At 47.1% G+C, this 139,339-nt stretch overlaps 15 protein-coding genes and 1 non-coding gene across 16 annotated transcripts in view; 6 read left to right on the top strand and 10 right to left on the bottom strand.

The window, feature by feature from the left end:
- The first annotated feature begins 1,233 nt into the window (after window positions 1–1,233).
- LOC128726394 (TNF receptor-associated factor 4) lies at window positions 1,234–9,172 on the top strand. Its single transcript, XM_053820200.1, has 3 exons — window positions 1,234–1,476; window positions 7,349–7,453; window positions 8,069–9,172. The coding sequence occupies exons 1-3, from the start codon at window positions 1,234–1,236 to the stop codon at window positions 9,170–9,172; spliced, it is 1,452 nt and encodes a 483-aa protein (XP_053676175.1).
- Window positions 9,173–10,839: 1,667 nt separating this feature from the next.
- LOC128726574 (probable DNA replication complex GINS protein PSF2) lies at window positions 10,840–11,515 on the bottom strand. The gene is made up of 2 exons (XM_053820389.1): window positions 11,271–11,515; window positions 10,840–11,209 (listed from the first exon to the last, which is right to left on the bottom strand). The coding sequence occupies exons 1-2, from the start codon at window positions 11,513–11,515 to the stop codon at window positions 10,840–10,842; spliced, it is 615 nt and encodes a 204-aa protein (XP_053676364.1).
- Window positions 11,516–13,736: 2,221 nt separating this feature from the next.
- Window positions 13,737–14,117, bottom strand: LOC128724068 (histone H2A.V-like). Its single transcript, XM_053817832.1, has one exon. The coding sequence runs from the start codon at window positions 14,115–14,117 to the stop codon at window positions 13,737–13,739; it is 381 nt and encodes a 126-aa protein (XP_053673807.1).
- A 4,097-nt stretch (window positions 14,118–18,214) lies between these two features.
- Window positions 18,215–19,544, top strand: LOC128722788 (39S ribosomal protein L28, mitochondrial). The gene is made up of 3 exons (XM_053816469.1): window positions 18,215–18,343; window positions 18,503–18,644; window positions 18,711–19,544. The coding sequence occupies exons 1-3, from the start codon at window positions 18,323–18,325 to the stop codon at window positions 19,409–19,411; spliced, it is 864 nt and encodes a 287-aa protein (XP_053672444.1). The 5' UTR covers window positions 18,215–18,322; the 3' UTR covers window positions 19,412–19,544.
- LOC128722787 (TBC1 domain family member 19) lies at window positions 19,517–21,591 on the bottom strand. The gene is made up of 6 exons (XM_053816467.1): window positions 21,475–21,591; window positions 20,975–21,396; window positions 20,580–20,826; window positions 20,378–20,515; window positions 19,974–20,308; window positions 19,517–19,901 (listed from the first exon to the last, which is right to left on the bottom strand). The coding sequence occupies exons 1-6, from the start codon at window positions 21,574–21,576 to the stop codon at window positions 19,646–19,648; spliced, it is 1,500 nt and encodes a 499-aa protein (XP_053672442.1). The 5' UTR covers window positions 21,577–21,591; the 3' UTR covers window positions 19,517–19,645.
- A 2,595-nt stretch (window positions 21,592–24,186) lies between these two features.
- LOC128724069 (sodium channel protein Nach) lies at window positions 24,187–25,865 on the bottom strand. Its single transcript, XM_053817833.1, has 4 exons — window positions 25,228–25,865; window positions 25,061–25,145; window positions 24,708–24,993; window positions 24,187–24,638 (listed from the first exon to the last, which is right to left on the bottom strand). Exons 1-4 carry the CDS (start codon window positions 25,863–25,865, stop codon window positions 24,187–24,189), a joined length of 1,461 nt encoding a protein of 486 aa, XP_053673808.1.
- Window positions 25,866–28,944: 3,079 nt separating this feature from the next.
- On the bottom strand, window positions 28,945–50,980 carry LOC128724070 (bridge-like lipid transfer protein family member 3A). Its single transcript, XM_053817835.1, has 16 exons — window positions 50,937–50,980; window positions 40,806–41,007; window positions 39,727–40,598; window positions 39,132–39,251; window positions 38,689–38,979; window positions 37,943–38,223; window positions 36,121–36,207; window positions 35,315–36,030; window positions 34,853–35,230; window positions 34,635–34,791; window positions 34,409–34,538; window positions 33,751–34,323; window positions 33,536–33,650; window positions 29,769–29,911; window positions 29,185–29,643; window positions 28,945–29,119 (listed from the first exon to the last, which is right to left on the bottom strand). The coding sequence occupies exons 1-16, from the start codon at window positions 50,978–50,980 to the stop codon at window positions 28,945–28,947; spliced, it is 4,743 nt and encodes a 1,580-aa protein (XP_053673810.1).
- Window positions 50,981–52,143: 1,163 nt separating this feature from the next.
- LOC128722455 (U4/U6.U5 tri-snRNP-associated protein 2) lies at window positions 52,144–53,915 on the top strand. Its single transcript, XM_053816117.1, has 3 exons — window positions 52,144–52,180; window positions 52,258–53,515; window positions 53,579–53,915. The coding sequence occupies exons 1-3, from the start codon at window positions 52,144–52,146 to the stop codon at window positions 53,832–53,834; spliced, it is 1,551 nt and encodes a 516-aa protein (XP_053672092.1). The 3' UTR covers window positions 53,835–53,915.
- Window positions 53,916–54,067: 152 nt separating this feature from the next.
- LOC128722454 (nuclear hormone receptor HR78) lies at window positions 54,068–61,248 on the bottom strand. Its single transcript, XM_053816116.1, has 5 exons — window positions 61,166–61,248; window positions 57,266–57,584; window positions 56,093–57,194; window positions 55,756–56,033; window positions 54,068–55,670 (listed from the first exon to the last, which is right to left on the bottom strand). The coding sequence occupies exons 2-5, from the start codon at window positions 57,579–57,581 to the stop codon at window positions 55,162–55,164; spliced, it is 2,205 nt and encodes a 734-aa protein (XP_053672091.1). The 5' UTR covers window positions 57,582–57,584; window positions 61,166–61,248; the 3' UTR covers window positions 54,068–55,161.
- Window positions 61,249–70,458: 9,210 nt separating this feature from the next.
- Trnar-ucg (transfer RNA arginine (anticodon UCG)) lies at window positions 70,459–70,531 on the bottom strand. The gene has a single exon. It is a non-coding gene; the product is annotated as a tRNA-Arg (tRNA).
- A 40,197-nt stretch (window positions 70,532–110,728) lies between these two features.
- Window positions 110,729–124,966, top strand: LOC128725108 (uncharacterized). Its single transcript, XM_053818827.1, has 4 exons — window positions 110,729–111,125; window positions 121,438–123,313; window positions 123,404–123,763; window positions 123,837–124,966. Exons 1-4 carry the CDS (start codon window positions 110,729–110,731, stop codon window positions 124,678–124,680), a joined length of 3,477 nt encoding a protein of 1,158 aa, XP_053674802.1. The 3' UTR covers window positions 124,681–124,966.
- Window positions 124,967–125,520: 554 nt separating this feature from the next.
- On the bottom strand, window positions 125,521–127,390 carry LOC128723497 (uncharacterized). The gene is made up of 3 exons (XM_053817246.1): window positions 127,162–127,390; window positions 127,004–127,100; window positions 125,521–126,934 (listed from the first exon to the last, which is right to left on the bottom strand). Exons 1-3 carry the CDS (start codon window positions 127,388–127,390, stop codon window positions 126,226–126,228), a joined length of 1,035 nt encoding a protein of 344 aa, XP_053673221.1. The 3' UTR covers window positions 125,521–126,225.
- A 2,629-nt stretch (window positions 127,391–130,019) lies between these two features.
- LOC128725249 (sodium-coupled monocarboxylate transporter 1-like) lies at window positions 130,020–132,303 on the top strand. Its single transcript, XM_053818978.1, has 7 exons — window positions 130,020–130,258; window positions 130,330–130,607; window positions 130,678–130,756; window positions 130,894–131,037; window positions 131,105–131,245; window positions 131,309–131,935; window positions 132,012–132,303. The coding sequence occupies exons 1-7, from the start codon at window positions 130,020–130,022 to the stop codon at window positions 132,301–132,303; spliced, it is 1,800 nt and encodes a 599-aa protein (XP_053674953.1).
- An 88-nt stretch (window positions 132,304–132,391) lies between these two features.
- On the bottom strand, window positions 132,392–133,830 carry LOC128726244 (uncharacterized). The gene is made up of 2 exons (XM_053820042.1): window positions 133,261–133,830; window positions 132,392–133,192 (listed from the first exon to the last, which is right to left on the bottom strand). The coding sequence occupies exons 1-2, from the start codon at window positions 133,729–133,731 to the stop codon at window positions 132,392–132,394; spliced, it is 1,272 nt and encodes a 423-aa protein (XP_053676017.1). The 5' UTR covers window positions 133,732–133,830.
- Window positions 133,831–134,516: 686 nt separating this feature from the next.
- Window positions 134,517–138,722, bottom strand: LOC128724072 (uncharacterized). The gene is made up of 5 exons (XM_053817836.1): window positions 137,703–138,722; window positions 137,441–137,635; window positions 135,772–137,363; window positions 135,578–135,704; window positions 134,517–135,509 (listed from the first exon to the last, which is right to left on the bottom strand). The coding sequence occupies exons 1-5, from the start codon at window positions 138,720–138,722 to the stop codon at window positions 135,240–135,242; spliced, it is 3,204 nt and encodes a 1,067-aa protein (XP_053673811.1). The 3' UTR covers window positions 134,517–135,239.
- Window positions 138,723–139,203: 481 nt separating this feature from the next.
- LOC128726558 (INO80 complex subunit C) overlaps window positions 139,204–139,339 on the top strand; it is a 479-nt gene continuing 343 nt past the window's right edge. Inside the window, exon 1 of the mRNA XM_053820372.1 lies at window positions 139,204–139,339. This exon is cut by the window's right edge and continues 80 nt beyond it. Within this exon, the coding sequence (XP_053676347.1) occupies window positions 139,272–139,339 (68 nt within the window). The 5' untranslated portion in view covers window positions 139,204–139,271.

Below are 139,339 nucleotides of genomic sequence, written 5' to 3' on the forward strand. Positions count from 1 at the left end.
CTGTTTCGTGCTGGGCTTATGGGCCCGTGGGCCCATCCTGGAAACAGCTGGCTCTCTGTCCCGTATGCAATGCGACTGCGGAAAAGCATAAATGGCGTGTTATGCGAGGGTTTGTTTGTTTCGAGCCGAGACTACTAAAGTCGCTAGTTTTAGTGCATATCTTTATGTGTCGCTTTTGACTAGCACGAGTTTTGGAACGCTACATCAAATGCTGCTTTTAAAAACGCACCATAATGTGAATACATTTGTTTAAAAAAAATGAAAAAGCCATACACATTTAAATGCAATAAATTTGCACGATTCCATCTCTTCGCATTAAGTTTGGAACGATGAGAAAACGCATAAAGAATTTAACAAACAGATTCTGTACGCCCGATTCGCTCAATATCGGTACATCTCACAAGGTGGAGGCAAAACGAGACAAAAAAAAAGCAACCAGCACCATTTACATCAGCTGGCCGTTGGCGCAGGCACGCAACCTCCGAGTCAGACAGTGATCGAGCTATCGGTCATCTCGCTCTCACCTTCTCAGAGCGGGTCTCGTTCCTTTCACTGGGCCAGCAGTGATGATCGGTTACACTGCCGGTTTCGGTACTTCGCTTGCTTCAGCGAACCGGCCAGCTGCAAGCTCGTTCAATTTGTTGAAAACCTTCGTCGAGCGCGGTTGTGTGTTTTGCTGCGCTTATTTTTTGTGTGCTTGGTAAATTCGCTCGGTTGTGACTTTGAGTGTTTTTTTTTCCACTCGTTTTCCTTCCTAAACCGCATAAGGGAAGACCTCTGTCGTTAAGTGCCGCGTTGTGACGCATTCTTGCAAAAACTGTGAACAGTGCGCAAAACGCGTAAATTTTGAAGAGAAGAACTTTTTCACAAAAAGTGACGCAACGGTGGCTGCATGGTGAAATAACAGTAAAAAGCAACTCACGTTTGTGCTGTGTAGAAAAAAAATTGTAAACGCAATCCGTGCGTGTGTGTGTGTGCGTTTGTGGTGGCTGACAGGCGTGAAGGCTTTTGTGTCACCGGAGTGGTTTTTCGCGAAGGTCGTGTGCTGGTGGAAATCGTCGCAAGAAAAGCGCGATCACTTCGATCAAATGATAGTAGCTTCGGCCAGGGTCAGTGCCAATTTCCTAACGTGTGGTGGCAGTTGGTGACACCAATCCGACACACGGTTTCGACTAACTCTAGCACTCCCGAGTCCTTGTGGTGTTGCCAAAAAAAAAAAAACTCCGTGCAATCATGGTGCGCAGCTTGTCCCAGTGGACGAAAACGCTCAGTTTTCCGGCACGCATTTCCCCCAACCGGAACTCGAAGGATTGCAACGTGAACGTGCTGCCTATCACACCCCCACCGGCTCCACCGCGTAACAAGTCCACCTCTACGTCCTCGGCCAGCACTATGTCCTCATCGTCGTCCCCGTCGTCGTCCTCCTCCTCACCGACTCCTCCACCGAATGTGCCAATAACGGAAATCAGTCAAATCGTAAGTATCCGGCCGGTTGACGTTTTTTTTTTCCTTCTCTGCTGTTGTTACACTCAAACCGTTACGCGTTACGTGCTGCTAGTAACGCTTTTGCTCATCGTTGTCGTGTCGTTGGTCGAATGTTGATTAGCCGGCCTAACGCGGATGCACATTCCCTAAAGTCATTCATCCACCGAATACGGCCCAGTGAGAACAGGAAAGGACAGGACGGGAGTCTCGCCCCATCCACATGGTAATGAGTGGTTGGCATCTAAAGGGCGGTTGGTGGCGCAGACGTGTGTAAATGTTTACACAACTCCATTCAATCTTGCCCACATCTCACGCGGCAAAGGTGTTGGCATCTCCTCAGGTTGATGGTTTGGATTGCGGGATCACCAACCATCATCCAGGAGGGCGGACTTGAGGAGTATTTATTTTGAACATTCTTGCTGTAATTTCTCCAACAGAAGCACACTCATATCCACCGTTGGCCACGATACATTGCTCGCCTCCACTGCTGCTGGCCCCCACGAGCATATTTCCCTTGGGGATGTTTTTTTTCTTCTCTCTGTTGTTGGAGAACAGTTTGCTTCTAATTTTATTGTACTCCGCCGCGGTCTGTTTGAGGCAGAAAAGGGGTACTTCAGGCGTACGATCGGCCGCCAGTCTCACATTTTGTGGCCGTTTGGGTGGAGAACTTTTCTTTTTATAGTTTGTCGCATGTCGAGTTTTGACGAGCAGTCTCCAAAACGATACTTTCTTGTAACGCTTCAGTCGGCTGGTGCCATGGGGTTTTTCCACTTGTACGCTGGCGGTTCCTGCCGGACTCGGGGCACAAAATAGAATTCTACACCGATGGGGGGTGCCCTTTTCTCGACAATGAAGCATCATGGCGGTGCTGGAGCGCCCTTTGCGCATATATCCACCAACATGAGACATGATCAACGCGCGTAGGGGATCTCTCATAAAAGCTGTTATTTTTAGCAACCGCCATCGCGTTCGTCTCTTGTTGCGGGTTTGCATTTGTTGCTGCTCTGGGCCTCATGGCGCGTTTGCTTAGATGTTGTGTGACTTTTGAGGACGCCACAGTTCGGTTTGTGCCGCGTGAAAACGTACCCTCCTCTGGAATCGATCGATTGTTCTTGCTGCTTTTGGGGGGAAAACCAGCCTTCATGACGGGGAAAGTACGATTAATTACAATTAGAGCAGAGTGTGTTGTTTCGCGCGAGACACGAGCGGTTCAAATTCGAGCCCTCACAAAAATTTCCTCCTCCGGGGGGAAAAATAACCACACTTTCCCTTTCGAGTGATCGCGATTCGATTCGCGAATTGATAAAACACAAACACACCACCGTGTGGAGAATCGTGTGCCGATCGAGAGTGTACGGAAAGTGAGCAGTATAATGGTTTTGTGCCGGACCTCTGAAGAACGGAAACGGTGCCGTGCGGGTTTTTCCTCACCGGCAAATGATGATGATAATCGTGAAAGTGGAATTGAGAAAATCGAAAGCAACACTAACTAAACAAATTTCCGCCGTTGTGGTTTCGGGTGGCGGTTTTTGGTTGCAACCAGATTTTGAGTGATAGCTGGCGTAATTTATCCACAAGCTCACGTCGAAGGCAAGCCCCCAAAAAAATCAAGAGCCGTCCACAGGCAAAAGGAGGGTCCGGACTGTTTACAGCCCATTTCCGTCCGAGCTTCCGTTCGAGCTGGGCATTCCGTTTTGGGTGATTGATTTTTTCGATCCTCGTTACGCACCGGGTTTTTAGGGCTTCCTGCCTTTGCGTATTCACGCTCGCTTTCCACATCTTTTCGACCATCGGTGGGGTGGGTAGCATTCTTGACCTACCGCCCTCGTCGTTAGAACACGCGGACTGTGGTGGAATTATTTCGCATGCCCGACGGATTTATGAACACAACCCAGAGCCGGTAGCAAACCAGCAGCGTGGATGTTTTGTGCGAACGGATCCAAACCAACCCACCATTGGATGTTCTAGGGCGTACAATAGCGCGAATTGATTGGTTTTTCATTGTTGAGGCCCACAGAAACGGCCTTCCTGCGGCAGATATCGAATTTTGATTGAGCTGGAAAAGCTCAACGCGAGGGAAAAAAGTGAAACCATCATCCTCGGGTCAGTAATTGAGTGAAGATTTCACTCACTCTCGATCGCGCGTTGTCTGGCGATCGTGTGAATACCTCATTCGACCCGCGCACATGGTGCATTATGAGAAATTTCGACCATGTTGAGGCTTGACCCAGGGGGTGTGGAATTATCTCATTAGTGTCCGGATCGGACCGGATCGCAAAATTAATACCACAAGTGGGGCGTAGTCCGCCAGGCCATCGAATGCTTCGGTGTTGAGAGATATTTGGGTCGCAACCAAACCCACGGTGGCAGCCCTTTTGCCGGGGTTTTGGTTGCAACACGAGGTCGATTCTGATGCGGTAGGCATATTTTATGCTTTTGGTGAAAACAGCGCTTTTGGCTCGCAAACTAGCGACCGAATTCGCCAGCACTTTTCGACACGGGTTCTTCACCATCAATGAGTGTGCAGTAAACATTCAATTATGTTACCGATTATTTGTTTTAGCTGTGTGGAAACCAACAACCGTAGCAGCAGCAACAACTCCGGGAGGTGTCTAATGGAAAGGAACTGGTCTAATTATGATGATCGCAAGGCACGTCAGGTCTCGACCAAGACGTCCAATTTCGGAACCAAGTGGCACGCATGCTCCCGCGGTCAACCGTGGATGATTTATGGATTGTGTTTTTGTTTTTCCACAAGCACCGGCTGTGAAGCTACGAAGCATCCGTGGCTTTGGATCGTCACTCCCCGGATGGGTGACCGGAAGATGAGATAGCCACCTATATACCGCCTTTTGCGCCACCCGGTCCTATTGCCGCCGGTATGATTGGCCTGTTTGAGCCGAGAAAGCGTGAATAGAGCCCCGGTGTGGCGCTGGAAGGGCTTGTGCGGGGATGGCGGTGAAATTTGTTGGCTTGTGGCCGTAAAAATTAACCGCGCCTTTTTCCCTCAAACGCTCGGCACCACTTTTGCCCTCGATGAGCAGCCAAGTGGAAGCAAAAGCCAAGGCACCCATTATCGTGGTCTCTTCTGGCTGAAGCCCGTTGGAAACACCCCAATTTTGGGATTATTTGTGTGCGTCACTGTGGCCGCTGCATTTAGAATCAAGCTCCAGTTCTCCGGAATTAAGAGCTGACAAATAAGTTTTGTCAATAGCGCCCGTTCCGTCATCTCTTGGAAGGCTTTTCCCAACGGTTCCGAGTTGTCGATGATTCGCGCGCTATTCAGTGCAGCAACATCGCTTTCTTTTCGCGTTAAAAAATGAAACATTCGCATGCGAAAGCGCACAAAAGTAAAACTGCAACAACATTCGACCGCGACTTCCGGTGGCAAAAAAGTGCTGGAAAATTGAGGCGATCTCCTCCTCGGGGCGACATGTTTGTATGTGTGCCCTCTGGCCCCCACAACGGGGTGTGTTTTAAAAATAAGCAAATGCAGTCGCTCCCCCCGACTGACTGACTCCCCATTCCTTACCAAAAAACCTCACATACGGCAAGCCACAACAATACTTTCAGTTGTTACATTAACCAACGACACCATGCGTGGAAAGGTTTGCGAAAGCCTCCACGGCAGCTTCGCGAAAGAACCAGGCGTAGAGGTTATTTATTTTTCCAGCTGGCACATTTCCAGAGCGCGGGTTTGCGAATGGAAAATGCGTGCGTTTCTGTATGTGTGTGTGTGGGGTTTTTTTTTTATTTTTGGGACACGCACGGATACACGACGGGGACGATGTTTGGGGCAAACATTAACGGAATGTATAAACTTCCAAGCTATGCCCATCTGCTGTGGGGTTTTCGGAACCCGCAACTGTACCACTTCACGATGCACGTGTGTGAGGAAGGAAAAAAAAAAGATGTCCGCACGCTGACGTGGGGATTTATTGCTCTCGAAATGCCGCCTCTCGAATGGAACGATGCCGAAAAGGAGCGGTTAAAACGGTGCAAAAGGCCTCCCACTCAAGGGCCCGTCGAGTTGCAGATGCACTGCGGTGCATTCGAAAAGTGCAATTTCCGTCAATCTCTTCTTCTGATACGATCGCTCTGGCGAGAGAGGTTAATTAGAAAAGCTTCGATTGGCATTCGTTGACCGAGGTGGGGATTTAAAACACGTGTAGCTTCTCACAGAATTAAATCCCTTTTCGCTACCCCTTTGATAAGCACCTCTTGCAAGCTTAAATAATCTCACACGATCGCTCGCGAGTGGAGGAAAGAAAAAAAACGACGACCCGCGCACACCGTTGGCGAGCGAGATTTAAGTGTAACAAGGCTAACGTGTTGCGTAGAATTTCATATTTTTATCGCGCGCACACACACTCATCACTCTTGAGAAGGGCCTAACAGGGTGGCCCTCCCCTCGCGAGGGGTGGTGGTGTTTTTTTCCCACACACAAATCGTGCCCAAGCCAACTGGAATGTTATTGGATTGTTTTGTGCCAACACCAGTGAGTGGCGGCACACTCGGCAAAAGTCTCATCGACCCGAAGCCGTGCCGTGTTTCGAGCAAACATTCTCCCTTCGAAAGGGCCAAAGCACCCTGCGAGACTTAACCGATTGGGAGGTTAGCTTGGCGCTGAAAATGTGCCCACCCGTTATCTGGTCGCTCACTGTACAAACAGCGCAGGAGTGTAATTTCCCTGTGTCGAGTGCACCCCCGATGTTGATAAGGGCCGGCCGGGAATTTGCTTATGCTCCGGTGTGCGCGATCCATCCCACGTATCCGTGTCCTTCTCATCAAATGATAGCGAAAAGCAATCGGGCGCGGTGGTGGACACACTGGCTAGATTAGTCATGAAACTTCCTTCTTCCAAGCGAGAGATAAGATGCATAATGGGTCGATGTTGAAGCCACCGAATGTAAACATTTCCCGAGCCCCAGACGGTGCTGGTCATATTGGGGTGACCGTTGGCCTACTGTAATTTTGATTTGGGGTCTTCCAAAGACGAATCGAAATCGACACCATCATCGACCCTTATCACGGGCTGGACTCAACAGATTGAACCCATCGGGAGGGGCGTGCCCTTTTACCAAATGCGAGCTCATTGATATGCGCCGGAAGAAGCAAACCCTCGAAGCACAAGAGCGTCTCGAGAAGTGAACGAAATAAAATAAACACACGCGCGCGCGATGCTCCTGCACTTTCCCAGCAGTCCCTTGGCAGCAGTTTCCAGCACGGAACGGTATTCTGCTGGCTTTGGCTGGCACCGGCGCCGGAATAGAAGAAGGAAAGCAGCAAAACACCCGATTCCCGGCAGTAGCGGCGAAGCTTTTAGCATCGAAAAGGTTTCTTTCCTGCCTACTTCAGGGGGCAGGCCTTTAGCCCTTCTGTCCCCAAACCCGATGCCGATGCCCCTTTTGCGGATTCGAGTGGAAACTATTTTTGATTATTCCGCTTTGATTTCCGTTCGGTTCGATGAAATGAATTTCCTTTTCGCGTCCCGTTCTGGTGCGGCCCTGGGCACAGTCTGCCGTCACTGTGTGTGTGTGTGTGTGCGTGTTTGTATGTCAAAGATGCGGTCAAAGATCCTGGGAGTCTCCCGCTGGGGTGATCCGGAAGAGCTCAAGTCGGAATCTCGTCGATCGGTCAACTGGGGCTGGTGTGCTAAAACAAAAAGAAAAAATTCAAACGGCCCCTCACGAGCCTTCCGAAGCCGGTTCTCCGGTCGATTATGGGACTGTGTGTGACCGTGGCCGGGCAATATAATCGCGAATTTTTGTGACACATCTATTTTTTTGTGCGGGTAACGTTTTAATTTTATTTTATTTCTTACCATTTCTTTCTCTCTCTCTCTCTCTTTCGCTTTCCACAGATCTACCCCGATCCCGAGTCCGAGAAGGCCATCATGGGCTCATTGGTATTCTGCATTCATCACAAGCAAGGCTGCAAATGGTCTGACGAGCTGAGGAAATTGAAGGTGATTATCATGGGGGCTTTTCTTTTCGCTTCCCGAGCTTTTTTCTTTTGTTGTTGCTGCACTTTGCGTATCCGCTCACGTCGTCACACCGTATGCAAAACCGATCCGGCCAGAGCCTCCCAGCCATGTCGTTCAGCAGCATGGCCGAGACGAGAAAGTGTGCAAACAAAACCGCCGTGGATGTTGGATTGTGAAGCCGTCGATTAGAGCAGCTTAGCGTACTTTACCTTGTGCACGAATAATCTCCCACCTTACACAGCGGGTGAGAATGCGCAGGCGTTGCGATCTGCGCAAGAAACAGGTTTGACGATCACTTGATCCTGTAGAGGTGATCCGGCCTTTCTGCTCCCACGATCGGTACCCCAGCGTGGCCAGCTCTCTCGTTGGTCACGCTAAACCACACGCGCGTTTTTTTTTTTCAAAGCTAGAGCTTAACTTAATTAATCGTTGCGTTTTGCCTACGCGCGCATTGTCATTAGAAAGCGCAATCGTACGAACGACGAAATTCACACCACCACGTTGCGACGAAATCGATCATGAGGCTTTCGAAGGGGAGTCAAAACACCACGGACGGAACACACTGTGCTAAAATCTGCTTCCTTTTTCTCATTTTAGGCACATCTGAATACCTGCAAACACGACGCCATCCAGTGCCCGAACAAATGTGGTTCGCAAATTCCCCGCGTCATGATGACGGATCACCTGGCGTTTACGTGCATTTTGCGACGTGCCATCTGCGAGTTCTGCAACGTCGAGTTCACCGGCATCGGGTTGGAGGAACACGCCGGGACGTGCAGCTCGGAACCGATGTATTGCGAGTCTAAATGTGGCACACGTGTCCTGCGTGGCCGCATGTCAATCCATCGTGCCAAAGATTGTGCCAAACGTTTGCGCCGTTGTCCTCACTGTGGCCGAGAGTTCAGCGCGGACACACTGGCGGCTCACGGGGCCACTTGTCCACGTAGTCCGGTTCCGTGTCCACAACGGTGTGATGCGGGCCCTTTTGCTCGGGCTGACCTGGATGCGCACCTACGCGACGAATGTAAAGCGCTTTCGGTTCCCTGTACGTTCAAGGAGGCCGGTTGTCGCTTTAAGGGACCACGACACCTGTTGGAGGCCCACCTGGAGGCGAACACGTCCGCTCACCTTTCGCTGATGGTTGCCCTGTCCGGACGCCAGGGACAGCAGATCAACATGCTGAAGAGCGCCATGGCCAAGCTGAGCACGAATTACACTGGCACGCTGTTGTGGAAAATCAGCGAGTGGTCCGTGAAGATGCAGGAAGCAAAAACGAAGGATGGTCTGGAGCTGGTGTCACCGCCATTCTACACCAGCCAGTATGGGTACAAGCTGCAGGCATCGATGTTCCTCAACGGCAATGGTCCCGGTGAGGGAACGCACGTGTCCGTCTATATTAAGGTGCTGCCGGGCGAGTACGACGCGTTGCTCAAGTGGCCCTTCTCGCATTCGGTCACGTTTACGTTGTTCGAGCAGGGCACGCTTGGCAGTGGTAGTGGCGGTCAGGGTGGCGTTGCTGAATCCTTCGTGCCAGATCCCACCTGGGAGAACTTCCAGCGGCCATCTACGGAGCCGGATTCGCTTGGATTCGGTTTTCCGCGTTTCGTATCGCACGAGCTGCTCAACAGGCGTCCTTTCGTGAGGGATGACACCGTGTTCCTGCGCGTCAAAGTAGACCCCAGCAAGATTGTGGCCGTGTAGGATCACCCTGTCGGGAAGCGAGAGAAACATCAACTTGTTTCTCCATTGTACATAGATCAGCGCGCTCCAAACTCACCCTGTTGATCAATCCTGCATTGATAACCATCGATATATTCTGCACTATTCAACCGGCCTGTACATATATTCGTTCCTGAGATGAAAACAGGACACAAAATAGACACACACACACACACATCCTCTCCCCAGTTTCTTAATCGCCCGGAACCACTCTAGAAGACTCTCCCGGTGAGAGCTGCTTCTCGGACGATGTTGGTTCCGGAGGTTAGATAAGGCGGCAGTTCTCGTTCCGTTTTCCACGCCGGGAACGGAGCGGGACACTGCTGAACCGAAATGCGGCTTGCACCAAAAGTATGATCGAAACACTCCCCGGAAAGGTTTCGTGATTGATTGTTTGCTTGTAAGAATGCGTGTACGAAACACACGACAACGAAAATCAGCTTCGAAATCTCATTGTTGCTTGTAAGGACTGAGCAAAGCGTCTTATGGCGTGGAACACATCTAGGTTTAAGCTACTAGCGTAAGCAAATCGGAAGATACAACGAAGACCACACGGAAGAACACACCACATCCATTGTTTGGATTGCTTTGTACAGAAAACACTCTCGGTTTCGGTTTGTTGGGGCAAAGTTTTAATCTCAATCAAAAAGCTAATTGGACATCAGCAACCGTGCGTGAATCTATTCTTGCGCGTGCATGTTTCAGAGAGTGTTTAATACTGGTGTGTCGCTAAATTCTAGAGCTAGCATAATTCAAATGCCAAGCTACGATCCGCGCAACTCCACCTTACACGCAGAATCGCTCTCTATCTTCCTCTGATTCCTCCGAGCGGACAAAATTGCGCTCTGGAATGGCAGAAGGCACGATACGAATGCAACAACTCACTCATCCAATCGTAACATATTTTTCATTCGATTCGAGTCATTAGTTTGTAAGATACGGATAAGCAGAGTGGAGCATTTAACAACATTCGTTCGCCTAACATTCGTTGTAATGTAGACGTTTCAATTTCGTTAGCACTAAGGAGTATTCTTTTGTTTCATTTCAATTTTGTGTTTGTTATAATTTCACCCATTTGGAAAGGGCGTGGGAACTATCCTTCGGAGTTTCGAACGCCCACTCCAGTAGCTAGAAAACCATTTCTATCGCACATTAAGACTCATTGAAAGCACGCCATACCGTTTGGGTAGGCTTAGAATGTTAAACTAAATACCACTAGCCGTAAGAGATACGTAAAACTTCATAGACCCGGGTATTGTATTCGTTAGTTTGTCGCTGTACAAATCGAATTATGCAAAATACGAAATACATCTTTGTGTGTACAATTGACTGAATCAAGTAAAGCTTCTGCGTTTTGATAGTATGTTTTTATTTAAAAATATATATATCACAATTTTCTGTGGGAAAATAAACCAAAGGTAATATGCCAAATACATCATGATCAACCGCTACATTCAGCAGGTTCTGTGTAAACTATAGCTGTGCAATTAAAAAAATTGATCCGAAGATGAATCTTATGCTTTATTGCAAATAGTATCGCATAAATAAATGTTTTCTTAAACCATGAAAAGCAATACATTTTGACCGTTAGAAACTTTATCTACAAACTTAAGGATGTAAGTATTTTAGTAAAATAAAAATAATAAATTCTACCACTGTCTGGAAGTGCCCGATGACCCAAGTCCACTGCTTCCACCTATGAAGGATTGCGAAGTTGAGTTCATTGATCGAATTGTTTTCTTCGTTTGTTCTACACGCCCGAGAAAATCCATCGCATGCGGCAGCAAAGGTTGTATCGTGTGCAGCTCGAATACGGTGATATTTTCCAAGTTAACCAGGTGCGTTCCTTCACTTTTGATGAAGTTTTCAACTGTAGTGCGCAATTTAGCGCAGCGTACATCGTAAATATCTTTGATGAGCGTTTTAATTACATCCGATGCAGGTACGTCTTCCGGAGCGGTATTAAGAATCAATTTCGCTTCCACCATGTAATTCGCGCTTGGCATTTTGGTAAATGTGCTGGAAGCATAAAAACATCAGTATATTTTGGCATACACTAGATAACGAATAAACACCTTACCCGACCCGATTTTCGGTTTCTTTGATGTCCTCAAGTAAATCAACATCCATCCAGCTGGGCGGTACAATGCGACATTTTTGTTGTTGCCGAAGATGAATTCCTAACCATAACGGAACGTATAATGGAGTTCCGCCGCGAAACGGTTCAATTGTGCCGGATATGAGGTAAATTGCATCGTGATTAAAATTGGGAATCACACCTATAAGAGAGTTTTCCCCAATGAATTCCAATTCCGCTGGTTCCATAGCTGATCTGAGGGCGCAGGCTTAGTTAAAAAGGTATTGAGAAGATTAACTATACCGGTTTGGGACAAATCATTTGAACTAAAACTAAACCACATCTTACGAATCTTACCTACTGCACTATTTTCACTGAATTAAACGTAGTGCTAACAGAAAACCATAACAATCCACATCTCTGAGTTGAACAAAATATAGCATTGAAGTATTTTTCGCGCGCTTTTTTGACAGCGGCTCCCATCATTTTTTTCCATTTCGAGCAGCTGCCCGAATGTTTGTTATTGAGAGAATTCAAATTTTGCTTGTTCAATAAATGATCAGTGAAGATTTATGATCAAAATCTCTACAAAAAATCATCAAAACAAAAAAAGAAAAAAAAGTTAGCAAGGAACTAGCTAATCATAAGGATTGCACCGATCAGTGGAGTTTCGAAGCTCCTGAACACTTGAATCCATATTTAACAAAATTCAGAATATTGGTCGTTGAATTATAAACAGCATCTTAAAGAAGTCATTCATGATCGTGAGCCATTCAATAAAAACTTTTGATCATGAGAAATATCATCAAAATAACAAACGAGCAATATCATGATCGTGAGCCATTCAATAAAAACTTTTGATCATGAGAAATATCATCAAAATAACAAACGAGCAATATCATCTGGCAGAATAATATTCTTATAAATTACATGAAGTGATCAAAATAGATGAACTATAACTTTTTGAACTGTTACTTTTTGCGTTAGAAAATATTTTTTTCAAATTTTAGAATTCAAAAATTTATCGCGTTCTTATTTATGGAATTTTTTTCACGACATCCCTGCTGAAAATATAGGTAAAGCTGTAAAAATGGAATAAAATTGCGCAATTCAACGAAACAAGCCTTTAAAAGAATAGTTCAATAAATACCAAGCAAAATTGCTAGATTTTTACGAAATAAATTAATTTTGTAATTATGAATGAGCAAATTATCCTACCCGTTTGGTGATTGGTTCACGAATAATTTTATTGTTTCAGTAGTTGAGTAAAGTTAAGGTTTCAGATGTGGGAAGATCAGTAAATTACAATTAATTGGGGAATTTATTAAATTAATTAGTAAAATTATACCTGTATCATTTATCATCATATATTTTAATAGTAAAAGCAGCTATTTTTGAAAAATGAAAACACGTCTAGTTTTGCTGGCTGGCTGGCAGAATATCGTCTCATTCACAGGTAATTAAATATAGTGAGTGCTTCTTTTCGGGTTGTGTATATTGCATCTCAATTTCTCTCCTTAGGTCCACGCAATGGTAACTATCCACGAATGTTCATCACATTGCTGTTCGAAGCACTCCTAGGCTTCATGTTTGCCAGGATCACCACCTCCTCGAACGGACGACAACTGTGGATTCCAGATTACTCTCGTCAACGCGAGCCACCATCGATCGTGAGTGATCCGCACACGGGAAATGATTAATATTTGATTTATGTTTTTTTTTGTTACAGATACGTTATCGTGGGGAATCTCCGTTACATGTTGTGCTCTTATTCACCGAGTCATCCCATTTACTTCGGATGCCGGTTCAAGCCCTATGTAAAGCAACGTTTTGTGGAGGATGCCATACCGAATCCGATATGCCATCAAGATAACGATGGTGACGAGGATGAGAAGATTGGAAATTGTATAGAAGCGGTCCAAATATTGGCTAGCGATTCGAGGGATTCGATTCCGAAGGTTGACAATTAATTTTAAGCTAGGCGTAGATTAATTGTTCTTGAATTTTTGGTTGTGTAGTCGAATATGGTTAATAATAATGAAACATTACTCTTCGATGCACCAGATGGTTTGAGTTTATATGAAAAAAACTCCTTGAAGGTATCTCCAAGATGCAGCATAAGTTTTTACTGCGGAAAAACTGAAGTATTTCTCTAGGTACACACTTGCGTAGCGGAGTACGCAGAAATTACACCCTTACATTCGGGCTCTTCAAGCTAGCCTACTCTGAGAACGGAATTCTAGTGATGTTGCCAATTATTAATACTATTCCTATTCCTGTTTCTATCATCATCTAGTATGCAATTCGCTGTTGTGATTCTCCAGGTTATACTCCAATAATGCAATGAACAAATACGGTTCAAAATGTTTTATGGTAAGTTATCGACATAAAACTTTTTTTGTCGATATGTTACAAGTGATTGAAAAGAAAATTCTTCAGACTAAAACTTATACTATGTGACTATTCTTTTTATTTCGAACCATTCTTGCTCAGCACCAACCGTTGGATGTGTGGGACAACGCCACCGCCAGGGATGATAGCTCTGATCAATTCGTCCAATTCGTCATCATCGCGGATTGCCAGAAGGAGATGTCTGGGAGTGATGCGCTTCACTTTGAAGTCCTTCGTGGCGTTACCAGCTAACTCCAGAACCTCGGCGATCAGATACTCCAAAGTGGATGCGGCGTAAACTGCGGCAGTTGGGCCGACACGGATTTTTCTTCCTACTTTCTTTTTCAGATTACTGTGAGTTCTTCCTACTGCCACCTGGAGTCCTGCACGCGCGGTGAGCGATATTTTGGATTGCCGCTTAACCTTTCCTTTTCCATGTCCATCTGTCTTTCCGCCCATTTTCTAATATCTGCTCGGAGTGAGATTTGCAACTTGCGGAAAGAACGTAACTGGACAAATGCGAATGTCGGTTGGATTTAGAATGACTATGACATGGCTTAATTACGTCTTGCAAATGACCTGTCTTGTAAATGACATTTAAAATGTCTTTTCGATTTAAAAAAGGCACTTACTAAACGCCTTTCCAACAGTTAATTCTTTTTTCGTATATGAAATGAAGTGGAAAACATTCGCTGAGGAGGTAATAACATAAGATGAGATAGTTTAATTTTGATCATCATTATAGATTTTTTTACTAGAAAGAGTAAAATCTCCATCAAAAGAAAATCACATAGTATAAAGAATGAAAGCCTTCGTTAGAAAGAAATTCGACACAACAGACTTTTGAACAATAGACAACAAGAAATTGTAGCATTATGTCTATGAAGACTAAGCATATAGTTGCGGCTCCTGTTTCTGTTACGATGGTATACGACAATGCTGGTAAAAAGCTTGCACAAAGTCCAGCTCGTTCAAAAACGGCCTGAGCGTATGCTTCCTTCATAAGGATAGTCCGGGACATATGTGGATAGAGGTAATTCTGCCTTATCAATAAACAATATGTATATATATATATATATATATATATATATATATATATATATATATATATATATATATATATATATATATGTATATATATATATATATATATATATATATATATATATATATATATATATATATATATATATATATATATATATATAACATTTCGGATGTTTTTACAGTCTCTGCGACATCGGAAGATCGTGGAGTCCGTAAAAAGCATGCTTTCCTTAACCTGTTCGCCTTCAAAATTCGCTGTCTACAGTATGGTGCGATGGAAGTATCGTACATATGTAGAAGAACTTTTATACTATCTCTATATTGTTATCGCCTTCTAAAAACCACTCATAAACAGTGCAGCGTTCTGCGAGAAGGGCCGTAAGAGTAGATGCAAGGAATCTATTTGAACGTGTTGGAAGATAAAAATATATTTAAGCCCTCGAGATAGCATTGGTTGGGTTCTGAGAAAATTAGCCCCTAATGTCATGCATTTTCATGCTTTTTACAGTGCACTGGCCAATATATTTGTTTTAAATTCGAGCAAACCAATTCGATTAAAAAAATCATTTTCATTTCTCTACGTATATATTATTCAATTTGGCATTGGAATCATTGAACATTGCATTCATAACGTTATTTCGTTACGTTTTAGAATTTCATAGCCAATCGTTCGTTGTATGTTGTAATCGCAAAAAAAAAATAATTTGGTATGATTTGAATGTATGCTTTTATTCTGTAAGAAAAATGAACATAAAATGGATATGATAATAAGAACTATCCTGATGAGACGATTGAGGTTAGGTTGCGTTGCTCTGCCGGTTTCGGATAATTTAAACGCAATAAAATTGATAAAAAGATCAACTTAAAAAAAAACACTTTCACATTTGTATGAATATAATTAATTTTGTAATTAATGATTATGAGTGAGCAAATTACCCTACCAGTTTGGGGTCAAACGAATAATCATTTTAATAAGTTGTCGAATAATCATTATAATAAGTTGAGTTATAGAGTTAAAGCGTCATGTGTGGAGAAGATGAGTAAATTAAAAACAGTTTTATGCTAGACGACTTGATTCAATAACATTATTTGTACCTGTATCGTTTATCATCCTGAATGTTAAGGGTAAAAGCAGCTATTTTTGAAAAATGAAAGCATGTCTAGTTTGCTGGTCGTTTGAACGTGGTAGATTTTTCCCGTTCGTGCCAGAGCACCATCTCATACCAAATCATGTGGATAAGGACTTTTGGCACCTTCAGTATGTTTATTACAACCAGACGAGGTTACAAGGGCTGGACTTTTGCTCGAACAATGCTATATCGTTCCACTACGTGTGGCCCAATCAAATGTACATTCTTGAGTACCTGATCTATCATCTGCGACCATACGGTAAAGTTGTTCACTCGCAACCTTTACCAAAGAAGCTCAATCTGGGCGATATTATGCGGGTTGATGATTTAAACAACCTCACAACCAAAATAATCAAAGCAAATTTCAGCAGAATGTTCTTTTATGGGAAACTTATATGTCATATTGAAAATTTATGCTACATGTTGTAAAGGTATCTGCTAAGTTGATCTGATAGAATAATATGTGAAAACCCCATCTAAAGCAAAAAAGAGCCGCCTCAATAACAGTGAATAACCTAATTAAAGATTAAAACGAAAACACAGGTGTACACATTTTCAATGATAGTTACTATTATTGAGGCGGTGATATTTATAAGAAAACATATATTCCACAGAGTACCATGCGCCTCCACATGTAAAAAAGGTGACCTATAAGATGAGCTTTTACCATCGCGTTCGCAAGTATGTGCAACTAGATATGACTTAAAAATTTGTAAACGTATTAAAAAAACGTTACTGAAAAAATTTGCGATGCTACTTTTAGATACTTTTTTTTATTCATTATCAAATTTGAAAAACATGTCTTTTCTCATTTTTATTTTTTAAGCACAATATTTTTTTTATCTTCAAATTATAAATAAATTGATATAAATAACTAAAATCAATGAAAACTTAATAATCTTTCGAACCTTATGCAATATGCATATGATATTGTTGAACAAAATCGCAAAACATTCTTTTAAACATAAACGCTCAATGTCCATAAATTTCATTGTGTTTTTTGCACATTTTCAATTTTGCCATCGTATATCTCAGAAACTACTAAAAAAAGAACCCAGCAATTTTGGCTTTTACATTTGGTTTCTCCTCCATAATGTATTGGAAATTGTTTGCCAAATACTGTTGCATTTCAAAACACTATAATTATTTGATTTGATTTCTATTTTAGCTCTTCAACGTCGTTACATTTTTGAACAAAGATTTATAATCCTGACTTGTAGCACGAATATATTGTGCCGTTATGCTATCAGATATCAAAGAGAGTTCTTCTTCGGCTTTCGAGAGATCAAACAGTCCATCACACTGCTCTTGCGCTAACGGATCGAGCGGTGGAATAATTTCCGTAGGTCCTAAAATTTCCTAGATTTCAGCCGCAGCGTCGTAACTCTCCCGATAGCTCGGTTCGCTTTTAAGTATCGTACTGGAGGATGATTTTTCTGAATGAGCAGTAGTTGTACTTGAAGATAAACCCCCATCACAACAAACATCATTAGGAACGTATGCTGTTTCCGTTTTTTGCCAGCTCATGACAACATCCTGAAAAAGTTCGTTGTACACTTTTGTATAGTACTATAATTACAACAAATGGAGTTATTTAGTCGGAAAAATGTATAATAAGCTAATAAAGAGCAACTTACCTTGGGTTGAGCATAAGTTAATCCTCCGATGAGCTGACGATTGTAGTGTTCCCGGAAGTGAAGTTGTTTAGCTCGTTTGCTAAAGCTGAATTCAAATGACGCATCAAATCGAAATGTGAATAAAGCCACACAACAGAAGAGTCGATTCATTCATTTTACAACTAGTTTTCCAAAACCAATACCAACTAGATTTGTTAGATTAGATATTAGATTAATACCAAAACCAATATCAACAAGATTTGGTAGATTGGATGTTAAATTTGTTTGTTGTATGACATATGAGCGAGAAACGCTTAAATCGTGGCATTCTGTGGATTCATTCAATCTCTACAAAAAATTATCCAAAAAAATTGTGAGTAATAATATATTTTTAAAAAGGTAATTTTGAAATATAATCAACGCCTGAAATAGGGTGGCCAGAAATGATAGCAACTGCTAGAAATGTTGAACTGCAATAGTAAGAAAAGAAAAACATCACATGACAACAAAAACGTCATGCTTGATGTTCTACAGGCCTGCTGGATAGATAATTCTTTGAGTGAAGAATGAATCTGTTTATTTCAAAATTGAACGCAATGAAATTGAAAATTACAGCTTATGATGTTTAAAATTAATTACGAAATAAAGCATGAATTGATTATGTGAAAATTTCCATACATATTTTCTATTCAAATCTGATACCAGTTGTCACCTCCGTCATGCCACCATCTGGATTCACAAACGTCAACACAAGTGTGATTGATAAGAAGAGAAAAGACTCTCAAGCAGAGCTGCATATAAAACAAAGCAAACGTTTAATTTATTTGAGTTAAATTTTGGGTAAAAAGGTTTTCAACATTGCTTGTATTGAATGGCTTCAGCTACTCCACAGGTAAGGGATATCGTAACCATTTGAATAGTTTCTAGACAGCCTGTGCTTATTCGTTCTACGACGCAGTTGTCTCGAGTTGTTTTGATGTTGTAACCGAGAGCATATTTCATCATCTTGCTGTGTTGTGTTTACGTATGCATTTGGTTTTGTTGTTCACAGGGAGCAAAACTGCTCTACGGTTTGAGAAAATCGAACAAATTCGCCAAAGGCTTGGGCGCCCTACTACCGCCTGCGTACAAAAAGTTTTGGAATGAATGGAAAAATCAGCAGCCCGCTGCAGTGCACTACGTACCAAAGGATGGTTAGTAAACAACCCCGGGAGTGCTGATAGAACAACTGGTTAACTGTTTTGCTTTTTATGAATTAGGGATGTTCCAGCGAGAAGATATTACGGGGCTCGTGACACCTATTCAGAACGTGCCATTACCATTAATCGATACACCGGAGTCGCATGACGGCATCTGGGGTGGTGAAGCAGTTATCAAGGGCTTTCAAAAACGCAACCAGTACAAACGACGTGTTCCGCACTTCTGGGTACCCGTATTGCGTCGATCCGTCGTACACAGTCGGGTGTTAAACGAGTATATGGCGGTGACGGTCACCGATAGGACGCTTGATCAGATTCACGATCATCACGGATTCGATCACTATCTGCTAAAGACACCCGCTTGTGATTTGCGCTCTATGTTGGCGATTAAGTTGAAGAAGAAAATTCTGGAAGAACTCGCGGCTGGCTGTCCAAAGTTAGCGGCGGAACCGACCAAGCAACAGGAGTACCTTAAAGAGTTCGCTTGTTACCTGGAACAGTACACAGCCGAGGAGATCGAGTGGTACGGCCTCACGTACACGGAAGCGATTATAAAGATGAAGCATCTTTCCGAGGATAAAGACGCATTGCTACCGAAAAAGCTACTGTTCCGCCAGAAGCTGATTGATCAACTGAAAGAAGCAGGCATCCGGGAAGCACAAGAGGGCGAGACAGACGGTGACGAAGGACTAAAAAGGCTCAAGGATCCAAACACGTCTTCGTGGCTATCAAATCTGAGCTTTAAGCCAAAGAACTGGTAGGCAGTTCCGCTTTATGGCATCCAGAAAGAACGCAAGGGTAATGTGTCTAGTGTTACGTAGGGTTTGATCCAATTGAAATTTGCGATATCGATAGTCAACTGCCTGCACTGCCAGCCAGGAGATAAATAAAACAATGCAAATGTACTTGTTTAAAATGTTGATCCAAAAAAAAAAAGATTTATTTGTTCCCGGCAGTAGTGGTAGGTTTTTCATCGGCAGTTTCCAAACGGGGCGTTAGTCGCGAGAGAGTGTCAGCTGAATCAGTGGCAGTACTTTGACGGAGGATAGATCGGAAAGGATGGCTTCAATGTTCTCCACTGAGGTCACTTGCATGAGGCTTTCGCGGCGAAAGCTCAGTATGATGATAGCAAGTAGGGAAAGTATTTCCAAGCTATCGTAACCCAGTATCAAATCCCACAGTATGAGTAGCTGTTCCGGTGGTAAGTGGCCGCTGAACGCGCGCATCAACCATTTGAACACGACGCGAATCCTGCAGAGAAAATATAACGTTCAAGCGGTTTTAGGTATAAAATGGAGGAGTGAAGTTAAAAACTTAACATACGGTTGAATTTGCAGTTCTCGGAAATGTGACCACAGCTGTGGTTCGTGTGTCTGCAACAGCTTCTCAAACAGCAGACACAAGCTCACGATCCCTTGCGGATGCGTATTGATCGTTGTCAATCGGTGGCAGTAGCGTATGTAAAACGCCCGGAAGGTGTAGTACAGTGAGACGGGATTATCATAGAGGTAGCAGAATGGAGCTGCCAACATGCATATACCATGGAAAGGCACGAATCCACATGGTGGTCCTTCATACTGCTTTGCCTTGGCAGAGTTGGTAAACTCCACCTGTATGAGTTGGCTAATTTCCGAGTCTCGGCTGAAGCACAACATGATCTAAAACGCAAATTAGCGATGTTACTGGTAACAATGCCTTATGTCGCTTCGGAAGAATCCTTTTCTCACCTGGTAAAGGACATCCTCAAACACGAAATAACGATCATCGTTAGTTGCGGTAAGTTGCACGTCTTTGAACACCAGCTTGTCCACGATCGATTCGTTGGTTAGCACCGACTGTCGTAGTCCTTCCCAGTGTTCGATATGCTAGCGAGAAACCCGCAACAGAAAGCAGTTACGAAGGGATGTTGATCGGGCTACCAGGACTTACGTGCTGTTCCACCTGACTCCCTAAAACGTAGGACCAGAGAGCGCCTCGCTGTGGTGGTGGTGTGACGCCTTTTTTCAGTGCCTGTTGGCAAAGTGGCGCGTGGCGGGTTTTGAGAATCTTCTGACATGTCGCCGACCAATCACCAAAATTGTTATCGTTCCTCAGCAGCTCGGAGAAGTGCACTCGCAACTCGAACAGGTTCTTCACCGTTAACGATATGTGTGAGAACTCCCATTTAGGCAAAAAACTACAAATATAAAAACCACAGAAACAACGGACAAAGAGAACAAAAAGGAAATCCATTATGATAGCTCGCACTTCCGGATACATGGGTGCCGTTCCCTTCCGGGAGCGACCGGTGGTTTCCTGCACCGAAACCCCGCGTGTGTGGTTACTCAGTCTCATCCTGCTTCACCGGTCCCTTGAGCGATAGCAGCACGTCGAGCAGATCTTTGGGAGCGTACACCGGTCGATAGTTGCTGAGATCGATCTGATAGGTGCTGAGCTCGTCCCACTTTGAGAGGATCTCCTCCCGGTCGGACGCGGTTCGCATCTGACCGTGCAGTTGCGCTTTCGATTCCGAGCACATCGAGTTCAACGACTTGCGGACCCGCCGTTCCCATTGGATACCTGCTCGGCGTAGATAGTTCAACGGATCGCTGCTGGCCGGCGTTGGACGAGCATCACTTTTCACGGAGTTCCGGATGAGATGGTAGATCACGTTGCGGATCTCGATCTCGAGCCCGTTCGCCTTGATCGCGCCCTCGAGCGTCTGCTTCATGTCGTCCTTGTCCACCTCCGGTGAGCAGGATAGTTTCTGTGCGGAAAAACAAACACGCCAACATGGGAGGGCATTCAATGCATTTTGGCGAAATTTATTACGTCGTCAATTTACCTGCACCATTTTGTAGAGGTTCCCGTACAGTTTCATCGTTTTGACATCCTCCACCAGCCGAAGGGCCGTATGGTGGATGCTCGTATCCTTCAACTCCTCCATGAAGCTTCGCTCCTGAACGGCCTGTGGATGGATGACGTCGGTTTCCGCTGGGTCGGCCAACTCTGTCGACGACTGAGAAGAAACTGTTGCAATTTTCGGACCATATCGAACCCCACGGCCCATTTCATCGTAAGGACTTTCTCCTTCCTTGCTTTTTGTTCTCTCTTTTACTCTTTCCTTGTATCGCATTCCATGCTTCCTGTGGGTCCCCGCAACTACCCCTCCCACTTACCGTCGTTTCTTCGGTGTCCTTTGAGTTATGTGCCCTCGCCAGCATCGTTTCACGGGCCCTCTTGCTCGTCCTCACCCGTGCCGGCTGGCCGAAACCCAGTCCGAACGTGACGCTCGTTGGAGAATCAATTTTACGACAACCCGTCAGAGAAACTTCAACGGCACGGTAAACATTTATTTATTCCAAAGGCTCAACCACCCCACCACTTACTCACCTTACACCGTGCACTCGGAGGTAAATTCACGGAGCGGAGCGAAAATTTTGGAAACCGGGGTGCACACTCCCTTTTGATCAGGATTTGTTCGCGTCCGTACGATTTCTGTCTGGGGCTCACTTTATGCCTGCGCAGATTCACGCTAGTAGGGGTTTTCGATTGGTAGTAACCAAATAACCCCGAACCGTTGCCTATGGCGACCGATGGTGACCCGCTTTAAAGGGTTTTTTTTTTATGCGCGCAGGTCGAACTGATACTCAATATTACTAGTCTATGTAGCTTTTCGTCCCTCTCTGGGAAGTCTACGTGGGACAAGGGGAAAAAGGAAAATAGACCCATCGTATATAGAAGTTTTTTGATCTGAAAACATATTTTATGAAAAATGTGCTATAATTGTGATTACAAAAAAAACGTTTAAATATGTGGTTAAAAAAAGGTTTGCTGTTTTCTAATGTGTTGCTAAAACTGATAAATACTTTGTAAGCGAAATGGCAACTAAATTCGTACAGGTGAATCACTATGTATTATAACAGCATTTGTAATAATGCCCCCTGTAATTATTCCCGTAAATAGCTTCGTCCCAAACGGAATCGGGTAATTGAACTGATTTAAGAATATGTAACTAAAAATAATCATGATTTTTAGAATCCTTTTTAATCGAGAACGAGGTTGTTCGTGAGACGTGACATCGTGAGACCAGACCATAATATTTGAATACAATCTCGCATGCGATTCAGTATTGAAAAGATTCAAAAAACGTTTGCAGCGTTAGCGAAAAAATGAGATGAAACGGGTTAAAATTGCTAAGATTTGTAACAGGGTCGCATGGCAAAAAGAGGCTACCTTTCTTGGGCGTCACCGGTTCTGCGGTTGCGGTAGTAAATTCATTAGTATTGGATTTTTTGGCCATTGTCTATTGACAAGCGACAACGATTGGCTAATCAGTCTTATCACCCAATTAAAGACTTCGAACATGGAAGGGAAGTATCATGGATGAGCAGCTTATCAGTGTGTGGGTGAAGATCATCTAATCGATGTGGGAGCGGGACAACCCCATCTTCAATAAGATCGAACGCGTGCAGTGTCCTTTAAGCATGATCTCCTGTTACTATCATAGGCAAAACCCAGCAAAATCACTCTGTTTGAGGAGGCATTTTGGCAGATTTACGGAATATTCAAGAGCTCGGTGGCTTTCTGCGGCAAAGGCACTTTTGGCACTACCATTAAAATGTATTTGAATTGCAATTAAAACTGTTCAGAGATCAAACGTTAAAACAAGAAAGAAAGAAACGTGCTTTCTCTCGTCCTGAGCAAGCAACGCGATTGTTTTAATCGATTATCGTTGGACTATGCGACAATGCATGCAGAGCAAACAGCGTTTGCATCCATCGCTTTTATTTTAAACAGTTTCATAAAATATACATTGAGTTACATCTAAAAAAATACGTCAAACACAGATTACTTCTGTGTTATCTGTTCTAAATGTACTATTAATGCGCTTAAATAATGTTATCACGATTAAATCACACGACTTTCGGCCATTTAGATCGATGCCGACGCCACTTAGTGCGCCTAGAACATAGAAAACAATTGCAAAAGAGAGAGAAAGCGGATTACCACGCGCCGGAACGATCGAGGATATGGAATGATAACGCTAAGTGAGCTAGCGATTAAATTGGGCAGATGCGTGAAAGCGAGAAGGAATATGCAATATATCGCTTGAGTGACATACAAGGTTATTTGCGACCGCGTACCAGCTGTAGCAGCCTCCTTAAGTCATGTTCTCCTGTTATCATTTACCGTTTTGGTAGCAAAATCCGGCATCGAAAATGCTGCCGCTCGGATGCAGCGTCGCGTGATTCAGGTGCTGGAAAAAGTGTTTGGAACGTTTATATTTCGAATAAACGTTTATATTTCGTCCGTTGGCCGTTTTTTTTAAATGGCACAAATAAAAATATAGTTGTTTCATCTTTTTAATTTAGAGAATTTATTATTTTCATTTTGAGACACACAGTGTGGATTAATTATCAAAAATATGTGCGAATGTTGAACAATAAGTTGAAAATGAGATATAAATTTGCCTAATAAATTTTCTAATATCCTTGCATGCACTTCTATTCAAAGAAAGGATTCAATATATCTTGCTCTGAAATCCAGCTGATGTCTAGTGAGGTTTCGTACGTATTTCATCTCTATCAGTAGCACCCTCGAGTGCGTTCTTATTCTCCTCGTTGATCTCTGCGACGACGTACGAACCAAACCGCACCGTGAAGAAGTAAATGAACTCCACCAGGCTGAGTATACTTGCGCCAGTAAACAGTCCCAGGATACCGCCAATCGATACGACAACATCGATGTTCTCGCGCACGATCTGGCGCCGATAACGTTGCGAGGGTAAACCCATGATTTTGATCAACACCGATCGGCCAGACCGGCTTTCCATGTCCGCTTCTCGGCCAATGATGCGTATCTCGTGCTCGGTACAGGATGGAAAACAATCACACACGAGTCCGTTCGTACGCCACGGTTGCATGATTGTCGTCTGCGGGAACATGAGATCCCGCTGATCGAGACAGTTTAACCCGTCGTAACCGCACACGGGACTTTTATCGTTCTCTGGAAAGGCACAAGCACCTGCTGTGTAAGCTAACATATATCAGGATCCTTTAACCCTACTTCCCGTACTTCCAAGCAGCATGTTGTGGTGGCAGCAGTTACACGTCTTTATCTGTGCCGTCTTCAGACACTCCGTAACGCACACACTGTAGCTGTACTTGGCGTAGCCGGTGTCGGTGGTTTCGTCCGGAAAAACGCACCTTCGGACGTGCTTATCGACCGTACGTACCAGCGGATCGTTGGCGATGTTCTGTACGGTGATGAAAATCTTCCCTGTGTATCCTTCGGGCATTTGGTTGAACTGCAGCGTCGTCAGCAGCATGTGCGGGATGTCTTCCTCGTTTTGCACGTACGCCTGCAAGTATGGGAGGGATTTTTCGTTAAACGCGAACAACTGCAAACTCTGCTCTGCTTCTGCTTACCGTTGTGGCTCGGGTAAAGTTGAGCAGCAGTTCACCTCTCGGGGAAGCCATGCTCATGTCCGTTCGTAACCAATATGGCCCGTATCTACAAGGGAAAAGTGCACAAATGAAGCATGATAGTACTACATTAGGAAAAGCTTCAACAAATAAGACACCCAAGACGATACTTTTTAATCGTTTGCACCGAGTTGAGCAGAAAGCAGGAGCCCATCGTTGTTTGAATCACACGAAAGTAGCTGCAGCAGTCGAAAACCCGCCCGTTCCAACGACACTCTTCGAACAGCTGGGAACAGTTTGCCCGAACGGCCACGGAAAACTTTGGGTATCCATCCACCGGGCACTTGACGCAATCGTCGCAGTCCTTGTACATCGTACAGTACGACTTGATCGAGCCGTAGTTGTAGAGATTATGGTAGATCAACCGCAACATGAACTCCTCCACGTCGTAGTTGTACTCCATCTCTTCGCTGGTACGAAACCCATCAATCATATGCTGCAAAGCGTCGTACTGCTGCTTGGTGTAACCCATCTCGCACACGCCCACCGACGGAAATGACGTAATGTCCTTGCGTTTGTCCAAGTTCTCCACCACGATGCTAACGGCATCCTTGCGAAACAGTTCCATGTACGTCTTGATCAGCAGGTAGGAGCCCGTCCAGGCAAACAGGACGCACCCGATCCAGAAGAGCCGCTCGGTCCAGTGGTACTTCCGGTTGGAGATGTATCCGACACCGGCCAGGGAACAGTTGGAACAGTAGTCAATCAGAATCCGATACAGCACACGGAACGTTCGTGCCACCACCATTGTTACTGAAGATCTGGTACATTCAAATCGACGACCCACGTTGCAGTAGTACCGGTCGAGCCTTGCAGCTATCAATTATTCAAGCTTTCATTCGTCGCTGCATGGAAAGTCCATTACGCTCCCCGGGACGAGTACGAATCGTTGCATATTTTATTTCAGCGAATTGAAAACCGTTGTTAGCTTACAGCTAGAGTATCTGCACAACCTAACAGGGACGGTTCTTTCTTCATCTACACCTACTTACAAAAGTTAACCCTGGGAAGATATGTTGAGTTTCGATTTATTCAATCAAATAGATAGGTAACTGTTACAATGTCGGTAAATATGTGACTATGCTTTAACACTTTCAGGGGAGTGCTTCTGCCAACCAGTTGGATTTATGCACTCCCACGCAATCTCGATGTGTGTGTGTGTGGGTGTGTTTCGGTAGTCTAAGGTTTACTTTCTGTTCGGTGTTTTGTGGGAGCAACGTTTCGGAACGTTGAGAATAGTCTATATATGTATAATATGATGTGCGCTCGAAATGCTGGATGTACGTGAGAATGTGATTTGATCATGCATTATGGGATCCTGTTATGAACACGCATCTGTACGTCCTTACACAGGTGCAAGAAGAATTCCGCTGCCTTTCCGAACGTTTGCATCAAGAATCACGAGGTGTGGCTTTGTTTATTCATTTTACGCAAATAGTACCACAAATTAACTCTCTATCTATGTCCCTCCCAAATGAACCATTGCGCGAATAAAGCTGCACCGACAGGAGGCAGCCCATTTGAACAATTGGAACATTTTTCAATGTGGCCCTGGTGATGGCCATCTCATCGAACTCTCGCATCGAGGTTCAACCGGGGCTTTCAACCATTTAAAACTGGTGTCCAGAACACAAAGCACAACAAGAAAACTATTACACTATAGGCGGTGTAGACGAGGACTGCGCCCTAGCCTGCTCCACTGCCTTCTCGCGTGTATAATATATATATTTGGTTCGTTCCTATTCTAGTGTCTGCCCGCGTTTGTATATAAGCCGCGTACATGCTACACCACGTTTCGATTGGCTACTCGAAAATATATTCATTACATCCTTTATACAACGAACTAGCTACCAAGGAAAAGGTCGACCGTGTATCACGAGAGGATGAACGCCATACCTGCTTCAGCACACTGCTATGGTACGCTAAGCCTCGTCCTGCAGCAGTTGTAACTGTTATGTCTGCTACCGCTCGCTTACCTTCGCTATGCCCATGTATGAACGACAACTAACGAAACGGAACAACATATTAATTAATTTCCAATTGCTATATACCCACTCCTCTGTCCCTGCGATAGCTTATCATATTGAAATCCTATCCTAGATACACATAAGTTATGCGAACGGACTCCTGCGTTTCCACCGGAAAATGTTTAACTTTCCAACCGATCCTCGTACGCCTGTCGAACAGTTTGTACGCGTAAGCTTGCGCGCGCTTTTGCACGACGCGAGGACAACCGAGGCAGGTAAAATTAATATCACACGAATTGGCTGAACGTTTCTGTTTCATGCTATTGCTAAAAGAGAATGTAAGGATAGTTTGCAGGTTTTATTCACAACGTGTTTGGAAGGAATGGACGTTTATAAGTAAGACAACGCAGTTTAATTTCAAACCACTTTCGCTTATAGCGCAGGTTTGCTTTATATTGCTAGCAGGTTGCGATTTGTGAACAACCCCCCATTATAGGTTGCGTGAATGCGGTGTTTTTTTGTAACATTGCCATATGGAAAAAAATTGCTTAGTAGCAATTTCATGCGCTGGAATTGGTGTATATCATAGAACTAAATAAAGCTACAAATATATATATATATATATATATATATATATATATATATATATATATATATATATATATATATATATATATATATATATATATATATATATATATACTATATATATATATATATATATATATATATATATACATATATATATATATATATATATATATATATATATACATATATATATATATATATATATATATATATATATATATATATATATATATATATACATATATATATATATATATATATATATATATATATATATATATATATATACATATATATATATATATATATATATATATATATATATATATATATATATATATATATATATATATATATATATATATATATATATATATATATATATATATATATATATATATATATATGTGTATATATATATATATACATATATATATATACATATATATATATATATATATATATATATATATATATATATATATATATATATATATATATATATATATATTTATTTATCTCAAGAGTTCCAGCTCTGGACGCTACATCTTGCGTAAAACAGAGCAATGAATATTTGTTTTACCCGTTACCTTTGAAGTCTGAGTCAAACGAATTTGAAAGATAGCCACAGCAAAAAGAGGCAAGAATATTGATTAATTTTCCCGCAGACGGGTTTTCACCCAACGGTGACTGTTTACTCATACATGCTACAAACACGGTGGGGTAAAGCATGATGCGGACCAGTTGCCATCTGGCGCTACTCTCAAAAAAAGATACGTCGTATTAACCGCTTGATATCTCTCCCGCCATGGGACTTTGATGGGATTACATACGCTACGGAGCCTAGCTAATAAACACAGTCTTTATCGTGACGTAAAATCAGTCACACATATTAAAGCAGCCCATTGGATACTCACAAGTGCTTGTGAATCTCTAACAACCGAATAAGGACAAGTTAGAAGTCTGTCTTGACCAATTGCTGGAAACAGGATATACGAGCGGAAACGGAACGTAAAAACGTATGCAACGCTCAAGCGTTACTCGTCGTTTAGCAGACACCAGTTGATGAGGTACACGAATTCCGGCTGTTTCGTCTGAACAAATCCAACTTCATCTTTACCACCACCATTTGCCCTCGTCAGACACGGCGGGGCCGTTTAACAATTGCCCGTCGCATCCAGAGAGCTTGATCCATCCGTCGGGTGAGAGTGGCGTCTCGCCTTAGAACGGATTTTCACCGCAGCACTGTATACAGTCCATGCAGTTATGCTATCTCTTGCCATCCTGGTGGCCCAACTGTACGTCACTCATCGACGTCAGCTGATCCTGGAGTGATTTGATCGTCGCCATCAGGGTGCGCTTCTCGTCGAGGAGTGTGGTTATGTCTTCTTGGGCAGCCTTCAAGTACGTGCGCAGTACCTCGTTTTCTTGCCTTACCTTCATCCTGTAACGACAGTAAGAAGAACGTAGATCATTGACATACTCGGGAGATGCAGACATAATGCTTACCTATTGTTTTCCGATGTTTTCTCGTTGTCCGTCAGTTGCTTCTTCAAGCTGTCGTTGTCTTGCTTGAGCTGCTGCAACACTAAATGCAAGGATTTAACTTCACGATCGCGCTCCCGCCGGACCTCGGTATCTGATCGGATCAGCTTGCGTTTGCCGCCATCTGCGACGTCGTCCATCTTGCTCCCGAATGTTGGCTGTACATAAAAGACACCGGCTTCATCACGCGTCAGCAGTACCCGCCCGATGGCCAGATTCACAGGCAGCGATCCCGGTGACGTGATGTTCACCGGTGGCCGATCCTCGATCAGGTTGATCTTCACATTCTCCACTGTCACCTCCATTGGAATCGGCGTGGGAATCATTTCGTCCTCGGCAAGGTCTGCTAAACCCACCACGGTACTCATTGACAACTGTAAATCAATATCTTTTACCTCAACGTTGAGCTTTCGCTGGAACCAACTGAAATTCAACGACAGCAGCCCACCGACCGGTCAAATGAAAATGAAAGAATTTTAACGATGAACAGCAGCTATCCACCGAATGTCGATAGTTCCCCTGTTGGCATGAAGCCGTCGTCTAATTACCTGAGGATTGTCTTTTTGTCAGTAATCTTACAGGAGTCGGCCGGCAGAGTGAGTTCTTCCTCTAATCTAATCGCAACACAAGGCGGTGCTTCCGGATTATGCGGTGCAATGTTCCATGCTCTACATCTAGTTCCGAACTTGGTCTGTGAGTTAGTGGTCGAATTTGGTTTTGTTTTTTTTTTGAATTTCAACGCAATTTAAACCATTCATCAAGGGGCATTTTTTTTTATCAAAACCGATTACCAAAATCAATCAATTGTACACAAACATATCCGAAGGATGGTTTGTTCGTTTGCATCGCATTCATAGGGGACCAATCACATCATAAAAAGCAGACACAATTTTGTTTTCCGATTAGAGCAAGTTAAAGGGAAGAGTGAAAAGAAAAAGAAAAAAATCGAAACCATTAAACTTGTGGCAAAAATTTCCCTGTCATGTAACAACAAAATGAATCATTAGTGTAATTCGGAAACATAAGCATCTGAGACAGATAACAGTTTTAAAAACAGAATTGTGGAATAAGTAGCAAACAAATGAACATTTTGCTCAATGTTTCAAATAGAAAGAAACTGATTATTATCACTATAAAACTGGAGCAAATTATACAGTACGTAAATCAATCGAACGTGAAGAACGAGAGTGATAGAGTAAAAAAGAGAGAGAAGGAAAGAGATAAATCGAAGAAAAAAGAGAGATCAAGAAAGACGAAGAAGTAAAATACTATTCTAGTCAACTTGCTGGATGTACTGTACATTGGGTGTAAACATGATAAATATTCTTGGGTGCATATCGAGTACACAATGGGTGAAAACATCGACCAATCTGAGGTGATTATGAGCATAGGAAACTGATTATTGTAGAAATGAATATATTAAACATGCAACTGAACCAACTATAAACAGGTGGAACATGAACCATACATTTTGATAAATATATTTGTAACATCATTTTGTAGACGAAGCGAACCCTAGAAGATTATAGGAGTAAAAAACTTTTCATTTACGATTATTCGCAGCACATTGCGCAGCATTTAGCATATGCATACAGCATTGTGTACCGGAAATGATTGAATCAATTGAAATTTTCAACTCCTCCTTTATCTTAGCAAATTGGTAGCGTCCGTTTATTAGCGATTGTTTACTTAAGCATTAATAGCATCATTCAACCATTCAAACCTAACAAGCCTTACTAGCGTCGAATGAAAGCAGATGCAAATTTTTATTGGTGTTTGTGCTAGTTCTGTGTAGTTCCGGTTAATATCCGGAAGTTACTGTATTCACTGACTGTGTAATGTACGGTTCATTGATACGTATTCAACAATTATTTATGATTTTTCTAGATTCAACCCTGACGGTTTCATCAAAACTAAACAAAAATAACATTATATGAAACAACATCTTCTCGATTGGAAATGTTTTTCAATAGACAAGAACACTACTAAGTATCGTTTCGTGATCGGGGTGTATGAAAGTAAACGCCGGTAAGAAAAATTCCATATGGTGCACCGATAGACCAAGAATATTTTACAAAATCTCTCTTTTCACCGCTTGCACTGAGCAAAACTGCCCGTCAGCGATGGCACAGCAGGGGCGGTGCAAATATACGTATATAAATATGTATAGCGCGTAAAAGGAAAATTCACATTTAACAAAAAAATCAAAGATCTATGTTGTTCAAATCAAAGCGAAACGCATCGAAAACGATAACTTCAAAACAATATATATATCATTATGTATATTCAATATAAACGCAACATGGAATGGTATAATTGGGACGAATATAGCTACCTTGCTCTTTCGATGGCCACCCTTTACGATGCGTATGTGTATGATCAGCAGCGAGTGAGCATATTGTTTGCCGGCAGTGCATCGGTTTGGTTTGATTACATTGTTTAAAAACAACATACACAGGACACGGAAACGCACCACACAAACAACACCAAAATATCACAATTATCACGAATAGTAGCAGAGCGTCCATGGACACCAATGGAGATAGGAGCAAAGTGCAAATGTTTGATGTAGTATAACGTAGCGAGGAAGGAATATATGGATATCATATGCGTATGAATGTCGATCGAAGGAGTTCCCATGGATATCCACAAATGTGGAGTATTAGCAGCATAAAAAGTAGCCCGAACAGTAATGCAAAGCAAACGTTCACACGAACCACGGAACCCATTTATATATTTTACCACGGAAAAGATCGTGTTGTTGTTTTTAAGAGGGTATAATTTTTCAGTAGTGTACGAACAATACGATTGCAAATTGGTTCAAAAGCAAACGAATCAGCACATCGTTTCGTGGGTGATATAATTTTCGTATTGCACAAGTGATGTTCAAAATATTCCAAAGAGAGAAAGGAACGATAAATGTACACAAAACAGAAACGAGACGAAGACAACGAGAATTCATTAGCATGGAACGATCAGCGAGCGAATTACATCATGGTGTTCAAGTTAATGACGATGGTTTGTTGGTGGTTAAGAGTTTTGTCGTTCATTAGGTTTGATCCAGCGAAATACATATTTTGCCGCAAATGACCGAGCGTGCAATAGGTTGTAAGGTTTTACAATATGTGTGAGTATTATGTTGGTTTTTGTTTGTTGCGATCAATTTGTTCGAGTTTGTTTTCGGTTTTGATCATTTGTTGTTATCGATTGGTTAATTGATTACGAGATAGAGATGATAGAGAAAGCATGCAAAAAAAGAAAAAAGAAAAGAAAAAATTTCAACAACATTAACACTTGGATAGTTTAGAATATGTAGCATATAAATATATATTTGGTAAAACATTTGATATTTGATTATTAGTTTATTCGAACACGATTGGAAATGAGAAATGAAATGGCGGTAATGGCACAATATCGAGGATATGGAAAATCCACATGGGGTTGCGGTGCTTATTGGGATTCGAAAGGTAAGGCAAAAGTTATCACCATGAAATGATCCGACCAAATTCACGTGCGTGAGTCAGAAATGCTATACGTTGAATAATCTTTTCAAGTTGTAAAATGACATGCCAAATCGGTATTTACCCTTTCTATACTGACTATCAAATAGGCGAGTATCGAAATTAGCAAAAAATAAATTTTGATATAGCAAAGATAAAAAACATAACGTTGTAAATCCTGTCATTCATAGAAGAAGATAGAATTCTCGACGAAAAATCTTGGAGTTTATGTTTCTTTGTTTACGTGTTGCGATTGTATTTAAAAAAAATTGATAGCACATTGGCACATATATGTCGGAATAATAATATTTACAAGGGCTTCTGAAGGGGAAACAAAACTAAAACAATATAAGATATGCGATGCAATTTTAAGCGATGATTTACGGTGAGCAAAGCTAGCATATTTTACCAACGGATGTTGACATGATCAAAAAACCTCGTTTGTAAATCATCGTTTAGATTGGGCAAGTAAATTGAGAGAATATGTGATAGACACCAAAACCTTTCGAGTACAAAATGAAAGAAATGTCCATGTTATCGATACAACGAATATATCCAGTATAACGACAACATGATAAAACGAAATCTTTAATAACTCCCTCAACACGCAAACAAGATTAACAAAACAATCGAGGTAGACAATAAAAGATAGACGAAAGTGATAAGGAGAGAGAAAAAGAGAGAGAAAGATATAATGAAAGAGACGGAAGAGATATCCAGAGAGACAGATATTGTGTTAATATGCATCTGTTTGTGAGTGTGTCGGAGGAAATGTAAAGGAACTGATAGCTATCAATACCGACGGGAAAGCATACCTGAAATTCGTCCCACGGTATGGCACCACACTCGTCACAGCTTATAGCGGATATTTGCAGCCGAAGCGAGGAACCGCTTCCGACATTCTGACGGATCACTTCCACCGTGGTTAACCTGTTTGGTGCAACAAAGAGTTGGCATGGGTTAAAGTGGCAACAATACAGCATAGCATCAGACATGACGACATGACGCAAAGCATGGATCGATAACCGACCTGAACGTCACCATCGACACTATATCCCGTCGCTTCAGACTAATGCTCTCGGAAGGATCGGACGGAGACGACATGTTAGTCAGGAACGGATCCTCGCACACCTCACTCGCTACTTCGATTGGTGCCATTTTGATAGTGTTTTCTTGTCCGAAAGAATACAACTTGAACATTGCATCCATACAATCGGTCGTCTTTTCTGTATCCTCCAGCACGCGCTGCAGCTCTGAATCCGAGCTTAAATCCGATTGCACCGACAGCGTATCGCTGATATCGTCGGATGTGTTCGTTTTGAGCGCGGTATCAATCGAAGTCATTAGACTTGTAAAGCCCTTCTTCATAGAGCTTAGCCCAGAGTTGATCTCCTTCGAGAACGACGTCGAGTCGGTGGTTGAATTTCGTGGTTTCGGGGCGTTCTGTAATGTACCATGCTGCACCTGGACCGGTGTCGTGGCACTCGTTGAACCAACTGTTCGAGCCGTTACCACCACAACCGACGAGGAGGACGGTGTCTCGACCGAAACAACACCTGACGTGGAGGAGGTAGTCGGAATGCTTTGTATCTGCACATTGTGCCTAAAAACACGAGTGATAAGAAAACATGAAATTATAATGAACTGGTCGGGTAAAAATAGTAACAAATTTATTGGATTACTCATACCCGTGGGTATTGGGATTGGAAATGTGATGTACTTCCACCGGTGGTTCGGTTGCAATTGGGGAGGGACATTCGGTACTGCTAAAAATGTTGGAATTTCTTGTTTGGTCCATCGAATTTGGCCACCCGGAACCTGAACGGGAAATGGATGGATTGAGCGTGAATGATCGTTCGATATCTAATTAGGAAGTGTTAATACAACATATATAAAGAAAATAAAAATAAAGGCTTAATGATGCATAGTTACCCAAACTTGCCGAATCCGGCAACACACTTTCACCATCGCCTCCGCTGGATTCCTTACCGGGGGTCTGCGAGGGCATCACAAGCGAAACTTCCACTTGCGGTATCACACAGCCAACGATGATGGATTTTTCCGTATTAGCCTGAAATGACACCAGACGGTTAGCCGATCCGTTGAATCATTGGTGTCAGCTGCAATCTTACCGCTTGTAAAATTCGCTTTGAATCGAGTGACAGAAATGTGGCCAGCTCCGTCAATTCCTCGGCCAATCGCAGCAAAAACAGATACTGATAATGATCGATTTGAACGCTAACCAAATTGGAAACATGCGCGATGACATGCAAATCAGCCGTTCGGTTGTCCGTTTCGGTGTCTGCTTCAACCGACGAAAATGCTGGAGGCAGTTGAGGCCGTATCCTAGCATCAGAACCTTGACCGGACACAGTTGAGAAGCGTTTACGCTTCTCGTCGTCTACTATCGAGACACCACCACTCCAATGGCCGCTTCCCAGTGGCGTGGATTCCAAATCCATTGACTGCTTTAGGCTTCCGACAGACAAGATAAGACTGCTTTCACTGGACTTATTCGAGTTTGAAATATTGCTATGGAATCGTTTGTCAGCATCACCGCTGCTAACGGGAGCTTCTGTCGTGATCAGCTCCACTAGTTCATCCGAGCGTCCGTGCATCCAGATCGTTACTGGCACCGCATCGACGAACGGAATAGCGCGGCTCGGACCGATTGAACGGGCACCGTAAAACTCGACCCACACGGGATCGAGTTTCAAGCACCACACGTCGCGCGGTTCCCGCCACGTGGCGTACCTGGTAAGATTGCTGAAATCCGACGCGAATCCTTCGCGACCGCCACCTCCGTTAAGCACAGATGCATTCATCGCACCAGCTACGTCCGTGGCCGCGATGTGTGACAGTATCCGATCTGTGACGATGCACAAATCGCCCGGCTTCGAAGGGAACCCGGAACCGAACACAAGGCTGCCTTCTTGCAGGGACGATATTGCCTGGGCTAGGTCGGCCCGGGAAGCACCGGTTTCGCGGATGTTAGTAAGTGCGAATCGCGATACCTCCACGTGCATTGCTTTTGGCCTATCGCGCTGTTGTGGTGCTCCCGGTGACGCTTCAAAGATCAACCGCGGCATAATGCATTCCACTTTCACGTCCATGTACATTATGTTCGGCTGATGTTCCGCGCCGGACGAGCACGACGGAGTGGACGGGGAATTCAGGCCGCTGGTGACATTGTTCGTGCGTAGCAGACTTTCGTGCAGATTCAGCACAAACGAGCTGAACCACAACACGCTGTCCAGATGAAAGTGCACTTGAACGGGGTTGATGTGAACGAACGCCTTTGAGGGCGGCACTAGTTGAAAGGCAAATGAAAAGCGAATTGTTGTTAAATTTGAAATGAATTTTGCATTGTGTCGAAAAGCTGGATAGACGGAAAACTTACATGGAAAAATGAAATCTCCAGGGTAGTAGAAGTAAGTGAATTCCGCGTGAAGTGTAGCCATATCCGGTGGCACTCTGTCTCGATCAGCTGGCAAATTAAGATAGGTAAAATTAAAAATTTGTTCACATCTGTTGGGAAAATTATTATCTAATAAAAGAGTCATTCAGTATACAACAAAATTTTGTTTTACATGCAACGGAATAGGAGGAAAAATATGACCGACGTTCTAGATTATGATGGTAAAAATAATCAAGTGACATAAATTTGATACGAAATTCATTATTCCCACTGTGTACCAGCACGTAATGTAAAATTCATGTTCACACGTGCTTAATTGTAGGGTGTTTATTCAATATCCCCTTTATCACAAGTCTACGATAGTTTCCCTAACGAATTCGGCAATCATACTTCAACATTCGTCATACCAACTTGCTTGGAAACGGCAAAATGACACTAGTGCATCGTGTAGTACGTGCGTTTCTTAGAATTTTGGTGGATTATTGTAACAGCACCTCGTTGGCGGGTATTGCGTACATCCCGAATCGCCGATATCACTGGACCGAGCGGTTGTTCTGGATTTTGTGCACGCTGATTGCGTGGGTTTACGCGGTACAGATTATACGCGGTTACATGGACCTGTTCCGAGACAACACGGTCAGTATCGCAGTAGAAAATGTTGACACTCGGGACGAACCCATTGCGTTTCCTTCAATCGGTGTCTGCGAACTTGGTTACGTGAAGGAAGAATACGCTCGCCTGCAGGCGTTCATAGAAAGTATGCGGAAGGACGAAGACGAAGAATACAATTACGATGTGGAGGATTTTTTGTCGCGCGTCGTTTTTCACAACCTCTACAACGAGGGATCAATGACGACTTATTGTGCCATGTATGAGGATTGTGACGATTGCGTAAAGTGTCCAAAAGACGGTTATCATCACATTGCAGCATTGGTACGCGCGAACTGCACCGGACTTTTTAGTGAGTGCCTTTGGAATGGAAAGCAGTTCGATTGCTGCCGTTACTTCCGTCCACTTGAAACGACGGTGGGAATGTGCTATCTGCTGAACTCAGTGCAAACGATAGAAAAGTATGCAAATAGACATGATCAGTTATTATTGAATTTATATCTGTACTTGTCCGTTTGTTACAGATACGGTAAACATTGGCTACGTTTGGAGATGGACACTGGCTCTCCGACTGGAAATCTGACTTTATCATTTAACTTTGCTGTTTCGGTGGGTTCTAAGCTACTTGAGGTTATGAGAACAATTTACCGAAAAATAACACCATTTATGTTTAAATCAATCTTCAAAAGACGAACATCATGAACGAGGACGATATTCCGCACATTCTGCTGAAGCGATTGCAGTTCCAGCAAATTTTCCCAGGATATGGCGAGAATCTTTTCATGACTCAACAGTACATCGTGAACGATCCCTTGGTGCGGTCAGTCGACACCGACGTAAGACGATGCAACTTTCCCGACGAACTTTTCAACGACTTGAGCAAAACCAACTACCGAAAGTACAGCTATAGTGTGTGCATCACTGAGTGTCTAAAGAAAATGCAGATGAAAATTTGCAACTGTTTTCATCATAACATGTTATTCGGAGGTGAGCGTTCACACCTTAACTTAACTTTCCCCATGCAAGCTTGCCATTTGGTTTTCGTTTTACCGGCAGAATATGAAAACAGCTCCAAGGCTTGCGACTTGCAAGGTATGCAATGTCTAGATGAAAACGGATTGATCGCACCCCCAACAAAAATCCTTCAACCGTGGCGAACGGCAGGATTCGTATGTCATTGCTATCCTTCTTGTACCGAGAACGAAATCCGTGTCATCGGTCGTCACTCGTTCCTGCACGATCGTTCCCAGCGGCAGGTATCGATAAAGCTGATGATCCTTCCGTCCCAGCGCTACCGAAGGCAGATCGTACGAGAAGGCATCGACGTCGTCGTATCGATCGGAGGAATTCTGGGGTTGTTTACCGGGGCAAGCATACTGAGCATAGCGGAGTTTTTCTATTTCTTCACAGCGCGATTCGCCCTCTACATGGCGGATGATGTACGCAGTACGGTAGGCATCCTTGATGCTGAAACGTCTGAAGACGAATCGTTTGCAGATGAGCATGAGGAAAGAAACACATACAACGAAATGACCGCAACAAACTAAACACGCATAGGCGAGCATAAATTGGATGCACTACGGGAAGGTAATATCGAACAGGATATGAACGTAAACTACAGAGAAAGAATATAGCATGTGGAAAAACAAATTCTAGTAGCAGCCGTAGTCGGTGGGTACCTTTCTTCCGTTTGTTTTGAGCTTTTAGTGTTAGCCGCAATGAAAGGACACACAAAATCAACCCGGAAAGAAGAGAAGAGAAGACGTTATTGGACAACATATACATTGGCACACTGTATTGCGGCATGAGCATGAACGAGAAGCATGTTCGTATCTGTCGACCAGCAATGTTGGGTCATTATATTACTCTTCTCAATGTTACAAACCAGATTACCCCAAACAACAACCGGCTAATTATCCACCTATGGTGGCGCTCGTATACCCACCGGAAACAAACTCCTTTGGCATCTGCTTGCTTCCAGACGTCGTCACGCGATACAGCGTAAACTCATCGATTTTCATCACTACGCAGGCACACATTAGCTTCGCCAGATTGTCCAGCACGTGTTTTGTGGCAGCACCACTGACACTATTGGGCGTGCCGGGAACCGATTGGGTCACCGGTTGATTGCTACCATTACCACCGCTGCCTCCCACAGATCCAGTCCGCTGTCCCACCGCAGGAGACGTCGGTTGCGTGGTTTGCGACTGCTGTTGATTGAAGTTGGTTGTTCTGAAATGGAGATAGAATCAAAGGTTACTTACACACAACCAAGTGCATCGTTTTTTTTTTGTTATGGCCTCAGAGCAGGCATCCGAAATGACCCAGACCGAGGCACTTTGTAAACTTCCTGTAATCGCTAGAGGTCAGTACGGGTTGAATACCTTTCCAGAGATGCATGTTGCGGTGGTCGGTTTGGTTGACTTAGGTTTAGAATGGCTTCCCTGAAGGTGTTTAGTGATTGTTCGAGCCACAGAGCCGGTGGAATGCTAGCCTCACGGTATCTAAACGAGGAAACGGGAGACGAACAGAGTAGCTTAGTAAGTTAGTAGCAACCGTCTTTGATGTGATTAGGCGTTTGCTCGAAGGAATTACTGTGTCACCGCATTCACAGTCAAATTAATTTTAGATGAAAACTAAAATCAATAGATGTAGATACATTCAAAACATGTTAGTGTATGCTTTTGCATCTCAATTGTTTCATTCTATTGCACGATGTTATGTTCGTTCTCATTTACAATAAAAGCAGCACTTAAAAAAAGATCAAAACTAAATCTTTGAAGCCCCCCCTATGATGCAATTTGGAGCTCGTGCATTACGCCACACATCAAAACCATGCAGGCCATATCCAAAATGCTTGCCGGACCGACCGAAAAGCACTCTCAGCGACGTGCTGATTGCCGCGTAAATTAAATTATCGCTAATTCATTGACATGTGCCACCAGACCTGGTGGTTGCCAGCGAGCAGGCTATACTCACTTTGGCCAGTGGGATCGATCGGCCTTTGCTAGGTGGTACGGGTAGTAATCGATCTGGAAGCCCTTCACCGATATCTGCAGCGCACCACCATCGGCCAGGCTCGGATGGCTAGACCGTCCAACGCCGGCATCGTCGCACAGGTGCAGATCGATGTGTTGGCTGAAGAAGTGATACGACGTTTCCCGCATGTCGTACGCGTTGAAGTAACGCTGGGCAGCCGAGAGTTGTTGCGTGTCTGGCGCTTTCTTCGACTGGTCCAGCTGCGCCTGGTATTCGGGCAAGGTTTCCAGCTTTTTCTGGGCCTTCACGCGCTGCACCACGTTCGTCGACGCCCGGATGAGCCCGGTAAGTGAGTCCACGAAATGGAGGGCCGCCTTTAGCTGCGAATCCGTCAACACCCACAGCAGATCGTCCAGAATTAGCACCAGCCGGCTTGCGACGATGCTGCAGTCGGCGAGTCGCTTTTTAATCGTGATCCTGCACCGAGCCTGATTCGTTAACAGGCGCAAGGGCGTAAGATTGAGGTCCTGTGTGCTGCTTGCTTCGATGCGCACCGTCTGCCAGGTTAGTTCCTTGAAGATCAGTATCATGCCGCGGGTCGGATCCTTCAGTCTTGTGACGCGCAGATCACCGAGCAACCATTTGGGCGTTCGGGACTCGACCCGTATCCGGGACATTTGCACCGAGGCGGTGAAAGCCGGACTCTTGAGGTTCACATTCACCGTGTTCACCACGATCGTGATGCCATCGATGACTTTGTGTATAAAGCTGTATTTCCCTTGAGGTACTGCCAGACTCGATAGCCCGGCCGTCGGTGTTCCACTGCGTGCGATCTCGCATGTCTCTACTGTTATGTTCACTTCGTCCAGCGTCTGTAGTGCAAGAAAAGCGGGAATTAGTATATACGATAAACGAATACTTTTTCCGTACCGTCGTACGGTTGCTTGTAGCTTGTTTAAAATTCAACTAAAAACGTATTCATCTCTTACAAATTAACTGCAGCTTATTGCTCTTGAGCAGTGTGTGCATCTCGGAAATCTTGTCTAGTGTCTATAGCTCCTCATAAGTCTGCCACTTACCAGCATAATCGGAGTGCTTTTCAGCTTGGTCCAGGATATTCGAAACGAGACATGATTACACCAGGCAGATGTCAGCCTCAACCAGGCCGGCAGTTCCAGCAACTCCGTCAGCACGTTCTCATCTAGCTGCAGGTTGGAGAGTTCACCTTCGCCACGGAATGCGCTCAGGTTCACCTTGTCCGGTGATAAATTCTTCGTGTAGCTGCAAGGACAACAAAAGCACACGCGCAATGTTAGCGTTTTGTCGGAACGTGAACGAGACCATCCCGCCTGCAAGAGACACCGGAAACCGAATCTATATGCTATTGGAAACACACGCACATACGCATGCTTTCTTTGATGACTTTCTAGAGCCTTTCCGCCTTCGTTCACTCGTGACGATCTCGGTGGAATAAGAACATGGGTCTCTTTACGGGTCTATTGAGAGTGGAGCATGAAAAGGATGCCTCGCTTCCGTTTCGCACCAACGGAATGTGCGAATAAAAGTACGACGAAACGATGAAGATGAAATTAAATGACATACTCGCAATGGCCGGCGAACGAGCGCTCGGGGAAATAAAATACCACCCGCTAAAAGCGTAGGAATGAAATGGCGCGTACACCGTACGATCAGGACTCCTTGCCGGGGGGGTTCCGGTTCCGCTCAAAACGATGGCATTGCGGATAAACACCGGCATCGCATCAGACCCGCGGGGGTAGAATGAGAATGTATGGAAACTTTTGCTCTTATCAAACCCATACGTGAAGAAGAAAACGCAACGAACGCTGGGGAGGCAAACATCACCAGCAGGAATGACCGGACGAGGATCGCAATTTGGGATCTGGAGAAAGAGAAAAGAAAACTTGCCAAGAAACCAGCAAGAAGACCCATTTCGCTCCTCCCCATTGCTTCCTATTACCAGCTGCTAATGCTAATATCGCCTCGGGAAAACAAAAGAGAAAAATAAAAGACGAATAAAATAAAACCTAACCATCCCTAACACACCAGTGGATTGCTGCCGCTGGGGGGCCATCTTTTCAAACCAACCGACCTCTACCCAAATGACAGCTTGTCGTCAGTAAAACCGTCAACGTACGTGTGTGTGTGTGTGGCTGTGTGTTATTCCGCGGACGTGCGAGAGCGGAGAAAATTTTGGACTCCCCATCGCCATCATAAGTTTCCTAGTCAAGCCCCAGCGGCCACAACAATCAGCGCAATAGAAGTCTTCGCGAAAAGGCGGACTCCTGACATTCCGGTTCCCGTTGGCATGGCGCGGATGGCATCGCGATTTCCGGGGCAAAGGATGAACCGGAAAGCGGAGGCAACCGTGTGTGGGATGAATTCTAATCAGGGCAAATTATACCACAACCGTTTTATGGCCATTTGTCAGGATCGGAGCAAAGTCATCCTCAATAGCAAACCAAAAATAAAAAGAATACCGGAACCGAGCTACCGGATAACGGTGGGGAAATAAACTTTTGCTAACATTTTGTTCCTGGGTATTTTTTGGTGGGACCATCCCATCCCCCCCCCCCCCCCAGATACATTCCATTCCATGCGGCATTCCACCGGCACAACGGTGGACTCATTACGCGGCCATAGTAATGGGCTCGAACTCCAGCAGGACGACGACCCGCATCACTCAAATATGCAAGGGAACGTGTCCGAAACTGAGGAGTCCTTAGGGCGAGATACGCGCGGCTTGATTGCATTTCACTGTCGGCAATTACATCTGGGACGGGGTGAACCGAAATCCTTCGACGATTCCTTCCTTCACACGGCAAAGGTCCAAAAAACCCCTGCAGCTGTGGGGCGGTGATGATACTGTTAATTTTGTTGATTATCCTTGCGAGCAGCTGCGGGATTCGGGCGGTTTTTTTTATCTCGTTTATCGGTTGCTCCTCGCACAGAAACACACATGCAGTTATTTAGTCGATGCGCCAGCATGACGAAATGGACGAACTATAAATCACGCGGCAGTGCCTTGATTATATGCATTATCCAATTACGCAGCGCCATTAGCACAAGCGGTGAGCTTAAGCGCTTTTCCCGACCCCCGGATAAAAAAGCTTCCGGATGAAGTATCGAAAGGTGCAAAAAGCTCTTTCATGAGGGGTAAATTATCTTCCTTCTGTCTTGCTCTATCTGTCTGTCCCCTCACTCGGGAGGTTCATGCAGGACCGTCCCAACGCTCGGGAAGGTTGCAAATCAAAATGGCATTACACTTCGCTCGGGTAAAGTTTCGTACTCGGTTTCGTCCAAAAGTGCCGCAGCGAAAATCGTCCCTTACTGGGGATGAGGAGTTCGGTTCGGGGCAATTTGCGACTTTGATGACTATAAACAAATTAGATTCCCTGCGGGGTGGTTCGAGCGACGCCAGGAGCAAAGGACACACGTAAAAACCGCCACATCGCTGCCAGGTCCTGTGCATTGTGTCCTTGCCCGCACGTCGTTTAGTGTGCTCGCGGGTGGATGGATGGAGAGTGAAAGAGAGAGAGAGAGAGAGAGAGAGATCGTTTTCAACATCATTTTCCCATCCACCCGGAGGGCTTTTGGTTGGCCTCGTTTTTACAACGACAAATTAAACCAGCACCATCAGCACCACAACCGGGAGGAGGAGGGAAACTTGACCACCTCCAGCTGTCGTCGTCCTTCATCTCCACCAGGATCGCTGACCAAACGTTGACCCCCTGTCGCTGCGTGGTGCCCACCTACCCTGGCAGGGAAAAAACTTTATATTGAAATCACCAGCGAATTTGTGCAACCGGAGAAGAGGACATCCAACGGAAAGGACGAAAGGACCCGGGGTGGTCCCGTGTTGTAGCAAAACAATTCCATCCTTCGCCCGAGCGTTTGCGCGAGCTTTCAAGCGCCCGAAGGTAAACTTCAGCAGGAATTCAATTATGCACTGATCCAACCGTGCTGGTCTCGCGTCTCGGTGGTGAGGGCGTGACTTTCCCTGCACTTGTGGGGTAAATATGGAACAGGGGGAAGGGGGGGGGGGGGGAGGAGGAGGGGAGAGAGCAAAGAAGCTCCCCCATCCGGGGTCAGGACATTCTCGGGACTCCCTGCAGCGGGAGAGTGACTTTCAATTTGCTTCCTTCATGCCACTTCCGGTGGCTACTTCCGCTTCACCCAGGGAAAGGACGTTACGGACCATTACGACCGTCTGGCCAGGCGTGGTGTGTCCTGGCGGAAGGACCCACAGAGGTCCTTGCGAGTGAGCCAAAAGCCGTCAGGAGCAGAATGCAATGTCAACTGCAAGGATCCTTCTAAGCTCGATATCGATTGGTAAAGAAACTCACAGGATGAGTCAGGAAGCTCACTCGCAGTCTCGCGGGATGGTTAAAATATAGACCTCCATAAGTTAAGGCGTCAAAAAGCCCAAAAGCACATATCACAATGCTGTTAACGAGCCGTTAAGCCGCCGGATGCCTTCTTTTTTATTCCCACGGGCAGGTGATTCCTTCTCAAGCTAATTCCTCCTGAGCACCGCACCGGCATGCGGTACACGGCTCGAACATCGACTTAGACACTTCCGAGAATTTGCGTACAACACCACGTGCCGCTATCACTCAAGATCATAAGCCTCGTGCAGCGGGCTTGGTGGCTTGCCATGCATAAGTAATGAATATTCGAACACTTTTCCGGCTCGCAGCTCGCATGCTTTCACCTCTGTCGAGAGCACTCTGGGCCATCAGTCGACCGTCTCAGTCAAACACACATGCTCCATCTCCGTAAGGGAGGGACCCTTTCGGGATGGGTGGTTGGAGAATAATTTTCAAAAACAATTCCATCCATTTTTCATGGAGCCCAAATTTGAGCACTTAAAGCCAGCAAAATACGATCATAATCGATTGTCAATCAGAGACGGTGGGAGCACCCGGCCCTACAAAAACATTGGCCTGAACGGCCCAAGTACACCTTTGCGCGATACGTACATGTAACACACCTGCACGTGTGCGTGTATGTGAGTGTGTGTGTGTGAGAGAGTCGCTTTTGCGCCCCGAAGGTAGGCAGGCGAATGATTTCGATATCGTCGACTAAACTAATAACCAATCCATCTGAGAATGCCTCCCGGGAAAACCTGGGACGTCCGTTATCGGACCGATGGAGGTCCTTCCATCTCGTGGTGGTCGATAGGCACGTGGTAGGTAATCGAAGGCCCTTTCTCTCCGCCTTCTGGTGCCCTCCCACCCGCTCGCAATCCACAGGTTTCAAAGACTCGCGCGTCTGGCCGTGGCGGTATTGGAAGGGAAATAAATTTCATTTCATTATTTATGTATTCCGTCCCAGTTATGGGCTTGCCGATGGTGGTCCCGATGGTTGAGAGACAGCTCCGATGAGCTGTAAAGCTAAGCACGTTCGGATGATCGATCTTGCTGCTGCTGCCGTTGCTGTCTAGCGGAAGTGTCTAGGAGCACAGGAGGAAAAACCACGCTGTGGAAAAACGAGGAAAGAAAAAGCACCCGAAGAGGACACATCTTTCTCATTTACAGTCATGCAGTCATCTCCAGACATCGCGCGGCCAGGCCTCGCGTGCATGTGGGTGTGTTTGTTTTTGCGATAGATTTCCACGCCGAGCTAACGGTCCTTGGTCCTTTTGCGCAACCACGTGGAGGTGGCGGTTTACGCGAGCAGATTTCAGCGAGCATACCGATCCAGTGAAGGTTCGCGGTTTATGCACGTGCGTCGGCGAGATGGTGATGGTGTGGGAAATTGCTTGCTTCCATAATCTAATATGCAGCCTAGCGCGAAAGGGAAGCGAAACGTAGGAGAGATATAAAATACAGCACGCGCACGACGACACGTGGTAAATGGCTTGCGAAAAGTTGCGCCAACACCGAGATGGTGAAAAATCGCGCTACTCCGTGGTGGAAAAGCAGCACAATCGCATCCTTTTCGAAGGACCCAAACAACAACGCACTGGCTGGATTCTATCGAGATTTCTTCTCGATCTTCACGCGCCCCGAGAAGGACCAATCAATCACATTCGAGAGTAATGAAAATGAAATGAACAGCATCATTAATTACAATTACGCACGCCCGCTGGGTGGGTCGGAAGTAGCACTGGAATGATTGCTTCTCTGGAGGCCAGATTAACCACATTTCAATAGAAGTAAATTCGATATAAGCCCGGAGTAAAAATCTTAGCGTGCGTACTCGTGCGATACCAACCAGTGCAAGATGGATACTACATGTCTACGTAGCGTACACGCTTGAATGTGCGTGTGTGGGTGTATGAAAACGTGAGGGATGGAAACCTCCCCTTTCTCCCACCTACCCAACAATTTTCCTCACATCTACGTGTTGATACAACTTTGCGCAGAAGTAATTGCTATTCTGTGGAGCGAAAGGCAGGTTAAGTGAGTGCCCGAGCAACGATGGAACCGGCATTCATTGGCAATTTTCACACATCCTAAGCGGCATCCAAACCCACCCACGCCAGCTAAGGATGGGTTGACAGTGTCCCGGTGTCCCGGAAGTGATACGACAGCTGAAATGGGGATTTACACGCGTGAAATATTTATTTCCTGTCCCTCCACTCGTCATCGATGGTTCGTAGTCCGTGCTTTGCAGCGTCATACGGACGGGTGCAAGCAATTAGATTTATGTACAACGGCACAAAAGCGGGAGAAATGCGTCCAGGACACCCACCGTGGGTGGGTAAGTTATGACAACTGCAACAGAAAACAATGCCACAGGGTGTGCGGACACCATCTTTTTTTAGGTTTCGCCTCGCTGCAGTGCGTATTAAAACGTTTTAAGTTGATTTGCATTCCTGTCGGAATTTTTGTAATGAAATTTCTGATGAATTTAATATCCCTCTCGCTTAAAACGAAACTGTAGAAATTGCAGCATACCGAGGAACTTTTCACCAGCGGAGTAGTTTGTTCCATCATGGGTTTAAACTTTCTTCGACGATGCGGAAAAAAAACCACCAACTAGTTTCATATCGCACAGGATCATCAATCATGTAATTTAACTCTCACCCCACCAGTTCGTCCAGTTGCTTGCACTATCAGAGCAACTCGAGCTGGGTTCAAGCAATGTCCCTGTGTACGGTGCAATCTCAAACTCCAGCGAACCTGCAGCGAGGCAATTACCAACAAGCATGACGTCAATTTTACACACGGTCAAGGCAAATGGATCACTCAAAAATGCGCCAAACATCGTCACCGACACGTTCAGCTCATCAGCGCAACAACAGCAAAAAAAAGTGACAAAAAGACGTGCTCTATTTTTCATCGTCTAACCTTAATCGACCCTGGAGTCGTAAGTCTAACGGGGAAAGACGACCGAACAGGAGCAGCAAGAAGAGAAGTTGTCTTTTTTTCAAATAGCCCCACGCAGTGTGACGAGTTTAATGAGAATGTGCCGGATATACTGCTGGCAGCGCCAAAAGGAGGCCTCCTCACAGTTAACGATGCCAGAGCGCGATGTTAATTTTCTTTCCAACGGCATCTTTCGCTCGTTGGTCCGCAACAGACAGAAAGGGGTAGCGTTTCCTACGCGAAAAAGGATACCCACTCTAAGGGCACCTTCCTCTTACAAAACGCCTTCAAGCGTCGGGAAACATAGCGAAGCAGAAGATGAGAATTGCACTCGCCATTTTTATCCTTCTATCCACCCATCCTCATTCGCTTCGTCAGCACGGGTACTCTTCATGCGAAGGGCTCGATGTGCACTTGCGACTTGCATTGCACACCGGCAGGGAAAGAGTTTACTTCACGAGCATACCCAACTGCAGCCGGAAACGGATTGATAGACCCTTTCGCTACATAAACAGCCATTTATCATTGGAGTTTGTTTTCGTGAAGGAACGTAAACCCGAGCCCTTGTCTGGGGCGGTTACGAGCATATGGGAATGATTTTTCAATCCCATTCCTTCGCCCTCGAAACTCGATGACGAAACGTTACTCAATTTTGAGCGTCGCTTTCGGCGGGTTTTTTTTTGCGTAACATTTGCAAAAGCGGAAAAGCAACACTCAAATGTGGCCCTAGGGCTGATACCGGGACTGAATGGACTGCTCTCTTACAGTTGAACGTTATTAGCCTGCATTGCCGAGTGAGGAAATAAAACCTAGACCCGAAAAAAATACACATCTTATCATCAACTGGCGCGCTGATTAAACGCAGCACAATTTCCCAAGGTTATGGAGTTAAACCGGCGTATGGGCTTGTATGGGCATTTCGGTTCTGTTAATCCTTCTCCCGCTCGCCTGATAAAGCCATACCCCGGTATGAGTCAATATGCAGCTGAGCCCCGACGTTGTAATCGTACACACAAATGGGAGCGTTGAGCGCAGATTTTGCAACACCACGTAGCCTCCTTCACTGGCCGTCAAACATCGTACATCTGCAAGGACCCGTAACAGAAGCAGCAGCAGCAGAATGGCCACATGGGTTCGGGATCAAAGGGCGCGTCCTAAAGATTTGCATCGAAATAGACACGCAACGAGGACAATGATGTGTTTGCCAGCGCCCACCGTCGGTGCTTGATTTTTATTTCATGCATTATCAAAGCGATTGCTGGAAGGACACGACCCACGGATCACACGGGATCCTACGAAATGTCGCCTCTTTCAGGATCGCTGCGAATGCAACCCCGTTCCTTTCAATGCCGCCATCGAATGGAACGGGTCTTAACTCTTCGCCTTGATGACACACAACCAGGACTGCTGGTGAAGGACGAACATCATACGGCATTGCGTACATTTCACCATATCATTGCGAATAATAGCGGTTCTGAAACACACGACAATAAAAAAAACTCGCAAACAACAAAGATGCATTCCGTCGCTTCAATTTAGGTGAGCATTAATTTATTCACGAAAGAGCTGATGGAACGATCCGCTTTCAGTTGAACAAAGAGGCAAGTATTCTTCGATACAGCATATCCTTCGCAGAAACATAATTAACATACATTTAAAAGCCATCCTTTCCACGCGATCCGACGGTGACATCCGCCCCGTGCGTCCATAGAATGGTTTATAATCGAATAACACTCTTCCGGAGTGAAACGGAATGAAATATGTATACAGTTAAAAATTACAATCCATCCATCGAGTACGAGCCTCTCATCCGGGACCACCGGGTGCGGCTAATTCTATTATCTACAAGCGTTTTATATGCTGAAATGTGTGTTGGGTTGTGTTGTCTACAAAAACCCCCCCTCACTGTACGGTGGTTTTCATTTACTTGTTGTTTTTTTTTTGGGTTATTATTTCTGTTCATCACCCTCCACCCACTCCCACCCACATCAACGCCATCGCTATGTAGACAGTTTTCCACGAAACACGCGGACCTGGAGCCGCGGAACCGCGCCGTGGCACGCAATGAGCTTTGAAAGCGCCCGGGCGGAAGAATATCCGTACCATATGGTAAGTTATTTTCACGTTTGTTTTACTTTTTTTTTCGCTGTTGCTGTTGCTCCACCCACACCACGGAAATGAGACGTACGTTTAAAACCCTACTCCAGCTAAGCGTTCGTGAGGCGAGTGTCAGCGTGGAAAAAGTAAGAAAGCATGCAAAAAAAGAAACACATCATGGTTACTCGAGAACGAACATCGGCGTGGCGGCGTGTTTTCCAAGCGATAAGAAATCTGAAAGTATCCCGGGACTGAATCACGACACACACACACACTCGATCCCGGTGCAAGATATAATTGATTAGCCGCACAAGTTGTGTAACGAAAATGGTACAATTTGTGGTGCAAAAATCAAAATCCAAACACTAGACCACATGCGCACATGAAATCACTCACCCTATTTACGTGAGCTAAGTGAACCGGTCTTTTCGTGGCGAATCTTTCGTGTAAATCATGCCACAAGATAATTAACTATTTCCAACCTAGTTTTATGGGCGCCAATAAAGATAGGGGTAGAATTAACCGTATCCTTCCTGAAGACGTTTGCTATAGGTAACAGGGCATGCATTAAAACGGGCGAGAAAGCACGCTTCAATGGTGATTGCGGCGGTTGGCGGAATAAAGGAAAGGAAAAACATCCACCCCCGGGATCCGGTCGGCAAGGAGGGCCTGTTGAGGTGGACCATTTTCTCAGCACGAACCTTTGGGCCCTAAGGACCAACACGGTAAAGGTCACGGCAGTTTTCCCCCAACAGACCGTGCGCACTATAAACCGGAAGCGGTATGTCCTAATCCGGCCAGGACTCGCGACCGGGTTGGTTGGGGTGCGGTTGTTTTTATCAACATCCTTCGTCTGGTGTGTCATTAGCGGACAGCAACCAACGAAAGAGGTTGACATTTATGTAATGTATAGTCTGTGCGGAAAGTGGCCTAACGGTACATACGAGTAAACCCGGTGTTGCACCGAAAAAAAAACACATAAAAACACATCTGAACCAATATTATCATCACCGACCTCGTTTCGGTGGGTACTGGCTCTCTCAGTGCGGCAGTAAAGAATGCCGTGAGGTTGGGGTTTTCCCATCGGGAGGCTTTCGAGGACTAACCTAACCAACCGGTTTGCTCCTTTTACGCTCCAACGGCAACGTCAACTACACGGACACAAATTAATTTACATTTAAATGACATGCAAACAACAGTCCTGACCTTCGGACGTGTGCTAGCGATTGAGCGTTGGAGCTTAATTGGCTCAAAATCGGGTTCGATTCGAGAAAGGGGAGAGCAAAACTGCCATCCCAAAGGGGCGATTCGATTGGCGTGAACACCGAACGAATATGCGTGCGAGACTTTCACCGGTCGAGAGAGTGAATATCCTTGCCACCAAACCAAACCACGATCCCGAACCTCAGCGCCGTTAACATCTTTAGGTCGCGAAGTGTCGTAATGCGGCACCCTGAAGGCGTACTGCGTAACGGTTACGATTTTCCTCCCTCGGACCATCCTGGTTATTGTTGGAGTTTTTGCCGAAGGGTCACCCTTGGCACGGTTCCAGATCACCCACATTTGAGGGTGTTACGTTGTCCTCGATAATGAGCGGGTCGATTTGCTGACGAACCCGTAAACATTCGTAACAGCTGTTTCGAAGTGGCCTATCCGTACAATCCGGAGGATAGGTCGCACAAAAATGAAAGGCCTGATTTACCGTTGAAACTCGCCCGGAATCTGACGAAAAGGATTCAAATAACGAACGGTCCTTGACCCCAGGGTATCGCCACTTACCGGGAGAGATGCTTGAGCAGTTGGTTCTTTATAATAGACACCATTGTTGCGTACTTTGGCCCGGTTCACTTTTCACACGACACGCTTTTCACTTGCGGAAGCACGAGAAGAGTGGGCTGAAGAGGGGGCGGGTTTTCTTATTGCTTCACTTTCCACCTCCTGCCGGGGGTTTAGCTTTCCAGCGCCACTTCAGCGAGAGATTGCCTTCCTGCCGTACTGCTTCCGGAAACACTTGCGCCTCCCTTCGTTATCACTCTCGCGTCGTACGGCGATACCAAGCACTGCACATGACACGGAGGAGCAACGTAACACACTACGGTCACACACATTCAGAAGGGATCACTTTTCTTTATATTACTCAACTTTTCCAGCTAATTCAGCACTGCGATGCACTCGTGGCGAGAGAAGCAACAAAACAAAGCACACATTGCTACTGACTGATTCACTTCGCGCTGACATTCGAGAGCTCACGGGCGAGAACCGTGCGGTTTCCTTTCTTTTTACCTACGGTCTCCCCTACGGTTTGCCCTTGCCATACCCGTGGCGCTCCGTGGGGGCAAGATTGATCACGAACCGCGCCGCACACGTTCGAATCCGTTTTTCACGTACGCGTCATCGGGTTATGCCACGTACTCGATACGGGCCGTAACTGAACGATGATGGGTCCGCGAATCTGCAGGCGCAATCCGGGAACGAAAACGTTTGTCCCGACCAGCAGTGGAAAACAAGACAACGGCTACGCGAAATACACGTCCGGTCGAGATCGGAGTACAGCACAAACAAAAATCTTCCTTTTCTTTTTCTTTCATGACCATTGTGTAATCTGACTGACGTTTTTTCGTTGGGGACACATCCCTGGGTTGACTTCTGCGTAGAAATTTCAGTTGTGTTGAATTTTTTTGATAAAAATAAAATGCGCAATGCTCAAATGCACAAATCTGAAACATGGTGGTTTATTTATACTAATGGCTAAATGATCGCATGGCTAGTAAAAGTGAAAATATTAAATATTTCGAAGGAAAATATTGAGCTACACACATGGTAGTGTGTGAGTGTAATCCGATCAATCAACAACCAATCTGACGTCTGTTTTGTCGACTTGTTTTGAGTCCTTCAATGCGGGAAAGTGTGTTGTTTTGTAAAGAATCCCTCTAAAAGCATTCTTAGCTTGTTTGCATTTGCTTCGGTCCTTTTAAGTGTGTGATAAATGGCTCCGGCGAAGAAAAATGGTTCCCAAACCGATGGTACAGCGACTCAGTGTCACGATACAGATGAGCTGTAAATATTAACCTCAAAATATGCGTTGTTTACACCTTCTCAGATAGCCAGACCGGCGTTCCACCGGTAAAAAAGCCCAAGCTGGAAGACGCCCCCGAAGACGACGATGGCGACGCGGACAGCAATCGCACCGGGCAACAGACTTCTCAACGAAAGCAACACGTTACGGATCGATCCAAGCAGTGTCCCTATCTTGATACGATTAACAGACATCTGCTGGATTTTGATTTTGAGAAACTGTGCTCTGTGTCGCTAACGCGCATCAACGTGTACGCGTGTCTCGTGTGCGGCAAGTACTTCCAGGGCCGTGGAACCAACACTCACGCGTACACGCACTCCGTGGCCGAATCGCACCATGTGTTCTTGAACTTGTCGACGCTGAAGTTTTACTGTCTGCCAGATAACTACGAAATCATCGATTCGTCGCTGGATGATATAAAGTACGTGTTGGATCCGGTATTTACGGTGCGCGACATACGCACGATAGACCGCGAGGACGTTAAGCAATCGCGTACGGTCGACGGGACCTTCTACCATCCGGGTGTGGTAGGTTTGAACAACATCAAGGCGAACGACTACTGCAATGTTATTCTGCAGGCGCTCTCGCATGTAAAGCCAATTCGCGATTTCTTTCTAATGGAGAAAAACTATGCCAACATCAAGCGACCCCCGGGTGATACGGCGTTTACATTAGTACAGCGTTTTGGAGAGCTGTTGCGCAAGCTCTGGAATCCACGCAACTTTAAAGCACACGTTTCGCCTCACGAAATGCTGCAGGCGGTCGTACTATGGAGTAACAAGCAGTTTCAGATCACCAAGCAAGGCGATCCAATCGAGTTTCTGTCCTGGTTTCTACACAGTCTCCACAAACAGCTGCGAGGAAATAAGCAACCGGATTCGTCCGTTGTCAATCGAAGTTTCCTTGGTGAGATGAAAATTTACACCCGTAAGTTGCCACCGACTGAGCTGGACGATGTGCAGAAGCAACTGCTGCTAGCCACCGACGAGTATCAGGAGAAAGAGGAAACGTCTACGTTCCTTTACTTGACATGCGATCTACCCGCGACACCGCTGTTCATCGACGAGCTGCGGGAAAACATTATACCACAGGTCAATCTATACCAGCTGCTGGCCAAGTTTAACGCGATCTCAGAGAAAGAATACAAAACGTACAAGGATAATATTTTGAAACGTTTCGAAATCACTCGCCTGCCGAAGTACGTCATCCTGTACATAAAGCGTTTTACGAAGAACACGTTCTTCTTGGAAAAAAATCCCACCATCGTGAACTTTCCGGTCAAGTAAGTGATGCTGCTCCTAGCAATAGAAATCGAAACCATACGTTGTCTTCTCTTTTTTTCTAGAAATGTGGATTTTGGAGACATTTTGACTGAGGAAAACAAGAAAAAACATCGTTACACGAAGTACAACCTGGTGGCCAACATCGTGCACGATGGTGAACCGAACTCCGGCACCTACCGGTGTCACATTTTACAGAAAAGCACCAATCAGTGGTACGAAATGCAGGATCTGCACGTTACCAGCATACTACCGCAAATGATCACGCTGACTGAGGCATACATTCAAATTTACGAGCTGCAGGAAAACGACGACACGTAGATGGACTGTAAATTCCGAAGAGCTCAAAATTACTCCTTCTCCGGCGCCTTTGAGATAGCGGGAAATTCTAAGCATATTCCGTACCCCTTAGCAAATTGAATATTGAAACAAAAACCTTTGATTTAAAGCTAAGAATAAAGAAAACACGGCTGCGTGTACATGTCGATGATGAAATCTGTGTATAGTAATCTTTATTCGCTTTGAAAGTATTGCAACGATTGTTTGATTCTCCTTAAGGCTAACCCTGTGTGTTGTCTCACAAATATTCAAAGTATTTTCCCTACTTCGCAGGTGTATTGTCGTGTACGGAGGGCGAATATATTGCAATATTTGCACAAACCATAACATATTAAGAAATATTCGCAATACTTTTCTTGATCCGTGTATAAATAAACATCTCCCGGGTAATGCCGAATCTCCTAACCAGTCATACTTTCAACAGGAGCATGAACCTTCGCAGGCCTATTTTGAACGAGGAAAAAATATCGTGCAACTTATCCCTAAATATTGCTCATTGTTCAATGAAAACCGCCTCCGCAAATATACGCGCGGATCATCCTTGCTGTGTTATTTGTTGTAGTGTGAGAATAGTTGCACTAATTGTATAATTTTTCGCGTTCCCTTTGGCGTCCCATCATGTGCAACCACATTAAATACCACTTACGATCAAAGGGTCGTTTTCTAAACAACTACTATCTTCCTCAGGTACGGATATGTTTGCTAGCCAAAATAAGGTTTTGTTAGGTGGTTTTTGTAGGCGCACGTGTTTCTAAATATATATATATAATTCATCCCTCGGTATGCACATTCGCCGATGCATCAAATGCTATGCAGATACTGTAGTAAATATCGAATAGCCTTTTCTGGACGTATATTACCGAGGGGTACTATGCAGCGCCCAACTTCTTCTTTATGAGCTTCAGTACGCGCTAATATCTTCTGCATCTTGTGCTATCTTCGTGCAAGCGTAACTGATTAAACATTTTTTTACTAACAAGAAACAGGAAAGCTAATAATACTACTCTTTCTAAAACTGACTTGAGCTACGTGTAGATGGAAGCAATTAACAGAATGAAAAAGCAACTGCGCCGCTGAGTGGCCCGCTTTGTGCATTTAAAAAGATAAAGGACAGCCGAACACGGTGCTGCCAAAAGGTGGTAAAACATTAAACAATCGTTCACAAATCGTCGTTTACAAAATACAACGTACTACGACTAACCTAAGGCTCTTTTGGGAAAATATGCTGCCACGCGTACGCATTTCACTATCGTCTCACGGATTGTTAACAGCATTGTTAGAACATCGATCAGTCGGTTGACGCCATCCCTCACTCGTCACTATCCATCGCGGATGGGATGCCGTTATTGCTGCCCGCCGGTTCGTACTTCTGCACTAAATTTGCAAACGACACCGCTCCATCGTTCGTCTGCATTACGTACGTCAGCACGCTGTCGATCTGCACCTGACCGATCAGGTTGCTAAAGAATAGATCCTCCAGGTCACGCTTTGAGTTGAGCGCCCGCAATGTTGGGAGTTTCAGGAGCAGCTTTATCAAACGCTGCTCACTATCGGAGGTTTGATCGCGCCTGTGGCTACCTTCCGTTCCACCACGTCGATGCTGTCGGCGATGACGGCCCTGGTTACGTTCATAGTAATCATCTTCATCGTCGTCATCGTCGTTTTCTTCTTCCTCCGTGGCACCGCGCAGGTTTTCTTCACTCTCACTGCTCACCAGACGTGCGTGCCGGCCACGGTAGTACTCGCGGAACTCCGCCAGCACCAGTTCTTGCAGCTTCACGAGATGTTGATTCTTCTCCTTGTCCTGCAATACGTTATCTACACAAGAGTGGAAGAAAAAGAAATAAGTACGCAGTGTCGGTAACTGACTGTGTGGCACTAATGCTGGGGCGGATCTATATACCTGGATTGAAAATGGACAGCAGTCGCAGATAGGCATACTCCTGATCGGTCAGGTTCATCTTCTGCAGATCATTCACGAACTCCTGTATGAGAAGAATGTACTTCTTCAGGTAGCAGATGACATCACCGCTGTACTTTTTGTTTAGAACGATCGTTTTCATGTACTGAATCAATGCCAGCATGATCGTGTTGAACGACAGTTGGCCGCTGCTCTGTGCCAGCCCAATCATGAACAGTTCCGGCCACACCTGTCGCACCAGGTCACCCTGGAACCCTTCGCTGTAAGAAACAAATCGGCTGTTATTTATTCCGTCGCTTCCAGACGCTCCAAAACTAACCTCAACATCTGGAACGCGTGGTTCTTCTTCATCCAATGCACCGTGGCGAATAACAGCCGTGATCCGGTCTCACACACGTAATGCACACTCAGATAGTTTGGCAGCACATTCGGCACCTGAATGTCGAAGTTGACGCAGCCCTCCGTCAGCGCCATCTCACCCCGTCCGATGCCACCATAATCGTAATCGATGCATGCCTCGTCACTACCGTTGTTCAGTTCGGACTTTATGCCGAAGTTGTTGTTCAGATTGCTGTTTAACTCCTGCTCCATCGTCTGGATGAAATCGAGCGAGCTGCAAAGCAACGACTTGTCCAGCGAGTTCGTTTCGCTCGTATCCATAGCGAGGGACGAAAACGGTATCCCACCACCACTTCCGGTGACGCTGTTGTTCGAGCCGCTTCCACGAAGTCCTCCACCTGCACCTCCACCACGATCTCCCCCACCTCCTCCAATATCTCCACCAACACTACCGCTACAATCCTCAGCACCCAGCAAGGATGCAGCAGCAGCGGCCGCAGCAGCAGCACTAGGTGTCCCAGCACCCAGCGTGGCTCCCGACATGGCAACCGCGGCCACGGCTGCTGTCGTATTCAACCCAATAAGGGCAGCGATCGAATCTGCCGCACTAGTCGACACGGAACTAAGATCCGGCCCCGACTGCCGGTCGGGAACTTCCGTTTTAAGCGATTGCAAACTTCCGAAGGGACTACCACCGCTTCCTGTGCTTCCTACACCACCGACACCGGTGGAGAACTGGTGAGCAATTGCACTGGATGCCGCTTGTTGGGCTTGCGTTTGATGATCACGTCCTGACAGCGAAAGGGCCGATCCTTTATCCGCCAGCGTGCGCTTGCTAAGGTTTGCCGTGAAGTCGGCCAAACTAAACCCGGGCAGATAGTTCAGGAAAGAGGCCGCAGCTGCCGCCGATGAGACGGAGGATGCGCTACCACCGGCGCCCTTCTGTTCGCCACCCTTTAGGCTCGCATTGTGGTGGTGGTGATGGTACTCCTTATTGCGATGTGGGTTGTACTTGCTGTTTGGGTTCGGACCCGACTGGCCATCCTTTTTGTCGAGTATTGGCTTCCGTTCATGCTGGACGGCTACAAGGAAAGCAAAACGGGCAACGAATTAGCTCCTGAATGAACATAACCTCTCCTGAAAGCGTACTTACAGTCACTTCGCATGCCACAAGCAAGGCACTTCTGCAACCGACAGTACTGACAACGGTTCCGGTGGTGTTTCGTAACCTCACAATTCATCGATCCGCGACACTGGTAGCCGAGCTGCTTCCGGATCGAACGTTTGAAGAATCCTTTGCATCCTTCACAGCTGATCGCTCCATAATGCCGACCGGAAGCTCGATCTCCGCACACCAAACACAACTCGATGCTCATGCTGGTCTGCTGCAGCTGATGCTGATGATGTGACGATCCGTAACCTTTATCTTCGAGCTGCTGCTGCAGGTGTATGCCTCCCTCCAGCTTCATAGCCTGTGGAAGAGGTACAGAGAAACGGACAAGACACTATAAACTGTTGTCCTGAAGATGCCTTGTAGATCATCCCCGTGAAGCTGTGAAGATCCTCGTAAGTTGCATTTACAACCAGACTTAGCTGAGTAGAGTAAAGGGCCTTTACTCCGAAGGGACCGTTAGGTTGAGGATCCTTCGTTCCTGTTGCTCCGTGTTCTTGACCTACCCACACCCCCTCCCAGTTCACCTGCCCAAAAGCGCCACTTGCCGCGACGGGCGCGGAAGGAAAAATTGTCCGTACGGTACACGGGACCTGATGGAAATGATTGCTACTGCCACGGATCTTCGATACCCTTCCGTGAGATGCGAGAAAAAATCAGAACAGCAGAGACGGAAGAAGGAACGGAGAGCGAACGAGACGGAACACGATGATACATTCCTTCCCTCCACGTGCACCTAACCTTGGTGGATCATCGAGGGAAACGTTACATCATCATCGCGATCATCATCATCATCATCATCTTCGTGATCACCGATGTGATCGTTCGCTGCCGTTGATTTTACGCCTTCCAGTGATTTTTCATAGCCGCTACTGCAGAGGTCAAAGCTCTGGACGCTTGGTGGTGGCTCCTCCTTACACCTTCTCGTTCTCTCTCGCCCTCTTTCACTCATGTTCATTCGCGCTCTCTCTCTCTCTCCATCTCTCTATCTCGTGTAGAGTGCTCGGGGGATCTAACATTACTTCTGGATGGATGGGATTTGTTGGCTCTTCTCGCGCGCTTCTGTGGTCGTGGTTGGTTGGACTTTTCTGCCCTGCACGTGGCTACTGTTTCTGAGCAATTTGTAGGGGATGCTTCTAGGTCTGATGCCGTTTTGTTACTCCCCCTCCCTTGCGGGCCATTTCCATCGCCTTCTTTCCCTTGCAGCTGGAAAAGAGGGCTACTCTACCCGTGGCACACCTGCAAACGGTGCATTTGCCTGCTTTTGCCACGCATCGTGTTTCGTTTAGAGCAATCGTTGCATCTCTGATCGACACTGATGCAATTCGCTAGAGCTCCCTTGAAAGGGCCACAAATCGGGCATGCTCTGGTTCTTTCAACACCCGCAAGGCTCAACGGCGCAAACACGCGAGACATGATCTTTTAGAAGGTCTTAAAGGGCTTGGGGATTATGTTTGCACTTAACCTAGGCTGTGAAAGTCTTGCTTTCGATCGGTTCACTAGAAAAGTGTCGATATTCACCCCATTCTCGTAATTGTGATGACAGATCGATCGATCTGTCACCAATCATCAATCATCATTAGCTTCCGAGGCTCGCTTGGCATTGCACCCCCCTTCGATGACGATGATGCCCGCCAAACGGTGTTCCTTCTTTCTCTCTTGCTTTCTCTCTCGCTCTCTTTTTCTTTCTCTTGATCCGATCGGTCACCACGTACGCAATAAGCCTCGGTGGTGTGCTGGAAAATTGATGGAGGGCTCGCGGACGACGACCGCGACGGTGGTGGTGGAGGTGGTAGTGGTCACTCACTCACGGTTCGATGGGAAAATGCGATAGGAAGGCCTTCCCCAGCGCAGCAGCCCTCTCCACCAACACGTCCCGCCGCTTCGCCTCACCCTTCGTTGGATAGATTTCATTGAACTTTACACACGCGCGCGCGCACTCGAGCACCTCTCCCGGTTCTCCCAACCCACGGGCTGCTTTCCGCGGGTTGCTGCTCATTATGGTCACCGTTACGCCTCGTCATAGTTCTGTTGCTTCTCCTGCAGCCTACGAGCCCCCGTTGGGCTTTCTGTGCTCTCAACGATGACGCAGTAGGGCCGCCGTGAAAGACGCCACTCGATCACCACCCAGTGCCGGATGGCAGCAAACAGGTGGACGAGCATTGGGGGAGAAGAAAAACCTGCCCACGAAGTCACTTTTTCCTTGGCGATCTAGTTTATTTTTTTTCCACGGGACAAAACCACGCACACGAACGGCAGCGTGACGTTGGCATGCCGTTACACACGAACACGGGCTTTTTCCCCCATTTCCCGGCAGTGCTCGTGGATGGGATTATTTTCTGTGCATTAAAATTCCACCAAAACATCCACCGATCGGAACCGTACTCGAATCTGAACCGGAACGATAATTTTGGGAGCTAAAAAGCGGTGCGTCCGGTGGGATTAGAATGTTCGGCATGCAATCAACTATTGCATGTGGGTTGTTATGTAATTTTACAAGCATTTAAGTGTTGCTTTTTAACGCATTGAAACATAGATGAAAAATAGATTAAATCGCCATCTGGCACTATCCAATCACCATTAAAACTGGAATGACAATAAACCTATCTTTAATTAGCATCTCGATCTAGACGTATTGCTTTATCGCCTTTCTCTTTGTCTCTCTCTCTCACACACACTCAATGGATCCGATCCACGATCGGTTCCGGTTCTTACGCAGCATCCCTTTCCCCGACGGTTTCAACGAACGATCGGTCGCAGCGTTTGGCATTCCGGTCACAGCACCCGGTTCGGTTGCGGTTACGATGCTAACGATCACGCACACAGGTTCACTGCACCTGGTGCGGGTTCGCGCGAGTGACATTCACCTCGCGGAGGGCCAGCATTCACCTTTTCCGTGTTTTTGTTTGGCAGGTGGCAGACGGTTGGCGTACAGAAAACGAGGAAGAAGAAAAACAAGAAAAGCCCCCAAAAACAAACCTGTTCCCGTGAGGCCCGTGCTGTTTAGCACGACATAGCACACTTTCGGATCGGGGTTGTTCGGATTTTTTTTTGCGGATCAGTTGACGTGATCGAGCGTGCGCGCGCGGGCGCACACACGCTCTCACACAATCCGCGCCAATCGGCAAAAGGTCGCGCACAATGGCGTGGCGGTGGTGGTGGCTGCACGCAGAAGAGCAGCCATTCAAGATGCCGACGACCGGTGCAGCATATTAAAAACGGGCTATATTTACATTTACTGATGGTTCGGCAAAGAGCGACACCAGCGGAGGACACTTGATACCAGCGGCCAACTGGGAGGCTAAACGCGCCGGATGGGGAGAGAGAACAAAAAAAAATAGCTGATGCGGCGGATTCATTCCTTATTGTCGATGCTGATGATGATCGCGCACCTCCCGGGGGGTTGGTGGATGTAGAAAAATAAACAAAAAAAAGCCTCCCGGTCAACGTCAACGGGGAGGTGTTGGTGTGGAGCAATGAAAAGCGGGGGAAATAAATGCCCGACCCTTGGACAAGGGAGAAGGGCATGCTCGGGTACCGATGAAGTTGTCAACTAGAATTGCATTCTTTACGAATGAAAAATTCCACCAACAATTACGCAAACATGCTGGTGTGTGCGTGTGTGTGTGTGCGTCGGTCATTCCGTTCACCCCGTGTCGATATTTTGCTAGCAAACCTCCCCACAACGATAGGCCAAATGTCACGATCCTGTTCTCGATGGCTGCCTGGTACGCTTATCTCCGACTGCATCGGGCGAGTGAACGGGTAGCTTGTGATGGTGGTGAATGGCTGGCCAAAAAACAAACTGGAGCATTTTAAGGATCCCTGTGATGATGATTGCCAGTAAAACCTGATCCCCGTGCTACCGCCCGTGACATTTACTTGCCTTCGCCGGGGTTTCCTTTCACCCGGGCTGGGAGGAGGTTGAGTTTCTTGTCGCCTCTCTCCTTCTCTCTCTCTCTCTCTCTCTCGTCTCACAGTTAATGGCAACGGGAAACGTCGCCTGAGGTTGGACCTGATGACGGTACGATCGATTCCTAACGGGAAAACGGAAGCTCGAAGGCTGGTTTGATGACTGCGTCGTTGGTTGAGTTTTAATTTTTCTGGCGATCGCACAATCTGTTCAATCACGACATTCACGGTCGTGGGATTCCTCCGATCATCGTTGGTGGTATATTTTGCTCGAGATCAACTACGTCATCAGAACACGAACACGTCCGCTAGGGAAGACGGGAGCACACACGTTCACGCACAAGAGCACATACACACGGCGTACACATAAAGAACGGCGTTGGCACGTGTAGCCTGGGTATAGTGGAAATAACAAATTTTATGGACGGAATTTGATACTGCGAAGCCAATTATTCACTATGAAACACTACAGATTGCACTACAGACACACTGAACGCACTAACCGAACGAATCAGAAAACAGAACAGTATTGCTTTCACGCACAGTCGCTCATTAATGCGGTACAAAGCGATTAACAAATAAAAAACCGAACACGCGTAGAACCGGACACGAAAACCAGGAACTATTCTCTTAACATCAAACAACCAACGAAACGTGCCGACGAACGACTTTCTGTTGCTGCTTCAGCTCAGCGCCAGGTGCGATGTCGCTGCCGTTGCAGGAAAACATCTCGAATGGAAGGAAAAGCAGCTAAAGAACCTGTTTTCCCAATTCCAATCTCGCGGAACCGCGACGATCCCGTTTTTCTTTTCACCTGCTTCTTTTTCTTCAAGCCTTCGTCGATCTTTGTTTTGACAGCAGTCAAAGATTAACCCTCTAGCAGGACGCGTCTACACAATGTACAACACACCGTAACTGGCAGTTACAAACGGAAAATACGAGCTATTCAGGCCAACCAGACGTTAGCAATGGTTGTAAATTAATATGGCAGTATGATTAATTTTATCAAAGCAAATTTCTTTGCACAAGCGATTTATTTCAGTGTATAATTCACACACGAGTTCATTGGAATCTACAAACTTGCATACAAGTTACAGTTGAAACGCGCTTTTACACGATGCACAGGTTTGACAGCGTGCACACATGGATTTGACAGCCACTTGCATACTATTTTTCTTTCCTTTACTTGTTGAACCCTTGAAGCACATTTAATCTCTTAAATATCATTTAAATACAATCAAGATTACTTATCTAAAACGACGTGTAATATTGTAAAATATATTAATATATTTAACTGGTTTGAGTGTTAAACAAACAAGAATGAAGTATACTAACCGTGTAATATTTGTTCCAATTAAAAAAACTAAAATGTACTCAGCGCATATTGAAGCTAGACTAAAGAAGATAATTTCTCATAATTTTGAAATTTGTGTTAGTTTGGAAACAAATTAACTAACGTAGAATACGGTATTGGCAATTAAAAAAACCTGCTTCTTGATATTTATCGCTTTCTGCATTTTGAATAGTTATGCTAGATACAAAAAAACAGCCATTAAAAATGTATGCATTTTTCGAACGAAAAACTAGTTCAAACACAAATTTGTCGAGTGATTGATGATATTACCTAACTTTTTTTCAATTTGTCTCAAAATAATTAGTAATAATGCAATATGCTTATTAGCTTTTTCATTCTTAAAAATACAAAGACATTCAATTAATTTTAATAAAAAATGTGTTTAATTAAATTTGTGTTTGATTTATCGACTTAATAAAACTATTTTATTTCAACAAATTTGTTACATCAATACGAAACGGATACTTAAGCTGATTCATACACATTATTTGAAATTTAAAATTAAATTCTCCAATAAGTTTCAAACATTCATTGTATACGCCAGCAAAAATATTTACGTTAAAACGACGGTTGAACATCCCATATCCTTTCAATGTTCCTTGGTCTGGTTCAAGTAAATAAACCGTCTAAGGACATATGTTATTTTTCCCTTGCGCTTAAACTACTTTTGTCTGGACGATGGAATCACGGAAAGTATCGCGTCTTGCACTGCATCGCTAATCAGTAAAATAAACACATCGATTTTGTAACCACGCCATGCCAGGCATTCGGCAAACGTATGCACGGGTTGTGCATCGTTTGCATATATACGATAAAGATGAAGCTACATCTTGCTCTGCCGTTGTGGCCCAGTATCTGGAATGCACGGTTCGTTCTCTTTGATTTCAGCTATATGTATGCTTCTATGTCGGATGGTTTGTTTTCGAATCTAAAGAACGTCTACAGCCAATCCTCATCTCGTACTCCAGAATTGCCATATGCACTTGTTCGTATTTTTTTGTCATACTGTACCAATTTACACGAGTACTGCTACGTGTGTTTTTTGAAATTTTCGTTTCCCTTTTCTCGTAGGATTTGTTCTCGCTCCATTTCCTACCACTTCATCGGAGAAGTCAATCGTATGGTTACGTATGGTTCTTTGGCGGAAGCAAAGGGTGACGCCAGAACGCACGTTAAATGTACGATAGAGCACGTTCCTGCACCACTTCCGGTGCGTCTTAGTCCTTTTGTGCCCTTTGCATCCTCTTGAGACGCACCAAATTAATGAACAACCAGTCCAATGTGGTTCCCATGTGAGTACTGCGAATCATATTGCGGTGTTTGGCATAGGTTTGATTCTAAAAATGTACTTTTGAACTTTTTTAATTGAAACGGATTAATAACCAAATTGTAAGGAAATAACCATTTCGGATTCCTGTAATGTAGCATTTTAAATTAGTTCTCTATATTATGTATCGTACATGTGAAGATCATGATATTTTTTTTAGTTTATGGAACAAGGTTCTATCTATTTTAAAAAAATTATAAAAAATCAACATGCATGGTCCTTTTAAGAAAAAAAAATACTGGCATACAATCAAATCAAATGGAGCATATAATCGCAAATACATGCAATAAACAAAACAAGGCAAAAGTAAATAACAAAAAAACACAGTAAGCATGCAATTTTTCCACACATAATGAGCTGAGTTTGAGGCGCTCTCTCAAATCACTTTCCTCTCGCGCTCTTGAACCGGTCCTGCTCACCGCACTTTTGGTTAAACAGAGGACATTTTCTTGCAAAATTCACACAATTTTATCGAGTTGAAATTGTTTCAAATGCTATTTGTAAAATCGTAAAAAATAATATGTGCAGACAAATTATTTTTTCGCACTATGCTAGGTAAAAGATTATTAAAACGTAATATAACAAAATAACAGAGTATGAGCATTTTGATTAAATCAATATATCAGTTTTGATGATTTTACTCGATATGAACTTAAATACCTATAATGATCAATTCATAACCATCAAACAGAGATATTTTTTGTCACCATAATGTAGGCTGTAACTTTTTTCGTGAGTATTCGTGTCCAGTACGCATCCCACAGTGCGCTGGCGGTAAAACCGAAGCGGGCACGTTGCTGAGCAACGGTCGAAACGTGTACCATCGGTGCCGCGATTTTCTTCATTCCGTTTTTAAGCTTCGCCCGGGAACGGTGCGTTGTTGCGGCGCGCAATTCGAAACGCATCGGACAAACGTAATGAATAGTTGGCCGCTCGGTACGCCTGGACAAACTCCCAAATAGTGCAATCGATCAAGCCTGATCTCCGTGGGGATCACTGTGTTGTAGATTTGTTGCGGTTTTAGTTACATTTGCCTCCCGATCGGTCTCAATTGTGAACCATGCCGTCTCCATAGTAACGTTCCGTAGGTTTGTGTCCAATGCAACAGAGCGCGTGTGTGTTGCGTGAGAGTGTTTACATTCGCCAGTGATTGTGGCTGGAAAACTTACCGCCAAAGTGCGAAAAACGTTTCTCTGGCCGGTGGTCATCGTTTTTCACAGCTACGTCATCGATTGCACTTTGCTCAAGTGCGTGAGTGTGCGGTACTGTTTGAACGGTCATTCCTGGCATAAGTCGTTCATTATCGTTTTGGTGCAAAATTTCACTGCCACTGCCGGCGCCAATCGGGTGCCACATTTTCCAGCTCATTTCCCCATCCACCATAGCCGCCGCGCACTCTAACCGGTTAGCTAATGTTGGGAAATGGGTTTCCTACCGTAAATTACTGGATTTCTCTCACCCGGCGTCTCTGGGCAGTGATCGATGGTGTATGTGCATGTTTAAGAAATCGAACCGAATGAAATATTTGAAGAAAACACAACAACTCCCCGACACCCATCAAATACACGAAATTTGTGGCGCAAAAAGTGAAAGAAAATCTTCGGTGGAAGGGTGCATGCGCTGCAAGAGGTAGTGCATTCGGCACCACCCAATACCCCACCCGTTTCGGTGTACAGATCCGAATCAAAGCGATCATCGATTTCGCTCGAAAATAATGGATCGATTTTCCACCGGTACGGCACACTGATGGTCCTCGCGGTGCCCCGGAAAAGTGAATGGAAAATTAGCGTTGAGTAAACAAAAAAAAAATCGGCAAACGACGCACAAGAGAATGGCGAGTGAAATTAAGCAAAAACCAGAACGATCACTGGGCAAATGTTGAAACCCACCCACGCAGGAAAGGGTTTCGTTGGGAATGTGTTTTTTTATTGGTGGTTTTTAAAACGATTTTATTCCTCTCACACTTATTCGCAATATTACAGTTTTTTTGACCTCTTCCAGCGCAACCATCGTCCGGTTGATCATTGAAAGCTAAACGATCGGCACAACGTGCCAGAGTGCGTCAGTGATTCACAAAAGTGGCTCGAGGCCGCAGTGCAAAAGAAGTAATTCAAATAATTACATCCAGCGTGCAGTGAATGCGAGTGTGAGTGTGGGTGCACATGTGTGGATTGTTCTGGTTGGGAAAAAACCATTGCCAAACCGTGGTAGAAAGTGAAAACACATCTCGAACGTGTTGCCGAAATCGTGCAGCGATTGATTAATAGCGTATCCGAGTGCTCCAGAATCCCAGTTGATGGTGAAGGTGTAAAAAGGTAAGCCTAATTTAGCACATTAGACGCTACCCAACGCGATCTTCGGACGGTTCCTGATACCGGCATACATACTGGTCAAGGATGTAATGATGGAGGATCACATTGGTTTCGGTTAGAGCCGGACTTGGGAGTCCACTCCTCCAATAATCTTTCGTGGGTTTGGCATACCCGGCCTGGCAGGTAGAACAGGATCGTATTCCTCACTTCAAAACGCGATCGGTCTCCCGTGGTTACCCAAGTACGGGCCTACGGCTCCTTTAAATCCCGGCTTTTGTTTTTCTCGGCCGTTATTTATGGGACTGGGTTACATTTTTCGGGACATTCCGGGCATGAGAAAATTTCATTTTACCCCGAAGCTGCAGTTTCCTTTCATTGTCGCTTACGAATGGTACCTGAGGTCTTTCGGATTTTCCTGACTTTTGGAACCATTGAACCATGTGGCTGCAAGATGTTAGGAGAACTTTTGGGATTTTTTCTAAATTCGCTTTAAGGATTCCAAACAAAACAGGAAGATTAGGTCGTTAACGTTTTGCACAACATCTACTTTAGTCGTTGCAGGGTTGTCATTTCCGCAACTTGCTTCACTGCACGAGTTCATTAACTTACACCGATATTTTACTCATTGCTTATTTATCTATCTATTCTGCATTCCTCGCTGTGCATAAGCAATTCAAGCGCAATTGCTTTCGTTTTCTAATCGAATAATCAATTTTCAGTTCGTCCAAAACTTACCTGTTTTGCATGTCAGTTGGTAGTTTTCCTATGCAATTATTAATTCGTGGGGAAAACCATCTGTTATACGGGTTCCCTGATAGGTGTATGTGCCTCCCTCTTCGGCTTTGTTCAGAGACCAAAAGGGGTTGATAGCAGGACGAATGTTTGTTGTTTTGGCGCGTCCATATGGTTGTAATATTCATGTAATAATTAGTTTGTAGAACCATTTCTAATGTATATGTTGGCTCTGAACCAAGGCGTTTTCATTGTTTCTCATCGGTGTTTAAAGCCAATATGTTCATATTAATTCGTAAAATTAGTTTAAATTTCGTACAGAACACCATTATGGTGGGTTTCGTCTGGAAAATGTGTCAAAGTACACCGGGTGGGGTTGAAACCACGTTTTCCCCTAAAACCCGCCATAGCAACACCCTTGCGTGTGTGCTCTGCTTTCATTTAACCCCCTAACCTAACATTTCGGACTGGCCAACAAGAAAAACCGGCTTCGCACACCTGTGAGCGGCGCTGTCGGGCAAATGTCCGTGGTTTCCACTTTTATTTGTCCCCGCCGGCAATTACTCAACATTCGACATTCGAGGGGACGAATGCGCACGGCACTAAAAATAGCGAAGGGTTTTTCCCGGTCTACGCGAACGCAAAGGATTGATCGGTTTTGTTCATGTTGCTTTTTTTCTTCTCTCCATCCGCGACCTCCGTCCGCGTAAGCACGTGGCCAGCGAAAATGGAAAATGCAATTAGAGTGAGCGCTTGCAATTCCCCTCCGGCTCGACCAGAGCAGGATTTTGCGGATTCTTATCTGGGCAACACCAAATGCGAACGCGAATGAGAACCCATCATTACGCAGTGGTACCGGTAGCGAGAGCAAAGGGCCGCCTGGGTTTTGTGCTGGTTTCAGGCTTCCGGCAAAGGGCGTCGCATTTTGCATACATGTGTTTGTGTGTGTGTGTGTGTGTGTGTGTGTGTGGATCCTTTGGCCATGCGAACACACATGGGTCACATGTTCATCGTGTCTTTTTTTGTTTGCTTTCGTAACATGATTCAAGCCAGCAGACCTTTTTCGCGAGCGCTCTTTGCGGCCCTTTGCTGCCGCAGAATGATGAGTTATTCGTTTGGTGAAGTTTTCCTCCCGATTTGCTGTTCTCTTGCTTTTCCCAGTCTCCCCCTTAGTTCGATGGCGGTGGTCCAGAAAGAAGGCTCGCTTTTGGGCATTTGAATGGCAAAGGAGCTTTGCCGACGAGCGATGGGAAACACGATCCTCGCATCATCTGGGCTGGGCCCGTTTGCCAGTTGCATTGGCCGTTTTTCTTCTCCCGCATCTGCAATTTCGTGCGTCCGGGAGTGCCATGTGACCTTGTCGGCATGTAAAGTATGCTTCGGGAAGCAAAACGGAAGGGCGAACGGTCGAATGGTGCGATCGATCACGAGCTCTTGCCACATTTCCTTGAAACTGCGGAAGAAAGGACTCGGTGATGGGACAGCCGGGTCGCGATGCGAATGTTTCCGACCGCGAAAGTAGGAATTGCCCGGAACGGGTTGTGATCCTCGTTGCCGATCGTGCCGCATCCTTTGCCGGCGATCCTCCGCTCGTAATTACCATTTGAATGGGATGGAATAAAAAGGACCGAATAAAACGCCGGCAAAAAGATCGGTTTCGGTAATGATAGGCTTTAAGGTTTGGTAAAAAGAATTACATTCTTTTTTTTGCACCCTCCCAAGGCAAGGAATTGCAAAGATTGGGTTTATTTCTCTTTCGCCGTATGTATTGTTGCGGTAATTCCGAGAATTGGAAGCGGCATCTTAAGAACAGTGTTATTTTCAGCTTTCACAATCGCACAGATCGCTCGCAGGATTGTTTGGGTATCTGAAACTGCGTTTTGTTACATCAATTGCATTGAAAAGAGAACGCGGAAACAAATTTTAGCCTCATTTTCCACGAGCTTGAAGCGTCCGATTAGCGTTCCATTTGAATTTTGTGCTTAGACATTTTTGACGTCACCCTTAAAACACGTCATAGCGTAAGTGATAGACTCGTTAATCAATCTAATCTTTATGGAGCTAGCTGCCGAGGTGCCTAATGGTTGCACACATTGACCGTTTTACAACGTCCGTTTAACGGAAGTCGCCACTATTCATCACCATCGCTCGACGTGCAAAGGCGTCAGAAAAGTTTAACGACCCAACGAGCATGGCGACACTCTAGAGTCTAGACACACATTGACGCGGTGGACATCATTCAACGCGCGAGAGAAAACGCGCAACGGAACGCGTTTTTCCATCCGTCAGCCAACGTTGGTGGTGAAAAGTGAAAACTTTGCACCTTCCTCCTTTGATGAGCCACGTGTGCGACAAAACGATTGTGACGGAGAAACGATTTTATGGCCACAGCAGGATGATCGCGCACCATTGACGAAGGCGTGTGGTTGACATTCGCTCAACTCGGTGTTTGAGTGTCAAACGCAGAACACACGTACACACGCATGTTTGGTCAACGCCGGGAGTTGATGGAAGAAACGAATCAGGCTCGAAAGCCGCAGCAATCATCTGATGGGCCTTCTCTCCTTGTGATGGTGTGGAAATATTATAATCGAATCCATCGACACGGTTCGTCCGAAATCCTGTTTTCGCGTAAATATCACGTTCGCGATTTAAGTGGCGAACGCTGCAAGAGGACGGCGAACTCCGGACAAATGCCAAAGCGGGTTATGCGCTATGGGGAAGTGTTAAAACATTTCCATTTCCTCGGACGGACGGGTTGGGTTTTTGTTATGGTCGAATTTATGGTAAGAAAGTTGCCCCCTTCGAAGCCGCGGTGTCTCAAGGTGGGACAGTTTTGGGTCTGTGAGTTGGAGGCGACTCCAAAGGCAACCTTCTCGGACGGTTCGAGAGCGGATATTGTTGGTGGGTTTTTTTGTCTGTAGCAACATCCTCTGGGAAGGATCGCTTGCGTAAGACATCCTGTATGGGCTTTTTTGTCTCAACATCCCGTTAAATGTGAGCTGTCTGTTTTGTGCTGTTGGGATTCAATTTTTTGTGTTCTAGAGATTGTTTCATCTTTCGATGCGATTTTGAGCTCTCTCTTAGCAGCTCCAAAAGTCGACGTCCTTGGCAAGCGGATTAGCAAAACTCCGCAGTGAATCGTAAATATCCTTCTACGCGCCACATAAACGATTAAACAAAGAAAAAGAACCCAACCGCTCAAGGAAGTGGAATGAGATATTCTGGTAGCGCAACGTTTCCTTTTCGTCGAAGGTCGAATTATAAGATGCTTTCATTGAGACTAGATTATCATCGCGTTTCGGCACGTTTGGCAGCTTCCTGGAAGGTTTTTGGAGTCTCCGGAGAGAAAGTTGATTTTTGGAGGGAAATTTAGCGAAACAGTTTCACTACTCGGAACGGTATGATGGCCTTAATAGTTGTAATCAGTACAAATAGAACCAAATATTTCTTTCAACTTTATATAATGACGAAGCAGATAAAAAAGCCTACAAAAAAGGACCTCACAAAAACAAAGAATTTGGAGAGTTTACTCCTTCGACCGTGACAGGACTCGAACCTGCAATCTTCGGATCCGAAGTCCGACGCCTTCTCCATTAGGCCACACGGTCGCTTTTGAAAGCCCAGACGTAACTAGCGAGCTCGTTTGCTTCACGCGCATGGTGATAAATACGCACATGCGTTTCACCATTTTCTGGTTCGTTCTGCTGGCCCCCAAAACTGCCGTCTTCGAGCCTGGCTGCTAACGAATGCGAACCGGCCCATTTAACGGAACCATCGACGAGCGGGCGCCTTGATGAAGGATTAGCCCCCCCCCCCCCTCCCCCCACACACTTACCTCTGCCCGATTCCGTTCTGCAGAAGGAAAACTTGTCTAACCTAAAAATGGGCTAAAAAAGGCGTGCTCGTAGTGTTTACCGAAGAAATTATGCCGATGAACATGAACAGGCAAGACGGGGCGCGTGTTTATTTGGAAACGCAACTTCGATGTTGGGCGCTTCTCCGTGGCCTCCTTGACCTTCATCTCGTATGCAGCAGTGGCGGGAGGTTCTAAATTCCTCTCTAGGAGTAGAAAAAGCAAAGCAACCCTGGCACCATTTCGATGGGTTTTTTTCGACGAGCCTGCACTGAGGATTCTGGCTGGATTCGTGACCGTGAGCATGTGTGTGCGTGCTTGTTTATTTGTGGTTTTTCACCACCCTTCGATAGCTTCCCCGACGAAACCCTTCGAGTTCAAGTGTTGTTGTTTGCGCTCGAAATTTCGCTCCATCATCTAGCAGCTCAAGGCACCTGCAGTGGTTTCTCGTAAGCCTTTGAGTTGGAAGCGCCTAGATCGCCGTCTGGAGCATCCTCGGCATGCCGTTTGGTGGTTTGGGATTCGTTTTTTGAAGCAGTAGCAACCCTGGATGAGAGAAGTAGCCTTTTTCCCATTTCGAGCGCTTGAGGAATGCCAAGTGGCACGGTGTAGCAAAAGGAACAAGTGCCGCACTCGAGGCTGGAAGGCTTCGCTGGCACAATCAGCCATTTTTTTTTTCGGATCCATTGCGAGCGAACGTTTGCTCTTTCTCCTCTAGTCGTATGTTTCGATTGGACGGCGAAAGGCTTGAAAAGCGTTGCCCAAGAGGATTGCCAGCTGGCCCCAGGCGTTCCCGCGAATGTAAGCAACAGAACGGGACGAAAACAAGCGTCGAGAAACGTAAAATCTCGTTGAACTGCGGGAGGCAAAAGCGACCACAAAGAAACAAAAAAAAAACAATGTCAACAAACCGGCACCACCGTGCTCGAGAGCAATCTCTGTTCCGCTGGTCTTCGGGCGGCTCGTTTCGAAAGTAAGCTCGAATTACCAAACACAATCCGTGGTAAACGAAGTACGAGTGCAGAGAAGAAGATCGTCGCCAGTTCTATCGCCATGGTTCGCCGACCGATCGGGGAAAGTGACAGAACCACCCGGCGACGATCTGACAGATATGGACCCTCGACTCGATTGTCACTGCTCAATATTCAATTACCGATTCCGGTGCGGCCACCGACCGTCGGGAGATCTAATCTACTGCCATGCCGAGCTGCTGCTTTTTTGTGTCTCTTCGAGCGTTCTTTGTAAAAACCTGACCGTTCCTGAGCAGAAGCTGAAGTTGACAAACTCGCGCCAGACGATGTTGGGGAGCCTCATCTTTCGGGGGTATTTGTTTTCATCGTCGCGCACCATCGCCACGTGATTTGACTGCGCAACGTGAAGAAAGACGGCTCGAGAAGCTATCTATCCGCTGTGATTGGTGGAGACACGCCGACAGTCCTTTGTCGTCGTCTTCGTTGAATTTGTGGAGGTTCCTCCCAAAAGGCGTTCGTGAGAAAGATCATAATAGAAGATCCTCACTGCTTTGGAGGTCTTTGGTTTGGTCGGAGTTTGTTGACATCTCGAAGCGGCTTGAACCACCCAAAATGCACGGTGTTTCATCTGGAGCCGATACATACAGGTGCGTGTTCGAGAAAACGGTATAAGAACTCGGTTTAGGTGATGGGCATCATCATTAGATATTTCAAACATTTTATAAAAAATAAATTCAAATCCTACCGCTCATTAGGACGTGTGCCTTCAACGTGATAACCGATATTGAATGTTTGGTAGAAATTAATCTCCAATGCCCACCACTTTATGGCTATATGATTGGATGGCGATTTGCGGATTCCCGGGAGAGACATTCACCTCAGGCCTGGTTGAATACAGGAAATGAGTGTGTTTTAATATAAATAACGATCGCGATTCATCCCTTCGCATCCTTTGCCTTCCATCGGAGTACCATCGTTGATGAAAATTTATACTGAAATCGCCTGGCATCGTCCCTGGGTTTTGTCTGGAGTAGCAAGAAGAACAAAGGGAAGGATTTCGATGTATTTCCGCCACGTTCATTAGTGTGTGGACTCGCGATGGAGCGAGGATGAAACGAAACCCTTCTCTGATCATTGCGCGTTCTTTCGGACGCCGATTCCCTGAGGTTCACGAGCGGCGAAGCAATTTATTTACAACTTCCGGGATATAAGTGGCACGCCGTCTCGGGAGTTCGTACTCCTACCGTAGAGATCCTGTTTCCACGAGCTCGGGCACAAGTTGGTGCAGGGATGGTTCGAAACCCGGCCGAGATTGCGGCTGTACAATGTTGGCCTCTTTGCGCCGTTTGGAACGGAAACTGAGGATCAGACGTTGCTCGCGGTGGTTCTTTTCCAGAACGCGCATAGATCGTAGCTTCTGGAATCGACCGTGTATGCTAACCAAGATAGACGGGGCCATTAATACCGGTCAGTTTGTAATTATGCCTCCGAGTTCGGGCGTTGCCTTCACTGGAGGGTTCTTGCATCTGCAATTGGGGTTTAAATAGCCCGCAGCTTTCTGGAACGGCCAAGTGAGCTGAGCAGAAGCTTAAATATGATGGTCATCGCTAGTTGCGTCCTTCGCCGACTCAACACACAAGGAATTGGCTCGTTAAATTTCACGCCACCATTAGAAACGACCGAAATGGAGAAACACCCGGGAAGACCACGAGAAGAGTGATGATTTCGCTGGAGCAGTCGCTTTCAATTTTGAATCAAAAACCTCAGAAGCGTCGAATCCAATCAATCCCGTTGTTGAAAGCGGTCAGAAGAAAGCCCGGTGAGAACTCTCGCTTCCCGAATTTCTCCGTCCTGGATCATCGGACTCAAGGTTCGATTTTGGATTTGGGAGGAGTGGAAGAAAAAAAAAGTAATATCGCTCCTTGGATACACGCAATCGGTGTTCTTCAGAGATCGAGCGACTTAATTAGGGTTTAATCCGTATGATTTAACGAGAACACCGGTTCGGGACCAGGGTTTTCGGGTTGGGAATCAGTGCCACAGCCTACCGGCGGTTGGTTTTTATCAATCCACGCTTTGGAAGGTTCAGGTTCACTTTCTGCCGACATGTGAGGATACGTTTGCTTCCATCTATCTTCGCTCCAGCGTGAACAGGTAAAACGTTCTCTTCTCGTGTGCCCGTGTTCATCTCGCTTTCCGTAATTATAAAAGAGAATCCTCACCTTTTACCCCGGGAACGCGGTTGTGCTATTTCCAGGGCAAGGTTTCCCTGGTCGGCCTTAATGATGCTCTCGTCCGTACTACTGCTGCTTCTGATTCCACACCGACCTCGGTTCGTACGCCAAAGTCCGGTTCGCTTTTCCTTTCCTCATTTTGATTTCATTCGCTCGCCTCTGGCACATTGGGGGCGCTCCTTTATTCGGCGCTTTTCCTACCCTTTGCTCCGAGGGTTGCTGCTGCATTCGATTTACCTTTTTCCTTGTCAATAGCGGCAGCATAATGGACCGAGTTCGCGCCACGCCGGCCGGTTGATTATGAGTTACGACCTTGGGAATCATTATCGCTCACACACACACACACACACTACACGCGATCGCGCTCGAAACTACAATGGAACACCGTCCGGGGTCTGCAGAGTTCACAGGTGGCATCTCCTCGGTGCATCTGAGCGCGGGTTGAATGCTTATGCTGAGTTATGCTTGCTCATCGCCGCGTCTTCATTTCCCAGCACGGACAAGGCAAGCTCATGTACGGCGTTTTCGTTATCTCCAACGTTCGGTGCTTACGTTCAGCGTCGTAAAAAGGGAAACCTCCAACTTCAGCCATTGCGATATGGTTCGATGATCACGATTTTTCGTTTGGTAATTCCATGATTAGCAGTAATCACAGCGTTGGTGGATCGCAATTTAGAAGGGAATAGATCGAGATTAAGAACGAAAAAGGCTTGCTGGTTCCATGAAGCCCATAAAGAGATCGCTCTTGAGAAGAGCCGTAAAGAGTTTGTTTTATCTCGCTGGTAAACGTCGATGGTATTTTATTTCACTCAAAAATAGAATCGAGGTGGAAAGATACGCGTGGAATGAAAAATGCCTAAATTATTCCGTAGAAATGCTGAAAAAATTTCACCATGGAAACCCGCAATCCCGTTAGTATATGTTGAAATGCGGGTGAATAATGTTGCGGTGGGAAATTTCGGCTGAAACTCACCCAACCCCCGAATGAGTCACATCCCTTTTATCGCGAACGTCGTCGAGGAGGGCATTTTTTCGTAGGTTTTTTTTTGTTTGTGAATATTTTTAGCGCATTGCGACACGTCCATACACGTCGAGCCCATTATGCTGGAACGTCGTCCAGCATCACCGGCAAAACCCGCCGACCAAATATCTGCCCAGGCTTCGTTTCCTTTCGACCTTGACTGCTCATGTCACCAACGTGCGATTCGTTTCGTCCGTTCGTCCGTCGCTAACAACTGACGATCGTTTTGCGCGATCCAGCAAAGACGTCTCTCCTGTATTTTCTCTCTCTCTCTCGCTCTCTCCCTCGAGGCAATCCAGAGGAGCCGTTTCTTATCGCCACGCTGCTGGTGATCGCCTCATTCGTCCTTTTCCATCGTCCAGCCGGTGAGCTTGAAATCTGAGCAACTGATCGCGATTGTTGTCGGCTGTTGTTGTTTCGCTTCTCCCCAGCAACCGGTTTTGAGGTTACCTTACGAGCCGGACCGCAGCCTCACCGGTTTTGTTGGGCTCCATGGGCCCGTTTTGGAGCCTTCACGACGTGAGACCTCACGATGCCTCCGGGTAGAGTTAACGGCACGATCGAGCCGCTGGACGGGAACGTGGCAGGCCTCGGTTAACGCAGGTGGCAGAGGGACTAAAACAGCGAGGAAGATCTTTTAACCTGTTAGTGCGGTGTTGGGGACGATTGGCAACCACGCGCGAGGCAGAAAGACGGGCGTAAAAATATCAATGTTTTATTGCCGCTGCTACTGCGCTGCTAACCTCCCGTTCCCTCTCGCAAAAGACGGTGGAAAACCCTCGAGGGGGAGGAAAACGAGAGAGAGAGAGAGAGAGAGAGAGAGAGGGATAAGAGGGCAGCGAAAATCGATTGCATTCCCGCACAGCGTACACCCGTACACGCCGCGGTCCCAGCGATGATGCTTGATGACGTTTTGTGTCGATGAACGAGCGATTTGTGGGGTTCGTCGCTTGCGAGCGTGCGTTGAAGTCTTTCGTTTCTGCCCATCGTCCATCGAGCTTAATGGTTCGAAATGCGAAAGCAAAGCGATAATCCAACCGTGCTCGGGTCGGTGTTGGTGGTGTTGTGCTTCAATTTCATGGCTCAACGCACGCCAACATCAACGAGTGGTTGGTTTTTAAGCGAGCATGGTTTTTTTTTTCGCCAGGATCGAACTGTGCACATTTGAGCGTATTTTCTCTCCTTTCGGACAGGTTTTGAGTTTGAGTTTCCCCACCACGATGGATAACGCCGGTTTATTTCGATTACGCTCTGACCGTCTCGGACTCTCGGGTCGCGGCTGTCGATCTCTGTCAGCTCAAGGACGTTCGGTTTAGGCTCGCGGATGCGGTTCGTCGGCATTCCGCTGGAAAGCAACTCGTAAGGCATGCCATATCGACATCTTGCAAGGACTCGCAACCTCCTTCGCCGTTTAAGTTGACGCGTGACCATTTGTCAACCTAGCGGGGGCTGGGTGCTGAAAGCGATCCGTCGTTGAAACCGGGCGTCCTGGCAACGCCGACAGGTGGTTTTTACACGAACATAGGATTTGTCTGTTGCCGCGTGCTGTGCAACATTGTAGCTGGACCGAATATGGCGTTATGCAAACCGAAAAAAAACCCCACATCTGTAATGAAGCACTGTGTATTGATGCCATTTTTGGGCACCGCTTTCGTCCACCGATAGGCAATTCACAATCGTCAAAGGCAAAGATAAACGTCATTTGCGTTACACCGATCGTTTGCGTCGTATTGAGTATTGTAGAACTCTGACGATGGCTCCTTACAAGCAAACCATCCAGCTCATCACATCGTACGGCTTCGCAAGTGGACGTGACTTCCTCCGTGATCGAAACAAGATTGCGCCACATTCCTATGCGTGTGACGCACGGATGGTGCTGTACTGCAGCTCCGTGCTGGGTTTATTACATCACTGTTTAAGGTTTCCCCACCGGACAGGTCCGGGACCGATGGCTGAGCTAGTTGGTCGCATCCGGACGAGCGTTTCTCGCGTAGAACGTGCAACAATGATGAGACTGCTACCGCACGATGCCAATCGACTTGCGGTGACGATCGTGCGGCAGATGACGACCATATGAGTTCTCGTTTCTGTTGACTTTGTGTGCTCTTTTTTTTTCTTTTCATAAGCTCCAACCCTGCAAGACTGCATGTTGTAGGCCCTTCGGTATCTGGGGTACGTGCATCGTGTCGTCTCCTTGTGTAGGCCTACCGAGGTCTTTATCGATCTGATCGGTGCGATTTCTGGTTTGAACGACGACAACGAGGGCCGTTCTAAACGATGTTGCTCTCAGCCTGAAGGCTGCTAGTTCACGCACCACGGGAATGAGGTTTTCCTGGCCGCTCCAGAACCGATCGAAATCGACGGCTTGACAGAAACGGTACTCTGAGGGTTTGTTTGGTCGCCGTCATCCAGATATCACGACACCGACGTCGTCGTCGTCGTCGTCGTTGTCCGGGAATGCCCGCGGGTTTCGCTTGTCTTGGCGATACCTACGCAGGAACCGCAGGGCCGCCCTGGATGCCGCTTGCCTCCTGTTGGGCAAACCACAACCCAGGAGACGTGTGGCGACCTCCTTTCTTTGGCTGGCTTTCCATCGCATCGCACTAATATTATGCGACAGCGGCGATCTCCCTTAGAATGGCCGGCTCGGCTCGGTATTAGAATTCTCCTCCGTACACGCGAGCTGGGAAATGGAATTAAATTTCCAGCCCGCACACCGTGCCCGGGAAGATGTATGTGATCGATTCGGTCGCGTTTCGTCCTTAAATGCATCCCGAGCGCGGAACAGCGCTCCGATAGAGTGCCCCAAAACCGCAGCCAATCGGCCATTTCTCCGGACGCTTGATTTATTTCCACAGAACAGTGTGGCCTATCGCAGCAGGCCCCGTCTCGGTCGCTTGTGGTCGAAAATTTATGTCAACCCAAGAAATAAAGGGTGTTAGGAACGCATCCACGGTGTATTGGTTGAAGGCTCGATTTTCCCAACCGCATTGCACCGAGAAAGCATCCCAAAGCACAGCTTAGTTCTGGGTTCTTACAGCAATCTGAGGGTTGCTAGATTTTTTTTCATCTCCGAGCGTTAGATTTATGTAACACCAGTGGAGTGGGAAACGTTCCGTTTTTGCGTCGGCGACGAGTGACCGAGCATAATTTATGCGTTTCTTATCGCTATCTCAAAAAAGCCCGTCCTTTATTGAGAACTGAATGCTTTGGGCATTGCTTAAAACGACTAATGATGCTGGGCTGCTAGCAGCAACCATCGTAATCTAATACAGCTAGACTTTCTTCATTCCATTTTAACATTAGATCGAACCAGAAACACTCAGCTGAATTATCACCTTGCAGCATACACCTCGGATGGTTAATGTCTGCTCTTATAAATTCGCCTCTGCACTTATTACTCACTCTCGCTCTGGCCGATCTTGTTTTAACGCTGACGTATTGAACCATTATTCAAGACCTACTACATCTCACTAATGCACTTCGTTTTCACTCTTCTCGTTTCAGGTCAGTCAGTCAGTCAGTCAGGCAGGTCTTCTTCGAGCTTTCTTGGTCCGATTGGGTGGAGCAGAGTCCACAAAACTCACGCCACGGACTTTCTCCCGCGGGCAATTTGGCAATTTTGGTACGATCTCGAACGCAACGGAGCCGGTGGAAAACCCTCCGTCTGCTCCGGGGCGATGGGAAAATGGCGTCTAATGAAAGAAAAAGCCCATCCCAAAGCCCAGATGTCTCTGCTCGGGGCTGTGAGCTTAATTCCACGGATTCGTGGCCGGGTTTTTTTTCTTATTCCCCACGGCGCCTGTGTACGAATCCGATTGGCATCCGGTGTCGAATGAAATTATGTCATTAATATCACGAACGACAGATGTCGATACGTTACGCCTAAAGTGTGGGTTTTGCATCGACCCGAAAGAAGGGACCCACTTCGGGCTTGGAATCTGCCGTTTGGCGTTTCCGTGTTTCCGCCTTTTTCAGCCCCACTCGTATGCACTTGTTCGTGAGTGTTGGCATAAGCAAGAGTGCTGGCGTAAGGGTGGCTGGGAAAGAAAAGCGCTCTCACACACGGCCGGCAAGAGATCTTCCGATCGGTGCTTCATTTATTTCCAACTCGTTCGGGCAAATGGTTTCACTGCGCGCTGTGGTTTTTTGTACGGGCGATCATCGAGGAAATGGAAAAATGGAAACTTACTACCCCCGCATCACGCTGGAGGGTTGATTTCGATCGCAATGTAGGTTAGGTGTAAGCCTTTTTTTCTCTCTCTTCTTATTAACCTCGGCTGCCCGGCAGGTTGGAAGAACGCTTCCGAAATGCAGTTTTAGTTTTCTTTTGTCCGCAGCGAGCTGGGTCGATTTTATTTTCTTTACTCTGTGGCCCAGTTTCCGGGGGATGAAACCTCAAACCTCGTACCCAATCAAACGTCGAATCGATCGTGGGGGTTGCATTTGAGACGAAACAATTTATGCAACCATTTTCTTTTTCGTTGTCTTTCGTTTCGTTGCCTTTGGGAATCATTCCGGCGGTTACGGCCAAACGGTGGCGGGAGTTGGATAAATGGGCTGTTAATTTGAATGCATTTTGGCGTTTTGACAGAGAGTGCGATCATGGATCGTTGTTTTTTTTTTACGATGACGACGCTTTTTGATAGCTAATTGCCTTGCTTTTTCCCGAGTGGACAGTTTGCTAGTTATCGAAGTGAGTTATCGTTTCAAATTATCTGCTAGACGTGGAGATGGAGGATTTGTGTTTTTCTTAATATTATAGGTTGGCGCTTTTTTCTGCATTGAGCCATAAAACGAGGTACAGCATTTGATGGTTACTTACATAACATGATTAGTTGGTGATTAATTTATTTTTTTTCTAATACTCTGTGGAAGTCTATTTTCCTCATCAATGCTCGCGATCGTGGAAATAGTGTGCCGCTTGATTTTGCTCAAGATGAAAGCGCAAATAATTTTGTTCATTTTGAAATAGATAGAAAAACGATGATGTCACAACCAATCAAACCTCTTCTGGAAAGAACCTCGAAATGATATCAGAAAAAAATGGATTTCCGCGTCACATTAGATGCGCTTCTTGTCGTGACTGCGCTCAATTGGAACATGTACTTGTAGTTTATTTTTGCATGCCACCGATGACGTAGAAAGAGCATGATTTTTTTCCAGCCTTATCACAACGGCAGAGCATACGATAGCGCAACGAAACGAACCCAGCCAAAAGTTCCAGCCGTATTTTGCTGTGTCCCAGATATTGCGAACCCTAGCAAACTGGAGCAGAAAATTGACAATTTGCGCCAACCTGCTTCGTTCGGTAATATTAATAAATAATGAAAGGAATCCATCCCAACCTTTTTGGATGACATCACCGGTTCCCTCGACAGAGTGGCCTCATTTCCGCCGACCGCTCGTGCTAATTGACACCGGAAAACGAGCGGAAAATTGAGTCCCCTACCAGCCAAGGCATGCGTTGTGAAAAGCGAGCTGTGACGTTTTTTTTTGGCACAAATTGGTAAATTAACCGATGGGACTGTATCATGGAGCCCGTGAAGGTCTCAACATAGAGCCATGGATGCAATTGGAGAGCATACTGTGTTGTAATAAAACTTCGTCGGCAAGCGATTGCATTAGAGTACAACGTCGAGGGCAGCGCAATGACGAAAATGGTGAAAACGCTTTTCGGTGATGTGACAAACAGGCGTAGAATTTTGGCTGAAAATTCCGTAATGAATAACTTTCGCATCGTTTCGCATGAGCGGACTGATGAATATATCGTATCGTGTTGATGTATTTATGGACCATCGATTCTAGCCCAGTACCAGCATGGGAAATGTCGATGGGAAAATTGATAATTATATCAAACTGTTTCCTCTTCATTGGAACCGATCGTTGTTTTCCAGACCGAAATAACGAACTTAAATGCTCAAACCTCTGAAACGGGGCAAAATTTTCCGTTAGCACAACAATACCATTGCCATTGAAACCATCCACACACAGCCACTTACACACATAAGGGAAGATCCTTCCGCTGGACTGCTTATATAGCTTGTTTGCCAAGGGTCCGGTCACACTTCCGCCCCTATGATTTTTGGCCCTCCTAATGTAACGTTGGCAATGGTAATAGCGGAAGCAGCCCAGCATGAATCTAAATTTAAAACCCTCTGCCTTTGGAAGCAAGAAAGTACTTCCGATTTCGGCAATGTCATTCGGTGATTCGGAGGGTTTCCGATTGTCGCTTCCTAAAATAAACAAACGTAAACAGCCTCCCGATTGGGTTCGCTTTATCCAGTCGTGATTTTGACTCATTTAAACGGACCCTTTTTTGGTCCCGTTTCGCTTCCTGAACATCCGGTTCGATGGGCAACGATTCGGATGGAATGTCCCATTGCGGGACGTAAGGCATCGACAGACTCTTTGGCACTCTTTACCTGAACCGAGAATTGGTAATAATCATTGGCTGCCGAATCGTGAGGGTGTGAGATTGCGGGAAAGCAGCTTCTGTAAAGGATAATGGGACGAAAATCGGCTGAAGAATGTCACCGCTATTGGGCGGGTTTTAGGTGTTTACAGACTCTCACATCTCGTCACTGGATCGAAACGTCATGGGAAGCAATCCCGGGCTGGAATTTATCCGTTTCCCGTCGGTACAAATGGGCATCAAATTGAAAAGAAATTAATCCCACCACCAGCAATGGAGTTTACGATCGACATAAAATTCGACTTGGTTGCTCGAGAACGTTTCCGAGGCGACATTAAGGTGGGCAGTACGAATAAAATGTTTTTTCTTCACTAATAAGTATTAATTTTCTGAAGCAATTCGAATGAATTGTGCCTCTGGTTGCACATTCACGGCGCGATGCCGGTGGAGTCTCAATTATTTGTGAATTAAAATACCATTAAGCAACAGCAATTCGATCCAATACGGCATATGGAAGGTGTTTTTTATGTATACAAAATTAAATGTATTTTTCTCAGCCGTATGGTGGCGTGCTTAAATCCAGGTAGAATTAATTCTTTACAAATTATGCTTCTTTAATTTATGGCGCTCCTTTCGAGATTCAATTAACCTTTGAAAGATGACGCTTGGGAAGCAAACCTGCATTGGCACGGTAGGCAAGAAAACTGGCTCTGCACGCTTCGCATTTTCATCTGAAACGTTCGAAACAGCGTGCATTACGTCATTCGTGCACGATGCAACCCAAACGACGGCTCGTGCACAGGAATTGGCATAAAAATAATAATCATACGTGACTGTAAAGATAATGACCATTTAAAACGTCGGATTAAGTACAAATGTTTTTGTGTACGGAACTAAAAAACACCCTTTTCTCGTTTTGCAAGGCAACGCAAGGCCTCACGGTCACGGGGTTTTAATTACCCAAACGGCATTTGCATTTTATGCTGCTGAAATGCCAGATTTGGCATCGCCCGGTCGAAGTTTGCCCGGACGAAGCGGTGAGGAAACTTATTATTTTTTATTAACTAAATAAAACGAAGCTTGCTGTTGTAGATTTTGCGATAATATTCAAAGCTTCATCTCGCCCGCTGACCCATCATGGCCCAAGGGTGGTTCATCATCTTTTCCCGCCACATGTTTGTTTTGTTCACGCACCGCAGGAAGTCGGCTCGGGGTTGCATAATAAAGCTATGTTTTACTACGCCTTGCTAAGCCACTACCGGCTGGTCGGGTCGTATCAGAAACACGACCGGATTAATAATATTATCTGGCCGCGTGGCCGTTGGATGCTATACTTGTGCTTTTAACGAGCCCCGTTCGCAGAATGGGGCGCATTTTGTGTAATGAGATGAGCCTCGATTTTCCTACCATGATTACGATTATTATTGTCCGCACGGAAGGATTATTAGCACCGCTCGTCGTCGCCACGAGTGGGGACCCTTTCGACACCTTTTCCTTGGGAAAGAAGGTGCTTTCGTCTTCATATTTTTATCTTCGTTCATTCTCGCACCGCGCCCGGTAGTTGGGGCAAAATAATGATGCACGCGAAACACCTGATTGACCGTAATAATGATGGTCCTGCTGGCGCACATACATGCAGCCCGGAAAATCGCGATTGCAGTGTGGTCGATACGCCGCATTACGTTACCATTTTCGCTTCCGTACCGGCCGGTGTTGCCTAGTCCTAGTAGCATGTAACGGCGCCGCAATCCGGGAAGAAACCGCCAACCTCAAAAACTCGAAATTGAATCCATCGATCGGGTAGCATCGATCGGGGAAGCGTACCGGGAGTAGGGTTCCGTTGGCAGACTTGGCTAAGCCCTGGTATGTTTTCACCACGGGCAGCAGTGGCCAGGAACATGCGGTTTTCCACACGGTTGGCGTTTGGATTGAGCGTTTTTTTTTCTTCAATCTCTCGTCTCCCTTCAAGCGCGTATGTGGAAGATCCGCAAGCCTCACTTGATTAGTGAATAAATTCTCCGACCAGTATTGGGATCGGGAGCAAGCGAGCAATCGTGGGTTTACTACGGACAATTGATCGGATCGATGAGGTTTTAATTAACGCTGGCTGCCTTCACCGCCTTCATGGGCAGTGGGTTTGTGGTAGGTTGCATTAAAAAGATTCGGGAGTGTGTGATCTAATTTAGATGATGATTGGTTCGAGGTTTTCTGGGTCAATCGTCATGAGGTACGAACGTGCTTTATGGTATCGTACTGTATGTTGTGGATTAAATCGAACGACAAATTAGGTTGTGTTATAGCTGTGCTATTCTCCTAGATGCTTGACTTTTTTATTTCAAGCTTGCTTGTGTAGCTATAAAAAGGAAAATATGTATGCTTGAGCTCAAAAAAATATTGTCTTTTGTTTTGTGGGTGATAAAACCACATCAGCCTATGCTTTAATATTACTAAAACTTTTTTTGGCAAAGAAATTGCTTTTTCACTAATATGCTTTTTGTACAGAGTTACAAAGGGATATGAATATTTAGACCAGACCTCTAAATCCAGACACGTGCCTTCTTTTTCGAAACAATTCCCATCTTTCGGTAGTGTACGACTACCCAAGCACAAAGCCCCAGATAGGGTGGTGTGCAAATAGACACAAACACTCGGCAAAGAAAACACCCTTAGATAGCGCGCGCGTTGCTTCGTTTGACTAAGTGAATTCCTATCGCCCAGCCGGCATTTGTTGTTTAAAACCTACCCATGTAAAGGTCCTATCGTACCGGGAGGAGTCGAGATTCCAACGAAAGACAAATCACCGTACGCTAGTCTCATCGCAACCAGCAACCAGCCTACAAATCACTGATAAGCGGCACCAAGCCAAGAACAAACGACGCATTCTAGGGCGATCAAATAGCGCCGGAGTGTTCTCGTTCTCGTTGGGCAAAGAAAAATGGCTCCAATTGTGCCGGCACGTTTTCCACCCCGTGTTGTTTGCCAGGGTGCGTTTCCAGCCGCGGTGTTGTTACAATTAATTCGAGCTCGAACGAAAGCTCTGCCACACGGCTAAGAACCAGGCCTTCTCAGGAGACACCTCTGAGTTGCTGCCCACTCGCACTGGTCAAAGTGTTAGCCTCATTCGAATGGAGGTGTTTGCTGGGTCCAAAGATCCTAGAGGTGTTACGGCGTTTGCGCTAATAACGAGCTCAGCAGACCGGTAATGATTCAACATCGGTTGTAATGACGCGTGTGGTGCAACGAGAGACCTTTTCCCGGTGCCCTCGGGAGTGGTCCCTTTTTTCCTTTGGACGGTCAAATCACACAGCTTTCCGAGATCGTGGGTGTGTGTGTACACGACGTGGTACCACTCCTGCGGGAAGCAAACGATCGGTAAATTATCATATTAACAAGAGCACTCGCTGCATGGTCGTTGCAACAGAGACCGTGGTTGCTAATGGAGCGAAGGAAAAATTCTAGGCCATACACCTATTGGCCGCCTAGGCACTCCTATCGGATCATAGGAATGCTCCCTACGAAGGCACCTCATCCAGAGGGACTCCCCCGGGATTGGGAAAATGTACACATGTTTGTTTCTTTGTGGAGCGCGTGTTTTGTAGGTGCAATTTTAAAAACTCGCGCAAGTACCGCCTGCCATAAAAGCAGGTATGTTTAGAAGCACTCTTTCACCGTGCCGCTTTGAACCATCGAATCCCTGCCAGATCCCGCTTAAACCCGCGCTCTACCAGGGCGAAGCGCTGTGGAGAACAAAACCGATGGCCACAAAACAAATGGGCTCTCCTGAGGTGCTATTTTAATAAGACTCACCGTTGGAGTCAAGCCCACGGGGAAGGTTGCCATGGAAATCGAGCAAAGGACGATTCGACCTCGCGTAAATGTGGCCTCGATTTATGTGGCCTGCTTGGAGCACGGCGCGTGTGGGAGCAATTGAATGGGGCAATCCAACGGTGGTCATTTGTTAGCGCGGATATCGCGTAATTACGAGTGGCCTCACCTAACAATGTGGACATTATCGCGGCCTGGGTGTCGGTACGTGTTAGCGTGGTTTTGCTATCAAGCGAATGGGACTATCGGTGCAATATTTTTCAGCTTCAGCTGGGATTTCCACGGTTATGGAGGACTCCGCGCCATTACGAGGTGTGTTCTTTGGTTGGTGTAGCCCTGTGAAGCATGAAGGAAGCTTTGGCTCAACGCCAGTTGCCTCCCAAGTGTCCGCAATTAATCATCACCCTTCGGTTGCGCTATTGTTGTGCATCGATTTAAGATCCCGTTCCAGCCGGATGTACGACCAAACCGTCCAACTCGTGATGGCGAAGTGAATGGATTCACGTACGACGAAAGGTTGCGAGTATGTGCCGGCAAATGAAGTGCAACCTCCACCACGGACACGTACTGATGGACTCCTGGTCTTCTGCGCTGGTCGTCAGAGACCCTAGAGACCTTTTTTCTCTCCACGAGTGAGCCTGTGAGTCGTTGCTAATTGAACATTATTGATTTGCATCGCTCACCGGACCCGTTACAGGACGTAGGAGAACCCTTTCAACCGTACCTAATGGTTGGCCGAGCAGCCCTCGGGAATAGGACCGAATCATTCCCGTCATCACCGTCATCAGTCGAGTTGGCCTTGGCCGTGAATAGATTATGTGCTCCCGGTCCTCTCTCAGCACGCGCGCGAATGACGGCTCGAAATGCACGGTAGTCGTTCGCATATCTGTTCCTGTGCCATGTCTAAGGGCTGGAAAGCTGGCTTTTCATTGCGCCCGATGGGTGGGGTGAAGGTTATTTTTAGAACGTGAAGAACCATTTAACATAACTCCCTCGAGATCCCGTGGAGTGCCTGATGCATACCGAATTACCGCGTCCAATTCGATCTTGCCTGAGGGATCGCAACTCCCAGCCAAGACCAGATTCGGAGGATTTTCAGCAGAGTCATCACCATCGTGCTGTGATATCGCATCTGGAGTCCACCACCGAGCAACATTCTTCGAGCGATCGAGCCATGAACAGGCTCCTAGCTACGATGTGAACACGTTTTGGAATGCGTATTCCCAACAATTCCAGCGTGACCCCGACAAGAACGTCCCTAAACGGCGCTTTATCTGGCGAAGTAATGCGACTCGTTATTGTTGTGACGGTGCAGTAACTGCGATGGGAGCTGATTCTCATTTATGTGCGACTAAATGGATTAACGCCTCACCTTCACCCGCACAGAGCGCTTCCTGGCTGAAGATGCCACGGTGAGTTCACGAATTTTGGGGCGGAACTAAAACGGGTCTCTTTTGTGTCGCATAATCGCCAGCCTTTTTTTCTGCTCACCCCATCTGGCCATGGATCAAAAGCAAGCTTATGGTGTCAAAGCGCGTTGGCCTAGTTGCGATTTTTTGAAGGTGTTGTCACATCTCTAGCACTTTTCCGGGGAGTGTCATTAGCTGCGACCATTATGACGTCTAGCTCTGACCCGCTTGTCGTGTTACATGAGCTAAACCTCCGGAAAAGCCCGACCCAGCGTGGTTGTGAATGGGTTAATAAGATTCCGATGGTCTTGTTCCCTCTCACTGTCGGTCAGATCACTATCAAAATGGCTACAGCGCTGTGAAGTGGTACGCATAGCTAGAAGCTTAAGATCTCATCCCACTGAAGGCGAGTCTAATCGATCGAGCTCAGCTACCAACGAGACGATCTATCTCGAGACGACGGTCCCGATATAGCTGGTGACATTCTGCATTACAGGGCTTCGAAACGTCGAGCTCATTTACATAACTGGAGGAGACGTTGTCGTCCAGACGCTGTCGACTGGTTCGATCGGTTTATCGAATTGGTTGAAGGAAGGAAGATATTGCCCGCTTGATGGTTTGTTTTCTCCAATCTAGCTTCATCTACTGACGAGTACGCACGCTGAGTGGGAGAGAAAAGGCTACTCCTCTGCATGCCGACGCTTCAGAGAGCCTTTGAAGGGTTTTCCGATGCGTTGAGGACATTGGATCGGGCTCGAGCGCGCGGTACAGTTATTGATTTGGGGAGGTTTTGCATTCCGACGGTCCGTAGGCCGAAGATGGCCGTATTTAAGACGCCCCACTTGAGTCCCACGCGCTAACGGTTGATTTTAATATGCATATACTTCATTAACACTTCGATCGGCCCGTTTTGTATCGCCAACCGTGGCTAATAAGCGCTGCCCCGAGGAAAAACTGGCCCCGTTAGCGGTACGGTTGATTGACAAGGGAGCATTGTTGGGCCATATTTTGAGAGCCATCTCGCTTATGGACGCCCCCCAGCTGGTAGGTTTTAAGCCACGGAGTGAGCCTTTTTGTGGTCATCTAAGGAAAAAGCACGAAATGCGCCGCTTTCCTAAGCGAAGCAAATTAACATAACAATCTAGAAGACAGATTAAATTTCCGACTAGATTACGTCAGGCGCAACGTAGCTTAAATGAATAATCAATGGAATTTTCAACTTCCTGTCCAAACGAACGCTAGAAATTGATCAATTATTTACGTTCTGCCCATCGTGTCTGCCCTTCGTCGGTGGTTGCTTCAGGTTGGGCAAACCCCACACGTTCGATGGTGATAACGGCGATGGACGAAGGTCTCCACTCCATTAACTCTGGATCCATCGTACATCGTGGATGCCCTGCGTTGGCTGGTAGCATAATAAAGAAATCGAAATAATTGCACACACAACGATCAATTATGGATGCGGCCGCCAGGCGACCGGGTCTATTGATCGATCGGACGCCATTTTGCCCTCGGGTGAGCTTATCGTTGCACCAAGTGCGCTATCTACGGTGTGGCACGTTGTGGGGTGATTTTATTTTTAGCTAAATCAATGTCAACCGATTGCACATCTACGGTTGGAAAGGTTCGTGTGCAATGCGTATGCGAATATGCGCTCGTGTTCGCAGCATTTTCCTTCGTCCGAGCAGGTGAAAGAATCGTTTATGGTTGATTAGGCTGGAAGAGTTTTAATAGAATAACGATGCTTCCTTTTTTTAAGCACTGCCGCGGGTTTTGCTCAACCGCCCATTACGCAATCAACCGGTGGAAGTACAGCAAATGGAAGAAATGTACAATCCCTCCCGGGGAAGGCACATAAAAGCGTAATAGCCCCACATGAGGCTGATGGCCAGCGGAGGGAACAGTTAGCCATATCGGTGGTGTTTCATGATAGCGGATCCGCCAAATGATTCTCGTGGTCTAGCGGCGGCTTGCGTTACCGTTTTCCCGCATAAAACTACACCTTCCGGTAACCGCACAGGTGTGCCGTAAAACGGGAGCGTTCTTGAATGGAAAATCCATCAATCTTTGGTGAGGTGTCTCGTGTGCGTTAAACCACCAGCTTCGTTGTTCGGTTGAAAGAACACCCACCAGATGAACAATAGACGTCGGCTGCAAGATCAATTTAACAACGCCGACACCCTCGACCTGGCTGGGGGTTGGGAAAAAGCGTGAAAAATGCTTTCCAAAAATCGACCGTTAATTCGTTAATACACGCTGCATGGGTGGTTCCTTTCATCGTCCGAAAAAGCGAGAGAAGATAAACAACCCCTGAGTGGCCTTCGATAACCATCTGTGTTTAGTGGATGGGTTTTTGGCCATATTACGATACAGTTATCTGGCGCCTCTTTCGGCACTTCGACCCACAACAAAGATCGATCGGAGGGCTTTTATCGTGGCACGATTGTGCTGTGGCTAAGGGCCGTGTGTTTAGATGTGTTTACAAAGTAGCTTAGGTTACGAACATCGCTCAGTGGCCTTGGAATGACGGGAATAACCCTGCTAGCAATTTAATTCCCTCACACAGATGCGTAGGTGCGTGAGTTGAAGCCTCCCAGATGGAGATCTAATCGTTTGGAATCGAAAAAGCGTTCTCGCTACCTGATCACGCATGCAAATCCCCTTTGGATGGAAAAACTGCCCAGCTACCGGGCACACCGTGATGATATATGAGACGCCGGTAATGAACCGCCAAGGCGTTGCTCGCTATTGAGGCCGTAAAATCTATTGATGCGTGGCGCCGTGGCACTCGCAACCGCAACGCAATCGTCCTGGGAGTTTGCTGAGATGGAAAGTATGATTTACGTGCCGCCGGGTCCGTGGTTCCTTACGACTTCATTTGCTCATTTGAAAACTCCTTTTTCGTTTGCTCATTAAAGCCGTCCGATCACCTTGACACGGGAGATTAATTTAATAGACTATCGACGAGTGGCATTAACAATTCAACCCCTAGAACAGCCTCATCCGAGTGCTGTGTGTGAAGTCGATCTCAATTCGATTCGCAGCGCTCGAGTCTTTTTGCTCGACCCCCAAAAAGGTGCCAAGTGTTTGCGGAGATCATCTTCTGATGGTATGCAAAAAAAAACCAGCACCTCTTCCGGCCAATCTGACGCTCATAGTGGCCTTGTGAGGCGCCAACTCCGATGGTGCACGCGCGTGATCGCATTCGGAATGCTATTTACTCTACTTTCGAATTCCGGCACCATGGTCAAGGTGCCGTTGGTGGCTTCTTCGGTGCTTCTGGTGCTACAATGTAAAGGCCGCATCGCTGTTGGGGCTGTTATTTCAGTTCGGCTGCAGCTCCAACAGCTAAGCCAAAGCCCCATAGTTTGGCCAATGAACCACCCGTCGGTGCCATTGTGATGGCGAGAGATAGAGAGAGAAGGTAGCTCAATATTCGCCTCCATTGCTTGGCCAAGTCATCGAAACTCAGTCAAGTTCACGGGACACGCATCATCGCTTCTGCAGGTGAAGGCGTGCGTGCATGCGCTGCGTGGTTGGAAATAAACCGAACCCCATCGTAAATACCACCCTCAGGAAGGGGTGTACTAGTTTCAGCTTCTTTTTTTTTAGATGCACCCAATTCACAGCATCGATTGTGAGGTAGATCACGTGGCGAATGAAATTGGGTTGGGTTCGATGGTCATTTCGTTTATAGACCCTATTTCGTTTCTGGTTGCCTCCTTCGGCTGTGAAATTGGTAGGGCTAGTGTGTGTTTACACTGTGAGTTATATTTTCTTCTCCACGCGAAAGTATATCGAATTATTACTAATTTTGAGCACACATGCGAACCTCCCCGTTGGCTGCGATATTTTTGATTACTGAATTGTAACTTCCAGTCACGGCACCACCACCAATTTTTTGTGGCATGAAATCAAACGCATTGGGTTGTGCTTTCACTTTTTCCTGTCCCTCGCAATTGCAGCGCTTTTTTTTTTCATTCTCACAAATGATCGCTCCATCTGCGAGTCCTTGGTGGGCAGCCGGTTTTTGGTCCGATTTTCGCCGGCCTTGTGCTGTTATTTGATCACCCATTTCTTACACGCATCATGTGTGCTTTCTCGCTCGCTTTGTCTAGCCTTCTTTTTTGTGGCAACAATGCCAAGTAGGCCGCTGTGAAGCACACTCGTAGCAATGGGAGAAAATATATCTTTCATCACCGATCGGTTTCCCTACAGTTTCCCTCCAATGGGGAGGCTAATTGCAGCGCACACAATGTTAGCTCACTGGCGGCTTAAGTGGTCACTGGGTTTGCCTATTCTTTGCACCACTCACTTGGTCACTTCCGCTCTTTCACCCAACATCAAGTGCATCGTGGGCTTTTCTGCCACATCCGCGTTCACATCCGCAATTGCGTGCGCGAATCGTTGATGCTAATGTGAATGTGATCGCCCGAAAGGGGCTGTCATTGAGCCGGCTCTGGCCGGGAAAGCCAATTAATCTTCGCGCGCTTGATTGAAGCACCCCTAGGCGGCTTTGCGTATGTCATTTCCATTGAGATGGCCTTTCGATTGGTGGCTTTATTACAGTCTTACGCGCACTGGAGGTGTCCTCCGGATGCGTTAATTGGGGGAAAATTTTCACCCCAAAAATTGAGCTCTCCAGCTGGGAAAATCCTTGATTGAAGTTTTTTCTGACATGCTTGAAGGTTTTTTCTCTTCTTTTTTTGCAAAAAAATCCACTACATGTGAGAGCTTTTTGTGGCATCCAGCGTATGGAAAACTACTTGGCGCTATACGCTTTTCCAACGCTGCACTTTGGCTCCATCATACTCCCATCTAGCGGTACAAACAGTTAGGTTCTAGAGAGCTATTTGTTGTTGTGAGAACGATTCGGAGACCTGCAAAGGTAGTCATCATCATCATAAGGTTGAGCTTCCGTGTCTCTTAACCGAATCTTGTAACACGGCGCTATCCCTGACCCACCGACCACGTGATTTAATGGCCACCGCTCTGGCTGCGATGTCGCCGCACCAGATAAGCCCTTGATTGCGTAATCGACGTCCAAAACAAGCGCACTCAATTTTGGCAATTAAGGAAACGGACATAACTGTCGCGACCGGTCGTTTGTGTGGCGTTGACGATACGAAACTAGAAAAAAAAACCCTCAGCACACTGGGCTGCAGGAAACCGAAACCGGGGTCGATGTAGGAATTATGAGCCGCGAAATAATAATTATTTGCCATTACCGGGGTCCATCCCGAGGGCCATGAAATGGATGTTCGAGTCAACGCAAAACGCTTTATTTTTATTGCTAACGGTCTGCTAGATGGCCTGGAGCGTTCTTTCGTTCGCCCTACAACATGTTACTGCTGTTGGGGGGGCTTTTCGAAAAAAGGGGAGTTTATTTGATTAAGATTTTTCTTTCCCAGCTGCTGCTCCATCGTTGGGGTTTTTTGGAAGCCCCATGTGATTCGGGATTTCTGGCACTGATGGGACTAGCATTGAGGCTCACGATGAGGGTTGGTTCATCTCCATTTCGGTGTGTGATTTCTATTCCTTGGGCGCTTTAATGAGACAAGTGATGGTATTTTTTTTCGGGTGCATAAGTGTATGGTACCCTTCCCGTTAGTCGCAACTCGCGTCGGATAATGAGGCAAGTTGTTGCGCTAAGTGGCATTTGTCGCTGAGAAGGAAGGTATTCATGTGGCGCTGATTTCATGTACAATAACCGAGGGACATTGCATCGTAACGAGGCGCCAGAGGCGGTCTGGTTCCATCCTTCTATCATCATCGCTTTGGCAGGAATGTAACGAAAAAATTTCAAGCAACGCTGTCATTACTTTCGCCGGAGAGCGTCATGTTTTATTCGTTTTGCGAGATGGCTCAATGCGACTTTTTGCTCGTTGTTTTCAGCAACCTGCAGCCGCGGGAAAATGAGAGAATCAAAACCATATAACAAAAAACATGAGTAAAATGGGAAAGGTACATTGACACATCCTTCAGCCGCGTTTGGCGTACAATGGTGTCTGGTAGTTGAAGAAAAGTTTTTCATTTAGTTACTTTTAAAACAAATATACTTGTTGGTTCTTTTCTGAGCATTCACTCGATTCTGCCAAGCGCTAAATATTTCCTGACACCGATTAGACAACGTCCCGGTAACAGACACCATGCCCAAAGATGTCTCCGACCTGTCACGGTGTTTGATTAGCCGTCATTTCAACAGTTCCCAGTTTGTCGCCGTGGTATCGAAAGTGACCACTCTTTATATCGGTTGATGAGTGAAACTATGATCGTGTTGTCGTGAAGACATTCGCTGCAATCCTGTCCAACGACACGTCAAGTCATCCACAGAGACGTCCACGATGCGACAATGTTTCACTACGATTGATGGAATCCCTGAGCGCCACCAGTAATCACACTGGACATTTCTTTTCTGGGTTAATTCCACCCGGCTCAGATCAAGTTTCACCTTTTTATCGACTTATGTGGCAACGCTAGTCGCGAGGCGCCACCTGGGCGGGTGAAAAGGGCCCATGGCAGTAGAGGGAGTACATTTCCCGGGCCATTGGAGCGCGGGCTTCAACGAGCGTGGAACATTGCCGGAGCGCTTGTTCTTGGAAGGAAATTGGAGCCCAATGTTCGGAAACGAAAACTGGTATTACGCCCCATGTTTGGGCGTCATCGACGTTGACCTACTGGCGCGTGGCGGTTTCCCGTTCAAGGCAGAGGCGGTGAGTTGCCGTGCACACTGCATACTGCTGCAATCTCGAGTCTCTTTGCTCCATCGAGAAACCATGGCGTAGGATGGTGGGCCACACGGATAGCTGGTGGTTTTGGTTAATCTGTGCTTTACCGTGTCGGTGGCTTTGACCGTGGGTGAACATAGACAGTGGGCCCTTTTGCCTGAGGCATATTCAAAAAAAGTTCCGATGACGTGATGTCTGGCAACAGATTTCGTTAGGTTTTGATGATGTCACACGAAGGGCAAATAAGTCACCATTGCTCTTGGAACCTTTGAAGGATAGCTATGAGTTAATTAAATTAACGAATTTAAACAAATCGTTACGGAGCTCGTAACCTTGTAGATCAAGAGTTCTCGGGTAAATAATCGCTCACGTTCGATCTGAAGTTCCGCAGATTGTCTGCGGTTAATGATGCGACCTTAATCTAAACATACATCAGATCGTATCTCTTCCGGAAAAGTTTACAATGTCCATCGAACTAATAAAGCCAGTCTCCTGTACCTCTGAAAGCTCGCTCATATTGTTTAAGTCCACCTGTAAACCACTGCGCCCGTCGCAGAAGATCGCGATAGAAGACACTGTAATGGAACAATCAATATTGGCTCATTCAAATGCATGCCGAGGTTTATTGACTGGCAATTTTGTCACGATTTGTTTTGACGCGAGCCCGCTGAATGACTGGCATCGAGTAGAGTGGAATGCTAATATGCTTCAGATCAGGCCTCCATCGAAAGGCCTTCTCTTCCATCGAAATAAAACAAAACGCACATCCTTAAAGTGCTTAAGACCTTACGATCGCAAGTGCACCATTGCGTCATCCGAGACAACCTCAGCTTCGGTGCATAAACATGTGAACTCTGCGGCATATCCCCACAATGTTGCGATTCTCACAAACATAACCTCCGATCCGCCAATTGCCCTGGTACGTTTCCTGCTTGTTTCCATTTCTCGTCTCTCCATGGCGAAGTTTAATCACACCTTTCACCAAACCGATCATTATCGTCTCGTTGTGCGTAAAGTTTTCACTTTTCGGTATCAAGTGATTTCCCGAGGCCGCTCGATTTTGCGCTCTTTTCTTTTGTTTCTGCACACGCAAAAAAGGCGGAACAGCAAGGGCAACTCCACACGGACGACACAGGCGGCGTCAAATACGAGCCATAACCCATAAATTACTGGCCCGATAATTTCGTTGACGATGCTGCTGGATGATATTTATTCATCATGCTCCGTAGTGCATTGCGTCTTCGAATGGTCCTGCATTCCAGCGCGTTCGTCGGTGTCGGTGGTGTTTTTTTATTGGCATGATGGTTCTCTTCCTTTTCACTCTATTCCTCTCTCTCTCTGTCGTCCATTTTGCCTTCGACGATTGAAGCCGTTCGTCGTTTTCGCCGCGCTGAAGTCATCGCCTCGTCGCCGTTTAGAGAGATATCTCATTAAATCGTCATCGTCGTCGTGCTCGCGCCGGCAGCATGACAGCATGCGTGCCGAAAACCTGACGCAAAGCAGCCGCAAACGCATCAGCATCAGCGCCGCTTCATCTTTATTCAGAATCCGATAGCAAAGCCCCCGAGGGCACACACGGGCTAATGAATATTGGAGCCAACCGGACGGGCAAACGGGTTACCCTTGCCTTGTGCAGTTTCTTTCTACGACTCCCTTTTTTTCTCCCTTCACAGCAAACGGTGATGATATTGATGAACACATTAGAAATAATTATGAAGTTATTCAAACGCGAACGCTTCTGCGAAAGACCGCAAGATACGTGCGACGTGTCGGGAATTTGAGCGACCGTCGTGGATTTGGTCGTCAGTAGCGTTTGCTGCCATTTTTTGTTTTCGCTTCCCCATTTACCAACCACTGTTTACCGTGGCCGTGCCGGGAGTGTCCATTCCATTACGGTGGAATTGTGAAAATATTTTGCCAAGCAACCAACGCAAACAAAGCCACCCCACCGTAGGGCCGGCTCTCGAGTGCTTCCGATCGAAAGCTCGCACATGGACCACTTTCGCTTGGTGCTTTTTTCATTGTTGGTGATGTTACGGGCGCATATTTACATAATATCTAGAAGCCGCGTCGTGATTGATCGCCCGAACCGGAAGCAATATCCATTTCGAGCCGGCCAGCCCCACCCGGACGTCCTGCCAGGAGGCAGGGCTTGCGTGTGTTTCTCGGGAGCGCTTGTTGATGGTTGGCCGTAGGGAAAATGAACTGTGTGGGACCCGTTTAGCAATCAACCGGACCACACCCCGGTAGAGAAATTATGATTTTCCCCACCGATCCAATGGTTTGCCCAGTTAAGTGAATAGCAGCCCGTCAGTTGGCGGTAACGTTTTATCTTATTTCCAAGAGACCACCGACGACGCGAGAAATGCAAGGGTCTGTGGGCACTTCTTTGGACACGCCGTCATTCTAGCGCCTTAGACAATATGTATTTATTTGCACGAAATAGCGCACACTTGAGCGAGCTGTGTTACGGGGAAGTGCTAGACTTCATTCATTTTAATTTTGTGTTCCCTTTCTAGAACTTCCCGGGTGGGTGTATTTTGTATTTATACACTTTGTTACGCTTGCGCTAGCGTTAAAGCGATAGCGGCATCACTAAAAGCACGTACATCGTTCGTCGCTTTGCATCTATTTTAGCCGTTCCTAGGAAAAGGTGGTTCCTAGTAAACGACGAAACACTGCTAGGGGAATCTTCGATGGCGGTAGCGCTTCAAACAAAGGCAACCAAGCGCTCTAAAACGATTGCCTGCCGATGGAAACGGTCCCACGATGAAGTTCTCCCACCTGCAATCATTTGCCACGCCCGCACGTGTATTCGTGGTTCGATTTCCGCGGCGCGCGCGCTTTCCGCTGGTGGCTAATATTTATGTACCTCGTTGCGAATGGACCTGTTTCTACTCACCTGAATGCAGCCGAATCTTCCACTATGGGAGCGAAAACTTCACCCGATAGCGCTCCCATTCGTATTGTCTGCACATGCGGAAGTGCAAACCGGGGGTTCGTCGCTTGTGCTCGAGCGCGCAAGTCTTTCGTACGTGATCCACGCTTTCGGTGAGGTTTTAAGCCACGCTTTCAAGCGATGAAGCTGTACGATGTAGAGAAGCATCACGAATCTGAATGTGGACCGTTCTCATTGCAGCTAACGAAGGGATGATTCCGAAACGCTTTTCATTTTGCAGTGCAGTGCTTGCGATCGATCGCCGAGGGCAAACAAGCTGTGGCGTCACCATGTTTCGGTGTCGTGTGCCAAATCGAAAAGCGATTTTTAGGTCGGGAGTGCCCTGGTTGATTGATGCTCCTTGGGCGACGGTTAGAAAGTGAGTGTCTGTCTCGGTGATGGACGTGTTGGGTCGATTCGTTCGATGAGTCGCATCAGCCTACTTTTGCTATCATTCCAGCTGTTGTGGTGACGTTTTACATTCGTATCTCTGGGAAACGCTTTACATAAGCACCGAGAATCGCTCGCTTTATCGCAGTCCGTTCGGCCTTTCTATTTTCCCGACCTACTCAAGCGCCAGCCTTGTGGCTCATTTAGCATGTTTACGATCGATAGGAACATAAACTTTTCGGTACAACCAATTGACCGATAACTTACGGCCAGCGGCGGCACTGTCACCACTCGCTACTCGGTGTCGAATTTCACTCGATCGCGCCTAATCGCCAATGGCTGGAGCAATCGTAACACCGACCAAGGGAATGCAACTCTGCACGTGGAGCGCGCATTCCCACCGTCAATCATCAACCGATCGAACGATCAGTCGCAGAACGTGGCCTCCGACCTGCTTAAGCGGTGCCACGCGGCTTACGCAACTCGCCATCGATGGTCGAACGAAAGCGAAACGTTGTCCGAACGGAGCTGGCGTAAAGCGATTTGATTACGGGGCCAACGCTGGACGGTGATCTGGGTGGTGTGACCACGTTTGGAAATGTTTGCGCTTGCCATCGCCGTAACGGATCAGCCGCGCGAACTGGTTCTTGCTTCCCTTTTAAAGTGCGCCAGTAGTTCCTTCGTCTGGCAGGCCGGCTGAGTCTAACTGGTCTAATGAAAACGAATCGTCTGGCACGCAAAACTGGCGCGTAAACTTGCATCTTCGGCATGTGCGAGTGCAGCCACGCCGTGCAAAAGGGCGCATGATTGCGCATAATGGGTTTTTACTTATCTGTCCTCCAGCGTGGCCCGCGCACGAACATGGGGCTCTTCTTCGCAAAAAAGGGCGCTCTTTTTCTGTCGTAGTTGTACCTCCACCAGAGCCGCCCGGATGGCAAATTGCTGTACTAATTTTGCTCTTTTGCATCGCTTTTTTTGTCGTTGTCATCCTTCTACGCTTAGGACTCGATTGCATCACGTACCAGCTCAACGACGACGACGACGACGACGATTTCGACGACAGGTGAAGGCAAACACGCACGGTGCATGTACGGAGCGAAGCCACCATCGGTTGGATCCGGAGAGTATGAATGTAAGTACAGAGGGGGGATAGGTTAACGCGCATGGTGATAAACTCGAGCTTAGTCTCTTTATTGCAAAATGTCACATGTTTTACGTTACAAAATTACCGCAGATTTGCGCAATCTTTTGGACCGTTTAAACAAAGTCTCTTGGGTCCACTGCAGAAGATGCAGAAATGCAAAATCAAAAGTAAGCCAAGGAAAGACGGATCTTTACTTCGATCCCTCGATCAAGGGTTGAAAACATCTGTCCGAATGAGTTAAATTCCCTCGTCACCTTTATCCCTCGTAGCGTTCTTTTTCACGGATTTCATTCTCATCCCATTCACGTCGTGTCTAGCCCTAGGGACTTATACGCACTAGCCTTCGGTACGTTCAACGCCATCAAGACGAAGCCGCCCACAAGCACAATAATAGGGCCCTTGCTTGCAAGTCGTCTCGGCGACGACGGTAATTGAAATGTTTAGTAACCGATAGCGTTAATGGAAGCGACTCCATAACCCTTGACGCCTACAGACCGTCCAGTCTCCGTCTGGCACCAATTTGCGGCAGGTAGGTTGGACGCGAGTTGGACGCAAAAAAAGGGCCAACCAAATCCTTCCTACCGATCGTCGAAGGCCCTACCGGCAAGGATATCTTGCGCGTCAATCGGACTGATCCTTGGCGTTTACCCACATGTAAGAACAGCCGACAAAAGTGCCCATTAGACACACATGCCCTATCTTCGGACGGGCATTATCGTGGGTAGGGTTTCCGGAAACCTTCGAATCGCATAAATCCGGTACCTCGACGTGCACACGGGTACCTTTTTGGAAAAGCTCCGAAGCAATCATGTCGCCGTCAGTGCAACCGTGAGTAAAGAATTTACTGCTGCCCGTCTGCTGATTGATCTCCTGCACGTCCATCGCTAAGCCGCCGAATGCCACCATGTGCCCGTTTACACCGCACGTGCAGCATTACATCCTTGCGTTGTGGTCTAACCTCCCAAAACGGCTAGACGATTAATATTCATGCGAACAAACAAGAACCACCCCAGACTCGGGCATCGCATGTTTGACGATCTTTTAACGTGCATTCCTCGATCATGCTCGCTCGCTAAGCTCGCGTTCCAACCGAACCTATCCGCTTGGGGTCTCGCGAGTTAGAATCACCACCGTCCCGTTTCGAAACCACGGAGCCCAGCACGTTGAATGCGCTTGCGTCGGCTGAAATGCACCGACGAAACGAAAACACGCCCGTGGCAGTGGTGTGGAATTTAATCGCATTTTTTCCCCGCGGCACGGGCGAGTCGTACACCCGTGGGTCATTTGTTTTGTGGACCTTTAGGCCACCATTCATCCATCAGGTGTGTTTGCTACGACTCGAACCCGGACCCGGTCTGCCTTGTGAAGGTAAGCGTTTCGGGCAAGGGTGGAAATAACACCCTCGAATGTGCGAGAATTCCACCGGGTTGCTTGGGTTGCGCACGTGCGATCGGAGACATTTTGGGGATTTTAAGAAAACCGTGCCTTAGGTCTTCAACGGAACGGCATGTCTTCTCTCGAGCATAAATGCGTGGCTCTCGAAGCGTTGATAAACTATCTATTTTTTGTGATTTTTAAGCCAATAAAACGGCACTTGTTCATAGAGATATAGCACTTTTTTATTAACGTTTCATCGTAGAAAAGCAAGAATAAAAAAACAGCGCACAACAATGGGACACTATCGCTACAGCAAGTGCAGGCTTATCGCTTGTAAAGCGTTATGCTTCGCATACTTATAAACCCTCCAGAAGCACGTCCCGTCGACGTGCGACGTGCTTCACGTGCGTAATCAAAAACAATTTGAGTTTTTACGGGCATTTTTTTTTTCATGAGCTCCTCATGAATGATTCACCCGGTGTCGGGTTAATTCTGATGGAACATAAACATTTATCGTAATGAGCGGCTTCAGCTACTCCCATTGAGGCTGAGCGGCACCTTGCTTCTTCATTTTCGTTTCGTTTTTAGTGTTCTCTAGCCCAGCCCAATTAGCCCGAAATAGAACGCTTGCGCGACGGGTGTTTTAGGCCATCTTGCTTGATGAAAGATTGCAAAAGAAAGCTCAACACGGACGCTTTGTAAAAGAAAAAAAACGGTGTGTGAAAATTCTGCTACTCATAAAACACCCAGTGAAGTGACATGCGTGGTGTACAACGTGGTCTTAACTCTTCTGTAGGTTCCCAAGCGTTGTCCTCGACCAACTCGGCTCCAACTGATGACCGGATTTCCCACCGTTTACGTGCTCGGGCGAGTGTAACGGCGAACTGAGGAAGGAAGGGAGATAGCACACACACACACGCACGCACAAAAGTAAGGCTAACCGGATCGCTCAAAAATACACGACGATGATTAAAGCCAAGCCGGCGATGGTGATGCGCATAAATCGTCACAGACACCGCGTGCAGTACTTGTTAGCGATCCAATTCGGTGGCTGACGTGTTGAGGACGAAACGACAAAAAAAAAGTGATTTTAAAAATCTGGACCTCCTCGGGTCGAGATCCTCAAGCAAAAGGTCACCGACGTTGACGGTATTTTGCAACTCCGATGAGTATGACGCGGCAAAGATAACCATCTAACGCTCAGGAGATTGATTTGTGGGACCGTTGATTGTCGCTGGTGCATGGGAATATTGGCATGGGCATAATTTCACAACTAAGCTTAAGCTCGTACCATGCAAGGCTACTGGTTTGAGCCATCTTCGAAGGTATGTGCGAGGTGGTAATGTTTTTTTGTTTTAAAATCACCACTTTTTTGTTTTCTTCAACATTGCACTGTCGGATGAGAAAATAAACCAATAAAAAATATGACCGGATGTTTTTGTTGTCCATTTGCTGCTTTTTTTTTCAATGCTTTAGTCTCCCCTCATTCATAAACCTGATCCGATGGGTCGGTAAATCTGAGCAACAGATGACAACCGAAGTATAGAGGCTTGGCAAATAGGGGAGCAAAAAAAACAGCACCGATCGGTTGTCCATAAAAGTGAAATCAAAACACGGATCTTCATCCATCGGTTGGAAAGGGTGCAGCCTGCATTCGAGCGGATGAAAGCAAAAAAAAAACGCTCTTCAACATCCTTTTCGCAAACTCCTCCGGATGCCTTGGGGATCCTTCAGGCAGTCAGGTCACGTTGGGTGCGCTGGAGATGGACTGCGAAATGGAAACCGCTCTTCGAGGCTGCCACTACATATCGCACCATCTGGACCGGATGGGCGTAGATCGAGGGAAACGATGCCCTCCCATTGGGGCGGTCTTTTTCACGACCCGTTTCCCAACGATCGCCACCGAATGCCAGCCGAGGATAATTAATAAAGGAAGCAAGAGCAAGAGAGAGAGCGCAAAAGAGAGGGCTAAAATCAGTTCTCGAAGCTGCTATGCGGCTGTCGAAAGCCACCCAAGACGGATGAAACGTGTGTGCATCAGTTTTCTCACACGGTTAGCTTGGAGCTTGAAATTGGTTACAAAGCGCATACCGCACACGGTCCGATGGGAAAAACCGGGAGAACTGGCACCACGAAATCGCAAAACTGCTTCAAGCGGCCAAAACGGACCTGGGTTCGACTCAACGTGGGTCGAAGGAAAAAAATTGACGCTTCCGCCGGCATTCGGTAGCATAAAAGAGGCGTTTGAAAATCAGGCCAAAAAAGCGCACAAAAGCATCGGATTAACCCGACCGGACAGAATTGGATGCCCAAGTCTCCCCAGGCATCTTGGGGGAATTGAATATAGGAGTTTTCTCGGTGATCCACAGCACGACGGTTCAAAATGCGTCGCAAAGATGAATATGATGGTGATGCTCTAATTTTTCTGTAGAAATGGTGAGAGAACTAGCTGTTCACGATGCTACGTGATCCTCCAGATAAGGTGTTGAGTTACTTTCGGAGAAATGCTAATGTTTTTGTGAGAAGACACCCGTTTTGTTTAGGGATGCCGAGGTTTGTTTTTGGTAATTCGAGGTTCATTTTGTTGGCTTGCTAACGATGGAGCTCTTGAAGTAAAAAAAATGCATTATGATACATTGTGATGACATAACGTCGATATTGTTGAGTATTGAGAAGATCGTCTATTTCAACTTATCCCAGTTGCTGTCGTCGGGATAGTGATGCAATATTGATCCCGCGGTATTTTAATTACTTCTCCCTTGCAAAATAAATTGAAACCCCATAAGCTAGACCTGATTCCTCGTAAAAAGACGCCGCTAGGTTGGGCACCAGCAATGACAAAGCCAAATAATGCCTCTTTCTGTTCACCAAGCTACATCAAGCGTTTTGCACGCCTCCTCTCTGTTGGGAGCCACATTTTCGGAGGCCATCGGATCGAATCTTTTCGGTGCATTCTAAAGGCCGACCCCAAGCTGGGGCTCGACCTAGGCTTTCACCCCCCTGTGGGGACAGGTAATTGGATGGCAATTTGCTTTTATTTTCCTAGCACCAAGCCACAATAGAAGCCCGCTGGCAAGCAAAAGATGGGCCGCAAAGAAATCATCTTACTTACGCTTCCTGCGGCCGACCATGGCGAGTTTCTAATCTTTCGACTCATCTTCTCAATTCTCGTGTACCTCGGCTAAATGTGCATGTGTTTTTTCTCCATCCGTTCTCAACGATTTCACTGCTTGCGGGGAAAACGTGCGTTGGAAAATCGCTGCAAGCACGAGGGGGCAATCATCGTCGGGGACATGGGCGTTCAATTTTGGGTTAGGTTGTTTTTTTGCTTCATGGCATTTCCTTGTACTCCACGTTCTTGAAAGCGTCTAAAAAGCACCCCCAAAAATAGTTGGAATGAGAGCCAATGATCTCCCCTTCAAATATGTAAACCAACGCCCGGTGCGGTCATGATTGATGCATTCATGCTTCAGGTGGTCGGCTTGAAAGAAAAAGCCACGCATGCGCCACAATTACCGTCACAATCGTCGTCAGAAAAATTGCCTCGAAAGGTCAGTGGCAGTTATGATGTGGAGTTTACATTGCGCCACAACCTGCACACAGTGTGGGACGACGACGAGGAACCCTTTAAGTACGCACCTGAGTGTCCAGAGAAGAAGTAAACGATGCGTGCCTGTGACCGACGCTGCAAGATGAGGGCATCTGACGGTGCCATTTCGTCAACTTCTGAAGTCTGTTGCTAAATGTTCTCTCTTTCCCTTCGCTTTGTGCACGTGTTCTGCTGCAAGAGCTGTGAGTCGCTTGCCTTAATCTCAGCCAGCGAAGGGCTGCGTGGAAAACGCCGGTAGAGAAGCTGGCACGATAATCCCACAGTTTACTGGCGTGTCCTAATCGGACGAGCTTCACGTTATTGCTCGATCATCGCGAGTTAACATTGTTGTGTGGGCATCGCTTTATTATGGGACGGTAGCATGGCGGTGAAGGTTTCTTCACCCGATCGGGGCCCATCCATAAAGCAAACATTTTATCGAAGAATGTGACAGGCTTATGGTTTGATTTGAATCCCATTAGAGCGTGCGACCTTGCAGGCGGTATTCTTGCGGATTGTGATACAAAATATACATGCATATTTTTATGACCTACCCATTTAGTAATACAATTTAGTAACCATTCGTAGCTGGTTTGGCTTAAGCGGTCGATCTATATAAAATGAGGCAAATCAAATTTGCATAACTGTCAGCCTTGGTTTAGTTTTTGTACAAACATATTTTTAAAATTATTGTCACTTCGGTCTAAAATTTGCACGTTCTATAAAGTAGATAAATAATCAAACAGAAAGAGGTATAAAAGGAGAGTCCAGCTAGAGAAATAATCTCCTACAAAATCAAAATTGCACAATTCCTCCAATTACGAAACCATTACAGGCAGTTGAAATGAAAAATTACTTGTTAATTGTTTTTTAATTCCCCCCAAACACACGATACCCATTGATAAACCACAGTAAAAAAACCGGTCGAAAAACAAAGAGAAAAGACCCAACTCAACGCACACTTGAGTAATGATCATAATGCATTCATTAGCCGTTCACAATTTCACGGGAATTTATCATCGCGTCCGAACCGCGACAGACTCTTGATCGTGTTGAATGCTCGCTTTTTTTTGGAGCCCCTTTCAACGTTTTCATCTTTCTCTCTTTCTTTCTGTCTATCGTGTTCGACCGTATCGTGGCTCTTTCCAAAATTCAATTTATGCGTGTTAATTGTTCCCGCATATCGTATGTTGCCAGCGTGCAATCCATCAGGAAAATCAGCTCTTCTGCTTCTCAGACACACACACACATACACCGATCATCGTCGATTATAATCGGTCAAGAGCGCGGATGGTTTTGCCTTCACCCAATACCGAATAGCAGCCATTGCATAGCTCCATAGGGGTTGAAACCGATCGTTTGATCAAGATGCATCAAGATTCTTTTGCTTTTTTTTTGCGTTCAAAAAGCGCCACCGGGCAGGTGCGAACGATAGTTGCACAAAACACAAAAAAGAAGCCGACTCCATCCCACGATATTCTCCGTAGCGCGGTGGTTTGCTGATGACCAATTTTTAAATTGCTCCAACCCGCGCCTTATAATTTCCGTCGTGCACCCCAAAACGGCGCCACCAAAGCACGCGGAGGTGTTTTGTGAGAACGATCGAACAGAGGCCGACCCACGAGAAGATGTTCGCGAGGACGAGAGTGCCCAGTAGCATAACGAACGGCGAGCATTAAGACATGCTCGCCGACCTAACAGGCACTAATTTTGCGAAAACAATCATCGGCGCCCGCGTGGAATGCGTTCGTCCGCTTCTCGTTCTACGAAACACCTCGAAACATGATGAAACATTGTCTCGAAGGAGCTGAACGGTTATGGTGTTTCCCATAGAACGTTCGCAAATTAAGAGAGTGTACAAAAACACGCTGTTCAGATTTTGTACGACCGTTTTTTTTTTTCATGCCACTCTGACACGCTTTTAAGGAAACCTTCCCAACTGCTTCATCTAACTCTCAAGAAAAAAAAAACACAACTGGCAGGCCATTTAGTAACGATCAAAAAGAGAGAATGCTGCCAAACTTTTTGTACCAAGCTCCTTAATAGCATAATAATTGAAATATTAATATGGAAACAAGCTCTCTTTCGGGATAAGTGCTTTCCCTGTTCGAATATGTGCAGGAGAAGGCAAAAAAAACAAGCCACCTGCCTCTTACAGCAGATAGGCTTCATCGCAATTTATGATTCTTAATCGAGACACGCCACTGAGGCCAAATGCTTATTCGCCAATTATCACTCCCAAACGCGGGTGCCCGTCCGATGGTGTGTAGTTTATTACGCCGTTTTTCCTCACCGTACGGTGCCTTCGCATCAGCTCATCGCTTTCGACATATGGCGCGATAAGGGAAGCCATTGGCTTTCAAGTTATTAGCGGTTGACCCTTAGCGGATCGGCTACTGGTTGAGGGGTTTTTCTTTTTCTTCTTCTTTGTTTCATTTCCCTACGCCGGCTCGCGCCAAAGGCTTCCTTCCGAAACGGCGCACTTTCGTAAAAAAAAACGATCCGAAATTCAATTAAGTTAATCGACATTAACCCTTTAATCGGTGCGATTAGACTACCGCCTCAGGGTCTCCGTCTTATCAGTGCAGTTAAATCAACCAAATAAAGGCCGAATGGTGCGTTCGTTCACCACCGGTCGCAATAAAATCGCCATGTTCATTACCAACCCCTACGTGAAGGCACCCCCAGACAGACGTCCAACTGTGCTCAGAAACGGCCAGATTCAGCTGACGAAACACGCCTGGTGTCCAGCATCTCTCGAATGGGGTGCAGTTTCAATTTCCAATAAATTGAACCACCAACTCGCTGAAATCGCACTCGGGTGGGTTTTGATTTGCCACCACGTTTGGGTGCTGTGGAGCTGGAACGTTTGGTTTGCCATCTGGCCGCTCTACCAGCTGGCTAGAGCCCTCCTAGGGCCTCAATCAGGCAAGGTGATTTCCAAAATGTGCCGATATACTGCTGAGCCCTCGGGGAGGGCGAATACGAAGTTCACTGAACTTTTGAGGCCATTGCACAACTTTGTAAAGCCGTCTGGAACGGGCTGCATACGAGCACAGAGTACTTTACTCGATTTGTCTGCTAATCGGCATATGCAGGACGTTTCATGAATTCCTCCCACGAATCAGCTCTTGCAACTTTGAAACTTCAACTCCAAGGGCTGGCCAGGCGTGTCAAACTGTTGTTCAACACCGTGCTGCGTTTGATTTCCCTTTTTCCAGCTCTTTTCCGAGACTACGATTAACCGCCTTCACCTTCGTTGCTGATCGACAGTTCGAACAGTATTCCATGGGTTCGAGTTTCATCGTTGAGTTGAAAATAATAACGCGCCTTTCGACCCGGGAATGACGGTGAAAGGGCACCACTAGGCGATTCCCTTCCAGCAGATGGGAACTCCCCTTTCACGTGTCGTATCAAAACGAACTCCGATAGAGCCTTGCCTTCGCTCCTGCGATGCATTGCGAGGTCCACGCGAGGTCGTTGTTTGCATGCGCCACAAGTAAACATGCTACAATGCGGCGTTCATTGTCCTGTTTCTTCCCCAACCGCTCAGAAACACGAGATTCATTACGTAACGTGTCAATAATGAACGTCGGCTGGAGTCTTTTTTGTTCGCAAACGAAAACTTATCGCCACCAGCGCCACCAGGACCGTGCGTCAATCACGCGTTTTACAAGCCTTCCATCGGTTGTAAAGAGTAAACGGTTCGTTTTTTTTTGTTTGTTTCGCTGTTTGAAGATATCTTTGGGAAAGGGCTAACGAGTGAGAGCAAATCAAAAAATTGTAAGGGAACGCGCGTGTTAAAGCGACAAACGAAATGCCTCTGGCCCAGGGACGGAAAGGCCTGATTGTTTCTTCGTGTCGGCCCCAAACCTGACCCGTAAACATCCTGCCGTCGTATCGCTATCGCCCTCGGAGCGGTTGCAATCATTTCACTTTTCAACGAAGCGGCTACCGAATGGAATGTGTCGAAAATTACACAAACCGCTCCCGTGCTGTCGGAGGCGACGTGCGCACGGAGCCCAGCTTTGGCAATAAGATAACCCACGGTTCAACCCCCTGAACCCAGAGAAAGCATCAGAAAACAACCGACCCGGTGTTTGTTGAGGAGGAAAAACAACAAAATGCCATCCGTTGCGATCGTGCGAAGATGCCGGAGGGGGTTAGGTGAGTCAAGGGGAGGGGGGAGGGGGGCGGTTTATCACCGGTCGGAAAATGAAAGTTGACATTGGGTGGGTGATCATTTTTCTTGTTGATGTATTGTCGCTTTGGGACGGTTTCTAACCGCACGTTGTAGAGTGCACGGTCCGGTACGGATTAATTAATTAATTGCTTTATTCTGCCAGCGGTGGATTTATGCCGTTTAATGAAGACGAAAGCGTTTTTGCCGGAGAGATGCATTAAAATTGGCGAACCGTTTTGGACCAACAACGGTTGAATTATGTTATCTTTAATAGACAATTCCAATGATGAGACGCAGTGAAAATTCAGATGGCTTTAATAGTTTGATAATTTTTTAGTCTATGTTTACGAATTCTTGCTGTACCGGTGTGAAGCAGTCAACGTGATTCCATTTTATTTTATGGATGCTTTTGGAATAAAGAAACATTTGGCATTCATATTTGGTAGAGAGATATACATCAAATTGTAAAATGCAATACGATTTTGCAAAAGAACAGCAATTGCCTCAACAAACAACTTAAATACATCCCATAACCGTAGGAATTGTGAAAAAGGTGTGCAAATTTGGCTTTCGATACATTCTGCAAGAATCGAGCGACGTTCAACCATTAATTTTGTCAGTAATGGATTGTTTTGTCTGATGATCGCTTCCAAACAATGGCATTCGGTATATTACACCAATGTAATAAGTTCCACAAGACAAAACCTTTTTCTAATATGCTGGTTTAACTAATCACTCCAAATCACTTAAGTAATAAAGGAGTATTTGGTGCGATACATCACTGGATTTTGCTCGACTAGACTTGCTACATCCAAAAATTTCCCGCAGAAACAAGAACATATTGTTATCCATCTAAGTAACGTACTTTTTAATTGAAATATTTCATGGCTGATTATTGTCGCGATTATTTTCTGCGTTCTCTCGCAGCATGGATTCACTTTTATCAATGTTCAATCACCTTAAAACGCATCAACATTATCGCATGTAATGTGCAAATCCTTTTACTTTGCTAATAGACACACATAACCCCATTTTAATCGCAAACCCATCTCACGGCCCTTAATGGTCGATCGTGCGTTTGCCTCCAAACCCGCATGCCTTAAGAGGATTAACTCCGCAACCGAGTCGATCGATCGATTACCATCCATCAAGCCGCTCATAAACCCATCCAAAGTGCATTGCAACGCAACACCACCGACGCATCGTTCGCTTTCCACGATGACGAATGCACTCTGGCACCTTCAAAGTGCCTAAACAAGTTCCTTTTTACAGCTTTTAAGAGATTTGCCATGCTTTCACGCCGGCTTATCGGCCCGACCGCAGAACCATTCCCGTAATCCGATCCATTTCCGGTTCGGTTTCTAACGTTTTTGAAACATTTCGGATTGCTGTTGATGCAACCGCGAGAGCTGGCTTTTAGTGTTTGGTTGTCTCCGTTCGCGATTTACAACCGGCGGTGGTATAAATTTTAACGGCAAGCAGAAAACATCCCGCCCGACACGGAACTGAGTGGCGAAAAACTTGTTTTGGCGTGTGTTTAACATCCACCTCGCCCAAAGCCTCGCAAGGAACAAGCCTTGCACGATGACAGGTTCGTTCGATCATCTTCAAGCCGACCGTGACCAACGATTCTCCCTTTTCTGGCCTGTCAACGAGACACAAAGGCTTCCGAGGGACACACCGTGTGTGCGTGTTTTCGTTGCTTTGTGTTGTTCTGTACGTGATCGTGTTCTTTTCGTCGTCTCGTGCGATCCTCGACCGGGGGATGGAAATCCTTGCAAGTCGGTGCATGCTTTTAGCGGCTAGCCGGTCCTTGCACCGATCGTGCCGATATTTGTGCGCGATTATTTATGGGTACTATTTCAGCGGTTGATTAATAAACAACATTACTTTATGGGTGCCGTTCCGCATGACCTGTGCCTGGTGCCGCTCTGGAGCGATGGCGTGAAAGAACAAATGCATACAAGTCGGTCGAACGGGCTCGCGGGTCTTCATTAAAATTCCCTCCAAGATGCCGGACGCGAGATAATCCTGCTCCAGGCCCAGGCACGATTGCTGGCCCCTCGTGTCCCTGAGGGATTTTTGAGCGTAGGCGTTGGAGAAAAGGACACTTTCGAGCGATGGTCTCGGGCCGAGCGAGGCGTAATAAATCTTCTCACAACTCATGGGTCTGGAATCCCCCCCATTAGGCGAAATTGGAGGATGTCGAGTGGCCGTTGATTCGGATAATTGAAGTCACCATTCGACGGGGACAGAGAGATGGATGTGCCAGTGAATGTGGAAGCAGAATCTGTGTGCAATCGCTCATCTTTCGATGCCGTTATAAATTGCGACCCCGCGGGCGTTGGGTTTTAATTGGGATTTGGATGTGGAAATGCTTTCGTTACATGTCGCATTAATTCCCGTTTTATGACTAAATTCAGCGTATGGCAGAAGGGCGATCGATGTCAGGTAGATAGCCCTCTTTTCATTACGGCTTACAACATCGAAAGGAAGCAGTGGTATTTTTTGTAAGGCGTTTTTATACTGGGTTATTTGACAATTGTGCCTTTTTCGAAGGATCAATTCACAACCCTCTAAAAGCCGCTGTAAAGAATGGTCTTATTGGTTTGAATTGAATTCTTTGGACCGAAACCATGAGTTGATTTAATTGCCTATTAAACCGATCTCATTAAATTGAGTATTATTTCTGCCTGCTTTGGATACTGTGGACCCTAGTCTCATATAAACCTCTCTAGTAGCCTTCACTGGAGTTCTAAAACTTATATTAACCACTTCTTAGTGATGCAAACCTACCGTTCTTCGGCTAATTATGACTAAATGTTGCAATTCCACCCCACGCTCCAATGAACTCATCAGATCGCGAACGACAATCGCAATAATAAATCACCACCTGTCTGCTGCAACTTGACCACCTCGCGGTCACTAATTGCTGTTTGGGCCGGAATTTTATAACTTCGCGTCCTATTGCCCCGGCTAGCCATGTTGACACAGCGCTCCAATGATGATCCCGTTTCATTTACGCCGTGGCAAAAATAAATCCGCCCGATCGCACGCCCGTCAGGTGCATTGCGCACCTTTATGCTGCTTATTTACGACTTGAGGGGAGGTTTTTTATGTTTACCTTTACGTGGCCTTTGTTATTTCGCACCAGAAGGGAAACAAACACTCATTCGCAACTGCCAACTACGCGACAAATTTTGCTCATGTTCGTTTTGTTCGAATCGTTTTTTTTTTGCGACGATGAAACTGTTGAAGATAAAACGCCATCGGTAGGCGAAGCGAAAATAAATAACACGGTGTGTCATCTTCATCGGTGTGCACGATCACCCTACGATTTACCTGAATTGCCCTGAAGGATGTGGCCCTTCGTGTCATTAGTGAGCAAACGCTACCGGTTGGGCACGGAACTCCCTAGGCACCAGGACACCCTAGGGACTCCAGGACGTGCATCGACGAAGCGTAACGATCGCTTTAAAAATGCACTTTTTATTGTGTCTATAAAAACGAATTCAATTAAACCTGCGTACCGGGCGACGGCGAAGACGCCGAGGATCCTAATCGCTGCCCATCAGCATCCTAATGATGGGACAATTTTTTTTCCTTCTCTCCATACCCTGACGACGCTTTTCCTGCTTGCTCCTTTCGTTCGCAGAGTTTATCGACCGGCCCGGGCAGCGCTAACGACGAACACTTACCGGGACCCGATGCGATAATTGGCCGGCAAGATGAGATGGTTTAAACGATCGACCGAGTCACCGAAACTGCTCAGTTTGTCCCCGCTGCGGCATGCCGAGTCCGGGAATGTGTACGGCGGCAATGAACCACTGGCCAGTGGGTTGGCCGGAGATCCTGACCGCCTTGGGACGTTCCGACGACGAAGTGCAGGCGATGGGCTTGAATCACAGCCTCCAGTTAGCTCTCCTGCCAGCTCGTCTGATTCGTCCGGTTCGTCCGGTTCGAGTGGTGGATCCTCACTTTCAACGGCAACCGGCTCTTCGGGCACTTCCAGCACGACCTCACCATTTTCCTACACCAGTGATAGCCTCAGCAAGAGCAGCAGCAACAGCAGCAACAGCAACAGCCACAGGATCGTACCCGTCACGCCACGAAAATCCCGCATAGGTAAGTCGCAGCACGCTGCTTGTTTTTTGGACATGCTCACATCCGTTTTTGGGGGGTTTTGGTCGGAATTTAGAGAGCCTAAAACACGAAGGAAGTGGACCATTTGACCACACCGAAAGCGACCGCGTTGACAGCTTAACGATCGGGAACGAATGGAAGGTGTTCGCACGCAAGATGTGCTTGTGGTTTGCTTCAGCCCTGGTGGCATCGAAGCGGAAGGAAATCCCGGAGCAAAATGAGGGATCCTGCTTGCGAAGAAGCGATCGAACGATCGGTGGTTGAACAGCTGTGTCGAGGGATTCTCAAGGGGATGAATGGCACGCCATCGGGGATTGTAAACTTTGGGAAAAACATGCACCTCATTTTGTGTGGTCCATTCAGGAAGAATGCAATCTGCATCGACCATGAAATTGTTTTCGGAAGCGGATGAAATTAGACCAAACCAGGGATACTCTGGCTAACGAAGATTAAGGATTGATGGGTTTTTGGAGAATTTATTTTTAATGTTAAAAGCACATTAAATGAACTTGCCTTAGGCTAATTTAAGCTCGTGTTTTTAGTAATAAATTCAATTTTTTTTTGCAATTATTTGTCAGTTCTGAAAACGATCTCAATCTAGCCTGTGCAAGGCTATAGATTGTATCATTATGTAAAAAAAGTTTTAAAAACTAGCTAGCTTTATAACGCACAATGCAATCTAATTTTTAAAGCTGTTCACTTTTACAAAATATTGTGTATTTAGTTGAAACAAAAACATATACAATACAATATTCCATATTTAAAAGACAAGCACTGAAGACGATGCAATCCACTGCGCATTGAGAAGCCTTCATTATTCGCTGGCGCCTCTATGCTCGTGCGTGGTTGCCTTTGCATGGTAACACCAGACAACGCCACTGTTCGTCCTAATCACCTCCTGCAGCGATCGCACCGAAGCGTGCGCACAAAATTTTCCCCATATTTCATCGCTAATCTCCGGCTACACGCATCCAGCGAGCCACATGGCTTGATTCCTTCATTTGCACACCTCGCACGAGGTTTCCGCAAGCCATCCAAAACGGATGAACTTGTTCACTTAATTGCTTTCGCTGTGAGCCAATGTTTTTGGCGCGTGCCTCTTCCCGATCGCGCTCCAGAAGAGCGAGGATCGCTTTGTTGCGATCCACCCCCGTGGAAGGGGTTGTTGCTTCCTTTAAAAAAACACACGCAGACGCATGTGATCTAGCTCCCCACGCGTACAGGAGTGGCCCGTCGCGATTTGTGTCGAATAAAATTCTCGTAAAATATTGAAATTTATGATGAATGGAAACGGTGATCGCAAGGCGGGATGGGATGGGCTTATTAACGCGCTATAAATAACGCCCGAAGCTGACGCATCGAACATTCATCGATGATGCGTCGCATTTTTTTTTCTTTCCTTTCGGTTGAGGGTAGATAATGGAGCTTCCTAACCCAAAACAGAAATGCTAATTAAAAGCAATATGTTTCAAGAGGACGGAGAAGTCTCCATTTTTCGGGCACTACTCCACTTTCCGACCGGATCGATGAAAGTGGAACAGGAACCTCGCGCGTGTGACGAACTGGATGGAGTTCATAAATCACACGATGATGTGAATATGCACCGGCACGGTGTTGTACTTGCAACCACACCACTGGTCCGAGCGGTGAAACGGTCATTGTCATTGTCATGCAAGATTGGAACCCTCTGCGGGCCACGTAGCGTGCATATTTTACACCCGAGGCCGCCAAATGGCGCTTGTCGTGAGCCCACGGAGAAAGGTGGCGACAAGGCGCACCTGAACATGAAAAGAAAACGTTGCCCGGCTTAAGATTGACAAAAAAACCGGATCACAACCGGCCTAGTTTAATAGGGGATGGCGCTTTTGTCGGTTCACGTGCGTGTGTTATTGTTTGCTTCTGTTCTGTGGTGGAGACATCGTGTACGAACCCTGGTCAGTGGGCCATGTTATGGGGAGTTCCTCGAAGTCGGCCAATGACTAAGGGAGAGACTCCGAGGGCTACTGTTCTAATTATTGTTTTAACATCTTAAGCTTTCCCTTTTTGGACATCCGCTTGTACGTGCAGTGGCGTGTGTTTTGGCGTATGTTGGTGTCTGTTCAAAACAAACCACAACCGATTCGGGTACGGAAGAGGGTTCTTTCGAACGTGAAGTTGGGATGTTTTGAAAAAACCACTTGCTACATGCTATAAATTGCGCTCAAACATCGTGGCTTGTGAAAATTTAAATGACAAAACACAATATTTACAATTGTCAAGAACACTCACAGGCCATCTTCTGCGAAACTCAAAATCCTTTCCATTAAAGACAAAAATCATGCAGCCTCATTTGGCCGTGATTGAACGTAAGATGAAACCCACGAAAGCGGAAAACCGTGCAATCGTAATCCTCTTTGCATTCGGCGCTTAATTAAAACACGGAAGTAGCCCCACCGGATGTCGCACTTTGGAACAGTTAATCCCAACAGCCCATTTGTCTTGTCACCGACGTTCGACCGGAGGCACGTTGTGTTTTCCCGCCACACGACATAAAAAAAGCAAATAAATAAACTGATTATGGTGATTTATTTCGAAACACATTATTGCATTATCGAACGACTCGCGAGAGCTTACGACCGATCGTAGGCTTTCGCGGATGTTGTAACACGATGATACAGCCAGAGTCTGTTTCTAGCCCTTGAAAGCCCTATTTCGAGCACGTCCCGATAAGCGTATCTACGGCGTGAATGGAAATGAGCGCTTAAGCAACCGCGATCGTTCCCAGTCCGTTGCAAAGTCGTGCGGGAAAGCGATCTCGTGGTTTCGTGGATGAACCCCGGGAAAGCACTTGACTTAATGTCCATCTATGTCGGTTCCGGGACGTGGGGTTACAAATTACAAACCACCCGACATGGGGCAAGGTGCACTAAAACGCTTAACCTTATTAATTCAATTTTCTCAACCGTGCGGGCATTGGTTGCCCGATTCGGTGGTCCATCTACAAACCCAGGCCCATTAACCTACTGAACCGCGCCCTTACGCGCGTGATCGCATTTTCCATGGTTGGCAATGGTGAACGGGAAAAGTGTGAACCTTTTTTTCTCTATTCAGAGCATTTCCTGGCTGACCGATAAGGGCGATCATGCCACCAGATGGCGCAGGATGCAATTGGCGAGTTGGGTGTGATCTCGAGCCGTTTAGTCTGCTCGCGGAATTGATCGGTTGACCCGCCAGGTTGCGACCGAACCGGGAAATTGGGGATAAAACTCCACAAACCAACGAACACAGAAGAGAGTATAGGTGAAACATTACCCGCGGAAAATTGGGTTCGAACTCAAGCACCCAACGCCCAGCACAGACTGCTCGCCACGGGTAATTGGAAAAGAGGCACGTACACATAACCTCGAGCGGTTCTTCCGGTGTTCCAGTGCCATGGGTGTGCGGTACTCTCTTTTTGTTGGAGCCTCGAAAGGGCCAACCGTCTTATGGGGGTGGTCAGCCTCAGCTAAATGCCGTTTCTAGTGCAATCGCGTGGGTTTGGTGAGAGTCGGCATGGTTAGAAATCCCGCTGAATGCCACCTCAAGACTGAGGAAAAGGAAGTAAAAAGCTGCAACCGAACCTAGCACAAACTAGGTCAGCCTGATGCACCGCTATTACGGGCGTAATGACCCATCGAATCATGATCGCTTGAACACGGCAGTGGAGTAGAAAGAAGGCCTTTTTAACGATTCGTTTCGGAAGTACATCTCCCGGTGAGAAGGGAGTCGAAGTTGGTTAGTTCTTTGACTGCAAAATCGTACGCTAGTCACAGGTTAACGCGCCCTCCAGGGGTCACAACATGGTCAAAGCTTTAATTAGAAGCCAGAAGTGCTATTGTGGCATGTTTGCAAACGAGTTCGATTGGTGATGCTACACAGCTTGGAGCGTCTTAGCAATCAACGAGTGCGCCGTTCGCTTGAGGCGGTTAAAACGTACCTTCAAACATCAAACAAGCCTCAAATTCGACTGAATAAGTGCACACCAAGAGCTCGCACTGAAGCGACCCTTCAAGTTCCTTCAGTTTCGCAATCGTAGCTTACGAAAGCGCACATCCACCAAAAGGTAGATCTTCATCAATTCCAACCCCAATAGCTCCCAGGACCAATCTCGTTGGACACGCGGCTTGGTGGTACATAATTTGCGAATTATTTCCCAATCGTTACCATCCACTCTGCATCGGCACGGTCGGCAAACGGTAATCATAACCATTAGACGGTCCGATTGCACGCGAACAGGATGCATGTACCGTGCAGACGTTCCCGCACGTCCGAAGACCTCGCGATTACTCCAACATGGTGCCACCTTGGTGAAGGAACCGTACCGGATCGTGCGCATCATGTGGCGAATGCAAATTTGGAAGGAAATCACAATTACACGCCATGGTTCGACCTTCGAGTGCCGAAACCTTGCCCAGCGTGCTGGAAGAGTCAGCACAAGTCGCAACAACCTCCCCAGCCAGGCAGATGGCTGGGAGGGCTCAATTAGCCGCGACGAGCGCCAACTCTGGGGTCTTTGGAATGGAATGTAGCGACCAAGAAGCGATTTCCTGCGGGTCGTCACGGCGCCTGGCATCACCGGTCGGTACGCCAGACGGCTCTCGACCGGAGTGGATTGTATAAATATTCCGACCACAGTGAAGAAAAGCAAACGCGTGGACTCGCGAGACGCGAGACGCGAGAACGCGTTTTCAGCGGCAGAATAAAAATAAAAAGCCCCCATTTCCTGTCGTAATTCGTTTGCGTTTCCCAGTGACAGATGCTAATAACTCACGTGCTCATCGTTGTCGTTGTCGCCGTCTGGTTGCAGCGAGTTCTTGAGAACATTCCACTTCCAGGAGGCACGCTGGTTGTAGCTATTTTGTTGTCCGTTCGGTCGGAATCGGACCCAGCGAGGGATGAGTTTTGTTTCCTTCGCTATCCGCTTGCTAGGTGGAACAGGACAAAACGGTTTTCCTCGAGTGACATCGACGTTTTCTGCCGCAATATTCGCAACCGGTCGTAATTGCGAGGAACGCACCGATCCCGCTAAATATCGTTTACAAATCTCGTCGTCTGCCTCAAGGAGCCAAGTAGAGTTTTCCAACCAGTACTACCTGCTGTACGTCGGATGGAAGGTCGAGAAGACGACTTGGTGGCGCGAAAATCTGGACGTAATTTCTGTAATTGGAGCAATTTCTAGAAGACCGATCGTGTGGTTAACACACTGGACAAGTACTCTGATAGGGCTGGCAAGTGCAGAACCGCGATATATATCTGACGGACAAAGTCAACGTCCGGTGCTTTATGACACAACTAAACTGATACCTGTTTCTTTTTGTCATAACATGTTTGAGTTGCACGGAAATGGATTATTTTAACCTTTAACAGTCCGTTAGTCAAACAGAATTGATTTTTTCAATGTAACTATGAGTGTTTTTCCCATTTTAATCCTATAATTGAAGCTTATTCCACCCTGTTGCTTTTATTATCATATATATGATAAACATTAAGAGCGAAAAACAAGCGAATAGAATTCGAATGGTTCGAAAATACTTCACGGTTCACGCTCGACTTGGAATGCTTCGTCATAATTGATGAAATATACAGCTGGAATGTGGCCGCTGCTTAATATTCCTTTGTAGACGTACACAAAAAAGGTGATGCAGTCTAAATTAATGCCACCGTATCCGACAATAAATTATTTCGTTTGAAAGAAAAAATGATTTTTTTCCAGACAAATTGCGTATGGAAGCCCTTTTGAGACCGTCAGTTGTCCAGCTTGAGCCACATTTGATGGCCTAATGAATTGCTCATGCAAAACCTGACATAGAAGAACATTTCAGGTGCGCCTTCCACCTACGAGTGGTCATTTTGTCGGGGAGGAACATAAATCGTTTCCGTTTAGGAAGGAACCACTTTGGAATCCACCAAACCCTCCCGAACATGTGCGCGACTTCTCCGGAAGATGAACCACACGGCAATGGCTCGATCAAGCTTTGACGAATATTAATTAATCTCCACCAGTATTTCCATGTGTTCGCCAACGTGTGCCAGACCAAAAAAAAAAGCATCTAAAACACCACGCATGAGACATTTTGAAATTCCACCCGAGCGAATGTTTCGCTAATGTGCGATCATTCGCCATTAATCATAACGCCTCGCTGACTGCCGGTGAGAGCGTTCGTCGTCCCAAAAAGTGTCACTGACCGAGGGAATGCTCACGTGGAATTAAAATTTACCACAAACTAGTGCCGTGCTCGAAATAGAGCTCACACCCGCTACGACGAGAGATGCCCGTGTAATCCATTTGTCACGCTTACCGCGGGAAGCCATCAATTTCGGCCACGAAAACCCGCGCGAATATCCACGCCACTCAAAGATGGTTCCCGGTTTACGCAATCGGCTCAAGTGACCTCCAAAAGTGTGCTGAAAAGTCGAACCCATGTGGCATGCAAAAAAGCGAAACGTAGCATAACACTTCGACCCAGAGCAAGCAGCAGCTACGATGATGATGATGATGATGCGAAAACGGGTTTTTATGCTGGCCAACTTCGCCACCCGCCTTGAGGGCAAATTTCTTCGGTGTAGGTCGACCAGGAGGTTTGGTTGATTTTTGTTTCGCTACCTCCTTGCGTCACGTTTCACATTATCGCATCGGCCGGCTCGTAATCATCATCCCTTTCTACGTTTGCTCCCGCGAAGGGTCGCTCAAAGGGTGGCTTCTGCCCAATGCGAACATTCTCATGTGGTCTCTCATCTCGGTTTGGCTTCACATTTGCTTTTTTTGCAGCTTCTTGAAGAAGGTATCGACGAAAAAAAAACCAGTTTCACTTATTATCTGACGACGCATCCGAGCTGTTCCGTCGCGTTCCATTCCTGGTCGGTCGCGGCTGACGTTTACTTTCCCTTTTAGGATTGCAACGTGCCGAGACCTCTCGTGCCCATCCCAACGACCTCGTGGTGCACCGGCTTGGGCACGGTTTTGTGACATAAAAAAATCCCCACACAGGCGTGTCCTCGACGATTGTCTCCCACGGATGAAGTGCAGTCGTCGAACCGCGTGATCGAATTCAGCGATCGAGTGATCGCTTTTCCGCGGGCATCCATCCATCCTGGCATGGTTTCGTAATCGCCATTTGGGGCGCGGACAACCTGTTATAAGGTCGGTTCCGAATCGGAATTAAAAGCGACCCGCTGCTGGTTCCGATTCCACTCCTTGTGCAGCGAACGATTTTTTTCTCTTCGAACCCCCTTTTGATTTCGCGAGCATTTTCCTTTCACTTCGCCCGCGGGTTGAATGAAAAACAATAACGGGCGAAAACTCTGGCCCATGTGGTGTAGGTGCAAAGGGGGAATTTTCGACTCGAGATGGTGGAAGTTTAATTACATTATTCGGAACCGAAATCGCGATGCAAACCTTAGAGGAAACAAAATCCACCAAACCGGTGCGCTTAACTATCGAGCCGTTTGCCTGTGGTTTTTCATGGCTCCTTTCATTTCGCGCTCTCGTGTTCCTATCGGTGTTTATTGATTTAGATGAGGCACGACCGGCACGATTGAGATAATTAATTTAACAAATAAATTGGCCAATGTTTTGCCATTTTACCGCGCGGAACCACCCCTACGGCGTGACCTTGCACCCTGCGCCAAAGTTTATTGCACGCTGCCGGTTTGTCCGCCCAATTATGGCTCACTTTGTAGTCATCTGTTTTATAACGTTACTCTCTGCGGCGAGTTGTCGAAACTCACCGCCAACTTCGATTCGATTTCGACACGAGAAGCTGTACCACGGACACGGTTGACGGGAATGACGGGAGTATTAATATTTATAAAAATTTTCACTTTCACCCTCACGGTGTGTTTTTTTACAATACGCTTGTTTTTCTGCTGTATTTTTGCGAAAACGAAGAAAGTCATCGATTTGGTTTCAGTTTGCGCTCGCGCACTTCACGCCCGAACGCATCGATTCCGTTCCGGTGCGTTTGTTTGGCCAAAAAGCGATTCGTTCGCTTCCCCGCGTAAATCAATTGAAAGCAAAAGGAATCGGGCATTTAAATTTGAAAGAAAAAAAAACCCCAACGAACTTATCAACACGTGTTCGAGTGAAAAAAATTATGTACCAGCTCTGGTTTGTGGAAACCTCACTATCGCGCTAGTAAGTGACCCCTTTTCTTTTGTTTGACCTCACACGCGGCTTAAAACGCCCTACCATCTGTTGCCCGAAATATGCCGCACGTTCCTTATCAAACCACGTGCATCCTTGCCAGTGTCGCGCGCTTAAATCCATCAACGAACGCCCTCTCGTTTAGGTCCGGTGACCTCCACAGTCTGACAGCAGCGTGTGCGTAATTAAGTGCTCACGTGTCTCCAAAGCAGCGACTATTGATTTCTAATGACTCAAGCTCGCCACCTCTGCTGAAACAAGCTGTCTTCGGTGTCGCGAAGTGGTCTGCGCCCCTGATGTTCCGCAAATAAAAAGCGCCCACTTTTGCACCTGTACGCGCGCGTTGTTTGCCTGAAGCTAACGTACCTCGATCGTTGATGACTTTCGAAAAACCATCTCTCGTACCGGGACCGATCGCACGGTGGAGCAGCGAGTTTTTGTAGCGACAACCCCAAGTAATGTGCCTGACATGTGTAATGTACGCAAAGCACTAAAAAAAGGGCAATGCACAGTGCGGCTGAGGCGAGAGAAAGAGACCTCACCAACTCAAGCAGCTGTTAATTGATCGAAGCGTGAATATTTATGCTAATTCATTTCCACTGTCGATCGTCCGATCGCGAGGAAGAGTGAGAGCGCGCAATAGTGAGTGTGTCACCTTCGGTCGCGGTAGACGACCCACGAGGACCGATAGATCACCGGACGGGTACGGATGATCGACTGGGAATATTAAACACTGCTGCAGAACACACGCCACACAAAACAAACGCTATCCGTCATCGACAACCCAACCGCGGTCCAGCTGTCCGTCAGATGTGGAGCCACGGATAGCGATTGGGCACCCGCGTTTACGTCATCCGCTGACCGGTAGTGTGCGAGGCCCGAATCCGCCCGACGAAGGAACCACGACGACGACGACGACAACAAAGATCGACCGATGTTTGGGTTTCACTCGTGCCCGCGTGCCACAGCCGCGGATGGTGGCTTGCGCTCTCTCTGTCTGGTGTACTATCGCTCTATCGCTGTGTATGCGCGACCCCATGGGGCCTGAGCCCGTGCCAATGGGGACCACGGCCGTTTAGTCTGGCTTTACGGTGCGTTCGGGTTGACGTTTTCCGTTGGTTCGCGTGATCTTGCGAGTGTGTGGCGCGTTTTTTGTTTGCGACAAGGATCCTTTCAGGATAATCCCCGTTTTCGTGGTGCACCAAGGGCGGTGTTTGGTAAGGAATGGCAACCGGTCTCGGGGGCGGGGGAATATTCCTGGGAATCATGAAACCACGCGGGACAACATGTACACCAGTGAACCGGTGAATTTTGATGTCACATACCAAGACAACAGGGAATGTCAGAATTTTTGACGATCCTCCTTTCGCCATCCACGGTCTGGCGCGATCGCGAGTTCAGGGTCACCCCTTTCTGGGCACTTGGTGGTGCAAGACCCGGCATGCAAACAACCGGCGCGACATGGCTCTCCCACCGAGTGTCTGTGTGTGTGTGTGTGTGCGAACATTTAGCTCGAGAAAGGAAAGCAAACGCATGGCAAACGGTTTGGCCAGTTCTAGCAAACTGGAACACGCACGCCGGTGTGCAGTGTACACTTATGCGCTTATTATTGTTGCCCTGTGTTTGTGGTGTGTTGGCCTTTCCAACGGCGTGTTGTGTCGCGGAGGACCTTGATGGAAAGAAGAGAAAAAAAAGGAAAAACAATCCATCCCAAGCCCATTTCACGCCAGCAACGACAAAAATCCAACACCGTCTGGCACGGAGTGTCTCCAACCTGTGGGCTTGGGAATGTGTTTGCTGTTTCGAGACTTCTTCGTCTTCCTCTTTTGCATGTCCGGACTTCCGAGATCGGTCTGTGGTTTGCGTATTTGGAGCATGTCCCGGAAGGTTTCCACCACCAACCACCAACGAATTTTTACGCGAAAGTTATAATTTATTGCTCACGTTCTGTCTGGGATGCATTTTTCTCACTCACTTCTCTACATCAGACCCCCCAGACCGGTCTGGTGGTGCTTCTGTTTCGAAATTCCGTGGCTCGGTCCCCGTTCAACGTACAATTCCACATATGATTAATTAACCTGCCAATATCTCTCTCTCTCTCTCTATTTTCATTGGACCACGGAACAACAACAGACCTGTCACCCGTCAACTGGGCAAAACGGACGGGATCATCCGGCATCAACTGCTATAGCATCGAGGAAGGGCGGGTTATCGAGCGTCCCAAAGGTCGCTACGTTTCACCGATACGCATCAAGCACAAACAGCAAGCACTCGCGAATGCGGCGACGACCTGCACCACGAACGCCACAACTCCTCCTGGTCATTCACATCCTGCCACGTCCAACATCATCGCCAACACACCCGTGTCGAGGCGAATACTACTGCAACGGGCCAGTGCCGATAAGAGCGCTGACAGCTCAACCGCAGGCAGTGCGTCGTTGTACAAGCAGCTGAGTCGTTCGATCGGCAACATCGTCGACACGATCGAGAGTCGCAGTCCGTCATTAAGCCAACGATCGATACCGTACAGGGAGAAGAAAAATCCGCTTGGAAGCACACGTCTATCCTGCTACCAACCGATCAGTCTCGAGGGCAAATCGGACGAGGGTTCAGAGGCGATCTTTCGTAACGATCACCAGCATGCTGCCAAACCGGAAGTCAACAGTGCGACCCTACGAGTGCAGAAAGTGCGCCATCCGCTGTACAAATCCGTCGACGATCTAATCTTCCTTGGGACGACCGGTGACGTCATCGTGCCATCGACGGCGCCTTCCGTTCCAACTGCATCGACTGGAGCTGCTTTGGAAGCCGCAAACCCAAGAGAACCCGCAACAGAAACGAGCACTCATAATCAAGGCGCAGCAATTGTTGCATTACAGCAGCGATTAGCTTCGCCGAGTGCGTCACTGACGGTGGGGATCGACTCAAGACGGAACCAACAACACGCTATCGTCGTTGATACGGACCGACCCCAAACGAAAACTGCTGCTGAGCGTCGTTTATCGTACCCAAGCGTGGGGAGTCCTGGGATTTCGATTGACCACCGTGGCTTAACGGTGGTGGTCTCGGACGAACCAGCGGCCTGTAGCACAACTTGCGAAGTACCAAAGAACGAATCCGCAATCACAACGACGACGGAGATGGCGGATTCAGCGGACCATGATGAGACGTACGGGTTCGCGCAGATGCGCACAACACTTGGTCCGATCGAGACTGCGTACCGGTTGCGATTGGAGGCGTTCAAACACGAGTCTGGGCACGATGGAGTTGCCCCACTTAAGACCCCAAAGAGAAAGGACAACTTCACCAACAAGATCCGTGCGATGTCGGACCGCACGCAGAAGCTGTTCTCGCGGATCTACTCCACGAACGCCAGTGCGACGACTGGTCAGAAGGGTTACTCCTTATCGGCTACCAAATCGCTCAAGAAATCCACCGGCAAGCTGTCGGAAGCGAGCCGACGTAGTGTCAGCTACGGTGCACTGCCTGGGTTGGGCGATTTCCAACGGAACACATCCAAAGAGCACGCTGGTGATTACGAGGACATCGAGAAGTCCGTCGTAGAGTGTCGTCACGAGGACGACGATGAGGACCGAGTGGTGCCTCAGGTGAAGCAAATCCCGATCGACGACCTGGAGGCAGAACTACTGGGAGGTGTTGGAACCACAGTCATCACCATCGGCACCGGACACACCGACGCAGAGGACGGTGATTCTGGCATTCTGGTGAACGAATCTGGCGCCTCATCTATCCTCGAGACGGATGACGTGTTCGAACAGGGTCCCAGAATTCCCTGCATTCCGACCAAAGTGCAGGGTGGTGGATGTTTGGACGCCACTGAGTTCAAACTGGTCACGATCCGGTTAGATGATCCGGTTGACCCGGAACCAACCGTGGAAGATGGAACCGGTGGGTTGGGTATCATCATTACGCCGATTGCCACCTCGGAGGGAGAAGTTAGCAACCGCTACAAGGTGGCCCACGTGCTGCCTGGAGGACTTGTTTACAGGTAAATAGTGTGACGCTTCGCATACACTTTATTAGAAACCACTGCGAATGGTAATGACTCATGCTTTCTTTCTCTTCTGCCACCTAACAGAGAAGGTTCGATACAACCGAACGATGAGATTGTCAACATCCTCGGGAAGCGACTACGTGGGTTGTCGATGCGCCAGGTGCAGGAGCTACTCAACAGTTGCGCCCGCAATCGGGGCTTGAACCGCACCAGCATCGATCTTGTCATTTGCCGTAGCAGGGCAAATGGCATCGATCAGCAGGAAGGTGACGATCAGCAACACCATCTGCAACAGCGGCCACCCTCGTCGGCCAGCCGGAGGTTGTTCCGAAACAGCCGAAAGATATCACTCGATTCGTACCTCGAGGACGAACGACCCGATCACAGTGGGAGCGAGACCGGTTCCGAGCAGGATACGGCCAATTATGCTTCGATTGCCATCAAGTAAGTCTAGGTCCAACCGAATTTGTGATCTTAGTAGTCACAATTACTCACTCTTCTTTTCGGTGTCTTCCAGAATCGATGGCAACAAGTACAACACCCTCGGGACACCGAGACGCACGAAGCAACCGCTCTCGATGGTCTACAAACCGCAACAGCAGCAGCAGCAGCAGCAGCAGCAGCATCAGCAGGTGTTACAGCAACCCCAACAACAACCACCTTCCCTTAACACCGTCTCATGCGATGGCACAGAGGTTGATTCGCAACCACCTTCGCTGGACTGCGCCAAACGACGATCGTTTACGAAAAACGTCTCAACGACGCAACCCTCTAACGCGTCCTCCAAAGTCGTCCGTCGGTCACTGGTTGGCAAACAGACGACGACTACTCCTCAGCAACAGCTGCTGCAACCAACCGGATGTCCACTGACGACGACCCGCAGTACGCTGAATCTGTGCGATGACGAGAAGCTGGAACTGCATGCATCTACCTCGGATGATGCGGAAACAAGCAGTGGTACGAGTTCACTGGAGCTGGACAAGACTACCGCCAGCAACTTCTGCACGTTACCACGTCGGCCCAAATCAACCGCCCTCTGTTCGTTCCACACGGTCGCATTCGAGAAGGGTCCAGGCAAGAAGTCACTCGGATTTACCATCGTAGGTGGACGGGATAGTCCACGTGGGGCGCTCGGTATCTTCATCAAGAGTATCCTGCCTTCTGGTCAGGCTGCTGAGGATGGGCGGTTGCGAGCGGGTGACGAGGTGCTAGCAGTTAACGGACAAGTCTGCCACGATCTCACCCACCTCGAAGCCGTGAAGATGTTCAAAAGCATCAAGACGGGTGAAATTGTGCTTCAGCTGTGCCGCAGGAACAAGTCCTCCCATCGCTCGATGGACATCGATGCTAATGCATGCTGAGGAGGACTAGCGGACTGGGAAGCTCGGTGAAAGACTTATTAGCGGGTAGATAGGCAGGTCGAAAGATGCTGTACAGGGTGGGCTAAGGGAGCTACTTAGTAGGCGCGGCGTTTGCAAGTTAAGTTAACGTATAGTAGCGAGCTTAGTAGGCCGGTGGTGTAAATATCTGCTCGGCATGCTCGCGCGTGTCCTGGCGGCTAAAAATAGTGTAGTGTTCGAGCGACAACAAAATGGCGCAAACTCTGTCAGACTCTGTATGTACGTGTATCGAATATAATTTAAAACATGTGAATCTACCTGTGTGTTTTTGTTTACAATATGCTCCATCATCCCTGTAATGGTTTCTACGCGATGCCAATTTTCCTCTCGAACCGAATCAAATCGTAAAGAAGTGAGCTTATATTCTTACGCCGTGAGAAGTCTCACTTTCATTGCCCCATGCAACGCATAGCAGCCCAAAGAGGTAAAATGTCAAATACCGTTTTACAATGCACTGAAAGCGACCTGAATGCAATACGATCGCTTCTGGGGCAGGCAAAAAGTTCCAATAAAACCAATAAACCGGCGCGATTTATGTGGAGAGCTCGCGATGTGGTGTAGCTTTCGCACCTTCATATGTAGCCGGTAGGTGGGTGATTAGATAACAAACTTTATGACAACCTGTGGCATGAACCGGAGCACCACCCAGTCGGTGGGCGATCATCCACGTCCATTTACTGCTAAATTACATCACACCACAAATCGATACCGATCACCTCCAGTGGTGGTGAATTCAATTTTGGAACAGTTTTCGATTTTCTTTCGTTCCTCCCACGCAAGACAAGCACAAGTTTTTGGTTCTATAATATTACGTTTACTGTTTCTGCTCTTAAAATTTCCACAAAATGTACGCCATCACTGGACAGATTGAATTTTACGCCTCCTTCCTCTCTTTTGCAATTCCTTCGCGTTATGCAAATTGCTCCACCGTTGGCATCCAGAACCTCTATATGTCATGTGGAGCATTTGGGAAGCAAAAATAGCAGCGTGTGTGAGTGTCCTGCTTGAATTAGTCCCGCTGCCGGAACTCAATTCCTTGCGTTCCGCTGGAACCGAACTTTGTGTTGCGATAATGGGTAATATTAGTAGTTAGATGCGTGGTAAATGCATAATAGTTAAGCAGTCGGGTGAAAATGAAGGTGCTGCTTCCTTCGCTAGCGGTTCTACTGTAGCGCCCTACGTGGTTTATAAATCGTTCTGCTGTTCTACCATCTGTCAGGAACCATTCTTCTCACCATACATTTTCGATCGTACGATTCTGGTACAGGACTGGTGGCGACCATCTGCTGCCTGCCTGCTAGTTGACCTCGCACCGGTACATGTAGTCATTTTGTCAAACTATGATCCTTAATCAATGCCTCTTGCGTCCGGATATCTCCTCATGGGGACCATCACTCAAATGTCTTGTATATCATTTCTCTCTTTCTCCCTCCTGCTCTATCTTTCCGCCACGATAGTGGAAGTATTCCACACTAGGAATGATCGTTCTTCACTCTCATCACCACCTCAGTTCTTGATGTCACTAATGCGCCGTGACAAGGATCCTGCCGCGGACGTACCATGTGACTTTCTACCGGTAGTCGATCCCAAAGTTCCAGTACGGTGTGATTGCACAGTCGGATACAGGTTGAGCGGAGCCAGATTCGGATTCTCGATGCGCGTAGGTGACGATACCAGTGGAACGGTGCGGCCTGCAGCGACTCTGTTCAACGTACCCAACACCTCCTGCGGTTCCTGATAACCTGAGTCCATATCGTCAAAGTGGGCGTACGATTCCATCAGCGGCGTTGGATCCTCATAGTCGTAGTCGACGAAACCGGAATTCTCGAACGAGTTCTTGCTCTTCACGATGGTACCATGAGCAGACGGGATGTACTGTTCGTGCTTGCGCCCATAGTCGATGACTTCGTAGTGATCCTCCGGGTTACCACCGTACGACTCCGTGATGAAGTGCTGCGTGCCGTGCGGTGTAAGTGCAGCCCACAATGTGCGATTATCCGGTCCGTACGAGGGTTGATGCGGTTGATGTGGCTGCTGTTGCTGATGATGGTGATGATGGTGCACATGGCTGGTCGGGTAGAGTATCGTACCACCAGGCATAAACACGGCCGCTTTGGCTGAGGAAGGCTCATGACCAAGCGCGTGCAACGGCGGTTGCTTCAGGTTGCTGTCATGATACGAGTAACCGAAGGAGCTGCAACGGAAACAGAAACGACTGAAAACGATTGAGAACCTCAAAGGAGTCTCCAAGTGGAGTTTGTTGCGGGCTGCCGCCATTACATACTCGCGACATTTCAGCAACACCATCGCCAACAGCGCCCCAAGTAGCAACACTCCGACACAGGACGATATAAGCACCAACACCCAGGTGTCGTCCATTCCTGCAGAAGTTAAAAAGATGGTTATGTCCTCGAATCATTTGGGAATTTCACATAGTCCTACCATTTCCCGGTAACTCGACAAACTCCATACCGGACTGCTCGTTCGCCTTCAGCGATGGTTCACAGATGAAAGCGGCACTACACAGCAGGCTGTTGTTGCTGTTGCCGTTCGCTTTGCTGGCCACCAGCGCGTTTTTCGGCAACAAAAAGGACGACAATGGAGGCGGTGGCATCGAAAGAATCATATCGGGCGGTGGCCCCAACTCGAGGCAATCCCCAAAACAGCTCATGGTGGCTGACTCTCCTCACCCGTTCACTGGTAAATGCAAGGACAACGGCTGGAACGAAAGGACGCGTGTTACACGGGGCCTGCCAAGGTTCTGCAGTTTTCTTTCAATTTTCACTCCAAATCCCGCAAAAACGACACGGTGATTGTATTCACAACAAGCCACCGAACACGCAAAACACAAAAGCAATCACTAGCTCACAACGCACCTGAGAGAAAACGGCTTTTTTCCGTTCCACCGTAAAAAGGATACTTTCGTGGGTTTCGTTTCTCGCACTACTGGAATGCCCGTTTGTGTTTGGTGTGTAGTTGCCAAAGGGAAAACACATCCACACAGGCCTACTGCGACGTCCCCTTTTTCTTCGCGACGTGGAAAACCTCTGCGCTCGTCCGTGCGAGGACGAACACGTCCCTACGGGTGTGTGCGTGTGGTTTGACGTCTGCGCAGGCGCTCGGCATCCCCGCGCGGAACTGGCGGGTGGATCTGGTTGGGTTGCTGAAAGGCGTTGATGTGCAAGCGGTGGGTATGTTATTATTGATTTCTGAATTATGTGTTTGCTTTCGGGCGCAAACGGGGCTACGGGATTTCTCCTGACTCCCGTGGCTAGTCCAATAGAGGGGGGTTGGGTGCGATGAGTCAAAATAAACATCGACGAGTTCGGTTCGGTATGCTAAGGGTTGAAGTACTTCCTTTCCTGACACTCCCGAGTTAGGTATTTCCCCTTGAAAAAACACATGAAAAGCAAAAAACATTCCCGGCGGTAACCGGAAGGAATTTTTCGATGCCCTGTATGAATCCGGAAGCGAACAAAAGTAGCAGCTGTGGCGTCCTACCGGTCGGCCTTGTTTCATAATTGAGGCCCGCAGCTCGGCTCACGACGCAGCGATTTATGGCGCCAATGGGAAGGTTTCCACAGGGAAAAGGCGTCCACAGCAAGGACCGTTATTTGCACCTGTGTGTGCGCGTGTGGTGGTGCAGGCAGGCAACAGCTTGTAAGAGAAAATTCATGCCCCTTGCTAGGGAGGCTGGGAAAAGCGCAACGGCAAGGATGGTCACGGTCTGGTGGAAAACCCGGTGAAGGCGGCATACCGTTGCCTTGGCTTCCTTTAAGCATTCGAATCTGGCTCCCGGGAGGATGCGCAGCAAGCCACAGCAACCCAACTGGCACGGAGCGAAAGTTTTCTAATAGGATTTGTTCATATGGGAACGCTACGAGGCACGCAATTGAAAATGCAATTTAATTGCCACCGCCAGTTTTAATCCATGTAATATGTTTAATAGAGTTACGTAGATTTAAATTGCATTTATAAATGCCTTTTACACACGTTGTCCATTTACAAATCATTCCCAAAATTCGGCGACGTTGGTAACAAATTGCATGCATGAAGATTCTCCAGTTCATTGTACTTCAGTTTATCTACCGAAAGATACCCTCAGATACCGAAACTCGCCTCCACGGTAAACACTGATAAGCAAGCGTCATCACCTCCAAAGGAAGATAATCCGACGAAATTGGATAATCGTCGAGCAAATATGACGTACTTTGGGACAGTGTGCTGGTCAACATCACCGGAGAGTGATTTCGATTCATCTTATTAAATGAGTAACTCGTCCTTGCATAGGTCAGGTCGATGACAGTTGGAATTCAGTCCTTACCCCTATGGCGACCGTAAACGGGTCCATGTCGCGTGCGGATAATGTAACCCCTTTTATGGACGCCTTCTAGATGTGGCAGCGTGGCAGCAGCAACGTGTACTCGAACTGCATCATACTCGTAGACGTGGCAACCTTCACCTCAGACTTCCTTGCTTGTTCTGCGATGTCCAGCATCAGACCGTCACAACACGATCAGCTGCTGCGTCTTAACCAGAGTCATTCCTACGCCTCCAACCAGAACCACAAACGTATGTATGTACCTCCGTATGTAGACGCGATAACGAGATCCACCGTGGCAAATCACGTTTGAGCGATGTTCAAACCGGAGAGGATTAGGTCCGTGTGTGCTTGGCAGATCCGCATGGCACTCTGATCTCTGATGGACACCAAATCTGCGAACAATGGCAAGAGCAAGCGAAAAATGTACGAGTTATCTCATCCCTCACCCTCGCCGGTCTCGAGTGCTACCCTTGTCCTGTTAGACTAACATGAATGGCCGCTCCTCACTTGGATCCAGCCAGGTTTACAGTCAGACGACACTGCGAGGGATATTAATTCCGGACGGCTTTTCGGGTAAGGGAGTCACTTGAATCGCGATCGCGACTCTCATGCGGCTCTACGCTATCGCTGACATCTTTTAAAATAGCTCAGCCACGCGCCGCACGGTGTCAGTCGTAGTGTTCTAGTCCCTCGGGAAGGTGATTGTCACCACACGCATCCGGACCACACTTTCTCCTTGACGCGAGCGTGCGACTGCGTGTTGTCCGGACGCTTGGCTGCCAGTTGAGAGGCGACTTGGCTCGAGTGCCGCTAAAAATATCCAATCGGGCGTAATTGCAGTGCTGGCCACTTCCGTGTTTGCCGTTCCCGCCACCGGGCAGGGTGTGGATCGCGGGACTTCTCCGAGAATAACACTCCGGACAGGCGGTGGAAGTTGATAATTCGAAGCGTACACAGAGTGCGCGGTTCCGTGGTGATGGATCAAACCTCCACGAGTACTTCGGGGATAGAGGATGGGACGGACGCGGCGTTGGAGCAACGACTCCTCTTCAGCGTGGTCGATTATGTCATCTTTTTCACGATGCTTGGCATGTCGGCAATGATTGGCGTGTACTATGGGTTCTTTGCCAAGCAGAAGCAGAACAACACGGCAGAGTACCTGCTTGGCAGCAAGCAGATGAAGGTGTTCCCGGTGGCTATGTCGATGACGGCAACGTAAGGCACTTCCGGATCATGGAACTAGCACAGCACCGATGATTCCTTTGCCTTTGGTTCCACCTTTCCAGGCATATCTCGGCCATCACAATGTTGGGTGTACCGGCGGAGATGTACAAGTACGGCATCCAATACTGGGCTTGCTCGATTTCGGGGCTGATCGTCACCATCTTCATGGTGTACGTGTTCCTGCCAGTGTTTCACGAGCTTCAGACAGTGTCCTGCTACAGTTACATCGAGCAGCGATTCGATAAACGTACCCGTACCCTGGCCAGTGGGTTGTTCATGTTCTACTGCCTACTAAACACACCTGTCATCATCTATGCACCGGCCATTTGCTTCAGTCAAGGTAAGTCATAGCACGCCTCCTATGATCCGGCCACCGACACTCACTTACTTGACTTGTCGGTTGTCCACAGTAACCGGCATCAACGTGCACATCATTACACCCATGATTTGCTGCATTTGCATCTTCTACACCACGTTCGGTGGCATTCGGTATGTTTATTTAGAGGCCAAGGTCACAGCCGACTGGATACATATTTGTACAAGCTCCTTCGTTACGGAAGAAGCATTATGTTATAACCGTGTTATCAGCATCAATTGTGCCAACCGTTTCGCGGACCTTCTTTCAGTGCCGTAATTTGGACGGACACGCTACAATTTGGTGCAATGTTATGCGCATTGTTCGTGGTGATGACCCTCGGAACGCTGCAGCTGGGTGGGATCATCAACGTATTCCGGTTGGCCGAGGCTGGTGGTCGATTAATATGGTTTAAGTGAGTTCTTCAAGCTGCAAGCCAAAAAAAGGAGCACCGTAATCCGTTGTTTCATCATTCTTCCCAGCATGGACCCTGACCCTTATCTGCGCACATCGTTCTGGTTAGTGTCAGTAGGACTGACATCCATGTGGATATCGAACATTGGCGTGACGCCAGAGTGCGTCCAACGTTTTTTGACCATCCCGGACATGTCGAGCGCAAAGAAGTACGAGTCCGTTTCCGGCTTACAGCTTTCTAAATGACACTCATGTACCTCCGGCACTTTCAGAGCGGTCTGGATATTCGGTGTTGGGCACATCCTCGTGAAGTTGTTCTCGGTGTACAACGGGCTGCTGATCTTCGGCAAGTATCACGACTGTGATCCCATCCACGACGGTACAGTCCAGAAGTATGATCAGATCTTCGCCTACTACGTCCTGGATGTAGCGCGAAAGATCCCCGGTCTGCCAGGACTGTTTGTGGTAGGCATCTTCTCCGCTGCACTATCGTCTATGTCGACCAGCATGAACACCCTCTCGGGGACGCTGTTCGAGGACTTTATCCGGCCGAGGTTCGCGCTAAAGGACGAAACGGCCAGCACCGTGGTGAAGATCATGGTCGTGACAATTGGTTTCATCTGCTTGTTGCTGGTGTTCGTCGTCGAGCAGCTGGGCAGTATCTTCAGTTTGGCCATCTCCGTGTCCGGCGTGACGTCTGGCACGATGCTCGGAATCTTTTTCTTGGGCATGTTTTCTCCGTACGTCAACGGAAAGGGTGCTTTTTGGGGTGCGATAGCGTCGCTTGTGTCGTTAAGCGCAATTGCCGTCGGCGCCCAACTGGAAATACTGGGTGGAAAACTTAAGTACGAAAGCTTACCGTTCCGATACGACGGTTGTACCGGTTTCAACGTAACTGGGTAACTATTATCCTTTGCGAGGAGCTATACATCCTGTACAGAACAAAGTGTAACGTGTGTTGTATCTCGTTTTCAGGACGGAGACAAGTACATTCTATCGAGACGCAGCCAACCACGACAACTCTGAGGTACCATGGGTTTTCCGCATCGGATTCATGTACTACTCGCTCCTTGGCACGCTCATCGTTGTGGCTGTGGGGATTGTAGTGAGCATAGCAACCGGAGGCCAGAAGGATCGTGTCCCACTGAACCTTCTAACACCGTGGGTGCGACCACTGTACAGCTCGTGCGATATCACTAACTTTAAGGGCGAATACAAACTTGCACGAAGCTGTGAGATGACCGAAATAGAGAAAATTCCCAAATAATCCACATGCGCACGTCAAAATTGTTACAAACCCCCGAACACCGAAACAGTGATCCACTCACGGCAGTTGTTTCGTTCCGTCCACACTATCAAATAGCGGGTCGAACGTAGATTTTATTAGGCAGTTTGTTCATCACATATCGAAGCCGCTCTTCACGTAGAGTTTTCGCCAAAAGTGTCGCAGCCTGATCCGCATTGCTGTAATCCTGCTTGAGCGTTTCATTGTAGCACTCGTGTAGCCAGTGTACTGCCTTAGACACGTTCGTGCAGAACACCCCAAACACGTCACGTGTGTGCTGATACCGGGCCGGATGTACCATGTCTGTGAGGAGGTAGATCAACGCGTGGCGGACCGCTGACTGCTGCCGGATGGTGATGTACGGGATCTCGACCGATGGAAGTGCTGCCTGAGCTGCCTCGAGTGCTATCAACGCCCCATGGCACGTCGAGCGTGCATCCAGCGCCAGTGTGATCGTCTCCTCCGCGTCCTTCGAGGGTCGTATCAACTCCCAGCAGTCTACGACCTCATGTAGACCCTTGGCGGCCGCTCTAAGCAATCCACCTGCGATGCGCCATTGCTCCACGGCCCCTCCGAGTCGGTCTCGGACGTCTCGAGCCGAATCAAGCTCCGCATCCAGCTTCTGCTCGGTTGGAGAACCATACGCGCCATTGTAAACCTGCGCCAGCACAAGGTCCTGTTCGTGGTACAACCGTTTCAACCGCTCAAATGCGGTGCGTAGCGTAATGGGACGCTTCCGGGCGTGTGCAATCATCTCGTCGCGAAAATGTTCCGCTTCCTGCTCCATAGCCGTGCGTGAGAGTCGCGCCACAAACTCCTCCTGTTGTGCGGCTTTGAACTGATCCGACAAAATGTCAAGCTTGAGCACAATCTGAAAAAAAAACAGGCGGTCAGGGTTAGTTTTGAGAGCGTCGGATGTATTGCTTGATTTTGACGTACTTCACGAACCTTAACCATCTCCTTTCGCGTGCCTTCAGATTGGCTAGTCTCTGGTCTTTTAACGCCTGCAATGGGCACTCCATTGGGAATGATCCCATTCGCTTGGGCACCAACGGGTTGTTTCCGGTTCAAACCGGAAGTATCCGTGGGTTTACGAGCACTCTGAAGTAGGTCCACCCACGCTTCAGCCGTCATCAGCCGCGGTCCGGGTGTTGTGCTTTCCAATGCGCAAATTTCTTCGTCCAACCGGCGATAGGCTTGAGCCATGGTTTCCGCCGGATGCGATGGTTCCAGCGTTGAATGTCCTTGTGCGTTCCTGCCGACCGGTGTCGGAGGATGTGGAGTCGACGATTCCTCGACCGTAACGGACGATGAACATCCCATGACGGTGAGCATCACTGCGTTAGAACCGCGAGAACGTGCTGCGAAACGTCGCTGGACGTTGAAAAGAAACGCATAAGGATGGACCATCGGCAATTGCGCTACGTTTCACTTCCGAGTACCAACTGAACGGAACCGTCGGTGGGCTCGTTCACACGTGCGCCGTTAAACTAGAGACCTTGGTCAAAGGTCCCGATGGCAAGGGCGGTTTAACGAATGTCACGCCAACGTTTCTACCGCACGAGCTCGCACCTCCATGCTCTCGCGCGCTTATCTACATCGATTCATCGCAAACGCGAAGGCAAACGACATATTCAGCGTATTAACAATAACGCTATCCTTGCATGACATCGCGAACCGCACAAAAGCGGTTCGGGTTACTACCGTACCGGCGGAAGGATTATTAATTTCGAATCCTGTAAACGGTGGCGAACATGATGAACTATCGGCTCGTCATGCCGTCGAGCCGTGACGTGCCCTTCGTGTGCGTTTACAGGTGAATAGCTCCAACAGCCTTGCTAGGTCCTTCCATAGTCACACGTGTAACGATGCCTAGCCACCTGATGCCGACGCTCGATAAAATGCGCTACGCGTTGAAAGGGGTGTCTTCACGAAACACTTTTGGCCGCTGTTGGTGGGAATTGCCACACAAATCGACTCCACCGTTTGGGGTGTGCTCGATGGCTACATGCTTGTACCACGTTTATGCCTCATCGGACATTCCTCGAGCTTCAACGCCGCTAAATAGCGCGAAGGGAAAGGTCAACGCGGGGGCGGATCACTAATTCATGAAGATCGTCAATTATTACTGCAAACAAGACACGTGCTTAACGGGAACAAAACAGCCACCACCAGACGAGACACGTTGCTCGAGTATGATTCTTACTTTTCATAAGACCGCTTGGTTCTTTATTCGGCTATCGTTTTGGATACCTGGTATCCGGTTTTGTTAGCTTAATTTCGTCTACACATTTGCATCAGTTAGTCGGCCAACCGTGGCCGTATCGTGAAGGTGCACATTCTACGACGATTTCATTGTTTATATCAGCACTATATACAGTGTAATGCACGCGACGAAGAAATGTATCGTCACGCGTCAAATTCCCTCCTAGCCTACACGCCCATTATAATATCATTTTCAATTGCGGAAGTTTTCCGATGAAAAGGCAAAAAGTAAGAAGGAACGCGCAACATGCGAAATTTGAAGGGAAACATCGACCTTCATACTGCGCAAGCGAATAATTTAGTGGATAGGATCCAGGGCAAATTGTGTTAGTAGTGGAGAAAACGTTCCCAAACGCAGTTTCGTAAAGACTAATAGCTCAGGTAACAGGTAAATATTGACTGTATATGGAAAGAAACCGTAGGGATGGGGGTAATATAATTAGGATAAAGGAGATGTCTATTCTGACCCTTTTATATCCGTAGTGCTGCGAGCGTTTGCATGCGTTAGAATGAACTGAAACTGAATGGAATTAACAACGAACGATGAAGGCGAAACGACTTCTCGATCAGCCTTATTCTCGCCGCATAGTGAACGCTACCGCACCAAGCCAGTGATATCCCGTGTGTGGTTGCCTCACAGCAGAACCCGTCGATCACAGCCCTACCCGGTGACGGTGCGATCCCATCCACAACTCCAGGATGCGTTTCCTGGCATTCACCAGTTCAGTAAGATCACAGGAATGACTAAGACAGCGCAGTGTGTCCAGATACGATTGCTTTAGTAGCTGCAGGCGCCGCACAATTCGGTCGCGGCGTTCGTACGTGTCCGATTTTTGCTGACGCCACTCGAGCAAACTCAGCTGGATGCTGCTGCTCAGTTCACGCTTCAACATCAGCAAACAATTGTCCCGTGATGCCGCGTTCTAAGGAATGAAAGTATGCATGTTTTAGGTATGTTGGTTGTTGCGCGTTTTTGTCTAATCAAACCTACCACATCGGAGCACAGCAAAAAGTTAGCATGTAACCGCTCTGCTGGGCTTAGATTCGACAAAATGAACCATATCAAGTTGGGTACATTAATCTTGGACGTCTGCGGGAAGATGCGACTCTCCGATTTCCTGCGAACGGGAAACCATAATATAGTGAATCAGGCCTTCCTTGCATCCTTTCAGTCGTGTTTCTTACCGTCCGTTCGGGAAAATGATCAACGATGGAAACACGTCCATCGTGTACTGCCAAGGGAGATCGTTGAGCTCACCGTCAATGCGAACGAACCACAGTCCCGGCTGATGGCGCAACATGTGTGATACGGTGAGCATATGGTGCGACAGCAAATAGCAGAAGGCACACTGGGCCGAGTAGAAACTGACCACCACGGTGCGATTTGATTCGAGCACCGTACGCTCAAAATTGGAGGAATAAATCTCCTTCACTGCGTGGTACACACGAGGAGCACGAACAGGAGTTGGCTTTTCTTGGACGCTAGCTTGTTCCGGCACGGGGGAGACTGTTTTGGGCAGGTCACTGGTGGCGGTTGCAGTTTGCTGTTTACGTTTCTTCAATTCCTCCGCTTTTGCCTTTGCCTCGGCCGCTTCTACGAGTTCACGGTGCTTCACGAGGTTCTTCTGATCCTGTCGTTTTAACTCTTCCGCATCGAACGAGTGTGTGTGCTCGTACGGGATGTCTCCGGATCGCAGGTATCGTTGCAACGAGCGGTTATAGTAATCATGTACGAATTTGGCCAACGTGTGTAAATTAATATTATCGCGTAAAACGTACGCAGACTCGTCCGCGTGATCGATGATAAAGGCTACCGTGCGGTTTGGTTCGTTCAGCACGTCCACTCCGAGCCGCTCGCTAAACGCGTGATACGTGTTGCTGTCCATACTAAGGAAGGTAAGCGTTTTATTATGCTTGCAGGACACCCCACCGATCATCGCGTAATAGTCTAATGCTGGTGGGTCCTGGCGCGGAGGCTCGATGAAGAATACATTCGTCTTTTGCGCCTCCGCCAGCAACATCAGCTCACACTGCCGATGTTGGAAAATCTTTGTGAGCATTTTCGGCCCTCGGTAATCATATTCCCAGTCCAACATCGATGTCTTTGGGCGGGCAGGTTCGTAACTAGCTTCAGGACCGTTGTCACTTTGCGACGAAACACACGCTTCCGATTGCCACATTAGGTGCGAGGAGCGTCGAACGCCTGGTCCGATAGTGCCACATTCTCGCTTACCACAACCCATAGCCGGAGCAATGTCACAGTACTCCTCTGAGGAAGGCTTTCCACCGACCGGTTTACCGTCGACGAATTTAGAGGAATTGAGCACATTCACAAATGACACCGACACGGTCGACTTGAAGTCATCCTTGCACCCGTGACGACCGTATCGGCGTCCTTCAGTCGAATCATCCTCCTCCTGCGAAGAATGACCTCCCAATATCTGGACACACCGTTTCCGCTTCTCAACGTACTGTGCGGCATTCACAAGCCGCTGTTCGGCGATGTACTCTCGGGCCATTTCCAGTATCCACGCATCACCGGGACAGTTGTAGTACTGCATGCTGAGCTGCCGCAGCATCATATACGCGTCCGATCCATCGTCGTACAGTGGTCGGGGCGTGAAAAGCATCAACACCGGGCCCTGCTGAAAGAACGGATCGATGGTTTTCGATTTCACATTGCCCGGTGGCGCAATCCACATTGAAACCACGTGCAGCTGCTTATAGATCCACGAGATCAGTTCGTGCGGCGACCACGAGGTGTTACCCACGTATTCCTATTGTACGAAATAAATCAAAAGAAAACAGAGTAAAGCACATTTGAAGACAAGCCTTAATCGGAGCCAACACTTACAATAGTTTCATTCCAAAGGTACAGCCTAATGGATGGAACCGTTTCAACGCCAAACATATTGGAAGACTGGCCGGTAACGATGCCAAACGATACCTCCTGGAATGGGTCCTTTTCGAGCCATTTCAGTGATGCCTGATAGTACCGCTGATAAAGTTTGCTCTCATGCATTACGTCTAGAAATGCGACAACTACGGCCTAATTGAAAAGAATACGTAAAATTTCATTAACCTTAACATACCACAGAGCGATCTCGCACACTTACGTCCTTGCCCGTCATGTGATCCATCAGATCGCCCGGACTGGAGAAGCGATGTAACGGTAGCATTAATGATTGCACAAATCGGGAAAGTGCAGCCGTGGTCCATGTTTGGTGGTACTGCACGGCCAATCCACTCGGTTGGTACGCCATCAGGACGGGCCAGGATTGCACCTTCGTGTACCGTTGGCGACACTCGCCGCCTGGCTGCCAGCAGTTGATGGCAGCAAAGTGTGCCTCACGGAAAAACAGTCCGGCAACCTGATCGTACGCATGACGCGCAAACCGGCTTTCCGCACACCAAGGCGCGTAATACAGCACGAAGGACAGTTCTGACACGGAAACACGTGTCTGCGTCGCTCCCAGCGCACCCGTGGGCCAATCGTACACAAGTGAGTCCTCCGAAAAGAACGGCACCGGTGGTGGAGCCTTCGACACCTTGGGAGGGCTGTTTTGGATCGTGGCATACGTGGTGAGGATTAGCGCCAGTATGCAAAGCGCCTCGCGCCCATATATGATGATCATCGTAATGCGGTTGTACCGGCGAGTCTTTTCGTCCGAAACACTACTCAACTGTCTGTTATCACTTGCTTGCTGTTCACCGACGCCTTCTGCCACGTTACCATTTTCTGGCACTTTGCTGCAATCACCGGATGCCGGAATCGACACTAACGGTGCTGTCTTGGATGGGTCCGCGTTGTCATCGCCTTGGGAACCAGTGGATACCGACGCACTGCCTACTGTTGCTGATGGTCCTGGGCCACGACGTTGCAGCTTCGCGTGAGCCGTAGATCCGGTGGTGCGCAAGTGTTGATGCGTTTTCCGCACCACGGGAAGTACCACGTTCGACTGCTGACGTCGCGAATGCGGCTGGTTGTGGGGTGTTAGGTGTGATGAAGCAGCGAGCGACGACGACGGCGGCGATGACGGGACCGGTGGAGGTACGGGTCGCGGGCGTCGGGTGGGTTCCTGAAAGTTGCTGCTGCTGCAATCTTCTGCTGACGGGTCTGATGTTAGTGTATGCATATGGAACTGCTTTCATTCGCCGTGGTCGCTGATGTCGGTGCCCGCTGAGGTAGTGCCAGTAACACGTCATTACCCTTTAGAACGGCCTCGCCAAATCAAAACATTCTATCGCTCGTTCGCGCACACAGCTGAACAAACTGAACGACGGAGAACGGACGACGAGATGTGCTCTTACGCGGCTGCTGGTTCCACCAACAACGGCCAGATCGACGAACGTTTTAAGAGTCTACTCGGGCATTTCTAGCTGCTCGTGCCACAGACCTTTGAAATTAAAATCCAATTAGGGAGTACCTATTTTCCCGTAATCCTATTTTCCTTAGAAAAACACGAAACAGATACAAAAAAACCTGCTGGTTGACAGCAAGAACCCGTTACGAGAATACACGAAAGAAGCAGGTTGGACCAGTGAGAACCAGTTGACAGCTGATATGGGTTGACAATCGCTTACCAGCAGTGTGAAACGAGGCAATCTTTCTACGCAACTGTTTTAGGCAAGCACAAACAATAATAAACAAACAAAAAGCCGTGCGTACGGTGCTGTTGTAAACAATGGAAAATGAAACCGTAAAACCGGCGTTCAAGAAAAAGGACCTTTCCGAAGTGAACCCCATCGTGGG

Source organism: Anopheles nili, chromosome 3 (genome assembly GCF_943737925.1).
Source record: "Anopheles nili chromosome 3, idAnoNiliSN_F5_01, whole genome shotgun sequence".
NCBI lineage: Eukaryota > Metazoa > Arthropoda > Insecta > Diptera > Culicidae > Anopheles > Anopheles nili.

Coding starts and splice junctions, on each gene's coding strand:
- LOC128724070 (XM_053817835.1), bottom strand. CDS start 50,980: ATGGTGTCTATTATAAAGAACCAACTGCTCAAGCATCTCTCCCG. Junction 40,599..40,805: donor AAAGCACTCCGATTATGCTG/GTAAGTGGCAGA, acceptor CTTGCACTACAG/ACGCTGGACGAAGTGAACAT. Junction 29,120..29,184: donor AAAACATCGGAAAACAATAG/GTAAGCATTATG, acceptor CTGTCGTTACAG/GATGAAGGTAAGGCAAGAAA.
- LOC128724069 (XM_053817833.1), bottom strand. CDS start 25,865: ATGGTGGTGGCACGAACGTTCCGTGTGCTGTATCGGATTCTGATTGAC. Junction 25,146..25,227: donor TCGGTGCAAACGATTAAAAA/GTATCGTCTTGG, acceptor TTTCCCTTGTAG/ATACGGGCCATATTGGTTAC. Junction 24,639..24,707: donor CCACAACATGCTGCTTGGAA/GTACGGGAAGTA, acceptor GTGCCTTTCCAG/AGAACGATAAAAGTCCCGTG.
- LOC128722455 (XM_053816117.1), top strand. CDS start 52,144: ATGGCTCCGGCGAAGAAAAATGGTTCCCAAACCGATG. Junction 52,181..52,257: donor AAATGGTTCCCAAACCGATG/GTACAGCGACTC, acceptor ACACCTTCTCAG/ATAGCCAGACCGGCGTTCCA. Junction 53,516..53,578: donor ATCGTGAACTTTCCGGTCAA/GTAAGTGATGCT, acceptor CTTTTTTTCTAG/AAATGTGGATTTTGGAGACA.
- LOC128726394 (XM_053820200.1), top strand. CDS start 1,234: ATGGTGCGCAGCTTGTCCCAGTGGACGAAAACGCTCAGTTTTCCGGCA. Junction 1,477..7,348: donor TAACGGAAATCAGTCAAATC/GTAAGTATCCGG, acceptor CGCTTTCCACAG/ATCTACCCCGATCCCGAGTC. Junction 7,454..8,068: donor ACGAGCTGAGGAAATTGAAG/GTGATTATCATG, acceptor TTCTCATTTTAG/GCACATCTGAATACCTGCAA.
- LOC128725108 (XM_053818827.1), top strand. CDS start 110,729: ATGAGATGGTTTAAACGATCGACCGAGTCACCGAAACTGCTCAGTTTG. Junction 111,126..121,437: donor GCCACGAAAATCCCGCATAG/GTAAGTCGCAGC, acceptor GAACAACAACAG/ACCTGTCACCCGTCAACTGG. Junction 123,764..123,836: donor TATGCTTCGATTGCCATCAA/GTAAGTCTAGGT, acceptor GGTGTCTTCCAG/AATCGATGGCAACAAGTACA.
- LOC128722788 (XM_053816469.1), top strand. CDS start 18,323: ATGGCTTCAGCTACTCCACAG. Junction 18,344..18,502: donor TGGCTTCAGCTACTCCACAG/GTAAGGGATATC, acceptor TGTTGTTCACAG/GGAGCAAAACTGCTCTACGG. Junction 18,645..18,710: donor GCACTACGTACCAAAGGATG/GTTAGTAAACAA, acceptor TTTATGAATTAG/GGATGTTCCAGCGAGAAGAT.
- LOC128722454 (XM_053816116.1), bottom strand. CDS start 57,581: ATGAAGCTGGAGGGAGGCATACACCTGCAGCAGCAGCTCGAAGATAAA. Junction 57,195..57,265: donor TTGTGGCATGCGAAGTGACT/GTAAGTACGCTT, acceptor CTTTCCTTGTAG/CCGTCCAGCATGAACGGAAG. Junction 55,671..55,755: donor GCTGTCCATTTTCAATCCAG/GTATATAGATCC, acceptor ACTCTTGTGTAG/ATAACGTATTGCAGGACAAG.
- LOC128725249 (XM_053818978.1), top strand. CDS start 130,020: ATGGATCAAACCTCCACGAGTACTTCGGGGATAGAGGATGGGACGGAC. Junction 130,608..130,677: donor GGCCATTTGCTTCAGTCAAG/GTAAGTCATAGC, acceptor GGTTGTCCACAG/TAACCGGCATCAACGTGCAC. Junction 131,246..131,308: donor GACATGTCGAGCGCAAAGAA/GTACGAGTCCGT, acceptor CGGCACTTTCAG/AGCGGTCTGGATATTCGGTG.
- LOC128723497 (XM_053817246.1), bottom strand. CDS start 127,390: ATGAGCTGTTTTGGGGATTGCCTCGAGTTGGGGCCACCGCCCGATATG. Junction 127,101..127,161: donor TGTCGAGTTACCGGGAAATG/GTAGGACTATGT, acceptor TAACTTCTGCAG/GAATGGACGACACCTGGGTG. Junction 126,935..127,003: donor GTGTTGCTGAAATGTCGCGA/GTATGTAATGGC, acceptor AATCGTTTTCAG/TCGTTTCTGTTTCCGTTGCA.
- LOC128724068 (XM_053817832.1), bottom strand. CDS start 14,117: ATGGGCGGAAAGACAGATGGACATGGAAAAGGAAAGGTTAAGCGGCAA.
- LOC128722787 (XM_053816467.1), bottom strand. CDS start 21,576: ATGGAGGAGTTGAAGGATACGAGCATCCACCATACGGCCCTTCGGCTG. Junction 20,309..20,377: donor TTGAGGATGTCCTTTACCAG/GTGAGAAAAGGA, acceptor TTTGCGTTTTAG/ATCATGTTGTGCTTCAGCCG. Junction 19,902..19,973: donor CGAGAACTGCAAATTCAACC/GTATGTTAAGTT, acceptor TTTTCTCTGCAG/GATTCGCGTCGTGTTCAAAT.
- LOC128726574 (XM_053820389.1), bottom strand. CDS start 11,515: ATGGAACCAGCGGAATTGGAATTCATTGGGGAAAACTCTCTTATAGGT. Junction 11,210..11,270: donor GAAACCGAAAATCGGGTCGG/GTAAGGTGTTTA, acceptor TTATGCTTCCAG/CACATTTACCAAAATGCCAA.
- LOC128724072 (XM_053817836.1), bottom strand. CDS start 138,722: ATGCATACACTAACATCAGACCCGTCAGCAGAAGATTGCAGCAGCAGC. Junction 137,636..137,702: donor ATCACATGACGGGCAAGGAC/GTAAGTGTGCGA, acceptor CTTTTCAATTAG/GCCGTAGTTGTCGCATTTCT. Junction 135,510..135,577: donor TTTTGCTGTGCTCCGATGTG/GTAGGTTTGATT, acceptor TTCATTCCTTAG/AACGCGGCATCACGGGACAA.
- LOC128726244 (XM_053820042.1), bottom strand. CDS start 133,731: ATGGTCCATCCTTATGCGTTTCTTTTCAACGTCCAGCGACGTTTCGCA. Junction 133,193..133,260: donor AGATGGTTAAGGTTCGTGAA/GTACGTCAAAAT, acceptor TTTTTTTTTCAG/ATTGTGCTCAAGCTTGACAT.